The sequence below is a fragment of the Cervus elaphus genome, chromosome 27, assembly GCF_910594005.1.
Source record: "Cervus elaphus chromosome 27, mCerEla1.1, whole genome shotgun sequence".
Lineage (NCBI taxonomy): Eukaryota > Metazoa > Chordata > Mammalia > Artiodactyla > Cervidae > Cervus > Cervus elaphus.
This window is the reverse complement of record NC_057841.1, coordinates 48,823,175-48,945,070: the sequence shown is the minus strand read 5'-3', so window position 1 is coordinate 48,945,070 and position 121,896 is coordinate 48,823,175. Positions and strand designations below refer to the sequence as shown.

The window sequence follows — 121,896 nt, the reverse complement described above, 5'->3', positions numbered from 1 at the left end:
TGGGGGGGTGGTGAGGAATGGTTGGAGCTAAGTAGATGGGTTCTAGAAGTGGGGAGCCCTCCTTCAAGACAGATTTATGCCTTTCACCCACTCAAATGCTGCCTTCCCAAGCCCAGCTGAGCCCCTGAGAGGCCCATCGAAGGCCCCCATCTGCACCCCCTTCTCAGATGCCGCCTCCAAGCTCGCTCCGTGCGCTTGTAAACATGAGAAAAACAAAAGCCAAGAAAAAAGACAAAAACAAAACCAGGACCCCCTCCCGCCTCCCAACCTGGGTGAAAAAAAAAATCATACTTTTTCACCGTAAACAGAATTTGGCTTTTTTTTTTTTTCCACCTTTGATTCTTTTTTTTTTTTTTCTTTTCTCTCGTAAAGACGGGAAGATTTTGGGCTGTCGTTGGTTGGTTCAGTCAGGCACCAAAACAAGAAACTCAATGAGAAATATTTGGTGCAGATTCGGTAACAGCGACATGTCCACCACAGATGACTGGAGCACCACACACGACATTTTTTTCTGAAGCTAACATGCTCTGGCTGCCATCCACAGAAATAGCTAGAGACCCCTACATGGTTTCTACGTGGTCGAGAGGTATATATACAATCCTTCAAAGGACAGGATCGAGGGGCCGGGCTGTGAGCTGGGACCTGCAGGAACGCCTCTAGACTCTCAGCAGCGTGGCCCCCCCTTCCCGTCCCTGCTCCGGGCAACGCCAGCTCCCTCCCTCCCGCGCAGCAGGCGGATGGACGGACGGACGGACGGACAGACGGGGCAGTCACCACTCTGCATGGGCGGGCCTCCCCCCACCCCCTCCTTTCCTCGGACTCAGATTACCACCAACTCCTCTTTCCACAAAAATGTGCTTGCAGGCTTCTCCTCTACATCAAATGGCTCAGAAGGCAAAGTTTGGCTGCAAGGGCTATGGCCGTGGGGGGACCTGGTGAAGGAAAATGGGGTGTCCACTGGCTGCTTCTTCCCTCAGCTGTCGGCTCCCAGTTGTGTCTCAATGTCCACTCGGCAGATGGGGCATTTCTTGCTCATGGCGAGCCACTGGTCCACACACAGTTGATGAAAGAGATGCATACAGGGGAGGCGCCTGGAAGAGGGAAGGGTAAGTGGGAGCAGTGGTCAAGGGGAAGGGTCCCGCGCTGTGCCAGGAGCCGAGGGAAACCGACTACTCGGGGACCAGGAGACTCACACTCAGAGGGTCTTGGGGGCCCTGCCATGGAGTGAGCTTGTGGCTGGGATGGGAATGCATGATAGGAAGGAGAGTTCCAAGACCCCCCTCCTCCTGGCCCTCCAACTCGAAGCCAGGACTTAACCTGAGACCCATCCAAGCCAAACGCCCCTCTGCTCTCTTAGCTTGGTGTCTGGGTGTTCACACAATGGGCACTCCACATCCAGAATGTTCCACACTCCACACGGAGCATACTGCGCACTCTTGCACACTCACGCATGTGCACAGGCAAACAAGCAAGCACTCCCCCCACCCCGACACACGGCAGAGGACCAGCTTGGCCCCAGGAAGGAGGACGGGGGACTCAAGGGGCTGCGCTCCTACCTCACATCTTCTCCATCTTCCAGCAAAGACAGGCAGATCGTGCATTTCTCATCGGTGTCTGACTCCTCTCCCTCCTCCTTCTTGCCCTTCCCATCCTGGGGTCTTCGCTGGGAGAAGCAGAGGAGAGTGTCTGTCACCTGAAGCAGACTTACCTGCTGGTGCCTACTGTGTTCATCCACAGCACTCCCCCCTCTGCCTTTCAGCCTCCTCCCCCTGTGTGTCAGTCACTTCTGAAGTTCTCAAGTAACACCTAGACTGTGTTTTCGGAGAAGGACATGGCAACCCACTCCAGTGTTCTTGCCTAGAGAATCCTGTGGACAGAGGAGCCTGGTGGGCTGCTGTCCATGGGGTCACACAGAGTTGGACACGACTGAAGTGACTTAGCATGCATGTATGCATTGGAGAAGGAAATGGCAACCCACTCCAGTGTTCTTGCCTGGAGAATCCCAAGGACGGTGGAGCCTGGTGGGCCGCCATCTATGGGGTCGCACAGAGTCGGACACGACTGAAGCGACTTAGCAGCAGCAGCAGACTTTGTTTTGTTTTGTGTAGTTTTTTAACACCTAGACTTCTGTGTGCTTCCCAGACTCTTCTCCCTGACTCCCCCCCACACCCTGCTCCTTGGTGCAGAATACAGAGTGTGGAAGAAACCAAGAGAATCTTATTTTTGTTGTTCCAGGCAAATTACGTCCAGGGTATAAACTTAATGCAGTCTTAAGGGCATAGAGTCTGGAAGGGAATTGGGTGCCTAACGAATCACCCTTTGCAAATCTATGGCTTGTGCATAAACAGCTGCACCCTTTCTAGTCCCCTCGCGCTGGCCACTCCTCCTTACATTCTCTCCAACCTGGATCCTTGCCTCCACACTTCTCCCTCCACTTTCTTCCTTCCTTCCTCTCCTTCCCTCAGCTAATGTCTATTCAGTTATTCATTCATTACTAGATGAAGGCAAACTGGGCTTTAGCTCCTAATTTTTGTACCAGGCTTATTTTATGTTGTTGGATCTCTCTGCCTGCCCAGAAAATTCCTTTAAAATAGGTACTAGTTCCACTGCGCACCAGAAACTAACACATTGTAAATCAACCATACTTCATCTTTAAAAGCTATTAATTAAAAAAAGGATAAGTTAAGCACTAGTTCCAATATCATGTTAGCCATCACATAGGCACTCTGTTTATACTTGTTAACTTTAATTGTCTTCTTTTAAATTCTATGCTAAGTATTTGAAAAGCTGGCTTGAAACTCAGCATTCAAAAAACTAAGATCATGGCATCCAGTCCCATCACTTTATAGCAAATATAAGAGGAAAAAGTGGAAGCAGTGACAGATTTTATTTTCTTGGGCTCCAAAATCACTGTGGACAGTGACTACAGTGATGAAATTAAAAGATGCTTGCTCCTTGGGAGAAAAGCTATGACAAACTTAGTGTATTAAAAAGCAGAGACATCACTTTGCCAACAAAGGTCCATATAGTCAAAATTGTGGTTTTTCCAGTAGTCATGTATGGATGTGAGAGTTGGACCATAAAGAAGCCTGAGTGCCGAAGAATTGATGCTTTTGAACTGCGGTGCTGGAGAAGACTCTTGAGAGTTGCTTGGACAGCAAGGTGATCAAACCAGGCTATCCTAAAGGAAATCAACCCTGAATATTCATTGGAAGGATTGATGCTGAAGCCGAAGCTCTAGTGCTTTGGCCACCTGATGCAAAGAGCTGACTCACTGGAAAAGACTCTGATGCTGGGAAAGATTGAAGGCAAAAGGAGAAGAGGGTGACAGAGGATGAGATGATTAGATAGCACCACCAACTCAGTGGACATGAATTTGGGCAAGATCTGGGAGATAGCGAAGGACAGGGAAGTCTGGCCTGCTGCAGTCCATGGAGTTGCAGAGTTAGGCATGACTTAGGGACTGCATGACAACAACTACTATGTAGAAAGTTCCAAGTTCTTAGATAGTGTGGACCATGGCTCATCTTTCTTTAGGTTCTATGCACACTTAGTCAAGTACAAGGCATATCATTGGTGCTTAAAAAAAAATATTCTGGGGAGGAAGGAATCTAATCAGTGAATGAAATCAGCCCACTTTGTTCCCATCTCCATGCCAAGCAGTAAAACATTCTGATAACACCCATGAGAATAAAACTAACTCCTTCCCTGGTAGCTCAGCTGGTAAAGAATCCACCTGCAATGCAGGAGACCCCAGTTTGATTCCTGGGTCGGGGAGATCTGCTGGAGACAGAATATGATACCCACTCCAGTATTCTTGGGCTTCCCTGGTGGCTCAGCTGGTAAAAAATCTGCCTGTAATGTGGGAGACATGGGTTCAACCCTTGGGTTGGAAAGATCCCCTGGAGAAGGGAAAGGCTACCCACTCCAGTATTCTGGCCTGGAGAATTCCACGGACTGTATAGTCCATGGGGTTGCAAAGAGTCAGACACGACTAAGCAACTTTCACTTCACTTCTCTCCCTTCTCCAGGGATAAGCAGACTTAAAGATCATTTAGCCAAGAGAAAAATCTGAAGTGTCACAAGATAAAGCCTACCCAGAGAATGACTCTGATCTTGGGGCCAGGCCTAAATTCCAGGTCTCTGCAATCTGGTTCCTGATCCTCAGTTCTGCAGTCTGAAGCAGTCTAGGGAATTGTGTAACCTCATTAGGACATACAAGAAAATCTATGCCTTCTGATCTCAGCTTCCCTGTACCCTATATCCCCCATTGCAATAAATTTACTCTTAGCCATAATCCAGAAAATCAGAATTACATCCATAGTCTCATACAGTTGTCATGTGTTTGGACTATGAATGGAGTTATGATTATCTGCCTACCTAAGAACCCAACTGTGTTTGCTGGAGGAGTGGCCTTTTTTAGTCAACACTTTGAGAAAGTTCCATAAAAAAATACCATGAAGACTATTTTCTATTGCCTTCTCCCATCAGTATTCAGGATTTCCCTTTTATAGTTAATAATTTTAACTTAATATTCCTACTTTGTTTTGCTATGTCTAATCTATATTTCTTTAAACTACTGTCTCTTTTCAAATCTTATCCTAGTTCTTCTTTTGTATTTTTAATCTTTTGGGTCTTCTGGTTTTTTTCCTCTTTTTTCATTATCCATGAAACTTTTACCTTAACTATAACTTTCTTCAGCATTCTAAATTTAATATTTATTTTATCTGTTTTACCCTTACTTTCTCATTTTCATTAACATTCCCTTTTTACTTTGATGTTATAGATATTAATTTTGTGTGTTGTTTTCATATCTATTCCTAATTCTTATTTTTCTGTATTTCCTTTTTAGATTATATTTTAATGATTCTTATCATCATTACTATTTTAAAATATCCTTTTCTGTTTTATATTATTTTACTGAATTTAAATTTTTTAAGCTTTTTTTTATATTTTACAGGGTTTTAAATGCTATCATTTTGCATTTTTACTTCTTATTCCTTATTTTCAAATATTTTATTCCCCTAATTCTCCTTTTATTCTTATAATTTCTTAGCTCAACTCTTTATCTCATTGGCTCAGTTCATTTTCCCTTTTCATTCTTAGCATTTGTTCTTTTCCTTATCTCCTCTCAACCCATTGAAGTGATGGCAAATGAAGTGTGCAGTCTGGTGTGAGGCCACCGTGGTCAGGAAGGTAGAAGTTGTTCCTGGGCTCCTGAACACACCTTTCTTCCTTCCACATTCTTCTCCATAAGCTTCAAGCTCTCCCACCAACGAATGGTCATTATGCCAGTGATCCCCTTAATTACTGAAATACTGTCATTTCCTCTTTGTCATTGTTCAGTTGCTCAGTCGTGTCTTATTCTTTGCGACCCTATGGACTGCAGCACGCCAGACTTCCCTGTCTTTCACCTTCTCCCAGAGCTTGCTCAAACTCATGTCCATTGAGTCAGTGATGCCATCCAAGCATCTCATCCTCTGTCATCCCCTTCTCCTCCCGCCTTCAATCTTTCCCAGCATCAGGGTCTTTTCTAATGAGTCAGGTCTTTGCATCAGGTGGCCAAAGTATTGGAGCTTCAGCTTCAGCATCCGTCCTTCCAATGAACATTCAGGACTGATTTCCTTTAGGATTGACTGGTTTGATCTTCTTGCAGTGCAAGCGACTCTCAGGAGTCTTCTCCAACACCACAGTTCAAAAGCATCAATTCCTCATCACTCAGTCTTCTTTATGGTCCAACTCTCACATCCATACATGACTATTGGAAAAACCATAGCTTTGACTAGACAAACATTTGTCAGCAAAGTAATCTCTCTGCTTTTTAATATGCTGTCTATGTTTGTCATGTCCCCTATTAACATGCTATGCATGACCCTGACACATAATAGGTGTGTTAATAGATGTTGGTTAGAATCACTGATGGATAAATTCAGTGCCTCCAAGAGAAGCTGCACAGGCCAAGGGTCATGGTCTTTGACATTGACACCGTGGGTCCTGGGAAAGCAACTCCCCACTCCCAAGCTCTCACCAGGTACAGGCACTGTGCTGGGTTGTGTATACGCACTGTCCCACTGAATCCCCAGAGTCACCCTATGGCAGTCACTAACATATCTTTCCCATTTTACATTAAAAAGGGAAAGGGAAGGGCCAGAAATGCCAGGTAAGCTGTCCAGAGTCACACAGTTATATGTAGTGGTTATGGACTGAATATTTCTCTCCCCACCCCAAATTCATATGTTGAAACCCTAACCACCCTTCCAATGTGATGGAGATGGGGCTCTGGATGGTAATTAGGTCTAGATGAGTTCATGAGGGTGGGTTCCCCATGATGGGATTGGTGCCCTTATAAGAAGAAAAACAGACACCAGAGCCTCCTTTCTGCCACGTGAGGACAGACCAAGAAGTGAGCCATCTGCCAGGCAGGAAGAGTGCCCTCACTAAGAATCAAGTCGGCCGGTGCCTTGGTCTTGACTTCCTAGGCTCCAAAACCATCAGAAATAAGTGCCATCAAGCCACCAAGCAGATGGTATTTTGTTACAGCAGCCCAAAGACAGTAGTAAAACTGAAATTCAAAACTGATTCCAGCACCTAGTGCTCGCAGCCACTACAGCCTAGGACCTCCTGAGGGGGTGAAGACGGGCTCCAGCTTGACCAGCACGAGCATTTTCCAGCTCCAAAGATTCTCAGTGCTTGTCAAGCTTTTAATTCCTAAACTTAAATAAGTATTTATTTGTTTTCATAGCAGACTTTATTTCATAGAGTTGTGTTACTTTATATGAAAGCTAAGCAGAAAATACAGCCTGCTCCATGCCTTCCCCTCTCAAAATGCACACAGTTTGCCCTATTAATATCTTGCATTAGTTTGGTGTATTTGTTACAATTGATGAACCAAGAGTGATACCTCGCTATTAATAAAGTCCATTGATTTACATTAGAGTTCTTAGGGTTTTGACAAATGCAGTGTCATGTGTCCACCATTACAGTAACATAAGAAAATAATATTTCATATTATAAAATATAAAGTATATATTATAAAATATAAAATATATTATATATATTTTATATTTATATTGTCTGTATGAAAAAATATTTTTTAATCATGGAATAATACTCCACTATATACATGTACCACTGTTTATCTATTTCCTTATCAAAAAACATCTCAGTTGCTTCCAAATTTTTTATTTATTGAATTGAAAAAAAAAACAACTTAACTTCAATTCCTAGGTTCTAATCCTACTCCAGATTCCTAAGCAATAGCCCTGGAGAGTCTTCCTCTGCAGGCTTAGGGCATAGCCTGTGAATCTGTGGCTTTAAAAGTGGTCCAGGTGAACCTGACACTCACAGAGGACTGGAAACCTACTCTCTGGAGCCTTAGCCTCCCATTTGTCCACAGGCGAGGTTGGACTTGGGAGTCTTTTTTAAGGCAAATGTTAGCCTTCAGTGCTGGTGCTCCGATGGCCCTCCACATTCACATACAAACTTTTATCTGCCTGTACACCCACCCAAACTAACAAGTCCGCCAGCACACACACATGCACCCCGCTTCTCTCCAGATGAGACGCCTGCCATCACCCCTCCTGATCACACCGGCAGAGGCACGGGAGAAGACCCTGGGAAGACCCTAGCAGAGCTGCAGAGCTTCTTCTTGATGTTAAACTATGCCAGGATCAACTAGACCACCCCTCACCCCCTACCCCCCAACTCTGCAGGCTGACCTGCTTACCTTCTTGTACTTGTGGGGGAAGGTGAACCTCTCGATGGTGTTCTGTACTGCTCCCCGAGTCACGTTTCCCAACCTGTCCTCGAGCTGCAGCAGCTCCTACAAAGAGAAAACGTGTGGCTGCGTGCACTCCACACGTGCAGACACACAGATGCACACACGATAAGGCAGAGGGGCACTGGGGGACGTCAGCAAAGACTCACATGGGGAGAACTAGCTAACTTGTCAGAGGCTCAAAGTCCGCGCAAGATCTCTACTCTTTTTCTCCCTCTTACTCTCAACCCTGAGGCTCCCCACCACCACCCGTGCCTCCCCCACCAGAGAGGGAGGGACAGGAGATGGTGGGGTCTCCACCAAGCCAGCAGGAGCCAGGCGGAATGGGCGGGTTCCCCCCGACAGAGGGGCAGGGGTACCTCATAGCTCTCCCGCACAGCGGAGGTGTGTCTGCTGGGGTTCAGTCCCTGGAGAGCAAGGAAGTGAAGCTGAGGGTAAGGGTAGTTGCGGATTTCATGGACGACCTGTTGGGGAGAAAACGCCTCAGGCAGGATTCCAGGCTCCAGGAGCCCAGCCTCCGGTCCCCCTCCCGCAGCTGCCAGTTAGCGCAACCCTGAAGTCCCGCAGATAAGGGAGGGGAAGCGCCGGCTCTCCTCCTCCTGTCTTTTCTGCTCATCAAGAACCAAGCCTGTGCCGAACCGGCCCCAGAAAGAGTCACAAAATCAGTAAAGGAACAAACGAATCTGATTGGGCATTTATTTCACAGCAGGTTCTGTTCTAAGCCCTTCTCGTGACTAACTGAATTACCTCACCTGATCTGTCACGTGGGTACAATTACTATCCCCATTTTAGTGATAGGGTAAACAAGACACGAACAGATGAAGTAAGTGACATAACCACGGTTTCAAACCCAGGCAGTCAGACAGCAAAACTCACCCTTTTTCCCCTCTGTGCTGCGCTGCCCAGACTAGGGTGGGACAAGTGAGGGCACGAAATTTAATAACTCAGAACCAAGAGAAACAATACTTTAATGTAATATTTAAAAATCAAAGTAATACCAAAAAGTCCATAATGAACAAAAATATCAAAAATATTAAAATGTAGAGCCGTTTCCTTGCACGGCCCCGCCTCACTCACTGTGAGTCAGAGCTCCTCGGCTTACTCCTGCATGACCCTGGACTTTACCTATCTAGGCCTCAGTTTACCCATCTGTAAAATAGGGATAAAACCTTTCCTGTGGGGTGATCCTTGGGTTGGGAAGATCCCCTGGAGTAGGAAATAGCAACCCACTCCAGTATTCTTGCCTGGGAAATACCATGGACAGAGGGAGCCTGGTGGGGTCGCAAAGAGTCAAACATGACTGAGCAACTGAACAAAGGGTGCTTAGAACGGTGCCTGGTATGCACCAATGTCTCGATACACACAAGGTTTTATTCCTAGGGGGTGGTACTTCATACGTGAACCTTAGAACGTCAGAGCCGACAAGGCTCCTGAAATGACGAGTCCCAGCTCTCACTTTACAAGTGAGGAGGCTGAGGTGCTGAGTGGTTAAAGGGCAAAGGCGGTGCCGGAAGAGCAGAATTAACGCTCGGGGGCAGCAGCATGGAGAAGATGTCTGGAAATAAGATTTTCAGTCCGTCTTCAGCTGCCTTAACGGATTCACTTCACCCTCATTCATGAAGCGTCATGAAGCTTGGGATGGCAGGAACACAAAGGCCCCCAAACCCAACCTGACCCACCCACAGTCCCCGCCCCTGCAGTGCTGAAGGCCTACGCTCGACATGAGGCCACCCCAGATGAGCAGGCAGCCCCAAGGGCCACCTCTAGGGTCTCCTGTGTTCCCACACCAGGGGTCTTCATCCCATTTCACAGATCAGTAAAACCAGAGCCCAGGAGGCGCCCACCTTAAATGAGGTCATATGGGGCTCGGGGACTACCCTGCTTGTTCCTAGCCCTGGGCCTTTCCCCCAACCACTCCCCATCCTCACTCACTCCCACCCCCATCCCTCCACCCCCAGCCCCCCCCAGGCCACAGCCTGCCACACTGCCCCTTGCCCCTCCCCCAGCGCCCCCACCCCTCCTTCCAGCAGTGCGCGTTTCTAATCCAGCAGCTTTCCTTTCTTTCCCCTTCAAGCCTGACTGGGACTGGGAGCCGGGAGGGAAGGGTGGCAGTGGACCTGCTGGGCGCGGGGCACAGGGGCGCGGGGCACAGGGGAACAGAGCCTCAGGCCTCAGCCCACCATTGGCACCAACAGGCGGCAGAGGAGTCAGTCTCCTGGCAAAGCCTCTCACTCACCATCTGCGTGGAGGAGGAGTTTCGGGGGAAATGGTGCATTCGAAGAGTTGCTAGGTAATGCTGATAGTGCTGAGGGACGGGCCGCACCTGGAACTGAGCAGAACTCAAGCCGGCGTCCACACTGAGATCCCTGCAGGGACAGGGCCACAGTGAGGCACAGGGGGTCCAGCCGTCAGGCTGCGAAGGGACCCGAGACATCAAGCCCATCGCGTAGAATCAGGGTCACAAACTGCCGCAGAGGCAAGGGAGCCACTCTCGCCTAGTCCATCCCCCTCATTAGGACAAAGAGAACCAAGACTCAGAGAAGGAAGGGCTCTGCGAGATCCGAAGGAACTAGAACAGTCCGGGCCTCATACTACTTGGGACTAGTGCACAAATCTCCTTCCCAAGGCAAAGTCCATTCCTAAGAGAAAGGCTGAAAGAGGAATCCAGATAAGCCAGGTACAGATACAGAGCAAAGAAAACACAGGTCCAGATAAAATGGAGGGGTCAGAGGCCATGCTTTTACCACTTTAAGAAAATAACAGGAGAGGGACCTGCAGCCTTGGGGCAGGAAACTCTCCTGAACCACTGCCCCCATTCTTAACCGTGGAGGAAATTCACTTTACTTAAGTAATCAATCAGTGAATACTGAAAAGGAACCAGGGTTTCTTGAAAAAATGGCTAAGTTCAGGTCTGAGTACAAAAAAAATGTGCAAAATGAGATTGAAACATCTTGTCATAATTGAAAGCAAGGAAGTCATCAAGGTCAGGTCAAAAGGATTCAGGAGCCATCTTGAAGAGGCCCCCACTGGCAGAGTTTGGACATTTTGCATCAGTGAGTGTTGCAATAAGTTGAAATACATCAAATAGGTTCACATCCATGAGCATGAAATGATGCTAAAGCAAATCGGTTCCCTTTGAAGGATGCTAGGGAACCAACACTTCATTTTGAAAACTAATAAATACAGGAGAAGAACCAAACATTTATCCTGTCTTTCCTCTATTAACTGTACTTCAGGGTAACCAAATCACGATGAAGGGAAATTGCTCTTTATGAAAGTTTTCTGTGTAATAAATGAATAAGCAATGATTGAATTACTTGTCACCTTCTCACGTCTCCTAGAGAAATAAAGGATCTGGGTGAAGATCATCAATTACTATTAAACTCACATTGGAGAGTCAACCAGGTTTTGGCTGGAACAACCCAGCATCTCCTCTGAAGTGTTTTTACCAGAAATTACAAGTTGAAGCTGAACCTGTTCAGGTTGCAACCTGAGTGCCAGGGTGTAGGGAATATAGCAAACCAAAGGGCACCTGAGCAAATGCAATTTGTTTAAAACATGAGGAACATGGCAAGAATTTCTGCTTCCATCTGTGATGTCTGAACAGTGTGATGTAAATATATTCCTGTATTTCCTCCATCAGTTCAGTTCAGTTCAGTTACTCAGTCGTGTCCGACTCTCTGCGACCCCATGGACTGCAGCACGCCAGGCTTCCCTGTCCATCACCAACTCCCATAGCTTATTCAAATTCATGTCCGTTGAGTCGGTGATGCCACCCAACCATCTCATCCTCTGTCATCCCCTTCTCCTCCCACCTTCAATCTTTCCCAGCATCAGGATCTTTTCCAAGAAGTCAGTTCTTTGCATCAGGTCGCCAAAGCCCAGATCCCTGGAACAACTGCTGATGAGTCTGCCCCCTTGGGAAATGAGGTAACTCTTGGAGTTGGTTGGAAGTAAACTTAGAAATCCTCTGAGTCCAACCCCTCATTTTTGCAGGCCCAATAGAGGCCTGAAGAAGGACAGTGCCCGATCCACGGCCCTGGGCTAGCCAGTCTGGGACTCCAGGGTTTCTGACCCTCACCTGGGCTCATCCTATGACCTGCCTCGACGAAAGGAGTTCCATGGGGCACCTCGTGGGCAGAAACTCAGACTCTTAGCAGCTGCCCAGCAGTCCCAGCAGATTCACAGCTGCAGAGAGATGTTCAGGGAATTCTCCCAAAAGCAAAGTCCCAAGGAATTGAGAACAGAATCGCTCCAATTCTGAGAGTGTTGACTAGAGAAGCAAAAGACACCTTCACCCTCAGATGAGTGGGGTGAGTTGCCCAGGGTAGGCCTGGGTGGGCTCTGGGATCCCCTTTTATCATCTCATCAAAAATCTGATCCCAAACCCAGGATCCCCGAACAGCTGTCTGCAGGGGAAGGAAGCCAGGAGGCTCTCATCTCCATGCCCCTTCTCTAACTGTCCCAGGTTCCCCGGGCAGAGCTAGGACTAGGTGGTGGAGTGGCCTGAAGTGGGGGCAGAGATGGAACCATGAAGCCAGGACTGAGTCAGAGGAGACACTGGAGGAGGGCGCAAAGTCGGGGTCCAGTTACCAGGCCTAGGCCAGAAAGGGGAACTTCGTGTGGGGGATTTATCCCCCAAGGCCTGCTGCTCCCACACACTCTCAGGCCAGGGTGCTCAGCTGAGAGCAGCTACGTGGGTAGGGCTGAAATCTCCTAAATTTCAGGGAAAGGCCAGTCAGCCTCAGGCCTGGGGCTGGACCAGGCTCTGGGGGCCGGTTCCTGGAGTGATTAGGGCAGGAGTCAGTGATTCCTGATGGTTCTTTCAAGGAAAGGGGCAGGGGGGTCGGGTCCAGACACACTCCCACCTCCTCCCTCCCAGGGCTCCTCGCAGAGCAGGGAGAGCGGCCCCTCCTCTAATGCATTTCCTGTCATCTGATTTCCAGAACCTTGCATCTCCTGGCAGAAGAGACCTCCCTGGGAAAGAAGGGGGGTGGGCATGTAAAGCCCCTCGTTACCACTAGGCTGGCCCTTGCTGGAGCAGAGCTCATTATAGGGAGGAGAGAGGGCCTCCTGCTTGGGAAGTGGGGAAAAGCCCAAGGTGGCCCTGGGCACAGGAGCCCCAGTTTCTCCCAGTTCTCAGGGCAGGCAGGGGTCAGGAATGCAGAGCAACAGAAATTTGAGGAGGACAGGCGATTTAAAGCAAGCTGGCTAACTCGCACCCGCATCTGCACCCCTGACATCTCTGCAGCACCACCCTCAGCGTGTCACCTGACCCTCCCACTTGCCACATGGGACCCCGTGTGTGTATTCAGATCCCTCAGCCGCACACAAGGACCCTGGGCTCTCTGTGTGCTGAAGTGAATTAAATTGAATTGACTTGCCTGCCGAGGGACAGAATTTCATCCAAACAACAATTAAATCTTCCTAATTTGAATCTGCTAATTAGAAAAAGGCTGGGCTGAAGCTGGCTGTGGTACAATCTCTTAAGGAAGTGTTAAATCTAACAGAGAAAACTGGAGAACTAGTGAGGGCTGGAGATGATGGAACCTGTGAAAACAACCCTCTCCTGCACCTAGAAGCACGTTTAACATCCAGTCATCCAGAACTGCCCCTCAGAACTGTTCCTGGGTGTCCAGCCCTGGTCACGCTTCCAAAGCAACCATTGCTCATGAAAGTTAGCCTGACTACATGGCTGAGTAATGACACTACTGTATGTCTATTTTATAAATAGTCCATTCCCTTTCATTGAGGTCTTTTTGTTTTTACATTCTTTTAAAGAAAAAATATTTTTTTAGCCTCAAAGTTGTGAGAACGGCACCAAAAATTCCTGGTTATCCTTCATTCAGATTCCCCAGATGTTAAAGTTTTACTACTTGACTGCATTTCTTTTTCCTTTTCTCTCTCTCCGTTCATCCATACCTACATACCTGCTTTATATATACCCATACACAGTTCTCCATAGATTTTTTTTCTAAACTATTTAAAAGTAAGTTGCAGGCATGAGGCCCTTACCTCTAAGTATTTTAGTGAACTGCACATCTTTTTTTTTGAGTGTTCAGGTGTTTGGATCTGACCCTAGGTTAGGTCAGCCCTCCCTGAGCTAGAACCTGTGAGTAGAGTGGGACCAAGGGCCCAAAACCAAATGGTACTGCATCCCAGGGCAAGAAAGACCTCTGTTTTGAGTGCAGATTGTGGGAAGACTTCACAAGGCCCCGCTGCCTACAAAGACCCCTCAACCAAGCCCTCAGCCTCTCCCCAGGCCTTGCCTCCAACCTGGCTGGTTCTATCTCTCTGAGCCTCTTTTGCCTGGCTGGCATGCCCTGGCACTTCTTTCTGGACTCCTCAAGGCCCACTCCTTCCAGGAAGCCTTCCCTGACCATCATGCTAGCTCCTGAGACTCTCCTATCTGCCCTCCTCCCAAGGACCATTGATTCACAGCATTCCCTGGACTTGGGAAATGCATTGCATCCCTGTCAGCTCCTCCTAGGCATAACCACGAGAACCAAGCCCCAGGCTGGGCACGTGGTGGCATTTAGCCACCTCTGAGCTTGCTGCCAGAACTAAGCCCCTGGGGGCCCATCTGGCTCCACAGATGGCTGGAGACAGGGCAAAAGCTGGGGCTTGAAGACTAGGACTTCTGCATCATTGATGTGAAGGAAACAGGAGCTCCATGGATCAGGCAAGACCCTCCTCTCGCCCTCCCCCCGGGGCCCCAAAGACTCACCAGTCAGTGCCCTCAGCCAAATACCTGGGCTGAGGTGTCTGTAGTTGGTGGCCGAAGTCGAAGCTGGGGTGGAGGCGGTGGGGATGGACAGACACGCGCTCCTGACTCCGCCTGCACCAGAAGGGAAGGAGGACCCAGGCGTCAGGGCAGCCCTGGGCCAGCCCAGCTTGCAGGAGCGCTGAGCCCTGGTGGCCCCCGCCCAGGCCTATGTATGGAGCAGCGGCCTTCAGCCCTCTTCCCAAACTCCAAGGAAGCTTCCTGGGCAGCAGCTCAAACATTCCTGCTGTTTGTGGGCTGCCTACTACGCCAAGGCTGCTCCCTGGGTCTAGCTGCTGCAGGCCTGCTGTCTCACCCGGGCTCTCTGCCTCCTGTGCTCCTTCTACGCCCCTCTGTCCTTGGCGGGTTGTATTCAGGACACACAGACCTGCCTCCTGTAGCATCTCCCACGTCTATGCACCCATACCCTCTGCTGCCGCCATGCTCTTCTCTCCTCCACCCTTCTCCACACTCTTCCCAGTTTTCATGACTCAGGACTAGGTCTCCTCCAGGAAGGGCTGCCAGAACACTTCAGATCACAGTGACCTCTGCTTCCTCTGACCTCCTACAATACTCACCTTCTGTCCCAAGCACCCCAGCCTCTATAGACACGAACGCTTGGGGTCTTAAAGATCATCATGTCCAGAGATGCTCAAAGTATGTTCCAAGGACCCCTGGCAGTCCCTGTGACCCTTTCGCAGGGTTTCTGAGGTCAAAATGATTTTCATAATAATACTATCATGCATTTGCTTTTTCACTCTCATTCTCTCACAAGTGAACAATGGAATTTTCCAGAAACTACATGACATGTGATTCAGCTACAATTTGAGTGCAGAAGCAGACTTGAGAATACAGCCATCTTCTATTGAGCCAGGCATTAAAGAGATTTGCAAATACATAATTTTTAAAAGTCACTCTTTTTACTTCATTTATATCTAGCTATTCTTTGAAAAACATTATTGGTGTTAATATAAATTTGTTTTTGTCATTTTAAAATGAATTAACAAGTATCTAAAATTTTTTCAGTTTTAATTTCTAATAGGGTAAGTATCAATAATCATAAGCCACATCAACAAAAGCTTGCTATAGTCCTCAATAATTTCTAAGAGTGTAAAGAATGTCCTGAGACAAAAATGTCTGAGAACCACTTATCTTGTACAATTTCTTCTCTTAACATTTGAGACTCAGAGAGGTGAAGTGACTTGCCCGAGGTCCCACGGTCAGTTCAGCCCCATTTGATTAGTACTGTCTCATTTTACTTTGCATTTACATGGTGGGCTCTTTGCGGGCAGGGCTGACCCAGGGCATCCCTTAGGGACCTCCAGTGCTAGAATCAGATGACCGTGAAGTTTGAGAGGGTGCGAGGGGTCCCCGAGTCTAGTCTCCCACACTGTGCAAAAGTCCACCGTGAGCATCCTAGTCCACTAGTTACCCGGCTCCTGACCAGCTACCCGGGCCATGTGACAAGGACACATACGAGCAACAGAGGGAACCGGTGTCAAGTTAAAGCCGTGCTCCCCACCCGGAATGAATGCCTCTAACCGGAGCGAAAGCTGCTTCCTACAGGGAGACTCCTTTGGTGCCTGACGGCCGGCCCAGCCTGGCGGGGTGGAAAGCAGGGGCCCCGCCCCGGCCCCGCCCACCTTCGCCCACGTGGCGCACACACGCCCCGGCCCCGCCCACCTTCGCCCACGTGGCGCACACACCTCGGGTGCGAGACGAGCCGGCGGTGCTGGGCCTCCAGGAGCTGCTGCTGCAGGAGGTATTGCTGGTGCAGGGCCTGAGGTAGGAAGGAGGGACCTGTGACGTCCTGGAACTGCAGGGCGGGCAGCGGGGTCAGCGACTGGTGCAGGGCGCCGCTGTGCTGGTGGGCCGGGGCCATGTGGGCGCTGAGGCCCGGCTGCGACTGCACGGGGTGGGCCAGGGGGAAGTCGGGAGCGAGCTGCTGCGGCTGCGGGGGGCCCAGGTGGAAGTGGCGGCAGGAGGTAGCGTGAGGAAGCTGAGACCTTTGAAAGGGGGCACCTGGAGAAGCAATGACGAAGACTCCATGAGGACTAGCCCTGCCATCCTCCCCCACGGGTCTCATCTCCTCCTACCCGCAACCTGCAGCCCGTGAAACTCAAGACCTTCATTAGAACCCAACGATGTCATTATTCTTATATACAAATGATCCTCAGTGCTGCCTGGTAAAGACTCAGTGCAGAACGTGTTGGAGGGAGGAGGCATATTTTGTTTAATAAATAGATAAGCGTTCTCTTTTAAATTAACACACTAGTTAAAGGAATTTTAAGGTCCCAGGAGACAATTTGGCTTTCTTTAATTTCTCCCAAGCAACTTTATTGATTCTACTACCTTTTAAAATAGATGCCTAGAGAAACAGCCTGCAATGAAGGAGACGCAAGTTTGGTCCCTGGGTTGGGAAGATCCCCTGGAGAAGGAAATGGATAACCACACCAGTATTTTTGCCTCAGCAGAGGAGCCCGGTGGACTACAGTCCATGGGGTTGCAAAGAGTAGGACACAACTGAGCAACCCACACACACAAAAGAAAATTTAGTCCAACCTAGTCAAGCTCTGAAGCCTTGGCTGGACAGGACCCAGCCTGCAGAGAGCCCAAATTTCTGAGGAGAAAACAAGTTGTTTTCCATGCAATTTTAAGAAAAAACCTAATCACACAAAATTTTAAGTATAATTAATTTGTTGTAATATCATAATTTTTTTAAAAGCAAAAATTTCCAGCAATAAGCCAGGCTCATGCTTCATTTAATCTAGTCTCCACCACCTTCTAAATAAAATTGACCTTGATAATGGGAAAGTCTTGCAACTTCTCCATAAGCAGAGATCCAACTCTCAGCACTGGAGCCCTTTAATAAGGAAGGAAGTAGACTTGGCACCTCAGGAAGATTTACAGAGGCTTCCTGTTAAATGTGGCAGGTTCAACACATATCTGTTCCTTCCCAAACCCCACTGAAATGAGAGCAAAGGAATAAAGAGAAAATAAACAGACAAGGACAGGGAGAACAGGAGACGTGACATCAGCAGGAAACAAATGTCAACAGATTTCTGGAAGACAGAAAGCAGATGGAGGAATTAGCAGAGCTGAGAAATTGGAAACAAAGCACCTAATGAAGGTGTGGACGTCCCTGTAGCCTAAATGGTAAAGAATCTGCCTGCAGTGCAGGAGACCAGGGTTCTATCCCTGGGTCTGGAAGATCCTCTGGAGAAGGAAAGGGCAGTCCACTCAGTATCCTTACCTGGAGAATCCCATGGGCAAAGAAGCCTGGCAGGCTACAGTCCGTGGGGTTACAAAGAGTTGGACACGACTGAGCGGCTAAACACACACACAATGAAGGTGCAGTCAATGAGAAATGGATAGATCTTGCCACACATGCTGGAACGGTGTGGAGTTGGAGGTGGTGACTCCCTTGGAAGGTGGAGAGATGGTGGCGCTGAGAATGGGGAGGCTGGTTGCCAGCCTATATGAGGAGCAGTTCTGCCCTTTCCAGTGCAGTGACTGCCCCTCCCTCGCCTTGGCATTTTGCAGGGAAACTGAGCCAGAAAGGCCCCAGTAGTGGAGGACCGGGGTGCAGCACTGCGCTCCAATAGGGGGGTTAAGTGAAAGTCTATGCATGGAGCTTTGGAAACCTCTGTTCCCTTCTGCCACTTGGTTCAGTGGATACTGCCCTTCATGTGCCTCTCCGCTCTCCTCCCACACCCCACAGCTCCAGGCTGGAAACTGGTCCCAGAAAGAGCTCTACAGATCCTTCTGGTTGGGAGTACCCAATAAAATGGTAGCGTCCTCAGCCAGCCACTGCATAATAGAGCCCATAAGTTGAAAGGTCCATGCATAGACACAGAACTTCTGGAAGTTTTGGTGACCTACTCTTCAATGTGAACAGACAGCCAAGGATGACTAGTCTCTTGAGGAAAAGTGAGGAGAGAGAGAGTATACTAAATTAAAAAAAAAATAAATAAAAAAGAAAAAACTCAGAGGAACAGAAGTAATGCAGGGGTCAAAAAAAAAAAAAGGAAGAAAAAGACCAATAAACTTCAAAATATGTATATTAATATCCTAAAAAAAAAATAAAATATTGGGTCCATGAAACAACTGTAAGCTCCTTTAAAAGGGGCAAAGAGGAGACAAGAAAGAGCTTGGAATTTAAAAATATAAGAGGTAAACTCTGAAATTCAGCAGAAGGGTTGGAAGATAACACTGGGGTAATTTCCCAGGAAGCAGAACAAGAAAACAAGGAAATGAGGAGAAAGATGCCAGAGTTGAAGGGTTCAGTCAGAAGAGCCCACAGTTTTTCTAGTAAGAGAGAAAAATGGAGAAAATTATGGGGAAAAGTTTTTTAAAAATTTCCCAGAACTGAAGGTCAGTTTCTAGATAGAAAAGGCCCTCTGAGTGCCCAGCAAAATGGGGTGGGGATGGGGAGAACCACACACTGAGGCATATCCCAGGGAAACCCCCAAGCCTGGGGGCAGTGAGATGATTCTCACACCTTCCAGAGAGAAGGCACACCAGTTGCATTAGAAGCATCAGGAAGCAGGATAGCACCAGATTTTTCAACAGCAATACTGGAAGCTTGAAAACAGTGGAGCGACTGCCTTCAAGGTACTGCAGAGGCGGGGGAGGGGGAGATTTTCAATCTAGAATTCTGTGTCCAGCTAAACTTAATCAGGCATGAGAAGAGAACAGGACTGTTTTCAAACACGCAAGGTCTCAAAAAAAAAAATTTAATTTCTCTGCACCCTTTCTCAAAGAGATACTGATGCAAACCAAGAGAAAGGAGCAAAGAAATAGGGGGTGACACCCGGAAGAGGGGGGGTTTTCCCAAGAAGACGGCAGTACAGACCCTCCAGCAACCTTTTGAAGGGGGCAGGAGGGAGGGTGCTCTGAGGAGGCATCTGGGGGGTAGATAAAAAATATAGGATTACCATTAGATTTGGCCACAATGAAATAATACTTGAAGAAATTTTCCAATTTTATAGAGCATTTGGTAAGAATTTATAAAACTGTCATAGAAAGCAGGCAATTATTATCTCTAGGAAGAGGAAATATTGTTCAGAAAGTGTAATTATTATGTACCACTTGGTTCAACAGTGAACAGTCTCTATATATTAATAATACAGTAAGCATTAATAAACTATTTTAGAACAGAAAAAGACATTTATTGCATAATAAGAAAACAGACAATGTCAAAATTGAAAAATCAACAAATAGCAGTATAAGAATTTATTTAGAAATTTACTTAGTAATTTATGTATTTCAGGAAGTAAATACTTGAAGAAGAGCTGGGAGTGTTGAGCTTCTAGTGGTGAGGCTGGGGTGGGGGTGAAGGGCAGACAATCCCTGTTTTATTAAATGTGTCTTGTACTGGAGTTATTTGTCTTTGTAAATGACATGCATGTCACTGATAGGTTTTTTAAAAAAATTTTTTAAATATTTGCAAAACAAAATGGAACTATAATGTATTTCTGGCTCACTGCAAGTAAGCCAGAAAAGAATTATCTAGAATCTTAACTCCCACAAGTATCACAGATCAGTAGGCCTCCCTGCCTGGTGAATTCTGGCTTCTAGGAGTCCAGGGGCTGTGGCCTGAGCACGCTGGCTCTGGCTTCCTCCTCCTCACTCACCACCATCTATCACCAACATGACCATAAAGAAAGGAGAAGGCCCACACAACCGAAGGAAAGAGGGCAAGAGAGGAATGGAGAGCTGTCAAAAGCTAACGAAGTGAAAGACAGCCACGACTGCGGAGGAAAGGAATGGGGTGACAAAAACGAAGAATATTTTGAAGACTCCAATCCACCACTGTCTGTTCAGTTACAATGTGAGCCATATATGCAATTGTAGATTTTCTAGTAGCCCCCTTTAAAGAAGTCAAAAGAGACCGGTGAATGTAATTTTAACAATATATGTTGTATAACTCAGCATATCCAAAATGTTATTATTTCAGCATATACTCGATATAAAAATTTATTGAAGGACTTTCCTGGTGGCCCAGGGGTTAAGAATCTGCCTGCAAATATAGGAGACATGGGTTTGAACCCTGGTCCGGGAAGATTCCACATGCAGGGCAGCTAAGCCTGTGCTCCACAACTGAAGCCCATATGCTCTCCACTCATTGCAGTGAAGACCCAGCACAGCCTAAATAAATAAATGACATTTTTTTTTTTAAGTATTGGGATAGTTTACATTATTTTTTTTCATACTAAGTCTTCAGAATCCAGTGTACACCCAGCACAGTACATCTGTGTACACAGTACATCTGCAGTACCACTTGCAGATAGCAGCTTCCGTGTTGGACAGTGCAGCTCTAAAAAAAGAAGACCAGCTCCACACACAGAGCGAAGTGTTTTAGCCAAGCTCGCTAACATGTCTGCCAGTAGCCCCCTGGCTTGCTGGTGAAATCCACACACCTTAACCTGATCGTCCAGCTCCCTCCTCCTGATCCCCCCCACCCCCACCAAACCCTCCGCCATCATCCACGCTGGACCACTCAAATCTGCAGACATCCACGTTCCCACTCCGGGGCCATTGCTCACGCTGGTGGCTGCCTTCCCCACCTTTAAAGGTCATGTCACGGCAACTCAAAAAATGCCTCTCCTGCCCACCAGCCCCCGGGGACGCCTTCCTCCCCTGTGTTCCAATGGAAGGCCCTGTCGCTACCACTCCCTTGGGCCCTGGCAGTAGGGACCTTGGGCTGTGACTTCACTCCTGCCGCCCCTGGCTGGCCAAGCTTCGTGTCTCACTGTTTCTGGACCCCCACACGCCTCCCCAGAGCTGGTGCTCAGTGAATACCTGGTTGACTGACTGCTGGAGGGACTGAGGGAAAGACAGGGGCTCGGAGGGACTGACGTGCTGAGGCTGGTTGAAGGCAAACTGGTATGAAATCGAGAGGGAAGGAAGGTGGCCAGCAGGGCTGAGGTGAGCTCTAGGTTTTAAAGTTGCAGTGCCCAGGGGCCGGTCAGGCAGAGCGGGCTGGCATCCTCTGCCTCGGGCACTGGTGGAATCTCTCCCATCTCGGGGAACACCAGCTGCCTTCCTCCCACAGTCCCTTCCTGCCATGAGGGCGCCCACCCTTCGAGGGGGGGCCTTTCAGGTTCCCGTGGAGGCCCCTTAGGAAGAAGACCGGCCACCACCCCAGCCTGGAGAGGTTTCCACCCTCTTGTAACCTGTGCCTCCAGCCGATGCACTGGGCAGTGAACGCGGCTGCCTTCTCTCCTGGTTGGGCAGCAACAATGAACCAAAGTATCTGTAAGTCTCGAATTGTTTCGGGCAATTTCTACCTGCACAAGTCCTTTGACCTCTGTTCTGGGACTCTGTGCCCCTCTCCCCTTTCATCTCCATCCCCAGAGGGCTCTCAGTCACAGGCGCCCTACTCAGAAGGTAGTTAAAGGCAGGAGACACCCATTCTGGGGCCCCATCCTCTCCCCAGTCTGTGTCCTGCACTGTCTATGAAAGCAGCAGATAGCAGCTGCTGTATTTGATCTCTAAGAGCAGAGGAGTGAAATTCTTAGGGTACACAATGTGGGCCCCTGGCAAGCCAACGATCAGTGACATCTGAATAGCATTTACATCCCAGAATGCCCCCATCAATAGACAACCTGCAATTTTTCCCATTAGAGTTACTCCTTTGGGTTAAAAAAATAATCTCCAGATGTCCTTGACTATACTGTCCATTTATCTTATTTCCCCAGGGCTGAAATGACATCAGTTGGAAGAGTCATCGTGAACTAAATAACATGATTAGGGAGTGGGGGAAAAAAGAGGGGTTACAGTTTTTTGTCTTAAAAAGCACCACATTAAAGGAACACAGCAAAGTATAACACACACAGTAGTTTCAGAAATGTGAAAAGAAACATGTGCATCTTAGAATTCTGGAAACTGGTGCTATCGGGTCCCTCTGAGAGCTAGCTGGGAGCACCTTCAAGCAGGGGTGTTCCCCAGGGCAGGGCTGGGATGGGGCAGGCCACCGTGCGCTTGCCCAATGGCCACCTGGCACACGCAGGCACCCCACAAGAGCTGGTGTTTGACCCGTGCCTCGTGGGCGGGGAGCCAAAAGGGCTGGCAGCGGGAGAGTGTGTGGATCAGAGGACAAGCCCCATGGGGAGGGGAAGGTGAAGGAGAAGCAGAGGGTGTGGGGGCCACGGGCTGTGGGCCAGGTGGGTGGAGAGGACAGTGATGGAGGTCTCGCATCTCTGGAAGGTTCACTGATGCTCATCTGGTAAATGACAGAGCGGAGACTTGAGCCGAGGCCTTGACTGAAAGGCAGTTGTCAACGGGAAGGAGGGGCAGAGCCAGGGAACCAGGAGGCTTGATAGAGTGAGAGGCCCTTCCGAGGAGGAAAGCAGGGCAGAAACAAGGCCCAACACCCAGAGCGTCCTCTGGGCCAGGTCCGGCTTCCTGGGGACAATGGGACAGAGACAAGGGGGCAGAGGAGGCTGGTTGGGAGCTGAGAGGAGCCAGGCCGGGAAGTCAGGAAGCCAGGGACGGCGGTGGAGACAGTAGAGCGGTGTGGCCGGACGGGCTTCTGCAGAGCAGGCAGCGTCCTGCACTGGAGGGATGTTCTAGCTGAATTCTAAACTGCACCAGCTTGATCACCTCAAGGAAAAGGGGCTTTCAGCCTCCAGACCCCAGAGCTGAGAGGCACTGTCTTCAAATCCTCAGACCAAGAAGGAAGGGAAGGAGCAGGCAGTGCTGGGGACAACCACCAGAGGGGCCAGCTGCCCACCCCACGGCCCCTGGGATAACCACCTCCTGCCGGTGGGGACCTCGGGGACAAAGCCGCAGGCCCCCTGGCCAGCCAGGCCAAATGTCCCCCACTTCTCTCACAGATGGGTGTAGGACCCTGGGAGAAAAGGATGGAACCAAACCCTCCTGGGTCTCCAGGGAAGCTGGCATTTCCCCGCCTCCCCAGACCAGTTCTCGGGCGCCAGTTTCCTGTTGTCCTCAGGTCATTGACCCGCCTCACTCTCCCTCAGAAGTGGAGGCAGAACAGGAGGGCAGTGCCCACAGCAGAGTCAGAGGGGAGGGGAGGGCCAAAGAGACCCCTTCCCGCAGGCCCTGGGATGGAGGGATGGAGATCAGCTGGCCAGCTGACCCGGGAGGCTGCCGCTTGTCTCTGCCGAGCGCTTCTTGAAGCCAGGTCTGGAGCCAGAGTCTGCTCCTCTCTGAAAAGCCAAGCTCTCAAGTGGCAAAGAAAATCGGTCTTTTGAAAGCAGATTTCTGCCCACAAGCAGCGGGAAGAAGGCCTCTGGTACTGAAGAGGCTTTCAGAACCGGGCAGAGTTACCCCGTGGAAGGGCTCAGTCATAAGGCCAGGGTGCCTCCCCTCGCTGTCAGATCTGGAGGGACATTCCACTTCTCTGGGCCTCAGACTATGACCCACAATGATGCCACCCCGTCCTACATGCTTGCTAATGATTCTCAGCTGTGGAGTGGGGGCACGGCAGGCATCTTCTGGCTCAGACTCTCCTCTGGCTCGTGGGGGACCCCGGGGCAGTCACAACACTCAGTTCACAAGATCTGCTGTCCCACGTCCTGCTGGGAATATCCCGTGTGTGCCATGTCCAGCACCGGCAGTGAGCTCGAAGCGGTGAGAGGCAATAGTCAACCAGTGCTCACTTTCAAAATCCATCTTCCAGTGGCTACTGTGTCATTCTAAAGCCAGTTTTGAGCAATCCGTCCCTTGTTGCAAACACCCTTTCTGGCCTTTCTCTCGCTCTCTCTGCTCCCTGTGACCTTCTCTCTCACCTCTCCTGGACCCCTGAGGCCTTATCTAACCCCTGACCCCATACTCTGCCTCCCAAGGTTGCCTGCATTCTGTCAACATTAAACACCCAGGGCAAATGTTAACTCTGGGATAGAATCTCCCGTTGGATTTGTGGGAATACTTCAATACTTTGTTATACTTCGCATTTCATTTCTGCACAAATTTTATCTCTAATAGTTGGCTGTAAAGTGAGTGATTTCAAGACAATCCTTTGTTCATAGAAGGATTTAGGGAACTTCCAAGAGGGGAGGGAGAGAAAATGAAAGAAAGGGAAAGAAAAGCAGGGAAGTGGGAAGAAGAGAGAGAAGAAAGAAAGAAGGAAAGAAAGAAGAGAAAGACTCATTATCTTAGAAAAGTTTACTATTAGATTATTAGCTAGTAAGGAAATACAAGGGCTTCTGTGGTGACTCAGATAGTGAAGAATCTGCCTGCAATGCAGGAGACCCAGGTTTGATCCCTGAATTGGGAAGATCCCCTGGAGAAGGGCATGGTAACCCATTCCAGTCTTCTTGCCTGGGAAATCCCAAGGACAGAGGAGCCTGGCGGGCTACAGTCCATGGGTAGCAAAGAGTCAGACATGACTGAGCAACTAACACACACACACACACACACACACACACACACACACACACACACGCACACACACACAAGGAAATACACAAGTGCAGGGAATCCTTGAATATACGAGTTAAATGAGGCTCAGAGACCACACAGCCTTTGTTCTACAAGATGAGGATCTCGAGGAGCTGGGAAGGAGTGGAGGCTTTTCCAAGGGCTTTCAGTCGTTATGGCTGAGGTGGGACTGGAGTCCCCCCACCCAGCACCAGCTCCTCATGTGCCCACACCGGTCCACACGCAGTGCCCAGAGAGGAGCCCAACTGCCCAGGCCCCGGGGGTCTCCCCGCCCCTCCCCGTCCCCCATCCCCATCCTAAGCCTCCTCTAGGAGGAAGCCTTTCCTTCCGAAGGGAGTAACGGCGGGGTGACAAGGACCAGCAGCTGCTGCCCGTGGGAGCAGTGACATCTGAATCTCTGCAGTGACAGATGCTGAGGCGTGGCCGTGGTGGCTGACATCACTTAGGCCCATTCAGTCCACCTAGGCCAGCAGCCCCAGGCCTCTTCCCTGGCCTAAGAACAAGGCCCAGCTTTTTGGAGTAGGCCAAGGTCTTTGCAGCCCATTGGGTCCTCCTGGCAGAAGGCAACTGCTGCTTTGGCAAGGTCCCTGGGAATCCTCCCTTGTAAAGCTTTGGCCCTGTGATTCACAGTTTTAACTGATAAAGAGGGATGGAGGAAATTCTAGGGTCCTGGCACCAATTCTGGGCACCCATGGACACCTAAACTGAAGTCTGATGAGGAGACCAGGACTGGGAGGGGACTTGAGTTGCCTGAAAGGAGCTAAGGAATCCAGAAAGGAGACGCTGGGTCAGGGAACAGCTCAGACAAAGGGGATTGCTCTTTTGGTGGATTTGGGTCAATGTTAGGAAGACAGTTCGTAGAATTCACTTGTTCTCCAAAGTTCGTCATCACTGGGCATGTCCATGCAGAGGCTGGGCAGTGGCCTGGCAGAGGAGTGTGAACACTGGAGAGGGAAAGGGCTCTGGAGGTGCTCCAGGGCCCCTTCTGTGCTCACTAGGAGATGATGCAAATTCATTGCAGCATCTACCCCCTGCCTGAGCATTGGTAGGCCAAATTGGTCTTTGGAGGCACAGAAAGTCTTTTCTAGGTGATGGGAGAAAGAGGAAGGAACATGGCAACGAGCAGAGAGCACACCTGAGTACTCAGGGTCCAGACCTGCAGGTGCAAGGAGGAGGAGCAAGCCTCAGGCAGGCAACCAGTGACAGACTCCCTCCTCTACTCAACACGGTCCCAGGAGCCTCCTCTCCCTCCGCACTGATACAGCTCAGAACTTTGGTTTCATGCATCTTCTGAGCCTCCCAATGGCCCCCACTGACTCCTCCATCCTGGGACATGTTCCAAGTTTCACGTTGCTAGGTAATGCGTCCTTTGTGATCCTCTCAGATGCAGGATGCTTGGGGAGATGATACTGGAAAGATGGAGGAGGGTGCAAATTGTGGGATGTCTGAATGGCAGGACCAGGGGGTTGGGGTATACCTCATGAGACAACTACTTCAGAGCAACCCAGAGAAATCAGAGATGAAGAATATGGATCATCTACCCAGAACCCAGCTTCCTAGGCTGTTCTTCCTGGCTTCCTTACTTACTCCAGGTAAATGGAATTAACCTCTTTTGATCCAGTTGCTCGATCCAAAGAAGAATATTCCCTGGCTCGGCTTCTTGGTCTGCTTTCCTTCCTCTGCATAGTTTGGTTTCCTGACCAACGGGAGTAAACAGAGCTTAGAAAGGAAATGATATGCCCAGAGGGATTCTTTACCGCCAAGAGCAACTTTGTGAATGCTTCCCCAGGGCCAGGCTTTGATCTCTAATGAAACGCTCAGCTTCTTCGGAGGAACTGAATTCCTGGCTCTGGTGGGAGGGAACTTTCCATCCTAAGGAAACCTGCTTGCCTATGGGCATGAGATAATTAAACAGCAAACTTCCGGGAAACAGCAAAGGATCAGTGCTCCAGTTGTGGTCACAGACCAGGAGTAAGGGAAGGGAGCCCAGGAGTGGGAGGTCGGCTAGAGACAGGATGCATTACAGAAGACAGTTTTCCAGGCATCATCCATCCTGGAAGATGCCTTCTTTTTTTTTTTTTAATCTAATGCCGATGAGCTCTATAAAAATATTCCCACCAGAGTCATAAAAGGGCATTTTGTAGAGGCTACCTATAGTTAGGAGACCTCACTCCCTGGGGAAAGGACCAAGCTCTATTTCATGCACCTGTATTCCTAGTGCATGGCACAGATCTTAACATGTAGTAAGAACTCACAGAAGAAAAAAGGGAAGGAAAGGAGGGAGAAAAATGAACATGTAGGCAATAACATCTTGCTAAAAACCTTGGGAAGTGTGCAAAACAGCCACCTCCCAGCATTTCAGCGCTTGGGGCTTTTCCATGGTGGCAGAGGAATAAATGCAACTCAAGGAGGTAAGATGTAAGATAGAAAGACTGATCTGGGAGATGTCGCAGACAGGAGGATTGGGAATTCTTTCAAAGAGTCTAGGGACCCAGTTACCAGTCACCATGGACTGAGGTGGCCCAGCACACCCAGTGGTCAGTGTGAACCACAACCAACTAACCCAGAAGAAGATACAGTTTCAGATCTAGAACAGAAAGCCTCCTGCCATTCCTGGCCAAGGAAGGAGGGGTCTACACTGTTGATGGCATTGGTTAACTTTCTTGTAAACCATATATAGTTCCTTCTAGGTCATACTTGTCTAATATTCTTGATAAAGATTCAAGTAAATTTAAAAAAAAAAAAATCCAAGTTCCAACAACTTTCAAGAAGTGCCAGGGCAGCTTCCTGGGCCCACCTCACATGAGCATTGCCTGGTGCACAAAACAGAGCAAGTTCAGAAAACCTCTTCACCTGGGCTCTCTTGAGATCTGCAGAATACACGTTCAGTTCAGTTCAGTTCAGTTGCTCAGTCAAGTCCGACTCTTTGCGACCCCATGAACTGCAGCATGCCAGGCCTCCCTGTCCATCACCAACTCCCAGAGTTTACTCAAACTCATGTCCATTGAATCAGTGATGCCATCCAACCATCTCATCCTCTGTCGTTACCTTCTCCTCGTGCCTTCAGTCTTTCCCAGCATCAGGGTCTTTTCCAATGAGTCAGCTCTTCGCATCAGGTGGCCAAAGTATTGGGAGTCTCAGCTTCAACATCAGTTCTTCCAATGAATATTCAGGACTGATTTCCTTTAGGATGGACTGGTTGGATCTCCTTGCAGTCCACAGGACTCTCAAGAGTCTTCTCCAACACCATAGTTCAAAAGCATCCATTCTTTGGCACTCAGCTTTCTTTATAGTCCAACTCTCACATCCATACATGACCACTGGAAAAACCATAGCCTTGACTAGACGGACCTTTCACGTGACACCCACATAAAGGCCTGGCCCTGTGAATACGTCGGGCAGGACTGAGATTAACCTCATTCCTCAGCTTTCTTTTCCCCCGGGAGAATCCTGTTCCTTCTGCCTCTGTGTTCCGCTGCACCTCCTCTGCCCTGCTCCCAGCCTGACTCTCAGGGCCCACTCACTGTGACAGGCAATGACAGACTTGCAATAATGGCTTTTCTCAGGAGTGGTTATGTTTTAGCAAGATCATATCATGAAGTCCTAATGATGGAATCTCAGAGAGCAGCCAGTGCGTCTTGGCATGGGAAAGTGGGGAGAGTCCAGTCTCTCCCTGAAATTAAATTCCAAGGGAGTCAGAAGCAATTAAATTACATTCCCAACTGGTTCTACCCATGGGCACATCGGTCTGGCACCCTGAGATGTGAGTGTGGGGGGTGGGGTTGGGGGAGGGGAGGTGTGTAAAGAAAGAGAGAGGAAGGTGGGGGGAGGGCGTTGGTTAAAATTCATGAGAGCTGAGAAAGGAAGGCAGGAGACTGGCTGTGGGAGAAAACAGGAAGGGGGATGTCTGAAGGGAGAGGGAAGAGAGAGGAGGGCGAGAGGGAGATTATACTCGCACCATCTCAAAACCAGCAGGTTCCAGATCCTCAAACTGCTACAGCCCATCTCGGGTCAGTTCAAGGGACTCTGTAGGCCCCTCTGGGGCCCCTGGCTTGGCCTGTGATGGCTTCTGCCTCCACCAGCACGATGGGGCCCCCAGGCAGGCCATGTCCAGCTGTGCCCGTGTCTACTCTCCTCATCACCTGCTATCCTGCACAGTTATCATCTCAGGCCAATGTCCCTTTGATCAAGTCACCCCAACTGGACCAAGAGCCCCCAGAGGCCAAGACTGTGCACAGGGGAGCAGCTGAGTTACTTCACTTCTTAGCTCTGCGCTGAGATTCTGATCAGCAAAACGAGCGCATAGGGCCTCACCTGGCCACTTGACAGGCTGCCCATAAGACGCCACCTGTGAACATGCCTTACAGAGGACAAGCGCTCTCACCCTCCACCAGGCGGGGTGCAGAGAACAGGCTCAGGAAAAACCTTCTTCTTCAAATCCCCCTCTCCCCCCATCAAGCTTTAAGCACGGTCTCTAGAGGCCTCCTGGCTCCTGGGGTGAACTCTGGGACACCAGGGACACCCAAGGAATGTCAGTTATAGCATTCCCACTGGAGTCAACAATTCTCCAGGAGGGAGTCATTGCTTTGAATTAAGCATCACTCACTCCCACTTTTAAGATGCAAACCTTCCCAAGAGGGTAGCACATTAAATCCTTACTGTTGGGTGTGGATGAACCTGCCAGACTTTCTGTCTGTCCAGAATGAATGAAAAGATCATTGAGATACCAAGTGAGGTGGTAAGGCTGGGAAAGAAAGCCTGACTTTATCTCCTTCACAACTCTGCCCCAGCAGTTCTGAGGATGGACGCAGCCAGTGACAGGTCTTTTGCTGTCTGGCCACATGCATTTGATTGGCCAATTGCACTTGACTTTAAGCTTGGCTTATCCACTCACCAGATATTTACTGCATGCCTATTACTTACCAGGAACTGTTCTAACGTTGAGATGCAGCCGTGAATAACAGTCAAAAACATGTGTCCTCGTGGGACTATAATCTAGTCCTGCACTGTCCTGTGTGGTCACCAGTGTGACTGTGTGTGACTGTTCTGCGTGTGAAATTGGCTAGTCCAAATTGATAAAGGCTGTCAGTGTAAAATAAGCACCAGACTTCAAAGGTGTTGTACCAACAAAACATTGTAAAAAATATTAGAAACTTGGCAAATTACTTTCATGTTGAAATAACAAGTTTTGGATATACTGAATTAAATAATGTATCTATTAAAAATAAATTCCATACTTTTTTAAATGTAGCTATTAGAAAATGTTAATTTATATTTTTCTTACATTATAGTAGACAGTACCTTACAGTATAGTGTATACTTACAGTATAGTGGACAGTACAGTCTAGACAGTAAGTAGGTATATCAGAAAAAACGTCATTTATCAATGATGATAAAAGCAATGAAGAAAACAAACAGGGAAGGAAGATGAGTAGGGGGAGTTAATTTTTCAATAGGATGGCCAGACAAACCTTCACTGAGGTGACTTTTCTGTGAAGAGCTGATAAAGCATGAAGATATCAGGAGAAGAGTTTTCCAGGGAGACAGAACTGCAAGTGCCAAGGCCCTGTGGTGAAAGTGAGCCTGGCATTGAGGAATATCAGGAGGCCAGTGTGGTTGAAGCAGAATGAGATGGGGGGCAGAGGGGAATGGTAGGAGTTTAGGTAAGATAAATATTGGGGGCTCAATAAATGTTGGGGCTGTGCAGGACCTTGTTGGCCATTATTGGATATTGGCTTTTACTCTGAGTGAGATTAGCTCTTACTCTTAGTGAGAAGCCAAAGGAAGGTGTCTGAGCAGAGACGTGACAAACTTTGACTCCCTCTGATTGCCATGATGAGAACAGGCTACAGGGACCAAAGGGCAGAAGCAGAGACCAAGAAAGATATGGTTGCTCCTTGGACCAGCGTGGGAGTGGGGCAGAGAGATAAGAGGTAGTCAGATCTGAAACACATGTCAAGGGTAGAAGTGACCGGATCTGCTGATGGATTGGACATGAAATGTGAGAGACAGAAGACAAGGATTCCAGTCTTCTGTACTGAGCAATTAGAAGGATGGTATGTTAACAGTTTGCTAAAGTGGCTCCAATCCTTCCCTCCTGGTAAGCACGCCCCTTGCAAGGTGACTTTGCAGCCCCTCCCACCAAGAACCACAATCTAGTTCCCTACCTCTTAAATCTGAGCTTCACCATATGACTGACTTTGGCCAATAGAACGCAGTGGAAGTGACATCATGCCAGTTCTGAGCCTGGGCCTCAAAAGACCTTGCTGTTTCCATTCTCATTCAGAGCCCTGTCCCTCTCATGTGACCAAGCCCAGGCTAACCCAGTGGAGGATAAGCAACCATGTGAAGCAGAGATAAGATTCTAGCTGAGACCACCTTAGACCAGTCTGTCCCAACTGATTGTAAAAATACAAGTGAACCCAGTTAAGACCAAAAGAACTCCCAGCTGGGCCCAACCCAAATTCAGTTCAGTTCAATTATCAGTTCAGTCGCTCAGTCGTGTCTGAGTCTGTGACCCCATGGACTGCAGCATGCCAGGCCGCCCTGTCCATCACCAACTCCCGGAGTTTACTCAACCTCATGTCCAAATTATCAACTCACTAAATTGTGAGCTGAATAGATGGTTGTTGTTTTAAAACAAGCTTTGGAATAGCTATCATGCAGAAAAATACGAACAGATACAGATGATATTGCCATTTATTGAGGTGGAGACTCAATTTTTAATTATGCTGTGATTGTTTTGAATGTGAGTCTGGATGCTTAGAGAACAAAATCCCTGTCTTCTCTCCCTGAAACACTCAGAGTTCCCTCAGGAAAGGACTAGATGGAACCTGGGTGCTCAGTGCACACTTGGATGGATGGATGGATGGATGAATTCATTTGATAGATGACTTATTAATAGTCTCCCCAAGGACCAGCCAGATCCCTGAGTCACCCTTCCCTTGACAAAGCCAGATGAGCTTTAAATGCTTCCTCCCCACCACCAACCGCCTGCTACTCCATTGAGAGTTTGCAGTTGAACCTTGACTTCCTAGAGCTTCCATCAGTAATAGCAACAGAACTGAAACCCACAGATCTGTGTGTTTCTTTGAGAACAGGAAGCACTGATTTCTAGCCTGTTTTGACCTCCCACACCCAGCCTTTTCCCAGATGTGCTGGCAAACAGACAAATCAATTGTTTGGGATTTTTCTTCCTCAGCACCCCCATGACATGTTAATTAGCAGGGGAAATGCCAACAGCAAAGTCAAAAGGGCTGAGGGCAATCCCCAGCCGTGAGTAGCCAGCTGGTGCAGCACTGGGCGTCTTGACTTTCCCCCCAGGGCTGGTGTCCTTTTCCAGGGCTTCAGGCACTGTTTTCTGCTTCTCTGTCTTTCTTCCACCCCAGGTGCTCCAGGTCCCTTAAGAACCCACTCTGGTGCCACTGTGATGCTCTCAGTAACGTCGGGACATCAGGTCATCTCTTACAAAGCATCTCCCAAGTGCAGCCAGCCCCACAACCATCCAGCTGGGTGAATTAGAAGACTATCCCCATTTTAGAGATGAAGCAACTGGGGCTCTGAGAGCTGGCAGATTCACCCCACACCACTTGGCCCATGGCTGAGTTTAGAGCCTGGTTTTCTGATTCCAAACGGTCTTTCTTTCATTATTGGCACCACCAAAATATGTTCTCAATAACGGTCCAAATACACTGAGGAAGGGGGTAAAGGGGCTCCTTAGGCAGATTGTTAGTAATTTTAGATTAGGTCTCCCAGGGGCATATAACCCACGTCAGTTAAATTCTGGCTGCAGTCAACCAGACCTGGGGAGGGGGCACTTTAAAGAGACTCGGGGACTCTCCCAGGCCCAGAGGCTGCACCTGCCTACCTCAGTGGGGCTCCAGCCGTCATCTGAAGCTAGAGGGGAATCCAAGAGCCAAGAATAATGGCCCATCACCAGGTTCTTTAAAAGATTTGTAGCTCTGATCAGGCCCTGAGCCCACCCACAGTCCCCACTTGAAAGGGGGGAATAGATGAAATGAAGATGCTTATTGGAGGCAAATTGGCCCCAACTGAACCTAGTAGGGTCTCTTGGGAGACCCTCCCCAGCTCCCACTGCACCCCTCCCTCTCCTCCAGGGCAGGGGACTCCACAGGCTGTCTGCCCTTCTGGAGTTTGGGTGTGTGGAAGGATTGAGTGTATGTGAGTGTACATGTAGGCCCACAGCCTGCCCCGTGGCCTGCTGGGATTAGTCAGGCTTGCCCGTTAGCAGTGCCTACACATAGTCCAGGTCTGCCAGGTCAATTATTCTTTATTAAATACCTTCTCTATACCCAACACAATATACAGGGAGTGAAGTATTTTCCCTCATGGAAGCAGTGGGATATACCTGCCTGGGGAGTCAGGCAAGTTGCATTTAAATGGATCTTAATCATTCACTTGCTGCGTGGCCTTAGGCAAGTAGCCTAATCTCTCTGAATCTCTGTTTCCCAACCTGCAAAATGGGCACAAGGATATTGCCATCTCTACCTCCAGGACTGTCATTTGAGAGACACATCTTGAAAACTGTAAAGAGACTTACACATAATGAGGCCTAGTTTCAAAGATGTTACAACAAGCACAGAAATGAGTAGAACCTGAGGGTGCTGGAAGAGTCTGAATTATACTGTGTGGGTTAGATTACAACACATGTGCAGCAAAAGTATCAATAATAAGCAAATGATTTCTGGAAGGATCATGATTCCCCATGAGGAGGGAACTTGGGTGGCTGGAGGGGGGACGAGGGAGGGGAATGGGGTTTTCTCTGTATGGGTCTTTTTGTGCCACATGAACTTTGAACCATGTGTATATATTATGTGGCTATTAAAATACAGAGGAGTCTTTACGAATGGATAAGGAAGCTGTGGTACATATACACCATGGAATATTACTCAGCCATTAAAAAGAATTCATTTGAATCAGTTCTAATGAGATGGATGAAACTGGAGCCCATTATACAGAGTGAAGTAAGCCAGAAAGATAAAGACCAATACAGTATACTAACGCATATAATGGAATTTAGAAAGATGGCAACGATAACCCTATATGAAAAACAGAAAAAGAGACACAGATGTACAGAACAGACTTTTGGACTCTGTGGGAGAAGGCGAGGGTGGGATGTTTCGAGAGAACAGCATCGAAACATGTATATTGTTTAGGGTGAAACAGATCACCAGCCCAGGCTGGATGCATGAGACAAGTGCTCGGGCCTGGTGCACTGGGAAGACCCAGAGGAATCGGGTGGAGAGGGAGGTGGGAGAGGGGATCAGGATGGGGAATACATGTAAATCCATGGCTGATTCATGTCAATGTATGACAAAAACCACTACAATATTGTAAAGTAATTAGCCTCCAACTAATGAAAATAAATGGAAAAAAAATAAAAATAAAAAATAAAATACAGAGGAATCTTTAAAAATAAAATAATAAAAAATGTCCGTACAGCAAAACAGGAAAGGTGGTGAGTCTTCAGGGTTGCTCTGCTCACCTTTCTCATCCTCCCCTCCTTCACCCAAGGGTCCCAGGACCTCCCATGACTGTCTCCCATTCCTCTTCCCAAATTTCAGCTGTTTCTCTCCACTTAAAAGACCAGCAAGCTGTGGTGCAAAGAAGGTAAACACCTTGCTGTCCCGCCTGCCAGCTCACAGGGCTGAGGCGGGGTGGGTTTGGGGTCAGTTCTCTAACCCCAGAGAGTCTCCGCCTCCACCCCTAACCTCTAACTCAGATCTGCTAAGAAGCTGCAGCGAGGCGGTGGGCCCAGGCCTGTCTGACACCCGCGGAGGCGTACTCTGCGGTGGGAAGGGTCTTCCCCTCCAATGTCACCATCCGTCTGCTTCGGGGGAAGGCTGGGTTCCAGTGATGCTGCTTTACTGAAGGTGCTTGCGGTGTCAACTCGGGAATCAGAGCCCTTGGACAGGGTTAGGCAGCTGCCTTATTCTAATTCCATTCGGGAGAGAAGAGGCCTTGGCAGACTTCCCAGCTTGCAATGTTTTAACCAAACAATTTTAAAAACTGAGTTCAAGACCTGTCACCCGAAGCAACAAGCCTTAGCGACATGCCTCGGAGCCTGGCTCCCCCTGGCTACGGCCGGAAGGCCGGGAACACCTCCAGCTTCTCAGAGAGAGAGCCGTGTTGAACTTGAACTGTGCCTCATCTGAAGTAACCCAAGGCCTCAGGAGGGGCTTCCCTGGTGGCTCGGTCGGTAAAGAATCTGCCTGTAATGCAGGAGACCCAGGTTCAATCCCTGGGTTGGAATGCAAGAGTCGGATATGACTTAGCAACTGAACCACCAAGACCTCAGGAGTTTGGTGGTCGGGGGAAGTGTTTGAGAATTCTTGTCAGGAGCAGGGATAAGTAACCTTGGCCAGTAACCTTGGCCAGGGGCTACCCTTAGGTCCCCTGTGGCCCCATCTGTCACAGGCCACAGCGGCCCGTAGCCCGCAGGCGTGCTGTCTGGAGCGTGGACGGCACGCGCCCCATGGTGGCTGCTGGCAGTGTCTCCACTTCCACGACAGCTCCTTCCAGAGGCGGCCTGTCCTCCTCCGAGAGCGGGGGCTGGTCCAGCCCTTCAGCAATCGTCCTTTCTGTCTGCATCCCCCGGAGGGAGGACGTGACACGGCCAACCTGTGGCTCAGAGAGCCTTCCACCCTGGGCTGCAGCTGCTGCGGAAGCTGGGGAGAGGAGTGAGTGTGAATCCACAGACAAACGGTGTGTAACTGAGCGCTGGCCTCCCGGGAGCCTCTCCCCACCCTGCGTTGCACACAGGACGGGGCTCAGCTCCCAGAGGGAGGGTGGCAGGAGGGTGCCTGCTCTCTGCTCTGACTCCCGCCGACTTCAGAGCTGACAGGCAGCCATGAGCTGCTCCTGAGAGTCACAGACGGCGGCAGACGCGCAGGGGCATGTTTGCCTGCAAGCTTAGTGGTGAGCCTCTGGGCTGCCAGGCAACCAAGAGACAAGGGTTGTTGGCTTGCCTCCGGCCTGCTGAGCAGTCAGCCCACACCGGGATGGGTCCCCCACAACCCTGAGGCCCCTGGAGTCCAACCTTTCCCAACCAGGACGTGTGGTCATGGCAGGGTTCGTGGACAGCTGCCCGGTGTGAGATCTGATTCTCAAGGATGGGGGTGGGGACATTCAAACGTGTGAGCAGGGGGCTGCGCTGTGATTCCCAAGGCTCTGAGATGAGCCGTTCTCTCCTGCTGAGCTTGAGATCTGCACTTGGGGAGGAGAGGGCGTTTAAAAATAGCATGACTGACTTGAATACCTCTGCTCCCTGCCTGCTGCAAGTCAGATCCAATTACTCTGCTGACAAGAGGCTTTTAGCCCAGGGAGCCTGGCATCCTGGATGCCACTCCAGGGGGCAGGACACCATGGTACCCTAGACCCTCCTCCTCCCAGAGGGCACCCAAGGGGCCAAGAGAAAGGGACCAAGGAGATGCAAAGATCAAATACACACACGGCCCAGCCCAGGATCATCATTAGGACACATCCAGCTACTTGGTTGAATCTGGTTTCCTCAAACACCCTCCAACTTTTGTTCACATCGGGTGAACCATCTTAAATATCTGACTCATGCCTGAGATTCCAGCAGGAGAGCTTCACCCTTTGGGAATTCCTCTTGAAGATCCAAGTGACCCTCCCTGGGATGGGTACTTGACCACTGTTGAAGACACACATAGAATGTCAACTCCATGAGGCAAGGCTTCCACGGTCTAGTTCACTGCTTGCACACAGTCGGTACTTAACTAGGGTGTGTTGAATGGACCAGCGGTAAATGGGATTTGACAGGAAAATGCAAATGACTCCATGCAGGCCCTCTTGAAACCATCAACTGACCCACGTTTCCTGTAAATCATGGCCACATGGCATCACCTCATCAGCAAAGGCCTAACCCAGGGGCCTCCAGGAAACCTGTCTCTTTCCTTTCTTCAGTCGAAGTCACTGCATCTTTCAGCAAACTTGCCCAACCCAAAGCCACCTGCCGCTGACCCCGTGAACCCAGCAAAGGCTAGAGCTGCAGCTCTCTCCTGCAAGGCCTCACCCACCTTCTCCGGGAGCAGTCCTCTCCTTTCTCCTCCGGTTCTCTTCCTTCCTTCAACTCTGAAAATGATTGGATGCTAGGGGAATGCAAACCAAGAGAGCTGCCCCTGAGGAGCGGAGGAGGGAGCCCGGAGCCGTCAGGCCTGTGCTGCATGTCTTGTCTCTGACACTCGTCAGTTCCGCCCCATGCTTTGTGACAAGGAGCCTGTTTCAGCAACTTCCCTGGGGTGGAGGCGGGGTCTTGATCATCCGCACCTGGCACACACTGGTGCCCAAGAGATGTTTCATTAATGAGTGTGTGTGTGTGTGTATGTGTGTGGTGGAGGTGTCCTGTAAACATTACAAAGGCACATGTAGAAAATCAGGGATTGCTTGCTGAACACTTTTAGTAGCCTGGACAGTTGAGGGAAGGAGTCATAAAGCTAATTCACCGTGTGCCACATCAGTGATGAAAATGGGGGGACAGCGGCGGTTCCACTCTCTGGGTCTGTTTCACTTCCTCTGTGATGGATTTGCACTTGTCTGTCTGTCAGGAAGGCCCTCCCTCAAGCTAAGCCCATGGACAGTTATTGGTGACAGCTCTGAGTGTTTCCAGGCAGGGCTCCAGGTCACAAGCAAGATCGAGGCCCTAAGAACCTCCCTGGGGTAAAATTCCACCAAGAATCAGGAGTTTTGTGAAGCTAATGAGTAATGATCCTGATCCTGAAGACAGGATCCAGTCCCAGGACCTAGGGGGGCTCTGACCTTCAGCATAACACACATAGCTAGCTGGCCGGCTCCTTTTCCTCCACGCTGACTGTGGGGAGCCAAGTGTGTGGATGCAGAAGTTGGAAGGATGACGGTTGCTGGCATTTCACAGATGAGACATTGAGCCTCTAGAACTCTCTCTCATTCATGCATTCTCATTCTCTCTCTCTCTCAATGGGACCAGCCAAAGAGCAGAAAAGCAGAGTGCAAGGGGAGGAGCATGAAGCCCAAACCAGAGAAGCATTTGGTGCCTTAAGAAATGGAGCCGAAGCAGAGCAGGACCCTGACAGCATGTAACCTTAGAGGTGGAAGATGTATCAGCAGGATCACCAAGAACCTCCCACCCACCGCCCCCTCACCACATCACAACTTGGCAGTAAGATTCCAGTTTGGTGCAACCTCAATGGAGAGGTTTGGCAATGGCAGTGAAAATCATAAATACACAACCCTTGTCAACAGGCAACTCCATCTGTCATCCTACATGTAAATGCATACAATTCCATAAAGATATGAGCACAAAATGTGCACCGTTGCTTGTAAGTACAAAGGACTAAGACAACCAAATGTCCATCAATAGTGAACCATGTGTTCAGGAAACGCTGTACAGTCTTGAGAAAGAATGACCATGGTCTCCAGGATGCCTTTTGCCTTGAAGTGAAGAAAGCAAGGACTCGGAAAGGTCCTTCAAATTCTTAATTTATAAATAGGGAGGTTAAGACACAGGGGATGAGAAATAAGTTGCAGAAAACCATCTCTCAGCTAGAGCTTCCCTGACGGCTCAGCAGGTAAAGAATCCAGCTGCAATGCCTGAGACACAGGAGACATGGGTCTGATTCCTGGGTTGGGAAGATCCTCTGGAGGATAAAACGGCCATCCACTCCTGTATTCTGAACTGAAAAATCTCACAGACAGAGGAGCCTGGTGGGCTACAGCCCACAGGGTTACAAAGAGCTGGACACAACTGAGCGACTAAGCAGGCATGCCCGTCTATTAGAAGCAGTTCTGAGCTGGGACCCAGGCGACCTGACGCCCAGGGCAGAGGTCCCGCCACTGCACCACAATTTCCGCCATACTCAGATGTGGCTGGAAGTCCACAGCCTCTCAGCCTACCCGCCCTGATACTTAACAACCTAGAGTCAGCCTAGTCTTTCTCTATGAAATCCGCACTCGTAGTGCCCGAGCTTTAGTCCCTTCCCTCCTGCTCTGCCCTTGACTAAACCAAGGAAGAGGGCGTCACCATCTTTCCCTGAAAATGTGCCCCAAGTCTCAAAGCATCCTTTGATCCCCTGCCTTCCCACCTTCTTAGAAGATGACACCAGTCAAAGAAGACTGCTTTATTCTAGATGGTGGATCCTGCTCCCTAGGACACCATCCTGTTTGATCAGAGTAACTTATATCAATGTGCCCTTTCCCCCTGTTAAATAGAAAATAAACTTAAGGGCCATCTTTTCTTTGGGGGTAGTGGAGCCATCCACATCCTTGTTCTCAGTCTTAAAGGCTTGTGGTTATAATGATGGCTCACGTTTACACTGGACCCCCTGTGTGCCAGGCACTGTTAGATGCATCACGTGTATTAACTTTGTAATCCCCAGGACCCCATGGAGTCGCTGCTTTTCCTGTCCCCACTTTCTCAGCGAAGAAACCAGGCACATCAGGGGCAACGTAACCTGCCCACAGACCAGCCTGAGGTAGGAGATGGCCCTGAGGGCAGCCAGGCAGCAAGGAGGAAACTGAGATGTGAAACAGAAACCACAACTTACAAAAAGGCCTGTGCAGTGACTCATAAAACAGATAAATGGCACCGCACAGACTATCTAAGCTCAGATTCTTTTGACACCAGCTCACTCACACCCATATGTTCCAAGATAAGACCACAGACAAACTGATCTGACAGCAATTCCAAACAGGCTTGTGTGTTCTAAAGATATGACTTCTGACTGTTCCAGCGAAGCAGTAGCTGAGCAACCCCGACCAAGACTGGGCTATAATTAACTCCAGCCCCCAGACTCCATAAGCGCCCCTTCTCTAAAGGCCATTTTGAGGTGCCCCACGGTTTCCCCTGGTGTGTGCTCTGCCTTGCTGCAGCAGGCTAGCATGCCTGACTTTGTTTTTCTCCAGGTGTGTTCTTGGTGGTCTTGGCTGGTGGGCTTTCATGGGATGTATGCATGTGCTATGCTCAGTCGTATCTGACTCTTCGTGATCCCCTGGACTGCAGCCCGCCAGGCTCCACTGTCCATGGGGATTCTCCAGGCAAGAATACTGCAGTGGGTAGCCGTTCCCTTCTCCACAGGATCTTCCCAACCCAGGGATCGAACCCAGGTCTCCTGCATCATAGGCGGATTCTTTACCATCTGAGCCATGAGGGAAGATAGGATATGCTATCCTTCATAGGATAGACCTGGGATTTGAACCTAGGAAGTTGGTCTGTGTGCTGAGTGTTCCTCTTGTATAGGTGTCCTACTCTCCAGGAGTCATTATAGCTGCCAGTCCTGGCTGGCCCAAGATCAGCCCTGGCTCTGGTCAGGACGGAGATTAGGTCAAGGGATGGCAAGGCAAGGACTGCTCTTTGACAGAGTCCTCCCCTTCTCCTACAGCCTCTTCACTGTTCTTGAAAGCAGACCTGACTGTCCTCCTGCCCACTTCCCATGACTCAGCAGCCTCTGTGGCAGCACCTTCATCAGGCACCTCCATGGTTCCCTAATCTTTCCAGGGCAGATGGCACCCTTTGCCTCTGACTCCAGCCTCCGCCCCTGCCATACTGAGCTTCATCCAGGCCTCCAGACATACTGGAGCTCTGAAAGTGAAAGTGAAAGTCACTCAGTCATGTCTGACTCTTAGCAACTCCATGTAATGTCCATGGACTTCTCCAGGCTAGAATACTGGAGTAGCCTTTCCCTTCTCCAGAGGATCTTCCCAACCCAGAAATCAAACCCAGGTCTCCCGCATTGCAGGTGGATTCTTTACCAACTGAGCTATCAGGGAAGCCCTGGAGCTCTACCACCTCCAATCATCTCCCCGGCTGTTTCCCTAATCTGAAAGATAAATAAGTAAACTCGGTCCGACTCTCTGTGACCCCACGGACTCTAGCCCACCAGGCTCCTCTGTCCATGGGATTTTCCAGGCAAGAGTACTGGAGTAGGTTGCCATTTCCTTCTCCAGGGGATCTTCCTGACCCAGGGATCGAACCCAGGTCTCCAGCATTGCAGACAGACGCTTTATCATCTGAGCCACCAGGGAAGCCCCTTTCAGGGAAGTCTGAAAGATAACCCTTCCCCAAACATCCATCTGCAAAGACTTCAAAGCCCAGCTGCCACCCCACCTCTTCTAAGAAGGCTTCTCTGACCACCCCACTGGGTCTTCGCCACCCTGGATTCCTGAAGGGCCCGCCAATCTCTGTGCCTCTCGGTAGGCAGGGCTCTCCCAAGCACCCTGGGACATTTGTGATGACACAACGCCTGTGAGCTCACCCAACCTTTTCCTGGGTGCATCCTGTCACCTCAATTGCAGCGTATGCTCCTTCCAGGCAGGAATTACCTGATATGCCTCAAGGCATCAAGCCCAGAGCCAGCTCCCAGCACGTGCTTCCCTGCTCTTTATTTTAAAAATCCAGCTATGAATAGCAGCTGTGACTCATTTTTTTTCCCCATGCAAGCCATGGCTGGAGCCGCAGGTCTGGAAATGGCATCTGCATTAGAAGGGATTAACCTTCAACTTAAAAAACAAAACAAAACTAAACAAGACCTCATCTGCCCAGAGAGAAATTCTAGAGGGAAGTGCAGCAGGTGAGCATGGTTCTGTTGGGTGACTGGATTAGGAAGGATATTTTCCAAATGTGTTGATACATGGTTTTGTCATGGCAGAATAAATAAAGCCATATAATAATAATAAAGACAATATGTGCCATAGAGGAAGCACAGGTAAGTAAGCAAGAGTTAATCCCCATGCTGGGCGCTGGCCACAGTGTCTGGAGGGAATGTCAGGAGACTGGCTGGGAGTGGAGACCCGGCTCCACTCCAAAGGGCTGGGCGTGTCTGCTGCTGGATGTCTGGGCCAGAGCTGGTCTCCCACTCTGGGGGGTGAAGGTCGCGAGAGCCCTGGAAAGGGAGGCAACAGCCTTTGTCACCGATCCCAATTCTTCAAACAGCTCTCCAACATAGGGGCATTCAAGCAAATCAAAGGAGGACCAACTGTCTGCAGTAAGATGCAATTTATAGTCTTCCTATCTCTCCAAGAGGTGGCAGAGGCCGGGGCAAAAGCCAGGTTCAAGAAGGTTTTAGATAACTCTTAAATAGGAGCTACATAAATAGTCATTTTTAAAGGGAAACTAGGCTGTTTGGGGACAGAACAGGGGTGATGTCAGCAAAGGCAGCCCCGCTCTACCTCCCCTAACCCAGCCGTGTTCCCGGGCTGGACGGCTAGCACCTGGAGCCGCCGGACACTGCCCTCCCTGCCAAGGCCAGGGCACCAGTCAGGCCATGCCCTGGGGAGCCAGCTCCCATGGGACAGGACAGGAGCATAAGGGACCCCAAGGTCCAGCCTCAAAACTTGGGCTCACCTCTGATCTCTCTCTGGTCAGCCTCGTCAGCCAGGCGCGGAGAGCCCCCGCCCCACATTGTGGTTCCGTAGCTCCTAACCTGCCGCTGAGGGCAGGCTGACCTGGGCGAGGCAGGCTTCCCACGGCCCACGAGCCAGACGAGAGGCTCACGCTGCACTCTAGTCCTCACACTCTGTTCCACTCCAAGGACACCCCGGCTCGTGTTTCCTGGAACTAAGCTCAGAAGGGCTGCAAATCCCTCAGGGGGCGGACTCCAGACGACCAACCCCGGTCAGCAGTTAGGGGGGCAGGGAGCCACCCCAAATGGGCCCCCCACGGTAGGGTCTGGCACTCGGTGCCCCAGGAGGCTGAGGAGGGGCTGACCGAACGCAGCGGGAGCAGCTCCTGGGTGGAGTGGGCGTGAGTAAGTGCTCCCGGGTGTGAGTACGAATGTGTGCAAGTGAGTGGGAGTGAGCATGAGTGGATGATAGGTGTGTCAATGGTTAGCGTGTGTGTGTGAGTGGGTGAGGGTATACGTGGTGTATGTGTGTGTGTGTGCTCATGTGTGAATGTGTGTCTGATGGGAGTGTGTAAGTGTGTCTGAGAGGAAGGTGCGTGTGGATATGGAATTCTGCAAGGGTGTATGCTATGCGTGTAAATGTTCTAGTGTGTTGGTGTGTGAGGAAAGTGTATGGGTGAGTGCATACAGGTGCACAAATGTGTGTGATTGTGTGTGTATGTGTGTGGGGGTGAGTGTGTAAGGATGTATGACTATGCATACGTGAGTGCACATGTGCTGTGTGGGGATGTGTGTGCAAAGGTGCACACGTGTGCACAGCCCCAGGCTGCAGCTCACCTGAGAGGGAGCAGGGAACGCTGGCCCTGCAGGGGGGTTCACGGCAGGGAAGGTCATCCACACAAACAACTCTACGGAACACCTGCCCTCACAAGGGTAACCCGGACTGTCTCCCGTCAGCTCAGACCTTAAGAAGCTCTTTGTCTGGGCATCCCACGAACACTTCAGACTCCACTCAACCGGATCAAATTAGATCTTTCCTCCCATCTGCTCCTCTGCCTGGGGGTGTGCAGAGCTCACCGGGACCCCCAGACCAGGCCAGGGGCCTGGGAACCTTCCAAGGGCTTCTCCCTGTCTCTCTCATCCACGCTTTCTGCCCAGCCCTTCACCCACTTCTGTTGTTTCTGCTGCCTCTAGCTGGCCCCCACCCCCTCTCATGGCCTCTGCTGTGTCTGCTGCTCCCATTGTCCCCATTGTCCCCACCTGGGCCACTGCTGTGGGCCTCGCTGGCCCCTCCTCCCAAAAGGCCTCTATTGCCACGCACACTCCAGCCAGGCCACCCTCCGGGAGTCAGCCCATCTGCGCCCCCCAGTCCGAGCTCCGCACCCCCCAATCCAAGTGCCAACTGACAATCCATTTGCACATCGCTGCCCACAGGCACCTCCCACAGGCACTCCGACTGTCGGGGAGCCCTCAGCGCTGAAGGCTAGCTCTCCTCTCAGCTAGAAACTCCACCACAGGACACTCAACAGGTCGCTCAACTTCTGCATCCCAGAGAGCAGCAACCCAGTCCGCCATAGTGTTCACAGCAGACGGTTCCAAAATAACCAGCGCATGTGAAGAATCAGCTCTGACATAAGAAGGAATTCTATGACGAACCTCACCATCCCTCTCCTAGAACAAAATAAGTTTTGCCGTATTAGAGTTAAGCTCAGCTCTGCAGAACAATAGAGAGTACACGGACTTTGAAACTAAACTAAGTCAGACGTGAATTCTACACGCATCACATAGCCATCCCAACTCTGTGACCTTGAGTCCCTCCCTTAACTTCTCTGAAGTTCTCAGGTCCTCCAATTCAAAAATGGGGCTAACAATCTCTACTTCATCAAGTTTGGTGAGCATGAAAAGACATGGGAATACCAAAAGCATTGCACGTCTGGCACAAAGTAAGTGTTTAATGCCTGTTACTTTCCTTCTTTTAACCTTTCTCCTGCCCTTGACCTACATCCATCCAATTAATGAGAATTCATTCTAAGTTCAAAAGAGTAAGGAGCCACTCCACATGATCACTGAACTATGTCTTCCAACTATGTTAAATTATAGTGCAGCACAAGCAGGGACCTGGTGGCTCAGCTGGTATAGAATCCGCCTGCATGCTGGAGACCTGGGTTTGATCCCTGGGTCAGGAAGATCCCCTGGAGAAGGGAAAGGCTACCCACTCCAGTATTCTGGCCTGGAAAATTCCATGGACTGTATAGTCCATGGGGTTGCAAAGAGTCAGACACAACTGAGCGACTCTCACTTGCACTTTCACAAACAGGGAACTTGCTGATGGGACCCCAGAACTACTGTGCAATTTGTGAGGAACAAGAATCACAGCAGAGGGGCTGATGTTTCAGACTGTAAATTGTGTTTCAATTGTCACATAGGGAAAAGGATGAAAATCCAGAAACTTTACATTAGAATATAAAACACCTTGACAAATTTGTGATGGATTTTAAAATGGTTTGTGATGATTTAAAAGGGGAGGGAGACTAAGAGGGGACTGATTGTTCCCAGGGACCAGCTAGTTCCCTCAAGAATGGGCTTCTGTGATGGGTGACCTGGGTTGGGAAATGAAGGACACCAGAACCTAACGGATCTGATTTTCACCAGGCATCTGACACATTGCACAAGGAACCAGGCAATTAATATCCACTGTAGTGAATGAGTGAGAAAGTTGAATTAGACCGCTATGAAATGTTTGTAGATAAAAATGAGAAATGCCATCTGGGTAATAGATACTACACTTAGGTGAGTTGGTCCAATGAATGTTAGCTAATGTCAACCCACCAGAAGGGAGGGAGGAGACAGAGGCTCTCTTCACAGCAAACGGTAATCATCTGCACTTTAGCCTTGGCCTGTCTGCATTCCCACCAGTTACTTGATGGGAAAGCTACAGTCTGATTTATAATCAAGTTTAAATATATTCTAACCTGGGAGGGATGGACCTTTTGCTAGGTGACAGACTCTGGCTTCCATGAGATTCCAACGGCCTAGAAGCATGAATAAAGCCAACAAGATGAAATCTCATCAGCACAGATGGAGAAGCCACGGCTTTGTTCAAAACCGCTGCCTGAGGGCTGGAGGGGAGGCCTGTCCGACGGCCCCAAAGGGTTCTCAGCGAGACTAGCTTAACAGGAGCCATGGGACTTGGCTCAAAAAGGCTCACACACAATTTTTTCTTTTTTTCAGACACACTGCACAGCATGCGGGATCTTAGTTTCCTGACCAGCAGAGTCTTAGCCACTGGACCACCAAGGAAGTCCCGGTTCATACAGTCTTAACATCAGTAATTAAATTCATGGCACTGAGTCCAGAGCAAGCACCCTCCAGTGCCCTGAACACCAGGAAGGTTCACAGCACATGGGAGCACTGGGGCCCATCTTCAAACCCCAGAGGGACAGTCCTGGGACAAAGAGCACGTGATTTCTATACAGCTCTATACAAGTGAGTAGAGCTTAGGGTTGCCAGTTAGTAAAGAAAGATACAGGCTGCTCAGTTAAATCGGAATTTCAGAGAAACAATGAGTGGCTTTTTAGTATAAAAAATGCCACATTCATGACCTAGAGGGGTGAGATGGGGGGATGGGAGGGATGTTCAAGAGGAAGGGGATATCTGTATACTTACATCTGGTCCATGTTGACGTACGGCAGAAACCAACACAACATTATAAAGCAATTATCCTCCAATTAAAACTAAATTTTTTAAAATGTCACATGCAATAATTGGGACATACTTGCTTTTAAAAATCCATTCATTTTTTGCCTGTGATTCTAAATTTAACTGAACATCCTGTATTTTATCTGGCAGCCGCAGTGAAGCTGGGGTCAGAGAATAGAATTTAGAGGAAGGCAGATTCCAAGTATAAAATTGTAATAGCCCATAGCATGTAGTGCATGCTTGACATATAGCTGATCTAATACATGAATTAATAAGGGATCAAGAAGACCTAACCAACAAGGGAGAGATGGCTTCACAGATGCATAAAGAAAGTGAAAGTGTCAGTCACTCAGTTGTGTCTGACTCTTTGTGACCCCATGGACTCTAGCCCACCAGGCTCCTCTGTCCATGGGATTCTTCAGGTAAGAATACTGGAGTGGGTTGCCAATTCCTTCTCCAGGGGATCTCCAGGGATTGAACCCTGATCTCCAGCATTGCAGGCAGTTTCTTTACCTCTGAACCGCCAGTGTACATATGCCCAAACCCATCCAATTATATAGCTTAAATATGTGCAGTTTAATTTTTTTTTATGGAGGAGGGAAGACTGGTTTGCCTCACTTTTTCCTAGACAAAGTTGTTGGGCAGCAAGGAGAGGTTTTCCTAGTTTGCATCAGATTTATGATTTCCAAATTCTTTTCCATGTAAATTGATTTTACTGAGAGCCCCACCCCAGCAGAGAGCCAATAAAAGCAGAGCATACAGCTCTGAGCATACAGCATACCCAGAGCATACAGCTCCCCACGTTGGCAGGAGATGCTTGTCATCAGCTGGACTCCTGGACCCTACATGAGGACTTCCTGCTGTATTTGGGGACCCTGGTGGGCAACACCTCCAAGGGCTCCTCAAGTCTAAGGTCCCAGGTGCCAGGAAGACCCACTAGGCTGTTGCCATGATTTGTCACTTTAAGGGCAGCCCTGCAGGTGGCCAGCATTTGTTAAAGAGGGTTTAGTGGGAAGACCACAGGACGGGGTGAGACCTAGGTCCCTTCACGTATGTCTTCTGTCTGTCTTCTGACCCAGGTGTGGGCCAGGCCTAGACACCCCAAGTAGCAGGGTGACCCCGGGCCGGTCACTGTACCATCCAGAACGGGACTAGGTGCTTGCTCGAGTCCTTTTGTGCCCTCATGCTCTTGGATCCATTATTACAGAATTTAAATACAAAGAGCTTTCTACATCTCTCCAGAAAGATTTCAGAGAGATCTGGAAAATTCCACAATAAGGGAAAAAATGTCCTAGAGTGACAACAGGTGGTTGAGAAGTGGAGGGTGGGAGACACACTGCTATGTGGTGGCCAGCGACCACCTCGACTGGGGTCTGTGGATCTGCTGAGTTAGGTGCAGCCTACAGAGCAAGTGGGGGCCCCAGGCCAGGCCTGCTGGGCTGGTGTGGCCGGTGAAGTGGCTCCCTGGGCAGTGGGCCCATGGCCCAGGTCCATGCTCTCAGAAGGGGACTGGTAACAGGCTTTGCCCTTGCCTCTGAGCAGGACCGAGCAGCCCCTGGGGGCCCGGGCCCAGTCTTCCTGTGCTCTCGCCTCCCTCTGGGTTCTAGGTTCATGTCCCACAGCCCCCTACTTGTCTTATGGGGATGTCTGGCCTTCCTGCCTTTCCAGTACAAGGCTTAGCTTTGCTGGTGACAATCTTTGCCTATAGCATCTTCAGTCTCCCCATAGCCCATGCCCCAACCCCTTCCATTTGCCCACCCAAATTTTGCTCTCCCTAATAAACTCTGGGTTGGAGTGGGGCTGTAAATGCCTCCAAGCTTAATCCTGAACCCTTATCAGCATATTTTACTCAAACAGAAGACCAAGGAGGGAAAAATGCAAACAGTTGGAGGGGCAGGATTTAGTGACAGGGCTGCTGACAAGCTGGCACAATCCAGGCTGGGTTCAGACCTAGGGAGACAACAGACCATCCATGGCAGGCTTAGGCCATGGCACTAACAGACACAGAAATGTTCTGAACAACTGGGGACTGTGAGAATACAGGTGGCATTCTGACTGCTCTATACAGGCACTGTTTTCCCTGTTTCTGCAGGTCACACAATCTTCCACACTGCCCATCATTAGACCGAAGGTCCCCGTTCGACCTGAGTCATAACATAACGGCACTCTCTTAGCAGGCCAGAAAGAAGCCAAAAGAGTTCTTGATAAAGTCACAGCTACGTGCTGGGAACCTGCTGGGTGCCCCGTCCCTCTTCTGAGGGAGCCAGAGACGTGGGCGATCAGGTCTCTGCCCTTCAGGCAGACTCTGGCCAAGCTCAGGTACAAAGACATAGTCAGAGTACAGAGCTCAGAGAAGAGAAGCTCGTGAGAGGGGAGAAATATCTGGCTCATTCTCTAAAGTCAGGGTAGAGCTCAAGAGTGAAGCCAGGACTTCCAACCACGAGAAATGAAGCCAGGTGAAGGGCAGGAAAGCGGGTCAGGGTCCCTGCCTGAGCTTGGAGAGGTGGTCTCTGAAAGCCAGAGTGCCCAGCACCCCAGGGGCCTGAAGATCAGAGCTCTGAGTCCGGGCCTATATCCGCTCCTCACTAACCCTGCAGGCCACCCTCCCAGGAGTGCTGAGGCGAGGACAGAGGAGTCACAGGCAACAGGCCCCTTGATGGCAGCAGCTTTTAGTCTCCACAGAGCCCCTGGAGCTGGACTGTGTGCCCTCAGCTCAACAGCAGGTGGGCCGCCGGCCGTTCAAGACCCAGCAGGCCCACTGTCACTCCAGCCCAAAGCGTCCTCCTCCTCAAACTTCCCCTGACCTCCCTTCTCTGTGTCCCTCCCGCCCTGACGTCCAGGCCGCACCTTCTGACACCTCATGGGACCCTGCCCGTCATGGCTGGCCGGCGGTCTCCCCTGTGGCAGATTCATGTCCTCACCAGTGGTGGGCACCTTGGGGGCAGGGGGCTGGGTTTCTTCTGCTGAACCGTCCAGAGCTTCTGGCAAAGGTTCAGGCCCCCTAACAAAAACCGGCACTTAACACTTCACAAAGACGACTGGGCTCCTAGTGTTGTTCTTCCCTCTCCCCGACTGCTTCCTCCCACCCTGGCCACTGCCCATGACCCCGCCTACACACACACACACACACACACACACACACACACACTCTGCCACGTCCCCATGACCCCACCTACACACACGCACACACACACACACACTGCCCCCCTCCCCAAGACCCTGCCTACACACACACTCTGCCACGTCCCCATGATCACTCCCCCAACACACACACACATACACTGCCACCTCCCCATGATCCCACCTACACGCACGCACGCACACACACACACTCCACACACCCCCGCCCTAAATTCAACGTGGTGATCTTTGCTCCCAGTCACCACTGAGAAACCACGCACACTGGTCTGATTCTTCTCTGATCTAGAATAAATCCCCCTTTACCTCCCACCCCCAGGCTCCCCTCCTGACCCTGGGAAAGGCTGAAGGTAGAGATGAGGGAGGGGAATGACATCTAATTAAGGTCCCTTCCTTCCTCCCCCAACCTGGAGGGCAGGAAGGAGGGACATCTCCAAGGCAAACCTCGGCAACTCCAGGCAGAAGGCAGCTTCCTGTTTCTAAGAACCTAGGTTTTGAAAGTCTTCTCAGGTCCCACCCGCCCTTGCATAGATGGCTTGTGGGGAATCTCTAGCCAGTCTCAGATTCCTCTCCCAGAGCTCTCAGGCTTTCAAAGGAAAACAGAAGCCAGTAGGCTGTCAAGACAGCCTCCAATTTTGACTAAATGGAGCCATTTGGAAAAGCAGCAGAAAATCCACCCGATCCACATGTTGCCAAGACCAGGGACGAGCTTCCAGAGCTCTGGGCCTCCGCCGTGCCCTTCCCCGCATGGCCCAGGCACTCACAAGGTGTGGTTTGCAAAGGCAGCACTTCCCAAACTGTCTGGATCCCTTCTCTGGAGCCCCCATCAGTCATGCCGACCTTTGGTGATGGTCCTAACAGCCAGGTTGAGAACTGGACAGCCTCCTGACTCTCTTGGATTAAGTAAGGATGAGCTCAACAAACAGCAGGTACTTAACAAAGACCACTGACGGCAAGTTACCCTGAATTGACTTCAGGTAAAGTCACAGAATTAATTTCGTATTTAACAACAATTGGCTGAGAACCTACTTGGTGTCAGGCACACACTAGATTCTTAGAAGTCAGGGGTGAACAAAATCCTTATCCTCAAGGAGCTCACCACCCTGAGAGGTGTGTCCAAGTAGCAAGAATCTCTGCAGGAGTCTGAACCTTCTAGCATTGCCCTCCCCCTCTCACTAACCTCCAGAGGTTGAGCCAGATGCCAGCTGAGCACCAGGAGAGGAGGAAGACAGAGGTGGCCTCGGCTTCCCCTCCCTTCCTCCACTCCCTCACAAATGTGACTTTGTAGCCATTCCTGTTAAGAGGCTAGAATCTTAAAAAAAAAAAAAAAAAAAAAGAGGCTAAAATCTGGGATATCTTGGTGACGTTTTTTGGCCAACGTGCGTGTATGCAAGTGCTGTCTCTCAGTCGTGTCTGACTCTTTGCGACCCCACGGACTGTAGCCCGCCAGGCTTCTCTGTCCATGGGATCTCCCAGGCAAGAATGTTGGAGTGATTGGCCATTTCCTCCTCCAGAGGATTTTCCTGACTCCCGAATCAAACTTGCGTCTCCTGCATCGCAGGTAGATTCTTTACCCCTGAGCCACCTGGGAAGCCCAACAGAAGGTGGCAAAAGTGACTGATCCCAGTTCCAAGCTCGGGCCTTGGAAGGCCTTGCACATTTCTTCTCTCTTCCTCTCAGATTCTTGCTTTCCTTGTAAGCAAGCCTGAACTAACCTGTTGGGTGATGAGACTGCAGAGAACAAAGCGGAGACAGCCCCGTTATCCCAGCCAAGGCCATAGCCGGGTGGAAGAGTCCTGACAAAGAGCAGAAATCCACTCAGGCATGGGTCCTGCTGAGCCGCCACGGGGCCAGGAGAACTGTTCAGGTTTCCCAGAGAATCATGAGCTGTAATAAATGATTGCGTTCTCTGCCACTGGTGTTGGTCAACATTAGGCAGCAGATTGTGGCTCTAGCTACTGACTCAAGTCCTCCCAGCCAACCTATTGCAGGAGAGCAGGCTTACCTCCCAGCTACTTCCCCTTCCCACCTGGCCTGGCGAAGCCTCTGAAGGGCTGGGACCCTTGCGTTGCCACCTACCAGTTCACTTCTCCAAAACTCCAGCTTGGGCCTGTCCCCAGGTGAACACCAAGTGAGATCCTGGGCAACTTGGAGCTTAACAAGGGACTCAGATGTCATCCTCTGCTGCAGGATATCAGGGTAAAAATGATGGACTTGGGTGTCAAAGACCTAGCTCTGTCATTTACTAACTGTAGGTAAGTTACTTAACTCACTCAGCCTCTGTGAATTCACCTGTAAAGTGGGGATGATGATAAAGCTGGTTCCTCAAAGGACTGACATGAGATTTACATGCGATGACATGCGTAAAGCAGCAGTTCTCAAGTGGGGATGATTTATCCTCTCGGTGGACATTTGGCAACATAGGGAGATTTTATTGATCCCCACAAAGTGAGAAGGGTCAGCACAGGGGGGTCGGGGGCTGCTGCTGACAACCTAGTGGAGAGAGGCCAGGACGCTGCTAAACATCCTACAACGCACAGGTCAGCCCCCGCAGTATAGAATCATCCAGCCCCAAATGTCAAGGGTGCCAAGGGAGGGAAACCCCAAGGTCTGTTGCCCTGGTTCCAGCCACATGGCAAGCAAGCAGCTGTGGAGGTGCTCACACAGACCTCTAGACAATCGGGGCTCCCAGACCCCGGCACGCTTCCTGGGAGGTTCAGGGAAAAGCAGCAATAGCAAGTTGGGTGCTGATACTAGCCAGCCCACCTTCCGTCTTTGAGTCCATCTGCCCCTGTGTGTGTTAAGTCACTTCATTTGTGTCCAAGCCTTTGTGACCCTTTGGACTGTAGCCCACCAGGCTCCTCTTTCCATGGGATTATCCAGGCGAGAATACTGGAGTGGGTTGATGCCCTCTTCCAGAGAATCTTCCCAGCCCAGGGGCCACACACCCAGGTCTCTGAGGTCTGCAATGGCAGGTGGGTTCTTTACCACTAGCGCCACATCCCCCCGACGGAGGGAAGCCCTCCATCTGCTCTAAAGGTCCATAAATGGGAGTCGAGCTAGACTGGACCAATTTTAAGTGTCAGCTTGGGTTCCAACAGGGAGATGACATGTCTGAGTTTCTGGCAGTTAAGATACTATGGCCCAAAGGTAGCTACCCTGATGGTCAGGCTGGGGCGCTCACATGTGCCCCAGAAAGCCTATACTTCCACAGTGAAAGCATGCACGCACTTGATCACTTTATGTTCATGTTTTCACCCTGTTTAAAGTCTGTAGGAGGGCCCCCATCTGTCCCACCACCCCTAGTTGTTTGCACCTAAGTGAGAAAAGCTTTCTGGAGGAAGGAAATGAAGGAGAGTCTGGCCTGCGGAGAGTGCTCCCTCCCCACCCTCCCCGCAGCAGGAAGCCAAAGAGGAAGGTCTGAGCACCCGCCACAAGCTCTCCCTGCCTCCCAGCAGCCACCCCACTGAAGCCACCTGGATCCCTGCCAGGCAGTGGGCATCTTATCTCTTCCAAGTCTCACATCAACCAAGATTCGGAGGGGTTACGTAATTGCATCCTTATAGCGCTCAGTCGGTAAAGAATCTGCCTGCAATGCATGAGACCCTGGTTCGATTCCTGGATAGGAAGATCCCCTGGAGAAGGAAATGGCAACCCACTCCAGTATTCTTGCCTGGAGAATCCCATGGACAGAGGAGCCTAGCAGGCTACAGTCCATGAGGTCACAAGAGTTGGACATGACTGAGTGACAAAATCACCACCCACTGCACAGCTAGTAGGTAGCAGAGATAGGCTTTGAACCCTGGACTGCAAACTCCAAAGTCCATGGGCAAGATAAGTTCTCATGACTTCCAGGCTCTCCAAATCGTGACTCCACAGTCCTTTCTACTTAATGGACCATCTATCTCCCCTCTGACCCCCGCACAGTAGCCAGTGTCCCTGAGGACTGGGGCATGGCTTCCCTGGGTGGAAGGTTTTAGAACCTGGAGGTTTCAGAAGCATTTGGAATGAGAGGACATCAGGTCTGAGACCTCACACGTTGATGAGTTAAACAGCCTGGGGTCTGGCTCTCGTCCTGCCTGGAGGGCAGAGGAGGGGCTCTGGCCCAGGCAGAGCACCAGCTTGGAGGAAAGTAGAGAGAGCCTCCCAGTGCTGAAGACTAGATGTCTAAAACCCTGGGAGGGAGGGAAAGAGGGACAGCAGTTTAGCGTGGGGCCTGACTTCTGGAAGACCCTATTTAGGCACCTAAACAAAGAGGAGGATGTCACCCATCAGATATGACCCGGTCAACTTCCCAGGGCCCTGACCCAGCCCTCTCAGCCATGACCATCCTCTGTTGCCCAGAACAGGAGCTGGGAGGATTCATACAGAGAAGCTCTTCTCAAACTTCACCAGATGTTGTCAGGGTGGTACTGTGGGCACGTCCTGTAGACAAGTATCTGAATTCATACCCCAGGGCCCTTTCTTGGTGCCATGTCCACCTTGAAGCGGGAGCATGCAGTGGGCTTGGCTCTGTGCTCAGTCCTTCCCACTGACGGGCTGTGGGCTGCACGCACAGCCCCGGAGAGGATGGCTCAGCTGACTCACTGCAAGCTCATGAGGGCGCAGCCTCAGGGCTGAACGAGACAATTTTTGTGAATACCACCCCCGAGGAAGTGCTTGCGAATGGTAAACTGGGAAAAAATGAGCAAAGAAGTGGTGGCCCCCTAGTTTAGGAAGGTTTGACTGGCACTGCTTTGTCCTCAGCCCCGTGAGCTAGGAGCCCCCACGCTCAGCTGCCAGCGGGCCAAAGCAGAGCTCGATTCAAATCTAGCCTGGCACACTTGCGCACAATTATCCATTGTGAAGTATTTCCATTGTACTCATTGCTTTCAAGAGTTTCAATGGCACTTTCCTACTTGGTGGCGGTTTCCAGTCAATAAAGGTCTCCCTTATTGAAAAATCCCTCCCCTTCATTGAATGCTTCCTAAATTATTTATACTCATCCTCTTATCTGATCCTCGCACCCCTGTGAGCATCCATGCCCACATCCTACAGGTGAGAGATATTAACTACCAAGGCCCAGGGCTCCCAGCTCAGAAGTAAACAGCAGACCAGTCTGCAATTCTGACCCCTCGACCAGCATTCCCTTTGCTCCGCCTTAGTCTTGAATTCCACACGATCAGCAGCCATGGATGGGGCAGGTGGACTCATTGTCTGACACGGGGGTGGGGTAGAGAGAGAATAGAAGACCCATTTCCATCACTCAGAGAAGGGTTAGTGTCCATTTCACAGAAAGTGGGAGGTCCGCATGCTTTATCTCTGAGTTCCCCTGAAAATAGAATATACGTGCCAGGGCTTCCATGAAACCAGCCAACCCCACCTGAGGACACAGAGGTGGTGACCCATCTCCAACCTCTGTCATCTGCCCCCAGACCACGCACGGCTGATGGAGTCATTTTCCTTAGAGATCCCCACCCCAGCTTAACCTTCTCCATTCCTGGGCCGACTCCACCCTGGGGAGGCGGGGTCGGGGCAGAAAGAGGAAAGCAAGTCACAGGGTCCAGGGGAGATTGAGGGAAGAAGACAGGGGAGATTCAGACTATTCCTGTCTCCATCACCTGTGGCCCTCTGACTGGGAGTGGGGGGGCGGGGGGACTCCCTGCCACCCCATCCCCTTGTCTGCACCGACAAAATAAAAAAGCTTGAGCCAGGTGAATCTGATATGCTTCATTTTCTGTAAACACACGATGTGTCCGTCTCTTAATATGACCCACAGGAATTTATCGAGAGTGTCTGGAACTTACAGTGATGTTTCATTTATCAACCTTGTTGAGAAAGGTTCACATAAAAGAATTTTCCTCATAACAGAAACTTATCCCTTTAAGCGCCATCGTTTAGGATGGAAACCTTTCCTAAACGCTCACACGCTTAGCTTGCCCAGCTCCTTAGACAGTCACCAAAGACCACGTTCCCCTCCCCGTTTCCTTGGGGTCAGAATCATCTAACAGCACATAATGGGATGGGACGACTGTCCCCAGCCCTTCCCCAAGCCTGTCGTCCCTCTTCACATTGGCTGTTGCCAATTTGTTGTGGACTATAAACTACGTAAACAACAAAAGAAATCCAAGATCTGTTTCACTATAGATAATATACATGTTTCGATGCTGTTCTCTCGAAACATCCCACCCTCGCTTTCTCCCACAGAGTCCAAAAGTCTGTTCTGTACATCTGTGTCTCTTTTTCTGTTTTGCATATAGGGTTATCATTACCATCTTTCTAAATTCCATATATATGTGTTAGTATGCTGTAATGTTCTTTATCTTTGTGGCTTACTTCACTCTGTATAATAGGCTCCAGTTTCATCCATCTCATTAGAACTGATTCAAATGAATTCTTTTTAATGGCTGAGTAATATTCCATGGTGTATATGTACCACAGCTTCCTTATCCATTCGTCTGCTGATGGGCATCTAGGTTAGTGAAACAGATCACCAGCCCAGGTTGGATGCATGAGACAAGTGCTCGGGCCTGGTGCACTGGGAAGACTCAGAGGGATCAGGTGGAGAGGGAAGTGGGAGAGGGGATCGGGATGGGGAATACATGTAAATCCATGGCTGATTCATGTCAGTGTATGACAAAACCCACTACAATATTGTAAAGTAATTAGCCTCCAACTAATAAAAATAAATGAAGAAAAAAAAAAAAAGAAATCCAAGAAACTGGGCCCCAAAATTAAGTGCCTGAGCTCCATGATAACTATTTCAGTGTTTTGTGGCTTTTTTCTTTTCTTTTTTTTCACCTCTGTGTTCTTAGGTCTGTTTTTGACCACCCTGAGAGGGGTGTTAAATTTTCCTCACACCCACCTCTCCACACAAACCCATCTCTTGCAGTTCTCTAGGTTCACTCCTCACTCTGCAAAATGCAACTTTCTCTTTTTTCGTAAAATCACCTTCCAAAAGAGCTGCTTTTTCATGTGGTTAGGATTTGGTAGGCTCACTCATGCTCACGCCCACCCCCCAACACACGCATACCACACACCCACCTGAGAAGCCTAAACCACCAGAGTGAAAAGTAAACGTCAAGACCAAGGACCCCACAGACCCCCCCCCTCCCAGGGCAGCTTTGTGTGGGGCCCACCCGCTGCTCCCCAAGCCCTCAGTCACGGCTGAGGCAAACTCTGAAATCTCATCACCTCATTTCTTTCTGCTCAGCCTGCAGGCCCCATAGTGTGTTTCAAAAACAAACTGTTCTGGATAATTGAGGAGCTTATGCCATTAAAGGGTCCTGGGACCAATTGCATCTAGAAAGCAGTGGGTTTTAAAAGGTCCAAGTCTGTACTGTAACACTGAGTGGTGAATTTTGAAGGGATGCATGGTGGTGGGCTTCCCAGGTGGCACGGGGGTAAAGAACACATCTGGCAATGCAGACCTAGGACACTCGGGTTCGATCCCTAGGTTGGAAAGACCGCCTGGAGGAGGACATGACAACCCACTCCAGTATTCTTGCCTGGAGAATCCTATGGACAGAGGAGCCTGGCGGGCTACAGTCCATAGGGTCGCACAGAGTTGGACACGCCTGAAGCAACTTAGCACGCACGCACAGGATACACACAGGATGTGTCAAAGTTAGCAAGCTGGGACTCAAGCCCCCTCGACAACAGCTTGCTACATGGCTACCTCTTTTCTTCTCCTGGCAGTAATTCTATTAGTCACTGAGCAAACCTTTCTCCGCCTCCCAGCCTCATGTTCACGTGTCAAGTGGGGGACTTAATCTAGATCAAGAATGGCAAAGAAGCTTGTATGGAACTCATGTGCCAACTCAGATCTTGGAACATCCTGGCCTGCGGTTCTGCAGTTAGAAGAATTCTGACGCTGCCTCCAGGCTTGGGGGGAAAGCTGCCGTGGTCAATTAAGATATCTGCTGCTGTCCCGGGAGCCTCTTGGCAGCCCGCTGTCCCTGTGACCAGTCAACGCCTAAGGTCATCTTCTGCTTCAAGAGTCTGCTTTCCGGGCCCTAAGCCTGGGGCTTCAAAAGTCCTCGACGGTGGAGACTGGAAGGCTTTCCCTTGGCTGCGGCCGCCTCAGAGGGGGTTGCCTGGGTGTCTGTCTGCTCCAGATGGTGAGCCCTGCACCGCCGACCTATCCACCTGCTTGCTCGGCTCCAGACCTCTGCCAGCTCTCTGATGCTGCGCTCACTCCCTACCTTCCAGACCTGTGTGTATGCATGCATCCGAAGTCACGTTAGTCATGCCCAACTCTGTGTAACCCTATGGGCTGTAGCCCAGCAGGCTCCTCTACATAGGATTCTCCAGGCAAAAATACTGGAGTGGGTTGCCAAGCCCTCCTCCAAAGGATCTTCGTGATCCAGGGATCAAAACTGCATCTCTTACATCTCTTTCATTGGCAGGTGGGTTCTTTACCACTAGCACCACCTGCGAAGCCCTCCAGACCTGCACTCAGGTGGAACTGGAAGCCCAGGAGTTTTCCTGCTTTGGACAGCCTCGAGGGAAATTTGGCACTGAGGTTTGGACAAACTTCTCCCCTACACGTCCTAGAAAACTGCAAGTTCTATACGCATACCCTGCCCCAGAGCTAAGCTCTGTTTTCATACTGGACTGTCTTTCAAAGACATCCTCTGTCCTGAGGAAAGGTGTCTTCCCACCCTCAGAGTAACCCAGGAGCTGCACCAGAAGCATGTGTTTGGGTCGGGACAGAGGCTTATTTTAATGCAGGTCCTTGTGTGAACCTCCCACACCCACCATGGGACTCTCTAGAGGTGGGGCCTGGTTATCTTTTCCCACAAGGTGAGAACCACAGGGTATCAGGTAAATTGTCTGCTGAAGTGCCCAGAACAGGGCCCTGTGCTAACAAGACACGGCAAAATAGCACTGCAGCAGACCAGCAGGTATCACTGTCTCCCTGACCTGCCACTCTCAACACCGTGGTGAGAAATGAATTCAGTGTCTTTGCAGAGGTGCCTGGAGTGCGCCAGCCTCCAGCAGTGCTCATCAACATCAATGTCCTTCCTCCCCTTTGTTAGTCTTTAATTCCTCCTCTACTACCCAAAACCTGCTCACTTGCCAAAGGATCTAGAAACCAGAAACTCCCCAAATGACCTAAATTCAGCCTGCTGTGAACAGGAGGAAGAAGAAAATGTAGGAAGGGAAACAGAATCTTCCTCTGAGAGTTTCATGCCCAGGTGCCCACTCCACACCCTGGATCTTTCTATCTACGAAAAAGAGAATCTGCACTTAACTGGCAACAATTAGGGGTAGGGAGCAGGGCTGTTTCTGTTTACCACTCTACCCCTTGCCTACATGTGGGCATGAAATGGGCTTTTAGTAATCGTATATTGGATGGATGGAGGGATGGATGGATGGAGGGATGGTTAGGTGGTTCATGGATGGATTGAAATCAAGACAATACACCATAGAAAGAGACCGGATTCTATTGCTGGCCTCAGTGCTTAGTGGCCCTAGAAGAAAACTGATATTAAACCTTTATGAGCTACTATTTCCTACTAAACGATGCTGGTTCTCTATGCTACAACCCCACCTTGGTGAAAGGGGTCTTCCCTGGAGGCTCAGTTAGTAAAGAATCTGCCTGCAATGCAAGAGCCACAGGGGATGCGGGTTCGATCCCTGGGTTGGGAAGTTCCCCTGGAGGAGGGCATGGCAACCCACTCCAATATTCTTACCTAGAGAATCCCGTGGACAGAGAAACCTGCTGGGCTACAGTCCATGAGGCCGAAAAGAGTCGGACCTGACTGAAGCCACTGAGCACGCACATGCACGTCATTGTAGGTGTTTGTGCCTCTAGCAGGATAACTACACAACAGCGGTACTTGGTAGACGATCAAATTACGCAAATGCCAGAAGGGATGGTGATGATCATGACCAAGCTCATCAGTACTTCACAGAGTAGCTGGGTGTCAGAGTCCCTAGACCCTTGTACAAGGATGGGGAAACCCGTCATTCAGGTTGCCTCATCAGGGTGGGCACTGCGGCAGCCAGGAGGAGCATAAACCCTGGCACCATGGGTACCCATTTCCTTATCTCCCATGAGAACACTCCCCCTGCATGGATGGGCCAAGGCATTTGCCACCAACACCCCCCAAGGCCATGAGTGGACCCTAGTACCTCTTTTTGGCAAAACAACTGAGAGGCAGGCCCAGATGGCAGCGGAGGTCCCTTCTGTGGATGTGGGGTCCAGCGAGCCAGAGGATCAGAGCCGGCAGACACCACCATGAGGTCATCTAGCCCCATCCCCTCATGTTACAGAGATACTATTCCAGTCTTCTTGGCACGTATTAATAACAGTAACTCCTCCAGCCCCAGACACCTCACTGAGCTCAGCTGAAACACTTATTACTCATAGAGGAGGGGGAAAGTCACTTTTCCAAGAGGAAGGCAAACACTGGGTTTATTAACTAATGACCACCAGTGGGTCCTGCCAAAACCACAGGAGGGGAGCGAGGCGCTGGGGGCTGGGTGGTGGTGGAGAAGCTCTGGGGGGAGGTGATGGGTGCTCAGCTCACACGCCAGAGAATGAGAGCTAACATGTTCTGCTGAGGGGCGTGGGGCTTGTATTTAGATTTTCTTTCTGTGCATCTCAAAACAAGGCTCGCCTTCCTTCCAGCCATCATCAGAGCAGAGCAGTACTCTAAATCTGGGGATTTAGAGGCTCCAGGGATAATAGGGTCCAGTAGGTTCAGCAGCGCCAACCTGGAAAAAGTCCCAGTCTCAGCCTCAATGACCTTGTACGGCACTTCCTCTTCTGACCCCTCCCTGCACACACACACACACGTGTGTGCACAGTCTTCCTAGTGCTTAGAGCCCCCCAGACCAGACAGTCTGTCATCAGTCATTTACACTCAATAATAAAGATACACTACCACTTTCATCTCCCAAGAAAACACACTATGCTCCTCTCATTTCTGTGCAATTTCATTTAGAGCCTAGGAAGAAGGTCTAATTGTGGGATAGGATGGACCTACCTGGCCCCTGACATCACATCACCCAGGCAACCATAGTTTCCAACCCAAGAAAAAAGAACTGGCACCAGTGGGGTGAGCAGGATCTCAGAGAACCTGTGCCAGCGAGGGTAGGACTATCTTCCATTGGGACTTCAAACGGTGCACCAACCAAGATGTTGAAGATAGCCCTGGAGATTATTCTGGAAATCTCTGAGGGGGAGGGAGTAGGGCCACCGTATGTGCATGTGCCGTCTCTAACAGGCACGGAGATGTCCTGTGAGGGGATGCATGGAGCTGAAGCAGCCATGTGTGCCCTGGCACTGGCTGCAACTGCTGGCCTGGGGGGGCCATGTCCACATCATCCATGCAGAGGTGAGGAATGAGCTGGCCTTGGCACCCTGGGGGAAGAAGTAGAAGGCAGAGGCAGGCCCCCTCTCCATTGCAGGCTCTTGGACTTGACAGGGCATCAGAGTGAGTGCGTCTGCGTACATAGGAGGTATTATGTGTACTGGGGCAGGGGTAATATGCCCACAGGAAAAATTCAAAGAGCAAGTACTAGATTTGGGAAATAGGGACTAGAGGTTTTTCAATAAAGTGGTCCTTGAGCCCCAGTTCTGGGCAGAGCCCTGAAGGAGAAGGTCTCTCTGATGAAAGGAAATAAAATCCCAGGCACGCATACACAGACATATCAGCTGCGGGTCCCTGGGGCATCTGGGCACCTATGGGAACCTCCTGAGACTCAGGTATCACAAAATACCAAGGTTGTTCTAATAACAGAGTGGGATTCTAGATGGAAGAAGGGTGGATCAGGGTCCAGCGAAAGGGTAAAAGCCCTGGACAGTAAAATCTGCCTTGCTATCCCTGACTTGGGCTCTCTCTGGCTGCCATCCCCCTTTCTGTCTCTATCAGTTATGAAGGAAAAATATCCAAAACTTTGAAATAAGGCAAAAAGAAGACTGTGCATCCTCTCAAAGTCATACTAGAACACTGTCTAATAGGCCTAAGAATCATCCGGCTTTCTAGGGAAATAGAACTTTATTTGACTTACTATCTACTCCTGGTAGAGTCCCATCAGGGCTTCCCTGGTGGCTCAGATGATAGAGAATCCACATGCAATGCAGTAGACCTGGGTTCAATCCCTGGGTCCGGAAGACCCGTTGGAGAAGGGAATGGCTACCCATTCCAGAATTCTTGCCTGGAGAATCTCATAGACAGAGAAGCCTGGTGGGCTACAGACCATGGGGTCACAAAGAGTCGGGCACATCTGAGCAACTAACACACACACACACACACACACACAGAGAGTCCAGTCCCTGTAAAGTTAGACGTTATCATTAGGGAATTAATATGGGTGCAAATTGTTTTTATCCAATGGAGAATATCAGGGGTTTTTGTTTGTTTGTTTGTTTTTTAGAATATCAGTTTTGTATCTAATTTAGTGATATTATTTCACTTTTTTTTTCCCCATTAGCCCGCACACAAGTGCATGTGTATGTGTGTGTGTGTGTGTGTACTTGTGTATGTGTATCATCCAGCTGGTTCCCTCATTAATGACTTAAGGAAATCTTTGGTTCATGCTTGCTGTGTATTTGTAGAAGAATATGACATTTTCACATTTTGGGTGTCTGATTTCGACACTATCTTGGGCTGGCCCTCTGTCCTCAGCCCCCAGCCTCTGCCCCGGCCACGCTGGCCCAGCAGGTGAGAGCGTGTGTGAGGCTCCAGACCTGGGGTGGGGAGGGAAAGATCTCAGGCTCTGCCCGGGTCCGCTGACCAGCAGGAAGATCCATGAGCCTCTTTCTTTCCCTGCACAGAGAGAAAGCCACACCTCCCAGGACTGTGGTGGCATCAGAGGAGATGAACTGTAGGTGGAGGATGGTTGGAAAAGCTGGAAACTTAAGATTCATAACTGTCAGCGGAGCCTGCTGAGATTTGTGGGTGGGCAGGATCTTACCTTCAGCAGTAGGCAAAATAAACAATGGGGAAGCTGACACTAGATGAATGCATAATTTTAAAACATTAAATGACATACAAGGGGAGGAATTCCTCTTTGGCAAAAAAAAAAAAAGAATGATTGTCTCATCTCTAAAAGCCATAGCTTTGCAGACACCGGGCCCCACCAGGGGCACCGCCCAGGGCTCTGAGCTGTGCTGTAAATCTGAAGCCAGACAGAGCCTGCGGGCGAGGCCCTGACTCCAGCGTCTGGCTTCCTCTCCAGCCGCGGGCCTGAGAGACCTCTGCCTCCCTGGGGCCTGCCCCTCTCAGGAGGAGGGGAAGACATCCGTCCAGGAGGGAGCCGTGATGCCAGGGACCCAGCTTCTCGGATGTCAAAACTTGGCATTTGACATCCTTGCAGCCTCTTATTTAAAAACCAAGCCTCCCAAAGCTGCCCAGCCCCACACAGTGAGGCTGCCCCGAAGCGGGCCTGTGCTGTCCTGTGTCCCAGAGGCCCTGGAAGCTGAGCTGCAGGGCTCGTGAGGATCACATCGGCTGCAAGGCCTCAGGGAAGGGGAGGAACCGTAGGCCACCCTGAGCTGAACCCTGCAGCTGAGCCAGGGAAAAGTGCATTTCTCCAAAAGCCCTTCTCATTGGTGATGCCCAAAACTCCACCACAAGAGTTTTGTTCCTGACAGTCTTAAAGGGTACTTTTCCCCTCCAGGAGGCCTCCCTGGAACTTGGAGGATCCTGAGAGAGGCCAAAGCTTGATGCAGTCGGAGTCCGTGGAGCTCTAGGCAAGGGGCAGCCTGGGGCAGGAGAGGGGCAGGGAAATGCAGCATTGCCATGGTGCAGGCCACTGTTTCCTGGGCTGCCCTGCCCTTGCGGCCTGAGATGGGAGAGCCTGGCTCCTCAGAGACGAGAGCCGGAGCAGCAAGTGTGGTTGGAAAGCTGGCGGCTGCTGTGGACGGCAGAGCACGTGCCTGCCTGGTAGCGATATCAGACCAGCTGGGCTTTCCTTCTCTCGTTCTATGGGGAGGGCAGAGGGATAGCATTGCACAGACAGTGCTGCAGACAGGGAGACTGAGACCCAGGGCTGCGTGGAGCCCGAGGCTTCACCACACTCCCACACGTGAGCAGAGAAACCCAGGAGTCAGACATTCTTGACGAGTTGTTTCAGAGAGAAAAATGCAAGCTGGTGGGGGTTGCTCTGTGTCAATCTCCCAGGTCCCCTTCCTTTCTTCTCTACCACGGGCCTGGCTCTGGGCTTTCTCTGAGACCACCAGGAGGACGGGCTGGGGAGGGTGTGATGGGACCTGACCCAGGAGGCAGCTCTGCCTTCCCGCCTCTCTTTCCTCTTAGCGAGTGGGCATCACTCACAAGCACCAGACCCAAGGACCAGGCAGGGTTCCCAGATACGGGAGTGAGGGACCTCAGAAGTCACGGTCTCCCAGCTCTCACCCATAGAGGAGTCACCAGCACCCAGCCGTGAGCAGCAGGTTCAGAAGCATCTGAACTGAGAAATGCAGTCCCCTGGGGCCAGAGGTGATGCTGCAAACCTCTGAGAACCAAGCCAGGCAGGTGTATGCTACACACACACAAGGACTCATTAGCAGGATGCTACTGCCACTGGTTGTGATGCGTGGTTGTCACCATCATCACTGCGTTTACCTCCCTCTCAGTGAGACCTGAGGTGAGGTTCTTGGGGCCTCCTCCAGCGGATATCGCTGCACACCCCCGACCCAGGTCAGCAGGGGAGGAAAGAAGGCTGCCCTGGGCTCCTCCGGGGCCTGCCTCCAGGCCCCATCCCTGGCAGCACCAGATGGGCTACAGGTTGGCCAAGAGGATGAAAGAGGAGCTCTGAGACCTCAGCCCCTCAGCCCAGGGGCACATGTGCACGCACACAGTCTTCTCGCAGTTCCCATGCTTCCAGTGACTCCTTGAGAGTTGCTGAGTGAGGGACCAGCAGAGCTGAACACGGTGGACAGCCCCTCCAGTCCCACTCGTCTATTTTACAGAGGAGGAAACTGAGGCCCGGAGGCCTGGGGTGGAGAGGAAGGTGAGGTTCAAGGCTCTTCCACTCTGCCTCCTTCAGGGACGGGGGTGCCAGAGAAGTGAGCTGTTTTTTAAAAGCTCTGTCGAGCACAGTTTTGGGATGAAGACAATTTGAGAAGAAAGATCAGGAGGAATTTCGGGGTGAAGATGGCCTTTGCCTTTGGACCTTCATCTTTTCCTTCTTCACATTCCAAGATGAGATGAAGTCAGCCAGCAGGCTTGGTGATGGACAGGGAGGCCTGGTGTGCTGCGGTCCACGGGGTCGCAAACAGTCGGACACAATTGAATGACTGAACTGAACTGAACTGAACTGAGCAGGCTTGGTTGTGAAACTGAGCAGTACCCTGTGGGGGCTCGTGAACAAGGAAGTCTTTCTGTTTGGTGTTTCTCATTTGTAGGGAACAGACTCTGTGAAATTCCCTGAGTTCCAAAGGACAGGTTCAAACAGTTGCTAATCAGGGAAGGGAGGGGATGAAGAAACAAGGAAGGAGAAGCCAAGAAACAATAGTGCAGCCTTGGGGCAAGGTCCTGGTTCACCTCAAGGGATAACTGTATCTTTAAGTTCTTTATAGAACTAAGTTCAGTCGTTCAGTCGTGTCTGACTCTTTGCGACCCCATGGACTGCAGCACGCCAGGCTTCCCTGTCCATCACCAACTCCTGAAGCTTGCTCAAACTCATGTTTATCGATTTGGTGATGCCATCCAACCATCTCATCCTCTGTTGTCCCCTTCTCCTCCTGCCCTCAATCCTCCCCAGCATCATGGTCTTTTCTAAGGAGTCAGTTCTTTGTATCAGGTGGCCAGAGTATTGGAGTTTCAGCTTCAGCATCAGTCCTTCCAATGAATATTCAGGGCTGATTTCCTTTAGAATGGACTGGTTGGATCTCCTTGCAGTCCAAGGGACTTTCAAGAATCATTTCCAGCACCACAGTTCAAAAGCATCAGTTCTCTGGAGCTCAGCTTTCTTTATAGTCCAACTCCCACATCCATACATGACTACTGGAAAAACCATAGCTTTGACTAGACAGATCTTTGTTGGCAAAGTAATGTCTCTACTTTTTAATATGCTGTCTAGGTTGGTCATAACTTTTCTTCCAAGGAGCAAAAGTCTTTTAATTTCATGGCTGCAATCACCATCTGCAGTGATTTTGGAGCCCCCCAAAGTAAAGTCTCTCACTGTTTCCATTGTTTCCCCATCTATTTGCCATGAAGTAATGGGACCAGATGCCATGATCTTAGTTTTCTGAATGCTGAGTTTCAAGCCAGCTTTTTCACTCTCTTCTTTCACCTTCATCAAGAGGCTCTTTAGTTCCTCTTCACTTTCTGCCATAAGGGTGGTGTCATCTGCATATCTGAGGTTGTTCATATTTCTCCCAGCAATCTTGATTCCAGCTTGTGCTTCATCCAGCCCAGCATTTCGCATGATATACTCTGCATATAAGTTAAATAAGCAGGATGACAATATACAACCTTGATGTACTCCTTTCCCTATTTGGAACCAGTCTGTTGTTCCATGTCCAGTTCTAACTGTTACTTCTCGACCTGCATACAGATTTCTCAGGAGGCAGGTACGGTGGTCTGGTATTCCCATCTCTTTAAGAATTTTCCAGTTTGTTGTGATCCACACAGTCAAAGGCTTTGGCATAATCAATAAATAGAAGTAGATGTTTTTCTGGAACTCTCTTGCTTTTTTGATTATCCAACTGATGTTGGCAATTTGATCTCTGGTTCCTCTGCATTTTCTAAATCCAGTTTGAACATCTGGAAGTTCTCAGTTCATGTACTATTGAAGCCTGGTTTGGAGAATTTTGAGCATTACTTTACTAGAGTGTGAGATGAGTGCAATTGTGCGGTAGTTTGAACATCCTTTGGCATTGCCTTTCTTTTGGATTGGAATGAAAACTGACCTTTTCCAGTCCTGTGGCCACTGCTGAGTTTTCCAAATTTGCTGGCATATTGAGTGCAGCACTTTCACAGCATCATCTTTTAGGATTTGAAATAGCTCAACTGGAATTCCATCACCTCCACTAGCTTTGTTCGTAGTGTTGTTTCCTAAGGCCCTCTTGACTTTGAATTCCAGGATGTCTGGCTCTAAGTGAGTGAAAGAATTATAGAACTAAAACCAGCAACAAATGGAAGCTTCAGTATTCTTCATTCTGAGAAGACCACCTGAGGCCAGATTAAAGGAACCAGAGAAGCTCATCAAGAGATTATCTGTTGTTGTTGTTCAGTCTGATTCTTTGTGACCCGTGGAGATTATCTGAGACCAGATTAAAGGAATGTAGGCCCTCCACACACCCTAATCTTATCAGCAACCCCACCCTTGAACCACTGCTATAAAACTTTTCACCAGATCCTCCAGGATTGGGACACACAGCTTTGGAGGGAGGAGCCCATTGTGCCCCCTTTTGCCTGGCAAACAATGAAACTGTTCTTTTCTATTTCACCTAAAACTCTTGTCTTTGAGATTCAATTGTGCACCTAGTTTTTTGGCATTAGTGGTAGGAACTTGCCTGCCGGCCAAGGACCTTGGGGCAGGATAGCCCCTTCTGCAATTGACTCAGTAGGTGACCACCCACAGGGCAACGTCTGGAAGCAACCCTGAAACAGACCCTTTGCATCAAGCTCCTCCTCCCCTTCTGTGTCCTGAGTCACATCCTTTGGGTTCAGAAAGCTCATTGGCTCCCCAGGGTGGCTACCTAAACTGTAGCCACCCCTGGAGAGGCCAGACCTTTGCAGTTAGCAGGGGGGCACCCTCGGCAGAGAGTAGGTGGCCTAAAGGAGGAACCTTGCCAGGGGCGCTTGGTGAAAAGAGAAGGGCTCAGGGCAAGGAGATGAGGACCAGTGCTATTGTCCAGGCTCAAAGGCCAAAATTACTGTGTGACCTCAGGCAGGTCACTCTACCTCTCTAGGCTTATTCCCTCACCTGTAAAATGGCTGGGGGTGAGGGAGGCGTGTCCTAGGAAAGTAGAAAGGGCTGCTCAGTAGCTAGAGGGATGGAGTGTCAGCCCTGAAAAGAAGCCAGCACTTTGTCCTACAGGTTGATTTGTTCTCTTAAGTTTCAAGTTCCATTTGAAGAAGGTATTGTGTTTGTCAAAGTAGGGTCAGTTCAGTTCAGTCTTGTCTGACTCTTTACAACCCCATGGACTATAGCCCACCAAGTCTCCCTGTCCATCACCAACTCCTGAAGCTTGCTGAAACTCATGTCCATTGAGTTGGTGATGCAATCCAACCATCTCATCCTCTGTCATCCCCTTCTCCTCCTGCCTTCAATCTTTCCCAGCATCAGGGTCTTTTCCAGTGGGACAGTTCTTTGCCTCAGGTGGCCAAAGCAGGGTCAAGAAGCTTAAAATCACCTGGACTAGATGCCCTCACAAAGGAAGATAAGAGAGTTTTCCTTGGCTGAATGACTTGCCAGGGTCATTGCATTTCCACGTCCTCCCTTATCTTGGGGGGAAACCAGGGGGCAGGGTGGGGGGACAGGGGCTTCCAGCAGGTATGTGAAGCCCCAAAACCTTCTCTTTCCTTCACTGCCTCCTGCACACCCATGGGTCCTGAGGACCAGATGCTGCAGTTGCTCCTTGGTGCCCGCTCTCCTCCCCGCCCCAGTCCTAATTAGGAGCAGGTGAGCCCCATAGAGGCACCAGGGTCCCACCACCTGATACAGGGTCAGTTTCAACTGTTTATCCATCTAAGCAGTACTAGGGGAAGAGGAGGGGGAGGGAAGTTAGACACCCGCAGAGAAGACACCTCAGAGCTTCCACTCAAGCTCCCCTAAGCCTTTCCAGTCTGGGTACTGATTAGAGAAAGATGTGCAAAAGGCCACCACTTTTCACCATGCATCTCCCACAGAGCATGCTCAGAATGTTCTAGAGGGTGTGTCCTAGGAGCCTGACTCATAGGCCTTGTGCTATGCAGACTTCTGCAGACACCCAGGCTTATTTTCTCGTCTGCAGTGTGGGCAAAGGGAGAAGGTACTGTGCGGTACTGGAGAGACGAGTGGTACTGTGTAGTACTGTATGCCCTGTACTTGCTCCCTCAACACAAGGTGATCAATGGCTGGGGGTGCCATGGAGCAGTAATGAAGTGGGCACTGGGATCTGGCAGAGCAGTAGCTAAAATGCAAACCCCAAGGCTATTTTCCACTGGCCTGAGCTCTCAACTACTGAGACTGATCAGCAGCCAAGATCCACCACCCTCTCCCCAAATGCCTCTTGAACCTACTCCGCCTCTCCGTTCCTGTGCCACCTCCCTCATGCAGCCCTCCATCACCTGCTAGCAGTCCTTCTGCCCAGACAGTCCTATCAGATGCCAGATCATGTCAAATCACACATTCTTGTACTCTTTGTCCTCGGCATGGTGGCCTGAACTTCACACCCTAAATATACCATGCATTCATTGGCTCACACCACTCCCTCTGCCCAGAGTGCCCTCAATCTTTGGTTATCAAACTCCTCCTCATCCCACAAAGCCCCAAACACCAGCCTCTCCCTAAAGCCTTTGTCTATCTCCCATGCTTCTACCCTCAAGCAAAATTAATTATACCCTCTCTCCTGACCTACTATACATTTGGTTCATAGAGATTTTCTCTCTACTTGGTACTCTTCTCCCCACCCCCTCTTCTATTGCTTCATCTGACAAAATACTACTGTCCTTCCAGTTATCTCTCCCACACCACTTCTTCCCAGAAAACTTCCTCCATCCTCTCCCTGTCCTAGATTTGACTGAGTACCCTCCTGGGTACTCTCACATCTCCATACATAGTCATTTTGAAGCAATATTGATCCTGCCTTTTTAAATAGATTTTTTTAGTCTTAAGTTTGATATTGCCTCTTATTTGTCTGCCTCCCTCATCTCCTGAAAGCTCCTTATTCATTATGTGTCTAGCACATAGTAAGTCCCAATAAATACCTGCTGAAGCGAGGGAGGGAGAGAAAGAAAGACAGAGGGAGGAAGGAGAAGGGGAAGGAGGGAGGGAGAGATGACATTAACTATGAGTCAAATATTTCCAGTCTGAGTTTTATGAAACATTCTTCTTTTCATTAAGTTGTCTACTAAAGATGTAATGAAATGTGATGCAATCTATACCCTCTTGACATCTTCCCTATAAATACATTCACAATTTAAAATAACCCATTGTCAGACCATGCGCTGAGTTGGGGTTCAGATGCAATGGCCAAGCTTGAACTTCTCTAAGTGCGTATCCAGTGTCCAGCCGCCTCCTTCCAGTAGCCTAGATGTTCCTAGGGGAAGGGGTAGGTTGCACATTTTTTAGTCTCTCCCAGTCCCTGCAGTTGGAAGACTCTCAACCGGTGCTTGCTGAATTACTTCAGATAAACTGGATTGAGGCCTCGAAAGAAATTCCTTTGCAGGTCACAAGGCCATGATTTTGCAACATCCCACACATTGGGGCTATAGGTCTAATATTTCAGTGCACAGGTGAGGTCCCACACCCAGGAAGCTTCAAAAGACTCCTCGCAAAGATATCTCCCCAAGGGACCACTTCTACCATTTCCTTCGTGTCTATGTTCCTCCTCTTCACCTGCCTGGGCAGGCTTGGCCTGGCTGTGGCCTCCACTGCATCCTGACCATGTTGTCCTGGGCATGCTCTGCATCACTCTGAATTTCAGTGTCCTTGTCGGTACGATGGGCAAACTAAGGCTTACCTCACAGAGACACTGACACAGAGAAGGTGCCCAACTAATGTCAGTTCCCTCCCCGTTGTATGTTACTTGTAGACAGGACAAAGTGGACAGGAAGCACGGGTGATAGGTGACAGCTGTGCTGCTGTTTGAAGCTAGGGGCCCAAGGGTGGCACATGGAAGAGCCTGTGGTCCCCTCAGACACAGGTTGGGGAGGTTCAGAGTGGCCAGTGTTGGCTGGGACCAACTGTGCCCACCCCTTTGGGGCACTCTTCAGGCTCCATCTCACTTAATCCCCATACAACCCAAGAGATTACATCCCATTTTACAGATAAGGAGACAGAAGCAAAAGGAAATGAAGTAACTTGTCCCAAACCATGCTCTCATTGAGAGCAGAGGAGTCTAAGCCTGCTTTGCTGTTTCCCCAGCTCTTAGCCCAGGGCTTCCCTTGTAGCTCAGTTGGTTAAAGAATTTGTCTGCAATGCAGGAGACCCGGGTTCAATCCCTGGGTCAGGAAGAGCCCCTGGAGAAGGAAATGGCAACCCACTCTGGTATTCTTGCCTGGAGAATCCCTATGGACAGAGGAGCCTGGCAAGCTACAGTCCATGGGGTCGCAAGAGTCGGACACAACTTAGCGACTAAACCACCAGCTCTCAGCCCAGGACCTGGCACATAGGCAATGATCCGGACACAGCTGTGTCACGTAGGAGTCAGTGGTTGCCGTGATGGATTTTGGAACATATAAAGGTATTCTACTCCACATGCTTGTCCTATCCCAAAATATCACCCCCACCTTGCCTCTCATGGGGCCCGAAGTTCTGTGTGCTCTAGACCTCACGTAAAACTGCAGGGAATTGTCATCTGATAAATGGGGAACTCCCCAGAGCACATAAACTCATGCGGCAACCAACAATGGACTTAATGCTGCAGTTAATTAATACTCACAAGGTGCTAAGGAAACGGAACTCAGGGCCAGAAATGTTTGGGGGAAAGGAAAGGAATGGTCTAGAGCCAATATATAATCGAGGCCAATGGGAGCAGAACAGAATGGGCGGCCTGGAAGGTGCTCGAAGACTCTGAGCGCAGAGAGAGATGGGAGATAACAGAGGTGAGTGGGGATCGGAGGGGAGGGGAGGCAGGGGGCTTCCACCAGGTCTCAGAAGACACTCAGACAGACAGATGCAGATCACGGCAGCCTGGGGAGGTTTCCAAGGAGAAACTCCAACCCCCCCAGGCAAACGATGTCTTTAATTTCTCTGGATTTTCCCCTTGTGTTAAATCCTGGGGTCCTGGCTGGGGCCCGGAGGCAGGAAGAGGCGGTTAGGAGGAAAGCAGAGGAGACAGGCCCCCAGTGCCTGCAGGAGAGCCCACCGTGAACCAAACTGTCACCCCCTCTCTGGGACATGCAGGTGCAACAGGGGCAGAAGCCTTGACGTGTGCCCAGGAGTTTCTGGCAAGGGTCTTCAGGGTGTAGGGTCCCCTCTTCTCCACCTTGTTCAGCCAGAGCACCGCTGCTTGGTGGGCCTTACATACTGGGGCTCCACGTGTAAGCCCCAGTGTGTTTTGGAAAACAAATAGCTGGAGGAAGATTCCCTTGCTTTGTTTGTTTAAAAACCAAAGAATTACGGCAAAAGAAAAGGCAAAAGGCCACCTTCTTCTGTCTAGGGAAGGACATTCTAACAGATGGTGAAACATAGACGAAACTTGAAGATATTATTCTGTAAAAGGAACCGGTCATGAAAAGATGACTACTGTATAATTCCACTAATGGGAGATCCCTAGCTAGCGAAAATCACCGAGACAGAAAGTAGAGGAGAGGTTATCAGCGCTGGGGGAGAGGGGCTGGGAACTGGTGTTTATTGGGAGCAGTTTCAGTTTGGGAAGATGAAAAACTTGTGCAGACGGATGGGGGGATGGTCACACAACACCATGAATGTGCTTAATGCCACTGAACTGTGCACTTAGTTAAAATGGTAAACTTTATGTTACGTATATTTTACCACAATAAAAAATGGCTAATTAGTTAATTAATTGATGAAACTACAAGTTTTTAAGCTGCCTGGTTGGTGCACAGCTGCCTGGGCCCCAGTTTTCCTGTTTGCGAGAAGGGCTCCATTCGGGGACACTCGGTGGGGAGGGGAGGTGGGGGAACCAGCCTGGCCGTGCTCACATGGAGGGGAAAAGAGCACCCCAGGAGGAAAGCGAAACACGGGGGGCCTGAGTTGCCAGGGGCACTCACGGCCACGGGGCTGGGGGCTGAGGCCACCCCGAGCCCGGACTCCCACACGCGGGGTGCAGATGACAGCGCCTCCTACAGCCGGGGTCCCAGGGAAGAACCCGAGGGCTGGGTGCATGTGCATCCACTTGGGCAGCCACTGCCGGCTGCCCGGAGCCCCTGAGCCACCGCAGGGATGCTCAGCTCCATCCTCGGCGTCAGCAGGGGTCTATTAACACTCTGTGTCCCCGGCGCTGTGCTCTCGATCATCACCACATCGCTGTCAACTGGCTCATCGATGGCGAGAAACGGCACTGAACCGACCTGCTCTGTGGGATGCAGCCAACTCCGCCTGTCATCCCAGCCAGGACACCGTGGGCCCCTGGGGAGCCAGGGGGGCCTGGATGGGGCCCTCCACTGGGCCATCCCCAAGCTCCCTCGGCTCCCCTGGGCCTCACTTTCCTCACCTGCCTGGTGGGCCGGCCATCCTCACAGGTGCTTGTCAGGTCGCAAAAAGAATAATGGATGCTTAGAAAGCGCAGTGGAGCTCTTGAGGAAACATGACCTGTTATTACCCCCAGGCTCTGGCTGCACTCACCATCCCCAAGGCTGAGGACCAGCCACACTAGACCCAGAGCCCTAGCATCAAGCTCATGGCCCTGGAGGCCCCTAGGAGACCACAGCCTGGCAGGGGCCGAGTGAGCAGCAGAAGGCTCTGCTGCTCAGTTAACTGTGTGTGACATAGAAGAAGGCATATCCTCCTCCTCCACACACACACACACACACACACACACACACACATGAGGGTTGATGGTGCCCCTACAAGGCTTTGGGAAAAGAAGGGCAAGGCAGAGGCTGCAGAGGTGAGAAATCTCCTTTTCCCTGTGCCCCAGAGGCTTCCTGGACACCACGCAGCCCTTACATAATAACAGCACTGCAGTGGCTCGATTAAAGGAAACAGATCTTGTCCCTTTCAGGTTTTATAATAACACGTATGGATAAAACGGCTCGGCCAGAGGCAGCAGAGCTTTTGGTTCCTGTAGCCAGAGCAAGAGATGACCTGCTTCCCAGCCCCGTCTCCCCTCTGCCAGGTCCCAACAGGAGATTCTAACCACTCAGGCCAGCCCCTCCCAAGGCCCTGTCTTCCTGTTGCCATGGAGACACAGACTCATTCTATAGCTGATGGCCCTCTCCTCCAGGACGAAATAAGCTAGGATGTGGGGTAAGTGGGAGTGAGCTCACACAGGGGCCCACACAGGGATGGTGGAGATGATGGTGACACGCTTAATGTCACAGAGGCTGCTTTCCAAGCTGTCTCACTGCTTTTTGGGGTCCCCGCATGGGCTTCTGGGAGCGGCAGTGGCAGGCATATGGCTCCCAGCACCGAGGCATGAAGAAATGAAGTGACTTCTCTAGGGAGGCACAGCAAGGGAGAGGCATTCATTTGGGCTCCCCATTCTCCAACCAGGTTGCCTCCAGAAAACTGTGCTGCCACCCTGATCAGCGAGCCCTGAAGCACCGCATGCAAGACCTGGCGGGTTCCAGGAGGCCCCTGGACGCAGCAGACAGCCCAGCCTGCGAGGACCTGCCACCACCCCTCAGCCCACCAGCGCTGCCCCCGTGGCACACCCCTGTATAGATACTGCCTTGTGCTACCCTAAAAACTATCCGGTCCCCAGGTCACACCTCCTAACAGGGCCCGTCCCAGGCTCTGTACCCAGCTCTCAAAAATGACAAGAGGCCAAGTCCAGCTCATCGTGAGTAGGTACTTAATAAATAGAGATTGGTTGAATGGGATAACAAATCTGAGGACGTGAAGGTTCAGAGGGGTCCACGCGGCCAGTGAATGGCAGAACTGGGGTCTGAACCCCAGAATGTACTAGACACGAGGCAAAGCCAGACCACTTCTTTACTCACAATCAGGCCTTGGTCCACGGCTAGTGCTTCAGGGCCCCTGCGTGCCGAAAAAGACCCAGCTCCGTGGAGTTGTCCTGAAGGGAACAGGACTGCAGAACTGAGACAGCTCTGGAGAAGGTCAGCTGACTTCTGGACAGCCAAGGGCACCAAGGACAACGTTGGTGCCAAACTGTGACCAGGATGACCTGGGTCCCCCTGGCCCCCAAGGAAGTGGGGACACCCATCGGCTTCTTCCTGCTCCTCTATCCCACGACTGGGTCCTGCTCTGAAAGTCTTGGTTCCCCACCCAGAAGCCCTGGGGTTTAGGTGATGATGTGGGCAGGGTGTAGGGGAGAGCGAATGATCTAACCAACATATCTAGTCTCTGTTCAGGGGTTCACCCCCCGAGCCAGTCTCAGCCACATCAGACAGGTGTAACCTATATCTCCAGGGATGAGCCCACAGTGAACCTCCAATAAACTCCCCCAGGAAGGACTTCTTTGCACGGGCACAGGAGTGGGTAGACAGGCCCTGGAGAGGTGGTTCTCCACCATTTGTGTGCCTCCAAATTACTATGCAGATTCTTATTCAGTAGCTCTGGGGCCCAGGAACCTGCACATTCAACATGCGCCCCTGGTGAGGGCATTGCTGAGGGGACCACACCTGGAGATTCGTTGGTCCGAAGTTCTCAACCCTAACAGGACATCAAAACCAAGCAGGGAAGTGGTTAAAAAAGAGAGATGCCTGTCCCGTCCCAGACTAGCTGCAATAGAGATCCAGGAATAGAGCCCAGCAGTCTGATTTGTTGAAAGCACTGAAGAGATGCTGATGCTCAAGAAGGTTGGAGAAGCACACCCCTAACCTGCTATTCAGGGGAGCTGGTGTCTGATAATGACTGAAACACAGGGTCACAGGCTGCTGGTGGGAGAGAACCAAGGTCAGCTGGGTAGAGTGTGCTGTATAAACACATCTTGTTCCATGCTAGAAGCTTTATGCAACATAAGTTTTAAGGCCCCATGTGGGGGGTCACCTTTTCATTGAAATTGCCTAATTATGACTCCAGTAGACCCATCTGTAATTCAAGAGCCAATTCTACCCTGCCTCAGAGAGGATCAGCATAAGTCTTTGGCTCAGATGCTTGGAACAGAAAGCCACTTTTCTTTCAAGCAGGAGTCCACTTCCTTTCCAGGTCACCATTCTGGACAAGTTGTTCCCCACCACCTGAACTGAACATTAATACAAGCCTCCAGTTTGAGCTCAGATCCTGAAAATCCCTGAACTGTTGAATTTTAAAGCAGATGGAGACCTCAGGGGTCATCTGGTCTACCCTACATCTGCAGAGAGTTGAACCAGTTGAATAGGAAGCTAAATCCCAAAAGGTTCCTGGAAAACTCCCAAAACTCAGCATCTGTAAGGAGAGATCCCACATCCCCCAGCAGGTGGGCAGCCTGGAAGAAGCCTTTCATCCTCCCAACCCCAGTGTCTCCCTGTTGTATTTGCTTTATAAGGTCCACAATGTTGCTGATTTATTTCCTTTTTCTTGGAAATTAAGTAAATGATGAATTTCCTCTTGGTGTGAATCCCAGAAGCCCAACAGGAGGACTGGGCCCTAAGCCAGTTGCAGCAAATCCATTCTCTCCAGCAGGACACAGAAGGCCTCCTATTAGACTTGCATTTTCACTCTCCAAGACTTTTGATTGCTCTTCTTTTCCTAGCCCTTAGCACAGCACCTGACAGATAGTGGACAATCCATACGTGTGTGTTAAGTAAATGCATACAAGAGTGAATGAATGAACTTGACCTAATCTCAGAACTGGGAAGGGTGGAGAATAGTCCCAAGGCAGAGCTGCACTTGAGCCCTTCCAGAAAGAAACATGTTTCTCGCAGTTTAGAAGCTTTTCAGAAATCTGACTCTTCCTCTCAGTCAGGACTCCAGTGTTTAATAACCACTGCACTATCAACATGGGCCTTCCCTGGTGGCTCAGATGGTAAAGAGTCTGCCTGCAATGCAGGAGACCCAGGTCCATCATTGTTATCAATGATATCGCTATGCATCAAGTTCTCCCAGGATCCTCCAGAAGATACTGCTGGACACTCCATTTACTAAGAGCACAAGAAAACCAGGGAGTTTTCTTTTCCAGGGCCCTCACCAAGATCTTGAGGGCATCTCATAACATGAACTACACATCTGAGGAGCCCTTGAGAAGAACCAGGTGTCGTCCGGGCCTGGGCTGGGCTTGGGGGAACAGGAGGTAGTAACACTATCAGCTGGTCCCAGCTCATGCCCCCTTATCTTCCGAAAGGCTTAAGCCCGTGTCACAAGACCTATCACTTAGTTAGACCCCAACTTGTACTGACAAGTCCCACTTTGGTTTGGTCACAAGATATGACATTTCCTCTGCAGATGATTCTAACTTCCTGCAGGGTGACCCCCTTGCTTTATAACTCTTCTGTCATTGTTTCTATCCCTCACCTACACCTTGCACTCTCAGGACAATCTAATCATGAAGTGAGTCTGAGGATGTAGAAATCCAGAGTGAAGTGAGAGGTCCAAGGCCATAAAAGTTACCCCGGCCAGATTTTGAACTTGGAACCCTGCATAATTAGGGCCCATATCCTTGTAAAGAAACAACTACATGCGTTTGCTTAGCAGAGAAAAGCCTCCTCTAGAGACTTCTGGAGGCAAACATTGGTCACCCCCAAACAGAACCCCTGGACCCTTGACCCTACGTGACTCTGAGTCAAGGGTGTGGTGTGGGTAACACAGATAGGAGACGGGTTCTGGAAGAGTCCACATTGGAGCTTTACAGCCTAGGCTCAGGCCACATGCCATCCAAGCGCCCTCCCCTCTCACCTCCGTCTGGTTCCAAAGAGAAATTCCCCTCCCCCTCCTCTGGCAGGAAGGCAGGAAACTGCCTGGAGAGGATACAGCAGGAGAAGCAGGGGAAGGTGATAAAGCAGAGGTGTCCTAGGGAAGCAGAGACTCAGTCAGAGGGTGTTAGAAGCAAGGGGAGTCCCAAAGACCCCCAACCCATCCACCCTACTCTTGTCAGAAACAGAAGCAGACCCCCAAGAGCCTGCGAGGGATGTAGCAGGGATCAAAGGGCCCAGCCTTCCCGAATCCTGGGCCAGAGCTCTTTCTTACCTGCTGAAGCACCCTGACGGTCTAATGAGGAAACCTGGGCAACCAGCCTCCAGCCTGGAGCCCAACGAGGAGGTACAAAGAAGAATCCACTGGCCCTGGGTCTTCCAGTGATTCTATGCTCCTGGGGGCCCCCAGCCAGCTCGGTTGTCAGAGGGAGCCAAGGACAACATTTTGAAGCCACCAAAGGAGACTTCATGGTACCTGTAGCCTCTGGCCTCTTTTAAAGGCAACAAAATCCAATTGTAAACCAATCCTAAAATCTCCACGCCAAGCATTAGATGGAGGAAGGCATCTTACAGTGAGGGGTGGAACTGACCCGAAATCACAGGCCTGGGTGGTCACCTCACCTAGGAGGGGGCATCCCCAAGGGCCCTCTAGGGACCCCACAAAGTGAGCCTCCCTGGGGTCACATTAGAGTGCATGTATTCCACGTCCTTACAGCTTTTTCTCTAAACTTTTGTTGTTGTTATCTAGCTGCTAAGTCATGTCTGACTCTTTGCAAGCCCATGGTCTATAGCCTGCCAGGCTCCTCTTTCCATGAGATTTCCTAGGCAAGGGTACTGGAGTGGGTTGCTATTTCATCCTCCAGGGGATCTTCCCAACCCAGGGATCAAACCTGTGTCTCCTGCTTGGCAGGTGGATTCTTCCCCACTGAGCCACCTGGGAAGCCCACCATACCAAAATATGCTTTGGGTAATTCGTAAGGATTTTTGGCCAAGCAAACTTCTGGTTGGAGGTGGGGAGGACAAGAAGGTCTTAGAAGGTCTCTTGCCTGTAGGGAAGCAGCTGAGGGAGGAGAGCCCGGGCCACAGGCCCTCTGAGAGGTGAGTCTGCAGGTCACCCTCTCACCAGCGGCCCCAGCAACTTCATGTGACCTCTGAAACTCCACTCAGAAAATCCGAGGAGACCCAAGACACAGAGGCATGTTCCCTGCCCTGAAGGTCAGCTCATCACAGCAGTGAGAAGCAGTGCTCCTCGACCTGCCCAGGGTCCCCTGAGCGCTAGGCTGTGACTTGGCGACCTGGTCTCCCCACATGAATCAGGGACCCAGCGAACAAAGGTGAACCGGATTCACGAGTGCTTGGAGTCAGGGGAGCAGCTAAGGCACTGGGAGAAGTCGGGCATGGGCACCACTTCAGGGCAGGCACGGCTCCCGTGGAAACTTTGCAAACAGCAGGTCTGGCTGGAGGACTGAGGTGTGCGCCTTTCAATCTTCTTATTAATAACACCTAGACTAGAGCCGCCTTTTCTGCCAGAAGACTTGGCCTTTGCTTCCTCTGTGACCAAAGTAGGTGGAAGAATTAAAAGCACTCATGTTCAAGGCCACATTCAAACCCCAGAGAAGGAGGGACTTTCCAGACTGGCAGCACAGCAAAGCCCAACTCCTTTGGCCCCTCTGATTTAGAATGTGCTAGAACTCCCATCCACTTACTGAGTTCTAGCTCTGGGTCAGCCCCAGGGACACAGCGGGCAGTCAATCAGATCCCAGACCTTCATGACGCCCATCCTGGATGCTGCAGAAGCTGACCTCATTTTAACCCTTTGCTCTTCCTGCAGGTGTAGAAAGGTCTACAGCCTGTGCACAAGAGCCCTCGGCAACTTCTCTCCTGCAACTCTGCCGGTGGAGACTCAGTCTCCACCCCTGTGAAACGGAGGGCCTGAGTGAGCACCTCTCTGAAGTCCTTTCGGCTCTGATGTGCTAAATTTCTGTAATTTAAAGAAAAGGACCAGAGGCGGGGACTACTAGGGAGAGGAACTCATCAAGCACTTTGAATCCACTGATATAGGGACAGCTGAGCTCAGTGGGGTTATCACGCATCCCTCTTATCTGTTCACCAAAGCAGGTTCTCCAAGGGTCATCGGCCAAGGTCACGTGACCCTGAGTCTGTAAGTAGCAAAGCTCTGAGACCCACCGTGTTCACATGAGTGAGGCCTGGCTGTGCTACCATCTACTTGGGCTGCTCCTGGGCTGCATTTCCAGGAACAGAAGGAGTCACAGGGAAAATATGCAGGACAAAGCTTCAGGCAGTCCCAGGGCCTGTGGGACCCTCCACTCACACTGCTGGCTCTTAGAAGAAAAGCCTTGTGGGAAAACCTGCTATTTCTTTTAGGGGCGCTCTGAGGGACTCGCCCAGGTAGCTATAAGTTAAGAGGAAGTAAGTAAACCTGGGCCTAAGAAATCATGAGTAGACATCAATTTTTACACAAAAAACTTGAAGGGAAAACCTGTCCTTCTCAAGAATCCATTCCAAGAGCTGACAGGGTGCACAGCACTGCCTGGTGAAGAAGAGAATGGCCTTGAAGGGCAAGCCACTGCCCCCTGACCTCCTTGTGACCTTGGACCTAGACCCCAGGGCCGGCCCACCACACCCCCATTTCCGAATGGGGATAAGTTGGGAGCAGGGCTGGGGGCAGGCCAGCCACAGCTGAACTTGAGCAGTATTTTGCTTGCAAGCTATAAAGGCCTTTGAAATCCTGCAGGGACATAAACGAGCTATTATCTTCAGTGCTGCCCTATTTCTTAATTTCTTTAAGTGGGGAAACGGGGCATGAAGTAGATAATAGGATCATGGGAATTTGAGCTAAAAAGGATCTTCAGGAGCTTCTCACCCAGCCTCCTCATTCACCAAGTGCAGGAGACTGAGGTCCAGTGAGGGTCAGAGACTGGCTCCCCCTCGAGTCAGCAGGCATGGAGACAGCAGGCTCCAGAGACGACCAGCCTGCACCCCGGGAAGGGCAGGCCCTCACACCCAGACTGCCTGGCGATGGGGCAGCAGCAAGCAGCGTGGATCTCAGGCAAGTCACTGACCTCTTCCCTGCCCAGTTCCCATCAGCTGCTCACTGAGCAGCCGGAAGGAGTCCTGCGTTTTCTAGTCACAGAGATCTTCCTTCAAATGGAGTGTGTGTGGAAGCCCACTTTTGAAAGCTGGTGGGAGCATTCAAAGGAGCCCCTGGCTCCTCTATAGCCTCCTCTACAGCTCCCAGGGGTCCCCAAGAGTGGCTTGAACACCCCAAGGCTGGACAACATCCAGCTGTCTCTCAACCTGAGCGCTCTGGGCCCTGCCTGACTCTCTGCCTGACCCTGCCTGGCACCACCCCACGCAGAATCCACACCCCACCTTGTCCACCTGGGAGAGGCTGACTGTAGGCAAGGCAGTCTTCTCCCACTGCACCCCCAGATCCTGGCCTGCAGGAGAATCTGACACCTTTCCTACTGCACGGACATTTTGCCTAGTGCTGCCTGGGGCTTTGGTCCCAAAAGAGAGACCAGGAGGGCCAAGCCAGAAAGCAGGGATTGCCATGGAATTGTCTTTGAGAAAAGGACACCGGCAACCTAGTCTCAAGAGTTAGTCAACAGGTTGTTTGGAACACCAAATGCCTTTCCCTAAAGGACTCTGGGCTCCCAGGTTCCCACCATAGTAGGAAGACCACTTTTCCAGTTGGGCCTGACTGCCATTCTAGTCCCCTGTCATAAAACAGCTTCTGTTCCTCCAAGGGCTGGTCACAAACACAGGGTCCCTCCTCCTCCCATCCTAGCAGCAGTGAAGACCTCCCACAGCCTCAGCATCTTCAGTGGAGAGCAAGAGGCCCATGGAGGAGAGGGGGCGTGCCCTTGATTAACTGTGTTGGTGGGAGGGAGGAGGGCTCTGTTTGGAGGAGTGACTAGTGGAAGCCCCTCAGTGGAGCCAGGACGTGGATTCATAATGCTTCTCGGGATTTTCTAGAGTGTTCTCATCAAGTGCAATACTAAACCTGGTGACTATGGTGGAGGCCATGAGTTATCCTCAATATCCATCTTCCTCTGTTTCCACAACAATAAAACTCCTTATTTTTAGCTGACCCGTGGCTGTCTGTAATATAGACACTTTCCCAGCTTCCTTTGAGGCTAAGTTTGACTACAAGACTAAAATCTCTCCAGAAGGATTTAAATGGAAATGGTGTGTACAATTTCTGTGTATGTGTTAAGCTGTTTCAGTTGTATCTGACTCTGTGACCCTATGGACTATAGCCTGCCAGGCTCCTCTGTCCATGGGATTCTCCAGGCAAGAACACTGGAGTGGATTGCCATGCCCTCCTCCAAGGGCTCTTTCTGACCCTGGGATTGAACCTGTATCTCTTATGTCTCCTGTTTCAGCAGGTGGGTTCCACTAGCGTCACCTGGGAACTCCCTTCCACAACACATGTGTGTGTATCACTCGCTCAGTTGTGTCCGACTCTTCGTGACCCCATGGACTATAGCCCACCAGGCTCCTCTGTCCATGGGACTCTCCAGGCAAGAATATTGGAGTGGGTTGCCATTTCCACAACACATACTTATTGTTTTAAGACACTGAGTTTGGGGTGGTTTGTTATGCATCAGTAGATAACTGATACACAGCCTGTGCTAAGTCGCTCAGTTGTATCAGACTCTTTGTGACCCCATGGACTGTAGCCCACCAGGCACCTCTGTCCATGGGATTCTCCAGGCAAGAACACTGGAGTGTATTCTAGTATGGCAATCCGCCATACCCTCCTCCAGGGGATCTTCCTGACCCAGGGGTCAAACTTGTATCTCTCATGTCTCCCACATTGGCAGGCAGGTTCTTTAACCCCAGTGCTACCTGTTAAGCCCCATGTATAATTTCTAGGAAGTGCCCTAATTTGAGAAAACATCCTCATCCCTTGCTCCTTCATATTTGGTGGAATGCAGGCACAGGCTGGAGCTGCAGCAGCTCTGTTGGGCCATGAGTGACTTTGGGAATGGAAGTCAAGAATGGCAGAGCGATTAGGAAGAGCCTGGGTCCTTGACACTGAGAGGCACCACACCAGCCCTGAATTCCTCCTGCCAGGCTTCTTCTACAGAAGTGAGAGAAATGACTGTATTTGCTAAACCAAATGGAATGCTAATACAATGGCCTCTCCCCTGGAGTCCATCCGGTCTCTCTGGCCTCAGTTCTCACATCCCCTTCACTCTCCTTGTTCCAACTACATCAGACTGCTCTCTTTCTAGAGCAATCCCTGAGCTCTCCTGTCCAAGACGCTAGTCCCTCTGCAGAGAATTCTTCTCCCCGCCTCTGCCTGGCTAACTCCTCTTCATAGGAGAGCCCTCAGGAGGACTCCACTGCCCCTTCAGCCAGCTGAAATCCTAGTCATGCCTTCTTAGCGCTGCCTGCACATCCCCACACCTTGTAGTGTTCCTCATTTTGTGAACTCCTTACACATGATCCACCCCCTCTGCAAGAACTGGGCAACCTGCCTGGTCCACCGTGCACTGCCTGGCCTGGCGTAGGGCTGATTACAAAGCAGGAGTGCACACGGTCGGGCTGAAATAAATTGCATAATTCTAGCTTCCTGACAGCTATTCACATGCAAGGTTATGAAGTGGGTACTAACACCTCCAAACTACAAAGAGGGCAACTGAGGCCCAGGAAGGAGAGGTGCCTCTCCCAAGCATCAGGTTTGCTCAGCGGCCATGGTAAGACCTAGGTGCAGTTCTCCTGAGCAGTAGTATACGTGAAGGGCAGGGGGAACTGGGTGTCCACAGGGACAAAATCTGAGGGTGTGACTGTCCGGATGCTTTCATCTCATTGTGGTTTTTCTTTAAGTCAAAGAAGATCTCTTGGGACTTTCCTGGGAGTCCAGTGGATAAGACTCTGTGCTCTTAGTACGGGGGACGTGGGTTTGACCCCTGATCAGGGAACTAGATCCTACATGCCACAACTAAGGCCTGAAAAGTGAAAGTCACTCAGTCGTGTCTGACTGTTTGTGACCCCATGGACTGTGTGGTCCATGGAATTCTCTAGGCCAGGATGCTGGAGTGGGTAGCCTTTCCCTTCTCCAGGGGATCTTCCCACCCCAGGGATCAAACCCAGGTCTCCCGCATTGCAGGCAGATTCTTTACCAGCTGAGCCATAAGGGAAGCCCAAGAATACTGGAGTGGGTAGCCTATCCCTTCTCCAGCAGATCTTCCTGACCCAGGAATCCAACCAGGGTCTCCTGCATTGCAGGCAGTTTCGTTTACCAACTGAGCTATCAGGTGCAGCCTAAATAAATAAATTTTTTAAAAAAGAATATCTTTTGCGTGCATGCTCTGAGCAGACCCTCTCTAGATGCTGGGAATAAGTGATGACAAGGTGGGAGTGATCCCACCCACAGGTTTCTCCCTTCATAAGTGAGAAAAAAAGGTTGGTTAGAAAAAGAAGTTGGTTGGTGTGGGCATAAGCATAGGAGGAAGGGACAGTCTTGGGTGTGTGGAGCACGTCATCAGGGCCAGAGGCCGTGGGCTTTGGGGACGTGTGTTAGCTCGTCCCGGGAGCCCAGTGTCAGTCACTCCTCCTGCAGTCGCCACTCCTGAAAGCCAGAGCCAGGAGGGAAGGAGTTCACAGAGGAAGACTGAGAACACCCAGGGCCCCATCGCTTCCTGCAGCGGAGGAGCAAATGGGTTCCCTTCGGATGCGCTGTAGGCTTCGCACCTGGTGGCCTCATTCCTGGACTCAGTTCTAGAAGGCAGCTCTGAGCAGGTCCTGGGAGCCTCTTCCCTATGGCTGTGTACACGTTTTGCATTCCTGCCTCTCTCATCTTTTACTCATTCACTTGCTCATTCTCTGTCCTCCTCCCCGAGTACCTGGCTCCTCGAAAACCCTGGAGATATCCCCTGAATCCTTATAGTTCTCACAGCTGTCCTGCCCCTTGGCCTACCGGTCTCATCCTTGTTGTGGGTGGAGTCGTGTCCTTGCAAAAATATACGTTGAAATCTCAGCCCCTGAGATTTATTTCGAAATACAGTCTTTGCTAATGTGACCCAGTTAAGACAAGGTCACCCTGGATTAGCATGGGTCCGAATCCAATGACTGATACCCTGTAAAAAGGCCCTGTAGGGATAGAGAGACACATGGGGAGAACACCATGAGATAACAGAGGTGAAGATTGGGGTGATGGGCCTAAAAGGCCAGGATCGCCAGCAACCACCAGAGACTGGAAAGGAAAGATCCACCTCCAGAGCCTTCAGAGAAAGCATGGTCCTTCATTTCAGACTCACAGCCTCCAGAACTGAGAAGCAATAAGTCTCTATTGTTTCAAGCCCTCCATTTATTTGTCACGGCCGCCTCAGGAAACCCACACAATCCTTATCAAGGGTGAGGTCCTGTCTCCCTACCTGGATGGAGAGTCTCCTGAAATGGGAGGGGTCTTGCTCCTCTCTGTACCCCAGACATCAAGTGAGAAGTGAGTGGAAAGGGTCCCCTGTCCCTGCCACCACCAGCCCCCAGCCCGAGACTCTGGACAGGAGATGAGGAAGCCTCATTCCGTCCACTACCACCTGCTCCTGCCCAGCCCACCAAAATGAGGTTGTCCCTGCTATTCTGGCCCCAACACACCATTCTGATCATGCCTGGCCTTTGTCACATTTCACGAACATATATATATTTGTGGGTCATTTGTTTACTTCCGGTCACCTGCACTAGACCATAAACTCCACGAAGGCAGGGGCATAGGGTGCAACGTCTGCGTGTGCCAAGTCTCCTGCAGCACCTGCTATAAATCAGCGGTGAGCAATACAGTCACTGCCTCTGGGGAGGGGTCTGGGGGCGAAGGCAAGGAGTGGGAGCAGGAGTTCAGCCATGAGTCTGCTGCACTGCTTCCACTTTCCCTACATACACATCTTTCTTCTTTAATGACGAAACAACTAGCTTGTATTTAAATTTTAAATACAAGCTTGTATTTAAATTTTAGTATTAAATACTAGCTTGTATTTAAAATTCACAAATCTGTATTTTCATAGATGCAGATTCCTACTTCATAAAGGAAGCTCTGCCTTGGAGGCTGGGCATACAGATCTTTGCAAGCTCCCCAGATAACCCTGGTGACAGATATGAGGACTACTCAAAGCCAGTTGTCCCACCTGATGCTTCTGTTGCAGCTCAAAGGCACAGTGTTGCCTTTCCGACCAGGGCTCCATCTGGCTCTGACGGAATCCTCCAACCTTTGGGGTCTCGAGGGTAAAAGCTCTGACACTTGCACCACCACCAGGTGTGACTAAGGCCCGGAACAGAGGCAGGGAGTCAGGGGGCGGAGAGCGGACATGGTGAGAAGAGCAGATGGCAGTGCCAATGAGAAGGGGCTGGGGTGGTGGGGTCCTGAAGTGGGCGCTGAGGCCCTGGTGCCCTCTCAACCCTCAGCTGACGTGTCTCAGACTCGATTCTTGGGTGTCCTTGGTGGAATCTGAAAATACACACATGTGCATGCACGTGCACACACCCACATACACAGCTTGCACACACATTGACATACACATGCGCCCCCCCACCCCCGCCACACACACACACATACACCTTGTCCTCAGAGATGGTTCCCAGAATATGAACAGACCCACGGTGTTCCCACCTCCTCCCACCCCTGGACCAAGGAGCCCGGAAGTTCCCAGGCAAAGAAATGAGACGATGGGAGGAGGGCAAAGGAGAGGAAAGTCTTTGAATCTCTTTTGTCATTAATTAGTATATGGTTCTGCGTGAGTCAGTTCCCTCCCTGGACCTCAGTTTCCTCGCGTGTAAGGGCCATAGCAAGGCATGAACTGAGAAAGGTTTTGGCCGGTGCCACACCCACCAGTCAGCACCCCGCAGAGTGAGGGTAGGGGAGGCCCCAAGGCTCAGAGGACCACTGGGCCCAGGGCTGTGACGAGACATAGGCGGCCAGGGTAGCACAGTGGTCACAGCTCAGACTCCAGGGTTCCCTGCCGGGTCTGACTCTTGGCGCCACCTCTACCAGCTGGGTCGCCTTTCGTGACCTCTTTGCATCTCAGCGGGCTTCCCAGGTAAAGAACCCGGTGGTAAAGAACCCGCCTGTCGATGCAGGAGCCACGGGAGATGCGGGTTCGATCCCTGGGTCAGGAAGATCCCCTGGAGGAGGATTTGGTGACCCACTCCAGTATTCCCGCCAGGATAACCCCATGGACAGAGGAGCCTGGTAGGCTGCAATCCATGGGGTCATAAGAGTTGAACCCAATTTAGCGAGTGAGCACACCTACTGTGCCTCAGCTTCCCCCTCTGTAAAATGGGGATGACAGCCTCTACCTCCCCGGTGCGAAGACGATGCTGCTAGGGTGCCTAGTACAGAGTGGTACCAGAAGTGTGGGCACCCTGCCCTGATCAGGAGGCAGGAAGCAGCCAGCACCCCCCTCCCCCACAACAAGATTCACCCCCTTACACCCTCTGGGCTTCCTCTCTCACTGCCCTGAAGTTCTGGGTTCTGCTAAGTGTGACAGTTACAACAGTGCTCTCTCTGATTGTGGAAGTAAAGTGACATCCCTGCCGCTCCCCCAGCCCTATCCCAGCATCACTGGCCCCCGACCCTGTGATATTTTGCACCCTACCCCCATCACCTCCTGCATGCTATCTGTTTACCTGCTTATTCATTTGCTGTCTGTCATCATCCCCCCAACCCGATGGTAAGCTCCCTAAATCCAGGGGAGGGGTCCTGACTTGCCCACTGTTGCGTCCTCAGTGCCCAGAACAAATCTGGAGCAAGACGGGCCATTCAGTTAACATCTGTGGGATGAGGGAGTGAATAAACAAATGAATGAAAAGAAGGAAGATAAAGCAATATTTTTTCAGCTTCCCCACAGACATTGGAGTCCTCTGCCTGGGTCTGAATCCCGGGTCAATGGTTCCTGGCACAGAAGAGGGGCTTAATAAATATTAAAGTAATAGATAAAGCAGAGAATGAGGGAGAAACGGTAGAGATTTGGGCCTGCATTGAGCCAAACTCATCCTGATCTCGAGCCAAGAGCCGTGGAAAACCCTGCCAAGGACCAGACCCGTGGCCTTAGCTCAGCGGGCCCCCGTTACCTGGCCATGCCTCCACCCACAGAGGTCCTTCTGTGGCATCGTCGTCATGTCATTATGACCCTTGGCAGTCCATGAGGTGGGACTGTACTGGGCATTTAGGTACAGAGGTCCTGCAGGTATATGGGCCATGCAAGGCTTTGGAGCATGTGTACAAAGCTGGGTTAGGGGAAGTCTTGAGAGGGCAACTGAGGACACGGCGTAGGGGCTGGGGGAGAGACGGAGGGAAGCCAGCAAGTGCTGAATGCAGGGGGCAGAGGCCCTGGGAAGGGACCCCCCGGGGTCCTGGGAGACTGTGGCTGCTGGAGGAGTGGGTAGAGGCGGGGTCAGCATTCCAGAAGGGTCACCTGTGTGTCTAGAAGACCGGAGGTTCTCAGAGAGGTACAGGAAGGGGCTTCAACAGCTGGTTTGGGGAAAAGGGGAAAGTTAAGGAGGTTAGCATTTGTCCTAGAATATTAACTCTAGAGCACATCCATCCTTTCCAAAGCTTCTTAGACACCAAGTTTCCCTGAAGTGTTCACCAGCCCCTGAGGAGGGAGGCACAAAGCGATGCTCTTACTCCTAGGACCTACAAGGAGCCCAAAGCCCCAGGAGAGGTTAACAAAGCTCACAGTGGTCCCAGGACTCCTGTCTCCAGATTCGCTGCCTTCTAGTCCTCCAGGGAGTGCTTATTCTCCTGGGTCCTTGGGTGTGAGGGGTCACGCAATGTTAAAAACAAGACAAGGGGAGGGGGATGTTTATGGTGAGAAAGAAACCAAGATCCTATGAATCGCAAACTTGACACTATTTGCCTCTGAGAGTTCTACAGACTTATTTGTGGCCCTCAAAGCTTTGTGAATGAGATGCATTAAAAAAAAAAGTGTTAAATTTCATCAGTTCTAGGAAGCCATCAGTTGGATGGTGCACTGTCCCTTTATGAACCACCACCAATTTCTAAAAGACAGTGTAACTGGGACACACAGACATCTAGAAGATGTATCCCAATTTCAGAGATGGGAAACATGCAAATATATGTGCCTTAGAGCTTAGTGACTGAGTGTGTTTCATGAAACCCTGTAGTATCGAGCGAACGCCCTGGAAATACTGTAACCAGATATTCAGACTCTCGTAAAGATTTTTCTTGTTTAGTCTCTAAGATAAAAGAAGACCCTGTATTGTCAATAGTGCTGTTGGAGTAGGATACTTACACACCCTGATCAGTCCTTCTCATCCTGCGCTTTGTGCGTGAGAACCTCAGCTTTTCAGCCTGAGTGAAGGCAACCTCGCATCTGAATTGTTTCCCTAATAGCTCAGTTGGTAGAGAATCCACCTGCAATGCGGGAGACCTGGGTTCAATCCCTAGGTTGGGAAGATCCCCTGGAGAAGGGAAAGGCTTCTCCTTTTATTCTTCTCCAGAATACCCACTCCAGTATTCTGGCCTGGAGAACTCCATGGACCTACAGTCCATGGGGTCGCAGAGTTGGACATGACTGAGCGACCTTCACTTTCATGTATACCCACACTCTCACAGTCCCATCCCTGCTCCAGGCACTGCACCGGTGCTGCCCATGGTCTCTCCCTGAGTCTCCCCAACAACCAGTAGCGGGTCATGATTATATCCCCATTTCTCAGATGAGAAAACGAAGCTCTGAGACGCTACATACCTTGCCCCAGGACACACAGCTTTTGTATACCATACGCGGGCTGAGCACTCCCAGTTATGACCTCCTCCTTAGCTCACACATTCTACTGTGTCCTTTGGACAAGATGGAAGATGCACGCTAGTCACCAGGACAATGAGAAGAATTTGTAAGTAAATGAATGAGCACCTTCTGTCAACACAGGTGAGTGGTCAGACACCAACTTGGACAGGTGGCTTCTCACTTCTTGCCTTGGGACCTTGCCCCTTGCCTATTAGGCAAAGCCCTTGCAGGCATGTTAACCCACCCACCATGACACTAAACTGAGAGGTGTGAACATAGACAGTCTCTTTTATTTCCATAGGCAAGGAGTTTTCTTGTGAGACCATAAGTTTCGCTCACAAGACAGTTTTTAAATAGGATCAATGTAAGGCTTCAACTGTGGGTACTAAGGACCAATTAGGGCAGAGATGATGGATTGTCTCCCAATACCCGTTCCCTCTTTCTACGGTGAAGTGAAAGTGTTAGTCACTCAGTAATGTCCGACTCATTGTGATGCCATGGACTGTAGCCCGCCCGCCAGGCTCCTCTGTCCATGGAATTCTCCAGGCAAGAATACTGAAGTGGGTTGCCATTTCCTCCTCCAGAGGATTTTCCCAACCCAGGCATAGAACCTGGGTCTCCTGCACGGCAGGCAGATTGTAATAGGACCCTCAAATTTAGCTGGGCACTTGGCCTTCCAGAATAAAAACCTCATTTCCCAGCCTCCTTTGCGGCAACGCATGGTCATGTGACGAAGTTCTGGACAATGGGATACCAGTGGAGGTGCCAGGTAGCAATACATCATGCTCTTCCTGTCCTTTCTCTTCTTCCTCCATGCTGGTGCTTAGAAAGTGGACATGATGTGAACTATCCTGGATATGCTAAAAAGGGCCAGACCCCAGGGAGGGAGGAGCAAGAAGAGATACCCGAGTCCCTGCCACCCACACCTGTCTGCCATGCCTGCCCAGGACCACGAACTCCAGGTTGACCTGAGATAGTTGGTACCCACTTTGTTTGGAGTCTCTGAACCAGAACCAGACTAAACCCTACTCAATAAACCAATTTCACCACGCGAAGACATAAGCATCTCCAAGCAAGTGTCATCAGATTCGAGAGTTTAGGTCTGCATGAATTAAGCTCAATAATAAGGCGATCTGATGCAAACTCAGACTACAGTAATGAAAGTGTAGATTTTCAACGACGAGGGGGGCATCTCATGGAATTCACACTGGCGTCCTTCTCATTTTATGGAATTTGACCAGCTGGAGTTCATCCAAGTCAGCGTCTGATTGGAAGCAATAACACTGGTGGAACCAGGGATGTTTGGCCTGAAGGATTCTCAAAAGTACCCAGCAGAGGCCTGCGAAGGCTGCCAAGAGGACAGTCAGCAGTGGGGAAGGAAAGGCCAGGGCCTGGGAGGCAGAGGACAGAGCCTGGCATCCTGGGACAGACCCAGGAAAGGCAAGGGGCCTGGTCACTGCCCACGGGCCACTGATCCCCATCAGTGCATGTCGGGGGCTATGTGTGAGTCAGGCCCTCCTGCCCAACCGTCTCCCCCAGAGACCTGCAGTCACAGAGTGCGCCAGGCCACAAGTGGAGAAAGATCTGCTGCATTGGGCTCCAGGGGCACCCAGGGAAATGTAGCCCTCATCAGAGGAAGATTTCTCAGGAGCACAGGGGCCCCTTTAACACCTTGAGTTCTCTGGGACCCTGTCCCCACCTCCCCCCACACTCCATAGAGTCACTGTGTGCTGAAGGATGCAAAGTCTAGCGTGTGCAGCTGCACAGCCGGGCCCCTGCCCCCTGGCGGGGGGAGAACTTTGTCTCAGGTCATAGAAGGGACCTGATGTCCCGGCTGCACTGAAACCCCAGCCTCAGTTCTAGGCCGTGAAATTTTAAACCACCTCCTACGACACCTCGGTCTTCTTATCTCTCAATTGGGTTTAATGAAAGGTAACCCAAAGATCAATGCAAGAAGACAGAGAGACGGTGCCTGTAAGTTCCCAACACAACACTCACAAGTTGACGCTTCTCCCTTGCCTGCAGGAGGAGATCACAGCTGAGGGGTGACCATGCTAGGAGGGGCCCATGGGAGGAAGGAGGTGGCTTTTGCCCATTTACCGCTCTTCTCAGGACCCAACCTCTCAGCTTGTCACTCGGGGTCTACTTTTGGCCAGCCCTTCTCCTGTGCCTTTCTCTCCAGATGCCCAGGGGAGGGGAGCTGTGCCCGGAGCAGGGGGAACCCCAGAGGCCGGTCATCCTGTCCACAGGCCAAGGCCCAGAGAGGTGGGACTGTGCCTGACAGGCCTCCTGTGAGATGACTCCAGACCTGGGAAAGCCACGAGCCCCGCCCCCGAGAGGTGGTGAGTCTGTAGGGCTGGGAAAACCTGTGTTGTCACAAACTTCTAGATGATCCTCACTTGTTGTAGACCCTAGAGTCTGAAGCTCCCTGGCCAGGTGAAGCCCCAGGTCTCTCTCCCAGCACGGACGATGTGCATCCCACTGGGCTCCGTGAATCTGCAGACCCGCCCACCTGCCCACATTCCTCCCCGGCACATGGCCGGCCCGGCAACTCCCAGACTTCTGGTCTAGGCACTGCTGGTCTCTTCCATGATTTATGGCTGTGACTCCCACACACACTCCATGAACAAGAGAACCCGGCGCACCATTCACAAATTAAATTCAGCCCTCCTCTCCTCCCAGGTAATGGGCCCATCTGATGATAGAAGAGCTTATAAACAGCTATCGTCAAATTAATCTCGATGTCAGAGAAATAATAGCAGCTGTAAATAAGACTGAGTGTGCCTGGCTCGCCAGCTTGTTAGGGCACTTTATAAAGCAGGGCAGCACCATTAATACCGCATGGTCTAATTCCCCCGCCATCTGCACGTCGAGGCTGAGCTCCGGCTGAGGAGTCTCCCAGGGGTCAGGACCACCACCCAGGGTGGCGGGTGGAAACCTCAGCAGAGCGGGGTTTGCTGGCCATCTCCTGGACCCACAGCTTCTTCTTCCATCCTTGCCCAAACTGCCCTCATAAGCACCGCCGGGGTTCTCAGGGCTGGGGGGCTGCCAGCCACGGTCAGTCCTCCCCATATCCCTCATGGGGCCTCCTCCCACCTGGGTACCCTTCCCTGTCTCACCTCCTACCTACAGGGACCTCGGCCTTCCACCCCAGCCCGAGGCCCACCTCCTCCACAAAGCCCCCGAGCCCACACAGCGACCCAAAGGAGCTGCGCCATGTCTGTAGCATCCATCAGCGGGCACTATGGCGGAGACCATGACGAGTCAGAGGTCCCTCCCTCCGAGCCCACATACCCTCTGCCCCTGTTGGGCTGCAGCGAGGGCGATGGAAACAGCAGAGCCCTGAGGACGGTGAGAACTGGGGGCCACAGGCTCTAGTGAGGCACGTGGCCATGGTCAGGTCTGGTGGCGTTACCCCGGCTAAAGTCTCATGGGAATATTAATTGTGTGAATTCAGTGATGGTGTCCAACTCATGGGGCTCAAGAGACCTGTCGATGGAAAGAAAGGGAAGCAGACACTGAAGTTGGGTCTCCAGAGACAGCATGTGTGGGTATCTCGTGCTGCTGCGTGTACTCACGGGTGTGAGCAGCAAGTGGCTGTGTGTGCCTGTTGTCACCTGTGTGTGTGACTGTGTAATGTGCTGTGTGTACAGATATTTACACGTGTCGATGAGTAGACGTGGTGACATCACGCGGGTGTGTGGCTGTGTGCGACTGTGTCAATGTGCATGATTCGGGGACTGTGTACAGACAGGCGTGTGTTGGGCTGAGCATCCAGGGGCACAACTATGTGCACGTCAAGTACTAGACGGGTCGTGTACAGTGTGTCTAGTGTAGCTGTGGGCTCCCAGGCGGCTAGGGAGAAAGCCCACCCCAAGAAATCTGGCGTACATCTGTGCTGTGCGGAGTCACTTCGGTTGTGTCTGACTCGTTGTGACCCCCTGGACTGTAGTCTATCGGGCTCCTCTGTCCATAGGATTCTCCAAGCAAAAGTACTGGAGTGGGTTGCCATGACCTCCTCCAGGGGATCTTCCCGACCCAGGAGTCAAACCCACGTCTCCTGTGGCTCCTTCATTGTAGGCGGATTCTTTACTGCTAAGCCACCAGGGAAGCCAAGGAACCTGGGCAAGGTCACAAACATACGAAGGGGGAGGAAGTCCTGAGCAGACTGGGGTTTCAGCACAGCCCTTAGCTCATCCCGGACACACTGGAGCTGCACATGGGCGATGTGTCCTTCGTTCCTGACAAAGGCCAGTCAGCCACTGGCAAAGCTGATCAACAGGCAACACTGCGGGGACAACAATTAGGAGTGACAAGGGCCCAGCTGCCCCATAGGACATCTGCCTCTTCTCCTGTCCCCTCTGCAGTTCTCTGCTCCCCAGCCCGCCCTGTGCCCTGCAGCCCCTCTGCCTGCAACACTCTGCCCCCACCTCTGCTCCAGCTCAACCCCATGCATCCTCTAAGACCTGCCCAGCCTGAGCTCCCCCTGAAAGAGCACTCAGCCCACACCTCAAACCATACTTTCTTGTTCGTTCACATGTCTGTTTCCCACAGGACTACCTTTCTTTAGGGCAGTTAAAGTGCTTGGGAGAATACCTGGCACAGAGCAAGTGCTACGTGAGCATTTGCTGATGTTCGTGTTATTCTTCTTATCCCCATGTCTCCAGTACCTGGCAGAGTGCCTGGTCCAACTCAGACACACATCTGTTAGGTCAGCTTAACAAATCCATGATCAGATCTGAGCTTTGTTATAACCAGTTGCTAGAATTGTTCCCATTTTACAGATGAGAACACTGAGACTTGGAGGTGTTTGTTTTTTTTTTTTCCCCTACCCTTCCTTTACCAAATTCAAAATGCCTCCTAGGAGCAGTCAGGGGATCCTGTACACGGCAACAACCTAACAGGCAGCCATGTGTAACAGTAAGTGTAGCCCCACGCTCTGCGCCAGGCGTCACGGTGGATGTAGTCCATCCACCACCTCACCTGTCACTCAGCCTGGCAGGTTAAGAATGAGAACCCAACCCTGCAGGGAGCACAATCAATGCTCGAGAGGGTTACCCACTTCAGAGGAGGTCACAAGCCCTCAGCTCCCCACAGGCAGCCTCCCCCTCAGCATGGCCCTCCCAGAAATAACACGTTGACCCGTGGGAGCACTCAGCTGGGCAGAAGGGTGGGAAGGGCCAGAGGATTACCGGGGAAATGGCTGGGGCTGGGGAACAGCAGGGAAGACAGGGACTGGTGTGGGTAGGATGACAATGAAATGAGAGGGCCCGATGCTCCAGAAAAGAAAAAGAAAAATCAGGCAAGGTGACAGCCCCCGGACTCTGAACATTCACCTCTTGGATCAGCTCTGGGCCTCCGTGGGAGGGGCAGGGTGCAGGCTGACCTGAGAGGTTCCCAGGCAGCAAGCCACAGATCACTCCCTGCTCTGGGAACCAGCTCCAGTTCCACCTCCTCCAAGAGGCCCTCCTGGCTTTGCCAGGCACCCGTGAATTCCCGTCCCAGGCACCGACGCTGGCCAGAGGCCTCCAGGCTGGGTCACACTTTCCGGGCAGCATCGCCGTCAGCCTGGCCCTCAGTGTAGCCTAATCTGTGCGTTCTCCGCCCAATTCCAGGGGTCCTCGGGGATCTCCGCAGTCAGGCTGCAGGCCAGATACTCTCTGTGCCTCAGCGGCCCACAGCCCGGCACAGATCTCAGTAACTGCTTATCTGAGAAAGCTGAGACATGCCCTTCCCTGCCTGTTCCCCGTGACTCCTTTTGGGCCCCTTAGATTGTTCCAGGCCCAAACAGGGATGTGTGAGGGACGAACCAAGAATGAACATCTTTTTCTAAAAGATGTCTTGTACTTTACATGCATCATAACTTTCTTTCATCCTTACCTCCCCACGACAATGGTATTGATAACAATTATCTCCAGTTTTTTCTAAGAGACTGGGGCTCAGAGAGGTCCAAAGTCACCTGCAGTAGGTGGCCATATGGATTTAGTGAGTACCCGAGAGACGGGTGCTTCCTGCTGAGACAGGGACAGGGGCTGGTCTCTGACCTCACCTACTCCCTCCTCTTATGCTTCTGGCTCCTCTTTCCTCCACCCTTCTCCTAGGGGTGGCGTGGGCTGGTGAGGGCCGTCGAGGGTGGGATGGGGATGGGCTGGGGAAAGGCCATCCCAGGTTCCTCTCTGGGCTCCTGGACCACCTTCGCCGTCACACTCCCCGCTCACCTGCTCAGGTGAGGGCTGATGGCTATAGCGCCCTTTACCCGCCCCCAACCCACCCCCGTGATGTCTCTTCCCACCCTTCCCTCAGCCCCGTTCCTCCTGGTGTGGAGAAGGCTGGATTCCTCAGGTCCCAGAGGGCCCAGGCTCCCTCTCGGGGGGCGGTGGGGGGCCTTACTCCCTACCCTGCCCCCTCCCCAACCTCGGCTCTGGCTCTGTGGCCGCCCTGCTTCCCCAACAACCCTGCCGGGGAGCCTCAGTTTCCCCCAGCCAGAAACAGGAAGATGAGAGCTGCCCCCCACCACCCAGGCCCAGGTTCCCTGCAGACCAGCTGACTGGACCCTTCCTCCTGCCGGACTCCCCCTGTGCTCCAAAGGAGGTGAGTCCACCAAAGGTGAAACCAAGGCTGGGCCGACCCACCTGGCGTCCAGGAGGGGCTCTGACCGCCTCTGACTGCACTGGGGCCAAGGCTGTCCAGCTGCCTCCCTGGGGTCCCTCCCTGAGTACCAAGTTGGGCACCCGTGCTGCTGGGCCAGGCGTGACCAGCAGTTCAGGGCGCCTTGCAGGAGGGAACCGGCCAGTGGACCCAGGTCTTCCCATCCCCGCCTCACCTGCCCCAGAGTTGAACTTCTCCGCACAGCTCGGCAGAGCCAGGCTGGTGGAAGAAGCGGCCGGCCCAGGCCAGCTCCCACTCCAGAGAACAGCATGGAGACAGAGGGCCCCACTGGAAGAGCCACCCCCTGGCTTAAAGAAGGTCAGTGTCAGCAGCCCTGGGCCAGGGGACACGTCCACCCTGTTAGCACCCAGAGTTTGGGAGCAGAACTAAATGTTCTAGGAGGGGGTGGTCTTGGGAACAGGCGCCATAGAGGGGCCCACAAGCTACTGTGAGGGGGGGAGGGTGCCCTGGAGGCACTGGCCGCTGGGGGAGAGGAGCTGGAGCCCAGCAAGCGGGCTGTGGGGGCAGGCGAAGCCCTGGGAGGGCCTCCGCCCCCTTGCCTCCCACACGGCAGCCCCCAGAGAAACAGCAGCAGCTGTTCCAAAGCTCCCCGCCCTTCCTCGAGACAGGTGTTGGCTGAATTCTCACTTCCTCCCAGCCTGAGAGAGCGCCTCCACCCGCTCTCCAGCCCGCAGGCCGGTGCAGAGTCAGCAGCGCCTCTTCCTCGCCTCCACTCGGGGACACCAGCCCCCACCTCCGGGGGAGCGGCCAAGCCCTTCTGCTGAGGTCACCTGCGGGAGGGCGGACCCTGCTCCCCTGCAGGGGCACACCGCAGGAAAGCAGGGCCCAGGGAAGCTCTGGCTGAGGAGCCAGACGGGAGCGGCGGCAGCCCCAGGAGGCAGGAGGGACCCGAGGCTCCGGACCCCCGGCGGGGCCTGAGCTCGCTGCCTGCGGAGTCCCTGCTGCGGCCGGCGGAAGGGCGGGGCCTCTCTACTGAGCGCCGAGGCGTGGCTGCTGCCCAGCGAACTGGCCAAAAGACAATGGAAGTGTAAGTGACTCTCATCCACAGGAAATCACCATTTTTTTACAGCAGGAAGGGGCAATTAGGCCAATTATCTCCTCTGGCAAGTTGGAAGTGCAGACCCAGAGCAGTCAGGCTTGCCAGCCATGTCACACGGGTGGTTATTGGCAGGGCAGCCTCGAAGCAGCGCTGCGCCCACCAGCCTGAATAATGGGCCATCACTGTTGACTGTTGCCTCTGGCTGGCTTCTCAAACTTCACTTCGCGTAAGTCACACTTCATGTGACAAGTCCTGTAAGGTAGACCCATCGTCCCCATTTGACGGATGGGTAAACTGAGGCCTGCTGGAGGAAGCTGACTGGCTCAAGATCACAGTGGACGTTGGTGGCAGAACAGAGACCAGAAGCCAGATCTCAGAGGAATTTATTCGAAGCTTCCTTCCCCACGCCCTCTTTCCTGCCCTCCCTTCCCACCCCTTTGGGCCCATGGATGCAAGGGACGGATGGTGAGCAGAGACGCCTAGGAGCTGTCAGAGTCCACCATCCCCCACCCTCCCCATGGCCAAACAAGAGCCCAAGGGAGGCCACAGACCACACCAGCAGGAGTGGCCTGCGACCCAGAGCCGTTGGGTGCCTCACAAGCCGCGAGTCTGAACACAGAGCCACCGTTTGAGTGGAATTTGGTGAAGCCAGTCAAAGTGATGCTTGTGAAAACAACTTAGCAAGACATGAAAAGGCTTTCAATAGGTTAAATCTGAAAAATCGGAGAATGCAAAAGTGTATATTACTGTGTTTAGAGTGCTACAGAAAATATATGAGTATGAACAAACTGGTGGAAAACCTTTCACTAAAGTGATCACAGACAGGTGGACTCCTAAGAGATTTTTTCCCTTTGGTCTATTTTCTAAACTTTCCAAAATGTGAGTTTATTACTTGATGATATAACATAGATAGAAGGCATCATGATGACCTAAGAAAACCTGGGAGAGGTGCTCATGACTTGGGAGCCAAAGTCCTCGATGGGGGGACACCTAGTTATCTTGGTGGCAACCTGAGCACAGGGGTCCCCCGGTTAAGCTGGTGAGGCCTCCTCCGAGCCAGAGTCTGCAGGCCAGTTCCACCCCCTGCTCGTTTCCTACCCTGGGGTCTTTCTGGTCCACCATGCACCCTCCCTGTCTCTCAGACTCCCCTTCCAGAAGGTGGGGGCTCAAGGTTGGGGACTTGACCTGCCTCACAGCTTGGCTGGCCGAGAGCTAGACTGAGGCCTCTCCCAATGCAGATAAACTGATGTCCCCGGACGGGGAGGAAAAGCAAGGATTCCTTTCCAGTGTTTTCTTGGTTTCAAGAGGTTCCTAACAGTGTGCAGGTCCTGGGAAGCTCTGCAGGGAGCCACAGCCAGCCGGCCAGTCACCCTGCATCCACTTCTGGCTCAGTCATTCCCAATCTCAACACGGGCAGGGGGCAACTTTCCCCACCCTTGGCCTCCGTTGTCTCCTCTGGTCCCCAGTTATCTCCTCCCAGACTGTGTCGAGGAGGAGATGAGATAACAGAAGAGAAGAGCCTTGAATTTGGGAAAATCCGCTCTTGGCAGACAGCGCCAAGCCTGAGGTTGGAGCCCACATCTCACCTCTCATACCCTGTCCTTGTCCCCAGCTGCCACCCCCTACCCCTCCGTCTCTGCGACGCTGCCCTCCTCCTCACATGGGTAGGCCCCACCTTTTTGCAAACTCGTGAAGGCAATGATCTTGCCACCTGCTGGCCTTGGGTCCCTCTTCTCAAGAAAGGTGAAGTTTGATGGAAGTCGTTCAAACTGAGATACCAGAGCACAGCTCCCTGAGAGAGTGAATGTTGGTAGAGAGGTTGCTGAGTTACCCGCATGACTAAGGATGCACGTGGCCAGCCAAATAAGGCAGGGAGGGAGCGTTCTTTGAGGGTGTGTCCCATAAATATGACTTCATTTATCACCTAGTACTCCATCCAGGACTAGAGGTCTCAAATCCCAGGACACTGCCACAGTGCCCTTCCTTCTGCCCCCTTCAGCATCTCAAATTCTATTTATCTACAAGTTGAACTAACCTCTCTCTGAAATTGACTGCTCCGCCCATCATCCCTGCTTGCCTTCACGGCCTCACATTCTCCCAGGCACCTCCAGACCTCCCCACCCCTCCACCCCTCCACATCAACTGAGCTCTGCTCATTTCCTCTTATGGGAAGCCACCCCGCCCCCCATAAGCCCTCCTCCTCATCCTCCAGACCACTGGTGTGTGGACTTCCAACGACCCTGGATGCCCGCCGTGGACTCCTCCCCAGCTAAGCCCTCTGGGCTCATCCCTCTACTGGAGCTTCCAAAGGCCTAAGAAACGGATTTCTTCCAGACTTTTCTCCCATTTTCTCCCAACCTTACGCTGCTTAACCCCTGGAGTAACGCTGTCCCAAGAACCATTCAAAGACAGGACAATGGTCCCAGTGCCTCCCATAGCTATGCAAGGCAACAGACCCGCACCCACACCCCGACACACACACAGCCCCTCCTCGTAAGCACCTTCTGTTCTTGCCCAGTCAGCAGAGCCACCTGGCCTTGACCGAAGTCTCCCTCCACTCCTGTCCCTGCCTGGAGTCTTTCTCCCCTCCCTCCTGTATACATACCAACCTTTGAGGCACAACTCAACCCCATTTCCTCAGCACATCTTCCCTGATTTATCTGATCACTTGGCCAGTACATTCGACCGCTGTGCAGGATGGGGGCGGCCACCTAGCATGCCGAGGGACCTGCTCTGTGCCAGGTGTCATTGAAAAGTCTCCACATACCCTATCAAGTAGATATAGTGATGGTGATTGTTTAGAGGACACTCAGCAGTGGCCTAAGTTCACCCTTCCTGGTCAAGACTGGGATAGGACTCAACTCCTGGACTGCTCCAAGCTCTTCCCCTCTCACCAATCAGGACACTCTGCCATCTGTTTGGGTGCCGAGGCACAGAATACCTTAGACAGTGTCTGATTTGCTAAGCATCCATCTCCCAGCCTCAGCATAAGCCTCAGGAGGGCAGGTATCCAGGTCCTACATGGCTTTCATATCCCCCTTCACTTGGCCCCAAGTAGGAATTCAGTGAACACTCATTAACTAAATGAACAAACAAGTGAGTCAGTGAATGAATGACTTAATGAATGAATACATGAAAATACAGGCATTGCAAGTGGTTCAGCTGTGGGGTTATGAATGTTTGCTCTTAGTTCTTAAATCAGCCAGAAAATTTGAGCCTAAGCTAAGCCTTTCCCTCCAATTCTCTTAGAAATATATTGGCTCATCTGTGGCCAAACCATACCATCCTAATAAAAGCAAATTCAGATTCATATTATATTAAGCCAGGACTTTTTAAAGAACTATTTAGATTCATAGAGGAACTAAGGCGCAAGTGTACAAGTGTCTTATACATTTGAGCAACTGTGGTCAGGAAGGACTGAGACACTCGAAGTTATACCCTGAGCTGGAGTCAAGGGCCTATGTCTCCTGGCCGGGAGTTTGCCACTGCACTTGGATCCAGCATGGAGCTGTTGCTTCCCGAGGTCAGAAAAGCATTAAGTTTTCCAATGGATACTGCAGGCTGCGTATTTAAAGGGGGGAAGGACATGGCAGGTAGGGCAGGGGGTGAGCAAGGAAGAGAGGTGAGAGGTGGCCCAGTGTCTGTTATCTGCATATTGGGGCATGGAGACTCTTGGTGGTCTTTTCCCCTCGCCTTGAGTGATTAATAGTATCCGCTGATTTATGAGAAACTATTATTTAAGTAAGCCCCTCAATCAGGCGAGCCTTATCCAATGCTGGTTTCAGGAGAGAAGTTCTCTTATTCAAAAGGAAAAGTGGTAAATGAGAACCATGTTCCATCTTATTACAAAGTCCAGCATAGGATCTACAGAGTGGATGGCTTTTCCAAAATCTTAAGAGTTAAAATTGATTAAAACAGGTATGTGTCTGTTGGCTGAGAGAGTAGATACAAAGTACAATGGCGTTGTAATGACTGGACAATCCAGTTAGAGGAAAAGGCTCCTTCGGATGAGTAAGTTTACTCTGACAGTCTAGACAAAAATATGGTATGCATTGATAAATTGCTAAAACATGACTTCCCAGTAACCTACTAACTTTCTATGTTATTACTAGGTTACTAAACCATTCTCAAAGCATATTGACCAGATAATTCCAACATATATAATATTCGTTTAAAAAAATAAAATCTGAGAGTTAGTTAATAGCCACTGCTCTCCAGCGTGATCACCTGAGTTGGGATCATTTTCCTTCTTGTTGAGGTTGGTTGGAGGATGGTTTATTTTGCTTTTTCAAACTGGGAACAAAATTGGAACAAAATTGAAAGTTTCATGAAAACCAAAATAAAGGAGGAGGGGAGGGAGGAGGAGGGAGAGAAACGAAATCCCCACGACCTGCCTATCTCGTCTCACACAAGCTGCAGCACGAGCCTCTGCTGGGAACTTGCCTGTGTGTCCATGTGTCACAGTAAATCAGCTCAGCTTTCCCACCCGGGCTGGGGAGAGCGCGAGAACAAAGGGCCAGAGCAGAAAGGGCAGCCATGGGGGAGAGGAGAGCCGCACCAAGCCACAAAGGAGGCGAGGAGGCGCTGTGGTCAGGCAGGGGTGCGCCCGCCTGGGAGGGAAGGCTGGCAGGGGGCAGAGGCGAGCTGGGAGACAGCCCACAGGGGCGAGCAGGAGGCACCTTGGCCCAAGGAAGAGCAGCTTCAAAATGATGACCCTCTGAAGGAATCGTGAATTTCTTTAATCAGCTAATTTCCTCCGTGACTAAAACGCCTCATTTAGCAAGGCTTATTCTGAGCTGAAATTGAATAGGTGTAATTGACAAATGTTTGAATTTGGGTTCCACTCTGGGGGAAAAAAAAATACCTCTCCACTAGCTCCTCAAATATAATTATGGAACAAAGATATACTTTAAGGGCTCTTCTTCCAGTTCAGTTTGGAGGTAGATTCGGACTTCCCTCCTGATCCCCGCCCCCCACACTCGGACAATGACAGAGATCTGGCTTTCTTTCTCAAGAGAGGCACTCCGGCCGGCCACAGATGAGGCAGCTGTCAGGAAACTGGGCTGTAATCAGCGTTCACTGGCTCACAGCCTGCAGAGGGCACAGACCCTCTTATTCCTGCAGTAACAGGTCAGGCTGCTGGCCCTGGGATGAATGTGGGAGTGGTCTGAGTTGGTTTCTGTTTCAAACATCTTCCTTATGCAGGATCTCCATGCAAAACTTACATCGCAGGTCCCAACAATTTAAATATGCACCTGGGAGAGGATACTTTCAAATTCCAGATCATGGCTTCAACTGCATGTAACATGTCACCCCCAGCATGACTTAGAAGGACAGTAAATCAATGAAACAGTAAAAAGAAAAAAAAAAGACAACTGAAAATGGGTTTTTCAGGCGAGTCTGAAATGCTACAAGATTGCTAGTTAAGAACAGTATCCCTTTTCTCAACCTAAGGGTTATAGCCCATCTCTTCATCAACATCATAAACCGGGTGCCCATGAAACTTGCAAACTGAGATGAAAAGTGGAGGCTATCGGGTGGGTACATAGGTGGCCAAAGACAGGAGTTCTTTCTATGTAATAGAGCTATTTTGGTGTGTCAGGACAACTGACCCATCCCCCACCACATTACCCAGATATCTACTGTAGAAAGATATGGACTAGATGAGATTAAAGTCACCATATCTGTATCACAAAAAAAAAAAAAGGAAAGAAAGAAAAAAAAAAACCAGAAGGCATTCACTCAAATCTTACAATGGGAGGTGGGAGTGGTGGGTGGGTGGGTGAGGGTGGGGATAGAAAAGCAAGGGGGAAAATCTAAACAGCAGGATACGACAATAAATGGGAAAACAGCAAGAGAAAAAGCACACTAGGTTAATATAGGAAACTAGTTCTTTATTGAGAGATTGTATATTAGTATTAGTGGATTCTGTGTGTAACAATGTCGTCATGCACACGATACAAAAAAAAAGAAAAAAAAAAAAAGGCTGGGCCCACCATGCTTCGGAAGGGCAACAGAACAAAAGCAGCGTACAATGAGCAGATGGCCCGGGCTACATGAGCACAGTACGTTTCAGCAGGGTAACATCTCTAACCGAGCGCTGTACATTGTCAACTGGGGGATGTAAAAAAATACAGATCATGCTTTAGTTTTAGTACAAGAAAAGGTGAAAAAGATACACAACCAAAAGGATATTTGATACAGAAAAAATTACCCACAAAATAAGAACAGGAAGTAATTCAGCACAGCAGAACACGCGATCCCTGTTTAATGGAAAACCATTTTGCTGGGGATTCTCTTTCTTTTCATTTTTTTCTCTTCTCTTTCTTTTCAGATTGCCAAATGGCAATCTGGGGAGGCCCCTTGGGACTTTACTTTGGAAGGGCCCTCAAAGTAGGGGCCTTATTCTTTCTTTATTGCTGCTGTTTTGTTTCCGTTTTCGAGCAGGTCTGGCCAGCGAGGCAGCAGAAGGGAGCCGGCTGTTAAAGGGGCAGCTCTGAGGGCCAGGGCGGATGTCCAAAGATGCTCTTGACATTGTAAAATTAAACAATTAAGACACGGTGGCCAGGGCTCCCCCTTAAGCCAAAGACCTTGCTGCACCAAATTTTCAGAGTAGCAGCAACTATCATTTTATCAAAATTGTTCATATATATATATATATTTATTATTTTTTGCCTCTGACTAGATGTAATCTCTTCACTTATGCCGGGGTGCTACCAGGGAGCTAGCTGAAGCCACCCAGATAAGTGGCAAATGGGGTGCTACAGCCTCCAAGCCAAGGCAAAAGGAATCCACTTAACAGGGATTTACAGTGCAATGTACTCGGCTAAACAAGATGAGATACAAAAATGGTTATTTCTCTACATCTATTCTGAAATGGCCTACATCCTATACTACTACAATGGAAACTAAAAAGAACAGATTTAAGCTGGCAAGCTATCTAATAGTTTTACAAGAAGATTGTGGTTTAGGACCTTGTTGGGTTAAGCATTAGTATCCTCTATCGGAAGGTCATGAATTCTTATCACATTGCGCTAAATTTTACTCACAGCCCGACTAACCCTCAGCTCTTGAATTTCCTATGGGCGTGTTTGCCATGAAAGTAAACTTTGACTGACTGGCAGAATTTGTTTTCTTAGGTGTTTTTTGTTTTTTGAGGGGGTGTATTAAAAATAAAATTTAAAGGCAGCTGAGCAATTTGAATTTCAAAACATGGAATCAGCATCCTGCAATGGTATTTAGAGATCGGTGGTATTAATGAGGATGATAATGATTTAATCAGGATAATTATACTTTCAGGCTCAACATCCATCTTAATCATTTTTGAATTTCTGCCTAGTGTAATGTTCCACACCCGTTTTAAACGGAAATGCCAAGTAATGAGATATAATTGTGTATTGGGGGAGGGGTTGGCATTTCAAGGGAGATCTCACCCAGCCCCCCTCCCATTCCTATTCTTCACACATCCCCTCCACCCCTGCCCCCCACTGCTAGGCTGGCCTGAGACAGGGGATACTGCCGCTTAAATAGCAATGCCTTCCTCAGATGGAGACAGGAGATGGTTAAGAGGGGTGTCACAATACAGCTAAATGCGGAGGCAGAAGGGTCACAGCGCACACAGCAGCGAGTTGACCATTCACTGAGCTACACAATGAAGAAAAAAAAAAAAGATTTGATAAATGCAGAATGTCATCATTCTATCATCACACAAAAAAACTGCGGTTCAAACAGGCCTAAGGGGGTCAACCTTGCCTTTTAGGTTCTGGAGAGAGGCCGTGGCTGGGGACAGCTGGGCTGGAAGAAAGAGGGCTGGGCTTTCATTCTCCGGCCCAATCGGGCCCCTGGGGCGCACGAAAGCGCTGGCCCGCGACCCCACCCCCCACTCTGACTTGGGGGAGCAGCCCTGGTCGCATTGGGAAGACATCATTCCGAGCGTGAGGGAGGTGGGGGCGGGGGAGGGCTTCAGCCAGGAGGGATTGAGCAGACGTGGAGTGGGAGAGGATAGCAGAAACATTTCCAAGAAGAGCAATGTGAGTCCAGAGGCAGAATGCAAAAAGAAAAATAATAATAATAATGAATCTAAATGCATCTCGGGTTTGCTTTGGGAGGTGGGAGTTTTTGATTAAAAGAAAATGGAAGAAATGTGAAGCGGGGAGAAGAGGGGGGAAATCAAGCTATTGTTGTTAGCAGAATGTAAGGGAAAGGGGATGTGGGGAAGGGGACCGTGCAAACACACCCCATATATCACAGTTAAAAACAAAGCCGGCGCCGGCCTGCTGCTTTGTCAACGCCTGCCGGGGGCAAAGGCCTGGCCTGGGGGCAGCGTCCCACCGCATCCGCGCACACACAGCGCAACACCCAAGGGCCGGCACCCGTCTCCGGCCGGCCGGGTCCAGGGGTGCACAGCAGTGCACGCCTGACTCTCCGAGGCGCGCACACACTTGCATACAGTCACATACACGCGCGCACGCACACACACACACACGCGCATCCTGAACCCATAAATACAACTGTCATACAAAGACCATGGGGTGGGGGGTGGATAGCAGAAGGGCGATACACCAAAAAGGGTTAAAGGGGGAGGAAAAGATGGGACGGGAAATCGTGCAAGTGCCTACGAGAAGGTGGGGGCTGGGGCATGGGACAGGGCAGATGCCAGATGCCAGCTAGGCAGCCATCGGTATCAGTGACTAAATAATGGAGAAACACGAACACAAATGACATGAAACACACATACATCTCAAAAAAAAAAAAATCACAGAAAGCCAAGTAGGCTTACACACACAAACACAGGCGCGCGCGCACACAGTCATGTATCTCTCTCCGTCCTTCGATCACACAGGGCTAGGTATTGGGGGAAGGGGCTATGACTGGGGAACCGCGTCCGCCGCAAAGAATAAAAAAATGGGGCCGGGGAGGGAGGGGACTCGAATTCGCCAAACCCTAACTTCACTGCAAAAGCTCCCACGAGGGCGGCCACCTCCACACTCGGGGTCCCCCCAGAAGGGAGAGGGGAGAAGCCACCGCTCGCCCCGCGTCCTCCCGGGTGTGCCCTGAGCCCCCCCACCCCCGCCGCCCTCGGCGCCAGCCCCCGCCCCGGTGCCCGCGGCGACCCACGCTCGGAAGAGGACCCCGAAAGCAAAAAGCGATACCTCTGTTTCGCACAGAGCCAAACACTGGAAGCACGAGATAGCCGACGTGGACCAGGACCATCCTGGCTCCTCGCGCGGCGGCGGCGGCGGCTGCGCGCGGGCCCTTTGTGGCGCGGCTCCGGGGCGCGGGCGCGGGCGGCGGCGGGGCTGCGGGAGCCGCCGGGGCGGGAGGCGGGGCGCGGGGCGCGGGCGGCGGCGGGGCGGCGGCTGGCGGAGAGACAGATGGCCCATGGAAAGGCTCCCTTCCCGGCCCCTCTCGACATTCAAAGGCGCTGGGGCCGCAGCTGCCGCCACACAAAGGCGCGCCCAGCCAATGGGAACGGAGCGCAGCGCGGCGCGGCCTCGCCGAAACCGCGGGGGACAGCGGGGACCGCGGGCGCGCGGGGGGCGGGCGGGCGGGGGTGCAGGGAGGGAGGGGTGATGCCTGAGAAGCAGCGGGCGGCCAATCGCCGCAGCCCGCGGCCGGGCGCGGGAAGGGGGTCAGCCCCGCGGGGCTCCTGCAGCCTCGTGTGGGTCCCTGGTCGCCCGCGGGCCGGAAACCGCGCTCGTGGAGCGCCCTGCACCCAGACACGCGCGGCGTGCACACGGAACGTGCACACACCGAGAGCGACGTGCACCCAGACATGTGAAGGTGCCTTCGTGCTTGCGGAGAGACAGGCTCGAGCGTTTCCAGTGCACACGACCCGGAGGTCCTTGCACAACGCTCCCGGGTCACTCGGGGACGTGTGCATGGAGGCTGGCGCACGTGCAGAGCCCGACTGCGGGCACAAGTGGAGCTGGAAAGCGAGCAAGCGCCGCACACGGGACCCAGGCACTGTCACACGGGCATGCATACACCGGAAAGCCTTGTTAACCGAACACGTGCCAAGAACGCGTTCCCAAAGACACACAGAGAGGACACACAATGCAGATATGCACACTTCCAGGCTCTCTGCCTGTCGCACCGCTTCGCTGCTTCTGCAGAGCACAAAGCTGACAATATGTATTTGCAGAATGGAAAACCCTGTTCTAGGCTGAGGTGTGTGCACACGTTCCATACAGAGACACACTCACCCCAGAAAACCATTCGACCACCATTCTCTGCACTCTGACAGAGGCGCAACCAGCCATGTGGACAGACACACCCACTTCCACTGCTGACAGGCACATATGTGATATCAGGGTTAGGAAGCTCCTCAGAGTCACACGAGGCCGCCCAGCCCCGCGGTCCCATGGGTCCTGTGGCTGGTCTGCCAGGTACAAGCAAGGCAGAAGCAAAGAGCCTTCACCCAGCAGGCCACTTGTCAGGTGGATGGCTGCGACCTGGTTCCTACACTCAGACCACCTGCTATGGCATCTCCCCGCAGAGCCCTCAGACCAGGCTCACAGTCCAAAGTCCAAGGCAAGACCAGGGTCAGCTTGACATCCACAAGGCAGAGGACATTTCCTCCATCTCACCTTGTCTTCAGTGCCTGCTTTATTTCATGAGTCTGGGAAAATTAGATGGGAAAATTGCAGTAGGTGGAACTGGAAAAAAAAAATCCACTCAACCAAAGCTGCTTCCCTTTTCGAGATAAGGAAAAGCAGGCCCATTTACTGAATACACTTGGTGTTGTGTCAGGGCCGAAGGAGGTGATCCAAATCCTATGGAGGCCCCAACGCTTGCAGCCCAGAGGGGCTTCAGAAATGGAAGAGATGGGGGTCAGCACGGGGTGCTGGGGAAGGGACACCTAAGAGGAGCGCAGAGGGGCTGGGAGGTGGGGAGAGCAGACAGGGTTGACTCCAGAAAAGTGACTTCTAAGAGCAACTTGAAGAAAGAACAGGAGAAGTGAGGTCAGGCGAAGAAGACAGCAAAGGGAACACTGTGGGGCTTTGCCAAGACACCCACCGTTTTCCCGGTGGCCACAGCTGGGCGCGATCCCAGTGCATGCATATTCCTCAGACCTCTCCCCACCCTGAGCACCTCCGCTGCCCTCAGAGAACTCGGGGACGAAGGCAGGCAGGAGCACACCAACAGTTCCAAGCCCCATTCTTGACAATCACTTCAACCCACTCCTGCCCCCAGCTCTTTCTTTTGTTCATTCCCCATTGAATAAACATAAATCCACCACTAATAAAATTTTAAATGAAAAGAACTTAAGAACACCTAACTACTAAAATTTTTTCCTTTTCTGTTTCAGGCTTTGCCAGTATAACTGTATAATAAAGCTTTGTCATCATAATCTACATATTTTTACCTTGCTTTTTAAACTCAACATTTTAGAGACCTCCCTGGTGGTCCAGTGGTTAAGAATCAACCTTCCAATGCAGGGGATGTGGGTTCAATTCCTGGTAAGGGAACTAAAGTCCCACATGCCATGGGGCAGCTAAGCCCACACGCCAAAACTTTTTAATCTTCTGTGCTGCAGAGAAGTCTGCCTACCGCAACGAAGAGCCAGAGCACCTCAATGAAGACCCAGGAGAGCCAAGTATTTAAGGAAATAAATAATCAAAATAGTAATAGGGACTTCAGTGGTAGTCCAGTGGTTAAAAATCTACTCAGTGAAGGAGACATGGGTTTGATCCCGGATCTGAGAACTAAGATCTCACATTCCAAGGGGCAACTAAGCCCATGCGCCCCAACTACTGAAGCCCAAGTGCCCTAAAGCTTGTGCTCTGCAACAAGAGAAGCCACCACTAGGAGAAGCGTTCGCAATGCAATGAGAGTAGCCTGGGTCTCTGGCCATGCCACTGGCCATACCACCCTGAACACGCCTGATCGCGTCTGATCTCAGAAGCTAAGCAGAGTCAGGCCTGGTTATAACTTGGATGGGAGGGTAGCCTCCACTCATCACAACTAGAGAAAGCCTGTACACAGCAGCAAATACCCAGCACAGCAATAAAGAAGTAGATAAATAAATGTTTAAAATAATAATAATAAATTAAAATTTTATCAGAAACATTTTCCCATAATTATCTTCCTAATTTTCATTTTAGATGTTTTCATTGTATTCCAATAAGTGAATGTACTGTGAAATTACTTAATCATCCTCTATTCTTGGGCACTTAATTTGCTCTCAATTTTTCATTACTGCAAATCATACAGTGAACTTTTATATTCCTGTAGCTGGTAGCTTTTGTTGAGCTGTAACTTCGAATAAACTTTGAGGATTGGCTGGCATTCTTAAATAAATATAGAAAACTTTATGTTGCCTGCCATACATTTTAAAAGCTTTATAAAAATGTTAAGCTCATTGCCAATGCTACCAGCAATATGCATGCTGGGGCGCTAAGTCTTCAGTCCTGTCCGACTCTTCGTGACCCATGGACTGTAGCCCACCAGGCTCCTCTGTCCATGGGATTCTCCAGGCAAGAATACTGGAGTGGGTTGCCATGCCCTCCTCCAGGGGATCTTCCCGACCCAGGGACCGAACCTGTGTCTCCTGCAGATCCTGCATTGCAGGCTGATTCTTTATAGTATGCCAATTCCTTTGCAACCTGGCTAGCTCTGGGGGAGCATTCTTTATCTTACTTTATACTAGAGCAGCTCACAAAGGCTATAACTGCCCAGCCTGACCTTGTCACCAGAGCAGTTTGGGTACACATTCCAAAGTCAGATTGCCTGGTTTCACATTCTGGCTCTGCCACTTACTAGCTTGGACAAGTTATTTTAACTTCTCTGGCCTTGGTTTCAATAGCTGTAAAATGAGCATGATTATAGCAACCTTCCCCAAAGGACTGAGGTGAGGACCAAGTAAGTTAATACTTGTCAAGGACATAGAATAGTACGTGGCTCTGCAGCCCATAGTTCTTTCCCCTTTGCTTGTCCATCTCTCCTTGTCCACTACCTCTTGTCCTCCTGTTGTTATTTATGACTGCCTAGTTAATGCATTTAGGGGACATTATACCATAATGTGGAACATCCATTAGACAAAAGCAATCATCAAGGAACAGACCAGCACTATAGCTAGGGAAATCCACCTACTAACCATACCCTTCCTGCCTTTATATGCTTCAGAGAAACATAACTGGCAGATGCCCACATTCATCAGTACAGCAACATTCCCACACAGGCCTGCCCCTCCTGCTAAGCAGGACTGTGGGTCAGGAGGACAAGCTGCATTTGTAACAAAACCTACCATCCCTCAGCCTCAGTGCTCAGTGTATTAGCCCATCTGTCTAATACGGGTAATAATAACCTGCATTAAAGGTTTACTGTGAGGATCAAATGAGAAGATAGCTATGGAGTCTGTAAACAATACAGAGAATTCTAGAAGCATAGAATGAAACCTGGTCTCAAGTTTCTCTCCAAGAATGAAACTTGATTATTGTTTTGCCGATGAGGAAACTGAGGCTCAGAAATGGGCTCATGAACAAGGTCATGAACCGTTCAAGGCTGGGTTACAGCTAGGTCCATTTTCCCCAGCATACAGCCTAGTATTGTCCTACCTCCCATTTTTTTCCCTTTATGCCGGTGAGGACTGTTTTCACTCCCCTTCCCATTACATAAAGTCCACAGAAGTTCATTCATCCCGGTTTTTTCTTTGTATGTTCTTCTTGCCCACTGCCAAAATCAATATCTAGACCATGTTTGCAGGCTTAGCATGTTAAGACTCAGGAGGAAATACTGAAAATGCAAGGTGAAGGTCCATCCGTAATTCCTGATCCAAAATGGAGAAACATGGCTCTATAAAGTAGAAATAGCACTGTCATTTGGAACCTTGACCCACACTTTGATTCCTCACTCTTTTTTGTTTCCACTCTGGCCACCTGCCAAAAAGGTTCTACAGAGCATCGTGTTTCTGGGACCCAGAAGCAACTGTTTCAAGAACTACTACTTTGGAGCCCAATGTCAGATCTGGGTTATGACTACCACTGCCCTTTAGCCAAAAATGAAAACAAATCCACCTCATCAGTCATGTAGACCTCAAACAGTTTCCAAGCCTGATGACCAAATTCCTGCTCTTCTCCAGGATGTGTTGGTATCAGGTGGACATCGCTTTCAAAATCGGCACAAAACAGCAGTGCCTCAACCACTGCACCCCCGTGATTGGTGTCACAACAGCTCCTGTGCTGAACAAGGCAGGAGGTCCAGATGCAGCCTGCTGGGGGCGGAAGCATGGCCCCAGGCACTGACAGTCACTGGTGGGGTCTGCGCATAAGCACAAGCAAAAAAAGGGATCCAAGAGGGGCTTAACCAAACATGATGGTGAGTCGGAGGGAAGTCAGGTGGACTTGAGTCCTCAAGGACTCCTTCGGGATAGAGCAAGGGTAGGAGAAGACCCTAAAGGCTGGCTCCTTTTCCAACAGACTGAGAAAGTAGGGGGAGGCATCGACTCAAAGAGGCAAAACATGAACAAAGGCCAGAAGAAAATGCAGAAGGAGCTGGAGGCGGGGAAGGGAAGGGATGGGGAAAAGAAGGGGAGAGGAAGGAGGAGGAGACAGAGGGAAGAAGAGGAAGCAGAAGGAAAGGGAAAGGAAAAGCAGTAGCAGTGGCAGCTTGGGCTGAGTGAGCTGTAGGAGGCAGCTCAGAAATGAACGGGACGTCGGGCGTGGCAAGGATGGGAGCCGTGGGAATGGACCGGTCACTCCTCTGCAGCGTGCTTACTCACCGAGCGCCGAGAGCTTGTCTCAGCCCTCAAACAGGTGGGGCCAACAGGAAACGCAGCAGGTACCCAGGGTCCATGGCCCGCTTCTCCATTGTGCTCGGGAAATCGTCTTGAGTACCTGGCTGCCCAGGTTAAATGCTGAAGATCCCAGATACCCTGGCAGGGCAGTGGGGTCCTGTGACTCTGCCTGTCCTAGGGAAAGAGATGGAAGCAGGGATGGTGTGGGATGGCTCTCTTAGAAAAGCGCTGATTTGGAAGATACTTAAAAGCCAATTAAAAAAAAAAAAGCTGATAATTAGAATCAAGCATCTAGCCTTCCTTTCCTTCTATGAACTCCATTTCAGGATAATGAAATACTGGATGAGGGGAAGTTTCTCTTTATAGAAGTATTGACTAATAAATGAAGAAGCAGTGATATAATGAGAATACCATCTTAATGAAACAATATTACTAAGCACAACAAATGATCATCATTGTTCAGTCACTATGTTGTGTCTGACTCTTTGTGACCCCATGGACTGTAGCACACCAGGCTCCTCTGTCTCTCATAGTTGGCTCAAATTCATGTCCATTGAGTCAGTGATGCTGGGAAAGACTGAAGGCCAAAGGAGACGGGAGCTGCAGAGGATGAGATGGTTAGATAGCATCACTGACTCAATGACCATCGACAGCAGATAAAATCAGCAAAAGGGAGACATATGGGACATAATTTGCTCCCTGATGAGAAAACAGACCACCACTCATGAAGTAGTCTTTCCAGAAAATGGGCCATGTGCCTAATCAAACCTCTAGGTCTAATTTCCAATTGATATGAAGCACAGGAAACAGAGAAACACACCAAAAGAATACTTTATCACGTTGAAAACAAAGGTCTGTCTAGTCAAAATGATAGTTTTTCCAGCAGTCATGTATGGATGTGAGAGTTGGACCATAAAGAAGGCTGAGCACCAAAGAATTGATGCTTTCGATCTGTGGTGTTGGAGAAGACTCTTGAGAGTCCCTTGGACTGCAAGGAGATCCAACCATCAATCCTAAAGAAAATCAGTCCTGAATTTTCATTGGAAGGACTGATGCTGAAGCTGAAACTCCAATACTCTGGCCACCTGATGCGAAGAACTGACTCATTGGAAAACACCCTGATGCTGGGAAAGATTGAAGGCGGGAGGAGAAGGGGATAACAGAGGATGAGACGGTTGGATGGCATCACTGATTCGATGGACATGAGTTTGAGCAAGTGCCAGGAGATAGTGAAGGACAGGGAAGACTGATGTGCTGCAGTCCATGGGATCACAAAGAGTCAGACATGACTGAACAACTGAACAACGACATACATGTGCACTTAGCAAAATCTAGATCATGAAAACTCTACGGGACAAACATGTTTTTCAAAAAACAAATTATAAGGGGGGAAAATGAGATGGAGGAGTTCCCTGTAGAGGCATACGGAGTATATCAGCTAAGTGCAGCATGCAGACTTTCGTGAGATGTGATAAACAAATAAGCTATAAAAATAACTGGGGAAATGCAAGCATTGACTAGATACTAATGATATTAGTTGGGTTTTTCGATAGAATAATCATATTGAGGTTGTATTTCCACAACAAATCCTTATTTTCAGTTGCTTTACAGATATATTAAATGAGAAACCCAGAGAGAGGGACATAGATGAAACTAGATTCACACTGAGTTGATAACTGTTGAAATTAAACAAAGGATACATGAGGGTTCATCATATTATTCTCTAGTTTTGTTTATGTGATGGTTAATTTTACGTGACATCTTGACTTGGCTAAAGGATGTCCAGATAGATGGTAAAATATTATTTCTGGATGTATCTGTGAGGGTGTCTCTGGAAGAGATTAGCATTTGAATGGGTAGCCTGAGTAAAGACCACTCTCATCAATGTGGGCAGGAATCCCTGAATCCACAGAGGGCCCCAGTAGAACTAGAAGGCAAATCAAGGGTGAATTTGCTCTCTGCTTAGCTGGGACATGCATTGTCTCCTGCCCTGGGACATCAGACATTGTACTCCTGGTTCTCTGACCGGTGGATTCAGCTGGGATGCATGCTGCTAACTCTCCTGGTCCTCAGGCCTTGGGGTTTTGACTGGAACCACATCCTCCGGCTTTCCTGGGCCTCCAGCTTGCAGGCAGCATACTGTGGGACTTTTCAGTCTCTGTGATAATGTGAGTCAATCTCTTATTGAAAAATCTCCTTCTATATAGCTACATCCTATTTGTTCCATTTCTCTGGAGAACTCTGACAAATGCAATTTATATTTGATTTTTTTAAAGTAATAAATACAAAAAAAGACAGCAGGCACACATCCTTCACTCTGTGGGTACATGAGAAGATGTCTCTTCTGGTTGGGCAAAGTGGAAAGCGGTGTGCCTTCCTCCTTTTCCTCTCAGCCCCAGGCCAGGAGCTCGGGCTGAATTTCAGTTCACACACCCACGGCAGCTGTGGACAGTTCACCTACTTCACAACCACCGTACGAGAGAGAAATAAATTCCTGTCTGGTTTAAACCACTGTTTCTTTGGTTGTGTTCACATCCAAACCTAATTCTCACTGAAGGTAGAAATGTTGTTGGGGGTGGTCACCAAGTTGCGCTTGACTCTTTTGCGACCCCATGCTCTGGATTATAGCCTTCCAGGCTCCTCTGTCCATAAGATTTCCCAGACAAAAATACTGGAGTGGGTTGCTATTTCCCTCTCCAGGAGATTTTCCCGACTCAGGGATCGAACCCATTCCAACACAAGATCGAACCCTTGTGTTGGCTGGTAGATTCTTTTCCACTGAGCCACCAGGGAAGGTAGATGTGATTCACACTCTAAAAGAGGCCCTGAAAATACGGCAGGGGCTCAGGTGAGGAGAGAGTTAGCTAGTCAGGTGGATCGGCTTGCTATGGCTACAGAGACATTGCATACTAAGTACTTAAAAAATCGCGGTGGCAGACAGCAATAAGCATTTATCCTCACAGATGTGCAGGCTGGCTAGGGATCAGCTGCTCTGGTCAGCTCTGCCTCTGCGCTGCAGCCACTGTGGGCTGCTGGGCGGCTCCGCTCCACGGAGACACGGGTCTCATCCTGCTTCAGCCAGCCAAGACCTGGTCCTCTCGGGCAGTGGCAGATGGAGACCCAAAGCCTCTTAAGGTATTCCAGCTGTGATAGCAGCTTTCATCGGGTGAGCTAGGAAACAGCCAGAGGTTTTACTCAATGGGAATAGTGTGTGTGTGTGTGTGTGTGTGTGTGTGTGTGTGTGTGCACGCGCGCATCTATATGCCTGGTGAAGAAATTAAGAGTTGATTTGGTAGGCAGTGGGAAGCACTGGAGGTTTCCGAGCTGAGCAGGAAGAATAATCTATCTGTGCATAAAATGAAGGGGAGGGTAGATCCTAAGAGCCAGGAAATCAGTCAGGAGAGTCGAAAAGTCAGAGTTTGGAATGGCAAATGACCCAGAAATGTAAAGAAGGAACAAGGGACCTGCTTCACATTTTTAAACAAGAAAGAGAACATCCCACAGGCAGTCCCTCCTTTATGAGGAGAGGAGATTGCAAAGGTGCTTCCCAAGCCCAGGTGTTTCTAAATCTAAAGTGATGTCATTCAAGGAATCTCATATTTTCACCCCTGAAAAGTTATACTTTTCTCTCTGCCCTTTTGTAATTATCTGATTCTCTTACTGTTTCATATTTTCTCCTATTTTGCTTTTATTTGACTTGAGGCAGTCATACATATTCATGCATGCTAAGTCACTTCAGTCGTGTCTGACTCTCTGCGACCCTGTAAACTGTAGCCTGCCTGGCTCTGTCCATGGGATTCTCCAGGCAAGAATACTGGGCTGGGTTGCCATGCCCTCCTGTAGAGATCTTCCCCACCCAGGGATCGAACCCAAGTCTCATGTCTTTTGTGTTGGCAAGCAGGTTCTTTACCTGGGAAGCCCCCACATATATTCATAAATCAACTCAAATGTTGATTTATGAATATGACCACAGCAAACACGTCTCAGGTTGAGGAAGACAACGATGGTGCTGCCATGTACTAAGTGCCCCCATGGTCAGTGACTAGGTTCTGACAAGTGACATATAAGCAGAAGTTAATGCATGACTCCCAGAAGGTGTTCCTTAAGGCAAGGAGATGTGCTTTTCTTCTCCCCTTTATCATTTGTACTAACTGGAAGATGGGTGTAAGGGCAAGAGCTTGTGCAGCCATATCAGACCATAAAGTGGAAATTACATAGTGAAACTCATGCAGATGGTGTAGAAGCCAGTTTGAAAGAGCCTAGACACTAGATGCTTCCATAAAACCACTTTACCAGCCCCAGATGGCCTCTCTGTGACTTCTTTAAAGTAGGAAAGAATTAAATTTCTATCTCATTGAAACCATTGTTATTTGGCAACTTTCCCTTGCTTTCTCCCACATGCTGCCAGGTGTGAAATCACCACGTGACCAGTGATTCCTGTCTAATGGGTACAGACAGAAGTGAGATGTTTCACCTGGGATGCAAGGATCTGTTCAGACTTCCGGAAATGTGTAGGCTCTGAGTTCCTAAGTAGAGGCACTACGTCCATGCACATAAAGAGGCAAAGAGGAAGGGAGGAAATGTCCAATGTCCAATCCATCAGGGCACATGGAACAGACTGGGTGTGAGGGGATGAAAGGGTTAGCCTGGCCTTGAAGAAATGAGGGCAGAGGACGTTTCTTAGCTCCTTGGTTCCCCAATTCTCACTCTGCCTTGGTGTCTGCCTTGGTTTGGGGGTGGGTGAGAAATGGAAATCCATGGAGCAGGCAGAGGCCAGTCCCTAGAGTCACCATCCTTAAGAACTGTGTCTTATATGTCAGTGTGTGCAAGAACCATATGGAGACATTTAAAAGGTGGATTCCCCAGGTCCCAGCCCCTGAGATTCTCAGGAGGCCCCAGGACTGGGCCTAGGAACCTGCATTTTAGCAAGCCCCACACCTTCCCCGGTGAATCTGCTGCAGCTGGTGAGGAGGCATTCGGGAAAACCCCAGCTGTTAGATTTTGACCACCCACCCCAAGGGCTGGTCTGCTCTGCTGTCCGCCACGTGCCCAGCACCCAGGGCTCAGTTGGCACCAGGGGCTGCTCCGTGCTATTGACGATGAGGAGCCACTAAGCGATCTTGGGCAAGAGAGTGACTTTAAAATCACTTCCACTTCTCCTGGCTCTGCTGCTCTGAGCCTGCTGCGGGAGAACAAAAGAAATTTCTAATCCAACAGGAATTGAGGATTTTCTTTTTTAAAAAACCTCAGACTCTCAGGCCAGCATTTTGATCTTCATCCTACTTTCTGACTACAGTCTCTGATCAGCCCACAAGGAACTCTGGTTAGAATTAGGTGATCCTGCCTGTAGAAGCTAGAAGCAGTGCTGAGGAGGTGAGGCGGAGCTTGGGGCCTGAGGCCTTCCACTTACAGAGCCTGCCTTCTATGTCCTCACACCTTCTCACACGTGCTCCTTGTCCTTCCTGCAAAGGATGGGGTGGCTCAGCTTGTCCCTGTTTCACGGGTGAAGAAAACGAGGCTCCCAGAAGCCAGGTCGATTTATCCAGGTCAAGGGCATGAGAGTCACACCCGGGTGTGCCACCTAGGCCTGGTGCCCCCCATCTCCCTGCCACGGAGACTCTGTTCTTCTTAGCATCGTGTCCCTCTTGGTCCCAAACCCAAGAAGCCAGATTGACTCCACCCCTCACTGGAGGTATTGGCCTCACTTTTCAGAGGGACTGGAGGAGCCCCAAATCCCCAACCTTCCCCTCCACATCTCTCCCTAAATCAGGCACAGCCAGAAAGTGCCGCCATCCCTCACTGCTTTGGCTTAAGGCATTGCTCCTGCTGAAAACCTTTCCTGCCCTTGGTCAAAAGCAGTAAATGTTCCAGTAAAGACTTGCACCAGCCCCCTCTGACCTGCCAGCCTTCTAGGAGCTGAGTCTTCCCACAGCTCGGGAAGCACTGCTCAGCACCCCTAGCTTATTCACCACGTCTGCTGAATTTACCCCCAGAGCCTGCCTCCCTGTCCCTCTCCTGGGCTTCTGTCCCTGCCTCTCTGGTAATCAAAGCCTCAGATTCTAGAGCTTGACTTTCCTTTGGGGCCAGGCAGAGGGGTGGATTTGAGCCTAGGAAGCTGATCCTGAGGGTGTAGAAGGGGGAGGGGAAGATTTAGGGAAGGGGGCCAGCCTCTACCCCCTAACAGGGCCTGGAGGGAGCTGGGAAGAGGTCAGAGGTCAGCCTGACCTCCTGGGACTGTCCCTCTGCAAGGCAGATGTGGTCCAGGCTTTGCCCTGCAAGTGTTCAGGTTGCATCATTAGAGCTGAATTGATGGTTGATTACCAATAATAACTGCTCCAAAGCAAAGCCAGATGGGAAGAGTTCAAACTGAATGAAGAAGGAAATGAGCTGCCATCCACAGGGAGAAGGGCTTCGTGGGGGGCCTGGGATCAGGGACTTGTGGAACCAGAAGGGATGGTTTACAAAATCCAATCCATCTGCCAACTCAGAAGAGAATCCTCATTGTAGCATCAGCCATGAGCGGTCACTCAGCCTTTGCAAGAATGCTTCTAGTGACAAGGGGTTCCCACTTCACATTTTTGTCCCTCTGGGTCCCATCTACCCTGAGAGGTTCATTCAGATGCTCCGCAGAGTCCCTGCCCTCTCCAGCACTCTCTGGCCCTCGGATTCTTAACCCCTTTTGGGTTTCTGACTCAGAGGGCTTGCATTTATGCCAGCTGACAGCAGTCCTGGCTGAAGGGAGAGTCTGCATGTGGAGCCAGGGTCTGTAGCATATTCATCCCAGGCACTTCCAAGTGACCATGACACATGGACACACGTAACAGCACAGGGGACCCTTGGCCATTTCCTGGCAGGTCACAGCCTGGCAGCCCCATGACGTTCAGGGCAGCAGAGGTGGGGGCTTTGGTGGGTGGTTGTCGAGCCAGCACTGCCCTGGGTTGTGTTTGGTTTTTATTGCAAAGCCCCTCAGTCCACCACATAACCCTATCCCCTACCGTCTTACTTCCTACCCAGCCTCACTTGTCTCATTTCATTCCCTGCCCACCCTGAAGGCCCTGATGCATCTCTGCCAAGACACCCTCCTGGGTGAACACCCCCCACAACTGGCGCTCCCCTTCCCCCAACATGAGGCTAAGCCTGCCTTGGGTTATTATGTGTTCTTAAATGCTTTCACCCAATTCCTCTAGGTCCAGGCCTGTCTGTACCATTTTTGTTTCTCTACCTAAATCAGTGCCTGGCACAGAGTAGGCACTCAGATATTGAAAGTATAAATTGCTGGTTTATCTTCAATTACCACAAAGCATAGGTTTTGTTACAAACTAACAGTTTATGTGTCCCTAAAATTCATATGTTGAAACACACACACCCCACCTCACACTGTGATGGTATTAGGGGGTGGAACCTTTGAAATGTAATTAGGGTTAGATGAGGTCATGATGGTGAGGCCCTCATGAATGGAATTTGCGCCCTTTAGAAGAGTCACTAAAGAGCTCACTTCCTTCCTCTGCTCTCTGCGACAGTGAGGACACAAGATGACAGTCTGCAACCTGGAAGAAGGCCCTCACCAGAACCTGATTAGGCCAGCACCCCGATCTCAGACTTCCAGCCTGCAGGACTCTGAGAAACAGAGTTCTGTTGATCACAAGCCACCTGTCTATGGCAGTTTGTTATAGCAGCCCAGACTAAGCATTTTTCCAGGCACCAGAAGACTCTAAAACCAGAAACATGGTCTGTGAGTGTTATTAGTCAGGCTGCCTTTAACTTTAATGAGCAGAAAACCTTATTAATGGAGACTTAAGCTGCAAGTTCATTTTCTGTTGACTCAGCAAGTCCCATGGTGAGAGTAAATGTGGTATCAAGATGGGTTTAGAGGCTCCACCTTGTAATCAAGGCCCCACACTCTTTCTTGCTTTGACTCCACTAACTAAGTAAGACCTTTACTTTTCTGGTTTTATTGTCTCATGGTTATAAATTGACTGCCTAGCTCAGGCATCATATTCTCACATGAAAGAATCAAAAACAGGAAGGAGAGAAAAGGAATGAAGGTTTTGACTCTAGGCAGCTCTTTCTTTTACTGAAAAGAAAACTTGCTCCAAGAAATTACAACACACACGACACCATCCCTAGCCTAACCCAGACACATATCTCATTGGCCAGAACTTGGTGGCATATCCATCCCTGGAAGTCACGGCACAGGGAAATGGGATTGTCGTGACTAACACTGACCACTCATGGTCCACCCTGGGTTTGGCCTGACACCAGCCATACCAGTCGATATTCTGCTAGGCAAGAAGAGAGGCCATGCCCCTTGGGGGGGCACCAACAGCGTCCCCTGAATCACACTGCAGATTCCAGAGCAAGAGCCACCAGCATATGGGAGGATGTCATTACCAGGAAGGAGTTAACTTAACAAGCAAGAGTCAGCCCCAGTTCTAAACAGAAGGAGCCTGGGGCCCTAAAACAATCAGGGTCCAGGAGACAAGCCTCTGAATGAAGACCAGAAGGGGCAATGTTAGTATCTTTCCAGTGTGTGGTCCATCATCTCTGCCATCCACAGCAGCCAGCCACATAGACCCGAAGGCAACTGTGCTACCTAACCAGGCTATTGGACTGGGCTGTCTGTGACCATGCCTGGCTGGAGTCCAGCCCCTCTCACCAAAGTAGTCACCACTGGCCGGGCCTCCCTCCCTCCCAGCTCCCTGTGAAAGAGGTGCAGGCCTCTGGGCTCTGAGAGGCTCTGTCCCTAGGGAATCTGTCTCCACCTCCCAGCTGCAGCAATTTGAGAAGCAGCCCATGGGAGCCTGGCCTAACTGCCAGGTGACAGACAGATGAAGTCAGCAGGACTGAAGCCTGTAAAAGGATCTGATCACTTGGTAGGATAATTAGAGCACCGTGAGAGAGAAGGCAAAAAGAAAAGCAAATTGAACACACATGCCAAAATTTGCTCCCTTCCAAAATTCATTAAAACTAATAAACAAAGATTTGTTTAAAGACAAAAACCTATAAAGGACAGGAAGACAGAAAAAAGATTTCAGCAACAAATTTGAGAGGCTGGAAAGCAGATGGACAAACGGCAACTGGAAATAGGCAGGCCTACGGGGGCTAAATCCTAATCAAATGGGGGAAAAGCATTGAGAAAGGATCCGATTCCACGCAGAAATCTCAAAGGGCTCAAGAGCTGACCACAGTGGTACCCTTGGAATTGGGAGTAAGGAGGCTGACAAAAATTAAGTGGTTTGAGAGGCAGCCAGACCCCTCAGGTCCCCTTCCTCACTCCACAGTGCTGGGCATCCGCCCCCTTCTCCAGCAGGACAGGGGCTCTGGACATTTATTCTCTGAAGGAGATAAAGCAGAGTCTTTATCTCTACTATAGGGAAATTAATTCATGTTCCCCACCACCTCTTCCTCGAGTTCTCCTCCCCAGCTCAGCCTCCACAACACTGGCAGCAGAACTTTGCCCTCCAGACAGCAGATTAGAAGACAACTCTCTGGGCATCCAAGAGGAAAGATCTTCCCCCAACAAAGGGCCCACCAGGATCTCCCTACAGTGAAATTCAAAGTCAAAGAGCCTCATCCACCACACAGCATTTCCCGTCAGCGTTTTGGTTCCTCCCTGCCCACCACCACACTTAATCACAAGCAGACAACTGAAGGTTACCAAACTTCCTATGAACACCTCCGGTAAGGAATACAGAGACCAAAGAAACCAGAGGCAGCAGACACTAAGCAGCAAGAAGGAAAAATGATTTTTAAAAATCATTAATATCTCCAGAGAAATAAGAAAAGATGCTGAATACCAACAACAAAATGTTATTTTTTAAAAGAATATTTAGAGAACATAAAACGAGTTCCTGGAAATCAAAAACATGAGAGCAGACATGTGAAACTCGATAGAAAGGTTAGAAGATCAACCTGAGGACATTTTCCAGAAGGAGAGCAGAGACACGGAAAACCCAGGAACACCAGTATCATAATAATAAGGGAGGGAGGGAGAGAAAAAGACAGAGATAAAGAGACAGAGAACACAGAGAAAATGAAGCTAATGAAATCCTTCTTAAAACAATTCAAGAGTATTTCCCCGTCAAGAAGAACATGAGTTACAGAGTTATTGTAAACACGGTCCTGCTGGGTCTTCACCTCTTAATTGCACCAGGGTTCAAGGAGAATTTCACAGCATTTCTCAGTGAATGGTTAGGAACAGTCTTTACTGGGGAAGAGAAAACCACAAGGCCATGGTGTGTAAGAAGAGACTGGAAGACAAGGCGTGGCAATCCCAGAATCTCCCACTATTTCACAGGGAGGTATGTTGGGGCAATGTGTTGCTGGGATAGAAAGTGTGTCTGATTCCAGTGGAGGAAGCCCATCCTCACTGTGGGTCTTCCTTTCATAGGCAACTGTAGGAATGTAGTCTTGTTAAGGGATAATTAACAGGGTGTTCATTGGAAGGACTGATGTTGAAGATGAAACTCCAATACTTTGGCCACCTGATGTAAAGAGCTGACTCTTTTGAAAAGACCCTGATGCTGGGAAAGATTGAGGGCAGAAGGAGAAGGGGACAACAGAGGATGAGATGGGTGGATGGCATCACCGACTCAATGGACGTGAGTTTGGGTAAACTCCAGGAGTTCGTGATGGACAGGGAGGCCTGGCATGCTGCAGTTCATGGGGTTGCAAAGAGTTGGACACGACTGAGCAGCTGAACTGAACAGGCTACTGACCACAGGAAGTCTTCATTCAGGGTATCTGAAGTTTGCAGATGTTGGGTAATGCCAGCTGTCTAGCATCTGCTGAGCTTGGTTGCAGGAGTTTGTAAGTATACCCCTAAGGCCCCATGCCAATGAATATTCATTGGAAGGACGGATGCTGAAGCTGAAGCACCAATACTTTGGCCACCTGATGTGAAGAGCTAACACATTTGAAAAGGTCCTGATGCTGTGAGAGTTTGAGGGCAGGAGAAGGTGGCAACA

At 50.6% G+C, this 121,896-nt stretch overlaps 1 protein-coding gene across 3 annotated transcripts; it reads right to left on the bottom strand.

Moving 5' to 3' along the window:
• Positions 1-357: 357 nt before the first annotated feature.
• RNF165 (ring finger protein 165) lies at positions 358-105,490 on the bottom strand. Of its 3 annotated transcripts, none has more exons than XM_043889626.1 (8): positions 105,345-105,490; positions 16,224-16,562; positions 14,505-14,615; positions 10,014-10,143; positions 8,137-8,241; positions 7,727-7,822; positions 1,557-1,663; positions 358-1,091 (listed from the first exon to the last, which is right to left on the bottom strand). In XM_043889626.1, the coding sequence occupies exons 4-8, from the start codon at positions 10,050-10,052 to the stop codon at positions 974-976; spliced, it is 465 nt and encodes a 154-aa protein (XP_043745561.1). In that variant the 5' UTR covers positions 10,053-10,143; positions 14,505-14,615; positions 16,224-16,562; positions 105,345-105,490; the 3' UTR covers positions 358-973. The 3 variants fall into 3 exon arrangements, with proteins under 3 accessions (XP_043745561.1, XP_043745559.1, XP_043745560.1); XM_043889624.1 differs by having other exon boundaries at positions 16,247-16,562; XM_043889625.1 differs by lacking the exons at positions 16,224-16,562; positions 105,345-105,490 and adding an exon at positions 15,119-15,757.
• Positions 105,491-121,896: the final 16,406 nt, after the last annotated feature.

What these genes read in the sequence shown, in the direction of transcription:
- RNF165 (XM_043889624.1), bottom strand. Translation starts at nt 105,405, where the DNA reads ATGGTCCTGGTCCACGTCGGCTATCTCGTGCTTCCAGTGTTTGGCTCT. An exon ending in CGGCTCGTCTCGCACCCGAG is followed by an intron (nt 14,616 to 16,246) that starts GTGTGTGCGCCA and finishes CTTCTGGTGCAG; the next exon opens with GCGGAGTCAGGAGCGCGTGT. An exon ending in ACTCCTCCTCCACGCAGATG is followed by an intron (nt 8,242 to 10,013) that starts GTGAGTGAGAGG and finishes TCTCCCCAACAG; the next exon opens with GTCGTCCATGAAATCCGCAA.